The 126,162-nt window shown below is 41.3% G+C and overlaps 1 protein-coding gene across 14 annotated transcripts; it reads right to left on the bottom strand.

The window, feature by feature from the left end:
• Positions 1 to 13,894: 13,894 nt before the first annotated feature.
• Positions 13,895 to 119,025, bottom strand: RP1 (RP1 axonemal microtubule associated). Of its 14 annotated transcripts, XM_055546007.1 has the most exons (17): positions 118,022 to 119,025; positions 116,616 to 116,787; positions 97,781 to 97,944; positions 96,367 to 96,453; positions 92,976 to 93,108; positions 69,489 to 69,640; positions 67,543 to 67,621; positions 63,946 to 64,021; positions 63,204 to 63,280; positions 63,075 to 63,106; positions 62,782 to 62,911; positions 50,892 to 50,995; positions 47,828 to 48,004; positions 44,082 to 44,294; positions 34,138 to 34,315; positions 32,248 to 32,379; positions 13,895 to 14,278 (listed from the first exon to the last, which is right to left on the bottom strand). In XM_055546007.1, exons 1-17 carry the CDS (start codon positions 118,631 to 118,633, stop codon positions 14,250 to 14,252), a joined length of 2,547 nt encoding a protein of 848 aa, XP_055401982.1. In that variant the 5' UTR covers positions 118,634 to 119,025; the 3' UTR covers positions 13,895 to 14,249. The 14 variants fall into 14 exon arrangements, 11 of the variants coding, with proteins under 11 accessions (XP_055401982.1, XP_055401980.1, XP_055401983.1 ...); XM_055546005.1 differs by lacking the exon at positions 13,895 to 14,278 and having other exon boundaries at positions 31,870 to 32,379; XM_055546008.1 differs by lacking the exons at positions 13,895 to 14,278; positions 62,782 to 62,911; positions 63,075 to 63,106; positions 63,204 to 63,280; positions 63,946 to 64,021 and having other exon boundaries at positions 31,870 to 32,379.
• Positions 119,026 to 126,162: the final 7,137 nt, after the last annotated feature.

Genomic DNA, 126,162 nt, shown 5'->3' with positions numbered 1-126,162 from the left:
TAAAGAAAAGAAGAAGGAAAAAAGAGAAGAAAAAAAAAACAAACAAACAACGTCACAAAAATTATAAAGAAAATATAGGTATAAAATTGATAACAAATACCAAAAAGCAAAAGTTAAAAATCTAGAGTAGAGTTTGGAATTTCAAAAATACAATGTTAAAAAAAGAAGAAGAAAAATAAAGAGAGAAAAAAAAGAAAAAACAAACAAAGTCACAAAAATTATAAAGAAAATATAGGTACAAAATTGATAACAAATACCAAAAAGCATAAATTAAAAATCTAGAGTAGAGTTTGGAATTTCAGGTATACAATGTTATACAAAAGAAGAAGAGAAAGAAAGAGAGAGAAAAAAGAAGTCACAAAAATTATTAAAAAAAAAAGGTACAAAATTGATAACAAATACCAAAAAGCTAAAATTAAAAATCTAGAGTAGAGTTTGGAATTTCAAAAATACAATGTTAAAGAAAAGAAGAAAAAAAAAAAAGGTCAAAAAAATTATAAAAAATATATATATGTGAAGTTTGCTTTAAAAAAAATAGGGTCTTTTTTTTTTTGCAAAGTAATAGTAGGTTATAAAAGTGAAAATTAAAGGAATAATATAAGACTTAAAATTTTTTTTAATTAAAAAAAAAAGAAAGAAAGAATGATCATAAAAATAGTAAAAATGTATCTAGGACTTTCTCTGGTTTTGTTGTGGGTATTGTGGGTTCAGTTCATTTTCAGCTAGTTCCTTGGTCCGACTTATATTTCTCAAGATCTATAGGCTCCTTCCTATGTAGACAGTACTAACCACAGGGTTTTAATCTATTGCCTGTAGCTTCCAAGGCGGTTCCCTCTGTTATAGCTTCTGTATGCTGGTCTCTTCAGTGTCTGGTTTCCACCCTGACACAAAGGGGACGGTGGAGGACACTTTTTTTTTTTTTTTAGGCTCACTTGTTCAGTCACGCTGTGGGGAGGGAGGGACGCTGAAAACAAATAACACTGGCGTGTGCTCACAGTGCCTCAGTCACACTGGGTCTGCCCACCCCCCCCACCCCCTCCCCACCCCCCACCCCCCCCCCCCCCCCTTCACAGCGCATGTAGCCTCCCTGCCCACGCTGCTCAGGCTCTAGGTTGCTCCACCGGGAACCATCCGTGGTCGGCCCTGGGCTGCCTGCACTTCCCAGGTCCAAGCCGCTCAGGTTCAGGCACTTGGGTAGTCCTCAGAGGCGCAGACTCTCGGTTGGGCCTGCGTTCTGTGACCTTCCCAGGTCCGAGCAGCTCAGGTGATGAGGTGTTTGGCGAGCACAATTGCTGCGACTTTTCGCCTCCCCGCCGCTCGGTTATCTAGGTGTACAGCCGGCACACCTTCTCAGGCAGATGTTGACCGTCCAGACCCCCAAGAAGTCTTAGTTAGCAAAGAAGCCTGCTTACAGTTTTATAGATAGTGTCTCTCTGGGGCTGCGATGGCCCCCTTCCGGCTCTGGCTGCCTGTCACCGGAGGGGGATGGTCTGCAGCCGGCTATCTCTGTTCAGTCCTTTGTTCCGTGCGTGGGCCTGGTGGTGTCCTAGGTTAGGGCTGGCTTTTCGCGTGGTAGATATCCCACAGTCTGGTTTGCTAGCCCAAATTATTTTGCTCAGATAGGGCTAGGGGTATTCAGGCCAGATCCTTACTCTAAGCGATGCAGCCTGCACCGTGCCTCCCTGCCCAGCCCCTGCTTGCTAGTGGTGTGTGCAGGCGTCTGCGCTGCTTCTCTGCTGGGGGAGTTACCATAGGGCTCGTAATCTGTGGGTTTTAATTGTTTATTTATTTTTCCTCCCTGTTATGTTGCCCTCTGTGCTTCCAAGGCTCGGCACAGATTTGGCAGTGATAAGGTTTCCTGGTGTTTGGAAACTTCTCTCTTTTTAAGACTCCCTTCCCGGGATGGAACTCCATCCCTCCCTCTTTTGTCTCTTTTTTTGTCTTTTATATTTTTTCCTACCTCCTTTCGAAGACTTGGGTTGCTTTTCTGGGTGCCTGATGTCCTCTGCTGGCATTCAGAAGTTGTTCTGTGGAATTTACTCGGTGTTTAAATGTTCTTTTGATGAATTTGTGGGGGAGAAAGTGTTCTCCCCGTCCTACTCCTCCGCCATCTTAGCTCCTCCCCAATATACATGCTTCAGCGCTATTCTCTCAAATCATCTCACCCTTGTCTTGTCCCACAGAGTACAAAAGTCTGTTCTGTATATCTATGTCTCTTTTGCTGCCTCTTAAATAGGGTCATCATTACCATCTTTCTAAATTCCATATATATGCGTTAATACACTGTATTGGTGTTTTTCTTTCTGACTTACTTCGCTCTGTATAGTAGGCTGCAGTTTCATCCACCTCATTAGAACTGATTCAAATGTATACTTTTTAATGGCTGAGTAATACTCCATTGTGTGTATGTACCACAGCTTTCTTATCCATTCATCTGCCGATGGACATCTAGGTTGCTTCCATGTCCTGGCTATTGTAAACAGTGCTGTGATGAACATTGGGGTACACCTGTCTCTTTCGATTCTGGTTTCCTTGGTGTGTATGCCCAGCAGTGGGATTGCTGGATCATAAGGCAGTTCTATTTCCAGTTTTCTAAGGAATCTCCATAGTGGCTGTACTAGTTTGCATTCCCACCAACAGTGTAAGAGGGTTCCTTTTTCTCTGCACCCTGTCCAGCATTTATTGTTTGTAGACTTTTTGATAGCAGCCATTCTGACTGGTGTGAGATGGTACCTCACAGTGGTTTTGATTTGCATTTCTCTGATAATAAGTGATGTTGAGCATCTTTTCGTGTGTTTGTTAGCCATCTGTATGAGAAGACTTCATGTTGTATGATTGCATTTCTATGAATTCTCTAGAACAGGAAAATCTGTGGAGGTATAAAGTCAATTGCTTTCGATTTCAGAGACAGGAGAATAGTGATCTGGTGAGTGACTGCGGTTGCTTATGGGTTTTCTCTTGGGGTTATGAAACTGTTCTCAAATCAGAGTGTGGGGATGGTTGTACAACTCTGAGAATACACTGAACACCACAAACTGTATACTTACAACAAGTGAATTGTACAGACTGTGAATTCATCTTCAAAAAGCTCTTTTAACAAAAAGGCAAAAAAAAAAAAAAAAAGGCAAAAGGTGAAGATAATTTACATAGATCCACAGTCTCTACAAATAGCTTGCAACAAGATGCTAAGAAATTTTAATTAAAAGATATTAAACACTACATGGCAGACATAGATATCCGTGATTTGGGGTGTGTAATAATGATTTGTAACAACTGAAATTTACTGATTACTGTGTCCTGCTGGGCACTGAGCTATAAATTAGACAGTTTTAAAAGTCCTTTGTCGGCATGGATCAAGAGAATCCCATTTCTCAGAATTTGTCATAAGGAAGTACGATAGCTTTGGTTGGAAAAAAGAAGAAACAAAGGTAAAAATGTGTTTGTTACAGCATTTCTTATAATAGTAAAAGCTTAGAAGCTATTTAAATGTCTAACAATAGTGAAGTGCTTCATCTATGGTAAATGCAATGGTAGATTTTATATACATAATATTTAATCAATAAAAATTATAATTCAGAAAGCTAGCCTCTTGTTTAAATAAGGGGCTACAAAATTACTAGTGTGTTACACTATTAATAGCAAACATTTATTCAGTATTTCTGGTATTGCATTAAACACTTTCCATAGATTAATTCATTTAATCCTCATGGTAATCTTTTGAGGTAATGGATATTCACACACATAGCAGTTAAGTAACTTGTAGACATCACCATGTTAGTAAGAGGAATATCAACATTTGAATCTTGGCCATAGAACACCTCAGACCATGTCCTAGCTATGTGGCTGGACCACCTTTCCAGCACAGTATCATCTCCATGGATACAGACAAGGACTGGAAAAGATATTCCAAGCAGAAATACCTAACTTAATGGCAGGATAAGGAATAAATTTTTTCACTCTAATTTTTAAATTTTCTTATGTTCATATCTTAGATTAAACCAGTCAATACTAAAAAAAAAATCAGTTCTGAATATTCATTGGAAGGACTGATGCTGAAGCTGAACCTCCAATACTTTGGCCACCTGAGGCAAAGAACTAACTCATTAGAAAAGACCCTGATGCTGGGAAAGATTGAAGGCAGGAGAAGGGGATGAAAAAGGATGAGATGGTTGGTTGGCATCACCGACTCGATGGACATGAGTTTGAGCTGGTTATGGACAGGGAAGCCTGGTGTGCTGCAGTCCGTGGGGTCGCAAAGAGTCAGACACGACTGAGTGACTGAACTGAAGTGAAGGTTCATATGGGCTTCCCTGGTGGCTCAGACAGTAAAGAATCTGCCTGAAATGCAGGAGACCCAGGTTGAATCCCTGGGCTGGGAAGATCCCCTGGAGAAGGGAATGGCTACCCACTCCAGTATTCTTGCCTGGAGAATTCCATGCATAAAGGAGCCTGGCAGGCTATATTTTGTTGGCTTTATACAAATAAAAATCGGGTAGAAACAAAAATCTTATATTCCTGTCATTATTCTTGCTTCACAGCTCCCTCAAGATAAAAGATTTCATGTTTACCAAGTAAATAAAATGCAAACACAATACCAAAACAAAAAAAATCTTCTCTATTCCATCCTAGAGAACGCATATTGTAATGTGTCTTAGTAAGAAAGTTATACCAATTTTACCTTGACTTTATCTGCACTGTTGGGGTTAAACAGCTGGTGTTTCCCAGATCCCAAAATAATAGGGCCTGAGCATCTTGTTTCTCCAAAAACATAAAGGGATACTGTTGCCTTGGCACTGGCATTCTCAAGATCCCTAGTGACAATAGTCACCTTCAAATCTCCTTCTGCAAAGGAAAAAGGAAATCATATGCAATTATGGAAGAAGGCCATACTGATGTTAGGAAATGAGGAATTCTACATAATAGTTCTGAAATGAATCATTTGTGAAATCAAGTGTTAAAATCATTGCTGATCATGGACTCCCTTTTAGAAGGTAGCCCATGGAAAAGTTTTAGCACAATTGTAGCATTTTAATGAGCTTCCTAGGTGGCTTCCTAGGTGGCTCAGCAGTAAAGAATCTACCTGCCAATGTGGGAGATGCAAGAGATGTAGCTTCAATCCCTGGGTAGTGAAGATCCCCTGGAGCAGGAAATGGCAACCCACTCCAGTATTCTTGCCTGGAGAATGCCATGGACAGAGGAGCCTGGCAGGCTACAGTCCATGGGGTTGCAAAGAGTCAGACACAACAGCAAGCATGCAGAGCACAGCACAGCACAGCATTTTAACGACAAAGCAAATATGCAGTGTGCTTTTCAAGCCAAGAGATATTTTGAAGGGATTTAATGCTAGGTGCTTGGCTGGAAGACTGAGGAGTGCCTAAATAGTTAGGCATCACTATCAAATCTTTGGGTGGGGATGGATGACAGACATACTCACAACTCAGTGTGAAGCCTTTTCTGCACTAGGAGTCACCCTTTCAAGCCAGAACTAGTGACACAGTTTGGAGATCCTAGCAGAATCATAGTGAGAATGCAGAAGATGAAAAACAAAGTCAAAAGAGCTAAAATGTTTTCAAGAAAGAATCCTGGAGTCCTCTAAGGGTTGGAATGTTATTTGTAGGACCTAGCAAAGGAAGCTGGGCTTGGGAGAGGGGGGATGACAAGAAGGTGCATTTGCAATAGTGGGTGAGTGAGCTCCCTGCCCTCATGCTGGGAGCACAGGAGAGCTGAGCGAGCAGAGCATGACAGAGAACATCTTTTTAAAAGATCTACAGCTTGTTCTGGGATTGCTTAGTTGGAAAGACAAACCAAAATGGTTTATTGGATCATTTTGTGCACTGTGGACAACCGCACCATCAATCCCGCAGCAGTGAAGCTCTCTGATGCCGAGCCCACACCAGGCGGTCAAGCGTAACAGAGGATGAGGTCCTGTCGGCTGGGAGTCTGTAACTAAGATCATCAACAACCATCCCATCATCTCAGGGGCAATTTAAAGATGTCTTATCTTATTTTGATGAACAAAGCGCCTGGAGCTGGTGGAGTTCAAGGCCCCTCCTTAGATCTGAGCCTTTCATCTTTTTACCTTCTTCTGTGCATTCTGTTACAGAGGTTCATGCACTTGACTTTGCGGCTCAGAAAATTGCCCCTGTGGTGGAATATAGAAACATTTTTGTCTAGACACGTTAGCAGTTACTTGGCAACTATTCACTGAATGAATACTCAGAGAAAGGTGGGGAGGATGCATGTAAATTAAGCTCTTAGCAAGTACTTGTTTGTTCACATATTGAGAGAAAAACTCTTCAAGCTGCCTGCCGTGGAGTCACATAAAGCACAGTAGAAACTGTGGGACCTGCATGCTAGGCCTGATGACACACACACACAGCAGCACATGCCTCTGACTGGTCCCCGAGAACCACAGGAAATGCCGTGAGCGGAACAATACCCAGTGCGCTTGCGCGGATGCACCTCCACCAGCCTGGTTATGGTCCGCGGAAGGCGGGTCGGTCTACGAAGACAGGTGCTACCACGCAGGAGACGTGTGCAGAGCTACCTGGTGGAGGGCGAGTGTCAAGTAGGAGGGATACAGGGAACTGCGGGCCCTAAAGTTGACCAAATCTACCCTCTCCCAAAGCCCCCACAGGAGGGTCCCCCAGACTCGAGTTGGTGAATCCAAGAATTCCTTCCACCCACAATCCCTTGGCTCCTTCAGAGACGCCAGAATAAACCAGATTCTCTCCATCTTTACTTCCACGGCGGTGTTTTAACCTTACTTTCATAGATCGGCAGTCTGTCAGATGCTTAACTCAACTCTGTTCATGACACTGATACCCAAGCCTGCGGCAGCTGCACAAAGCAGCTCCAGAAGTCCAGGGCCCCTCTCACAGGACCGCTTCTCTTTGCTCCACCCCGCAGCTGTCCATAGGGCACTTTCCACCTCCAGGCTCGGGCACGATGTCCCTCCTTCACCTTTTCTCCTCCCCCACCTGGTGAACATCTTTGACTCCGGGCTCAGCACAGAGGTCGCCCCCTCTAACGGGCATTTCCAGACGCCCTTGCCTGTCACTAGAATGAACCTTCTCCCTCTGCCTCTCCTGGACTCGGGACACACTTCAGCCCTTCGACGTGTAAATAAAGCCGCCTCTCTGGGTCTCCCGACCCCTGAAGGGCACAGTTCTATCTTAAATGACCCTGTGTACCCAAAGTTTAGTACAACACACGGCACAGATCAGCCTCTCAGGAAAAAAAAAAGAGTGAAAGATTCATACAACATTTGGGGATCCATTAAGAAGTATTTTGGAAAGTAAAGAACTCATAGATGAGGAAGGACATTCAAGGTATTATTAAGAATGCTTCAGCACAATATAATAATATTTCTCAATTAACAAAGAACAAGTCTTTCTGATGATATGTCATTAGTGTAGTTTTTTTGTACAAAGGACAAGGACATTGTTATTTACCTCATAATTGGTCTTGTTGTTAGCACAAAGATAATAGAAACAATTCTGAGCTTGTATGACCCAAATTTTGAAGGGTGTGTAAATATATTTCAATGAGATTGGCAGAGATACTGTAAACAAGACAAATTATTACTTTATTCTAATTTTGATTAATTTTATCTCCAAATAATTCTATGCATACAAGCTCACAAGTCCTTCAAAATACAACCTCATAAGAGGATCATGAGGGTTTTTTTGAAATTTTTAAGTACTTTGCAAATATTTTTATTCTTCCAAGAGGCAAATATCATTAATCCTATTATACACGTAGAGCAATAGAGAAATTCCGTGCTGACTAGCACAGGAGCTCAGATAAATTTGATTCTGAATTAGAAACAGTTATGCTTCCTAGAATAAAATGGTTTCAAACAATGCTTTGTTTTCTCCACTTTAAGTCTGGAAAACAACCATAGAACACTATCAGCAAGGAATCTATTATGGATTTCATACTGATATTGGTTTGGTGTGTACCTTTTGTCATTTGTCTGCTTCTGCTCGCTGTGTATTGCTGTGGTGAAGGGCACCCTGGTTCACACAGCCCTGGAGGCAGTGGACTGCTGTGCAGCCCACTTCAGCTCCAGCCCCACTGCTGGTCCAGCGGGGATGCTGCCAGATGCTCTAGACCCATGATGCATCTCATCACCAGGGAAAGAAGAGTTTGAAAATGAGCATCTAGGACTTGCCTGGTGGTCCAGTGATTAATAGTCCACCTGCCAATGCAAGGGACATAGTTTTGATTCCTGGTCTGGGAAGATTCCACATGCCCTGGGGCAACAAAGCTCAGGGGCCACAACTACTGAGCTGATGCTCTAGAGCCCAAGCTCTGCAAGAAGGGAGTAGCCCCTGCTCACTGCAACTAGAGAAAGCCCACATACAGAAACAAACAGCCAGCACAGCCACAAAAAAATAAAGACCATTAAAAAAAAGAATGATTAAAAAAAAAAAGAGCATCTACTGGGTATATAAGATGCAGCAGGGTCTATGTAGGTGCTTTATGGATATGATTTGACCTAATCCTCACTAGACCCCATTGTTTCTATTATCATCTACATTTTATAAGACAGAACCAGGCACAGAGAAATACACTGATTTCCCCAAGCCATGCAGCAGGTAAGTGGTGTCATCAAGATGTAGAATCTGCACGATTAACCAAGATGCTCAGCAGCTCCTCTGTGTGCCAGAACCTGTTACAGGTCCCTGTTCAGGCGGGACAACTGTTCTCTGGTGCAGCTGAGCGTGAGTCCCCTGCTCCTCTCTGAGTGTATTCAGCTCCACCTCACACCTGGGTCGCTGGCAGGTAAGATGGCATCACAGGTAAACACATGCTCCTGTCAGGTGTCCAGGTTTCTTGTGACCAACCTCAGCCCGGATTCCAGCTTCTCATCAGTGGCATTTCTGCCTCAGCAGAACAGGCTCCTCTGTCCATGGGATTTCCCAGGCAAGAATACTGGAGTGGGTTGCCATGCCCTTCTCTAGGGGATCTTCCCAACACAGGGATCAAACCTGCTCTCCTGTGATGGCAGGTGGGTTCTTTACGACTGAGCCACCTGTGAACCATAACACCACTAGATTCCAAATAAACTGCAAAGACAAAAATAAATACACAAAAAGCTCAAAACCCCAAACTTTTTAGTACATTATTTCATTCCCAAGAAAGTTAAGAAAAAAAAATCCCCTAATGCCAGATAATAGTAACAATAAAAGGAGTCATCAGCAGAAACTGAGTGATGAGCAGTCACACTCAAGACAGCTGAGTTGTTGTGGGGGTGCCAACACCCCCAAGTGTTGCCAACACCCCCAACACTGGGCCAAGTGTTGGGCTCCCAAGGGGTGGGAGCCGGGCTTGAGACTTTTGGAAATGAGGGCAAAGGTGCTGCACCCTCAGTGAAATGTTGGCCAGCAAATAACTGTCAGCAAAGGAAGCTCAGCAGAAACATGATTTATGTCCATGAAAGTTCTAGGTGGAAAGAGATTACTACAGATAATAACAACAAAAATAATAATCTTCTCTGACAGTTAAAAACATCCTTTCACTTAGGTCTGAAATAAGGTTGAAAGCTAAAGATCCAAAAATATGGCCTAATAAGTTAGAAAAATAATACAACAAAATAAATCCAAAGATACAGATGATATATACACACATAAATACACACATTCTTAGTGTCTGCTGCTGCTGCTGCTGCTAAGTCGCTTCAGTCGTGTCCGACTCTGTGTGACCCCATAGACAGCAGCCCACCAGGCTCCCCCATCCCTGGGATTCTCCAGGCAAGAACACTGGAGTGGGTTGCCATTTCCTTTTCCAATGCATGAAAATGAAAAGTGAAAGTGAAGTTGCTCAGTCGTGTCTGACTCTTAGCGACCCCCTGGACTGTAGCCTACCAGGCTCCTCCATCCATGGAATTTTCCAGGCAGGAGTACTGGAGTGGGGTGCCATTGCCTTCTCCTTCTTAGTGTCTAGGGGATGTCAGAAAAAGTTTCATTAAATAAGAACAGTACAGACTATGGAGTCGAATCATTTGGATTCAAATCCTAAATTTGCTACTTGCCATCTGTGTGACTTTAAGCTAAGCTAAGCTAAGTCACTTCAGTCGTGTCCGACTCTGTGCGACCCCATAGACAGCAGCCTACCAGGCTCCTCTGTCCCTGGGATTCTCCAGGGAAGAACACTGGAGTGGGCTGCCATTTCCTTCTCCAATGCGTGAAAGTGAAGCCGCTCAGTCGTGTCTGACCCTCAGCGACCCCATGGACTGCAGCCCACCAGGTTCCTCCGTCCATGGGATTTTCCAGGCAAGAGTACTGGAGTGGATGCCGTTGCCTTCTCCATGTGTGACTTTAGGCAAGTTAAAAACAAAAAAACACTTCTCTGTTCTTTAGCTTCATCACCTGTAAAATGGAACAGTGATACCATGGATCCCATGCGTTATTCTAAGGATTACATAAATGTAGATTGAATCACAAAGCCCCAGCACAGCACATCCTACACGTGTTCACTACTAATGCTACCTTTACTGCTTCTCCACATTGTACCAGAGACTTAGATAGCATGTTAGGGCAAGAAAAGGTGATGAATATTCACACGTGATATGGCTGTTTCTTCAGATCATTCAATAGTATCTTGAGAAGACTTATTAGAAATGGAATTATTAATAATTTAAATATATTTATGAGCTTCCCTTCCAAGGAGTAAGAGACTTTTAACTTCATGGCTGCAATCACCATCTGCAGTGATTTTGGAGCCCAAAAAAATAAAGTCTGACACTGTTTCCACTGTTTCCCCATCTATTTGTCATAAAGTGATGGGACCAGATGCCATGACCTTCGTTTTCTGAATGTTGAGCTTTAAGCCAACTTTTTCACTCTCCACTTTCACTTTCATCAAGAGGCTTTTTAGTTCCTCTTCACTTTCTACCATAAGGGTGGTGTCATCTGCATATCTGAGGTTATTGATATTTCTCCTGGCAATCTTGACGCTTACTCCTTGGAAGGAAAGTTATGACCAACCTAGACAGCATATTCAAAAGCAGAGACATTACTTTGCCAACAAAGGTCCGTCTAGTCAAGGCTATGGTTTTTCCAGTGGTCATGTATGGATGTGAGAGTTGGACTGTGAAGAAAGCTGAGCACCGAAGAATTGATGCTTTTGAACTGTGGTGTTGGAGAACACTCTTGAGAGTCCCTTGGACTGCAAGGAGATCTAACCAGTCCATCCTAAAGGAGATCAGTCCTGGGTGTTCATTGGAAGGACTGATGCTGAAGCTGAAACTCCAATACTTTGGCCACCTCATGTGAAGTGATGACTCATTGGAAAAGACCCTGATGCTGGGAGGGATTGGGGGCAGGAGAAGGGGATGACAGAGGATGAGATGGCTGGATGGCATCACTGACTCGATGGACATGAGTTTGAGTGTACTCCGGGAGTTGGTGATGGACAGGGAGACCTGGCGTGCTGCAATTCATGGGGTCACAAAGAGTCGGACATGACTGAGCGACTGAATGAACTGAATTCTGATAAGCTTCCCTGGTGGTTCAGTTGGTAAAGACACTGCCTGCAATGCAGGAGACATGGGTTTGATCCCTGGGTTGGGAAGATTCCCTGGAAGAGGGAATGGCAACCCACTCCAGTATTCTTGCCTGGAGAATCCCCTGGATAGAGGAGCCTGGAAGGCTACAGTTCATGGGTTCACAAAGAGTCAGACACAATTTAGTGACTAGACCATCACCACCAAATGTATTTATTATTGCAGAATAGATATAAATTTATTGGCATTAACAAGAGGGTTTAGTGTAGTGGTTAGCTATAAGAGGTACCCAGAAGGCATTGACAAGTTAGAAAAGTCAATCCAACAAAGTACATTAAAGATATTATCTCATGACCTAGTCCAGTTTAACTCAGAAATGCAATTTTACCATGGCAACGATTTCACCTATAGAATTATAAATATTTGCATTTATAAGCTGTCTAGGCTTGGAAAACATGTCTTTATGTAATTTTGGGAGTTTACTAAATGTGGCACAGAGTTAGTGATTGTACATCATCATATTTATTATTAATCACCCCAAAACGAACTTAACTCAGTTGATCCCTCCTTTTACTTTCCTGCTACCATCACACTGAAATAGCTTCTTGGTCTACTTTCTTCCTACTGCGGCAGCATAAAAAGGCATGAATTACATAAATGTGCCTCATATGCTTTCAAAATCTAATACTCATTGTTGAGTTTGCTCCTCAACACTTAACCACAATGTAGCCCTGCCTCATCAGATTAGGCTACTTAACTTCTCAAGGTCTTTTCACACCATAACTTAGCTTATTCATATAACTCTAAGTCTATTAATGAATTTCTAAGAATTATATTGAAATGGAGCAGGGACCCCACTTTTGGTAACCCAAGGCATATTAAAGATCAAATTCTTTAATATTCTTCAGAATTTAAAAATGAAATAAAATAAAAGAAGATCATTCACAAATAATTAAGGTGTCTCACAAACCAAGGTCTGTGATTAATCCACATTTGTGTTATAAAAAAACAAAGACATTTTAATGAGGCCAGAAGAATAAACGGAAACCACTGAAATAATAACCAAAAAAAATCTTACAATAGTCTATTTTAATCAAAATTACACTGATTAACTCTATCTACCAAACTCCTAGGTAAGCACCACTACTATATAATGTAACTTCACTCTATTTGGTATCACTTACATTGATACTTTGGACACCTGATGGGAAGAGTCAACGCATTGGACAAGATACTGATGTTGGGAAAGATTGAGGGCAAGAGGAAAAGCAGGCAGCAGAGGATGAGATGGTTAGATTGCATCACCAACTCAATGGACATGAGTTTGAGCTCACTCCAGGAGATGGTGCAGGTCAGAGGAGCCTGGCATGCTGCAGTCCCCGGGGTCGCAAAGAGTCGGACATGAACAATAAAAACAATATTGGTTACATGGCTAATATTATTAACAAAAGAATTCCAACATTTTCATCTTTAATTGGGGTTTTCAGCTTAAAACTTTAGCTTTTATTATTCTTATATGCCTTGCCAAGTTCTGGAATTAATGGATAATTTTTCACTTAGAATGTCATTCCAAGCTTTATTGCTTAAAGGTTTATTGTAAGACACAAACCTTTTAAGACTCCTTAAAATTACTAAGAGATTTCAGTACATTAGTAAAATTCTGTTTATATTAATACACATACAGCCTTTCCTCTATAAATAACTAAAAAACAAAAAGTAAAATATAAGCCAAAATGAAGTTTCTAATATTAATAAAGATAATTATCAGCTTGAATGTCATGTCTTCATCTCAGTGGCCATCCTGGTCAATATAGGATTTCATGAATACAACAATGTCAGCATTAAACCCTGCCTAGTTTCAAATTATCATACACAGTACAAACACTATTGAAAACATAGAGGTTTGATGACTTGACATGCATATTAAGGAATATGTATTTACCGACCCCACTTGGATCAGCTTTAAAATGTAAACATGTTAATAACAGTCACAGGTTGATTTGAAGAAGATGTAATAGAAAAAGCTAAACTCAAAAGACTTAAAAATAAAACTGAGAAATCAGTATGCAAAGATAGTGGTAAAAAAAAAAAGAAAGAGTATAATTAATAGAAATTAACCTTTTGAAAAATAATTATTTTCCCATATATTTAAATTATTGAAGGGAAAAAGCATCTGTGGCTAACGTGGCTTTTGTTAGTTTCTTTATAAATCAGACCATGACTTAATACCTGTTTCTACAACCATTTTAAGTGTTTTTTAGTCAATAGTTTAAACTCAGAATATACTAAAAATTGTTTGAGGTAGGTAATCTTGGAACAGAAATAAATTATTTCCAGATGATTAAATAGACAAAAAGTGGCAACAGCATTTGCTTCTTGTATTTCAGGTTGATGATTTATTTGTATTTCTGCAAAAATAAAAGTGAAGTGCAGTTAATAATAGATCTGTTTAATGACATTATAAGTGATAGGAAAAAAAAGGTGTGACTTTAACTCTTAAATGGACGCAAATCCTTGGGTTGATTGTTAACTCACAGGAGTGCCTGTGCATTGCCCAGACACACCTTACACACTCTTCTGTGTATAATCTGATGTGAAACGTAAGCTGTGGAAGGGAATGCTCTGGGGACACCTGGGAGTGTCCTTGATATTCGTTGTACCAAAGTCAGCTTATACTTTCTTCTACTGCAGCTGTCATTGATCCTCACCTTGAAGACCAAGTCAATCTCTGCATGGATTATGCCCTGAGACATAAATGGAAGCCATCTGAGGGAAAGAAAAAAGAGAGAGCAGAAAGGAGATAAAATTATTATTTTTTCTCTATGTTTACAATGAGTTTGATTCTGCATTGATGTTGAAAGTTAAAAGGTAACTATAGAAAGAGCTTTTTATAAAATCAAGCACAGTTCAATCTACCATTTACTCATACCCGTGGGAAATGACACCATCACTGTGGCTTGAAGAATAAAGCACCACTAGACTGCGGCTCTGGAGAAGGCAATGGCAGCCCACTCCAGTACTCTTGCCTGGAAAATCCCATGGACGGAGGAGTCTGGTAGGCTGTAGTCCATGGGGTCACAAAGAGTCGGACACTTACTGTGCGACTTCACTTTCACTTTTCACTTTCATGCATTGGAGAAGGAAATGGCAACCCACTCCAGTGTTCTTGCCTGGAGAATCCCAGGGACAGGAGAGCCTGGTGGGCTGCCATCTCTGGGGTCGCACAGAGTCAGACACAACTGAAGCAACTTAGCAGTAGCAGCAGCAGACCTGCGGCTCAGTCCTGCCCACTGCCCACCACGGTCACTGCTCAGGATGGGCTGTGACAGGGCCAAAAGCAGCCCAAAACCCTGAGCCTGATGCCTGGAGGGGCCAGAGGGTGGCTTCCCTGTGGTCCAAGGGTATCTGGCACAGAAAGGTAGGTGCCACCATTTCAGTACATCCTGAGGGTGGGCCTCTGTCTTGCTTTCACGTAGCTTCCTTTAGTAGCTTTCCCTCAGCGTCTCCAAAAAGAATCACATTACCTTAAAATTCAGGGCTAATAACCCCCCTTGGGAAATGTGCCTGTGGGGAGTAGGAGCTGGTCCTGGCCACATCCCTCTAAATCAGCCCAGCCTCCGAGTTAGAAACAGCTTGTGCAGAAGAAGGCTAGGCTCAGAGACCCAGTTTCACCACTTCCTGGCCTTGTGAGCTCAGTTTCCTTGACTAGATCACCTGCCTCAAGGTGTGGGGAGGTGGAAACACTGATGTCTTACTAAGCGGTACATAAACGTTACTATTATCCCGTAAGAACCACTGTTACAGTTATGCCACGCTTCTTCCATCCATCCTCCCAGGCAGTAGACACTCAGAAAGAGTCTTCTGTGTGCCAGGCTCCTTGCTGAGTGCTGCAGATACAAGAAGGACAGGACAGATGGGGCACCTGAGCTGAAGGAGTTCTCAGTGTCAAAGAAGAAACCAGTATGCAAAGACGTAACTGTGCAAAGTCACAGGTGATGCGACAGATGCTTACAGGTGTTACAGGAGCCGGAGGGGAGACTGACTGACTCTGAGTGGCCAGAATTGGCAAGTACAAAGAATTAAGAACAAAAACCTTTCAACAAAGAGGTGCTGACTGGGCTGACAGTTGGTCAGTGAGCAGACGCCTGATGGGCAGCAAGAGGTTGGGACAGCACCATGGGGAGAGAGAGCGGTAGTGGCCGAGATGTACAGAGCAGATGCCACAGGGCTGGGGCACAGGGCGTTGCTGGGAAACACACGGCAGGGTGGACGGGGGGGTGCTCTGTCGGGGGATCACTACGTTGGGGTGAGGGAGTCCTTCGATCTGAGAATGCTTAGGAATTCAGAGGCCAAGCTGTGGGACTGACTTGACCACAGTGGCCTTGAAATCACTGGAGGATGCTAACAGGTGGGGCTGAAGGGGACTTGTGGACACACACCTGCTGCCCAGCTGTCGCACCGCTCCTCTCTGCACCTTCAAAGGCGGGGAGAGACCGCTTTCCTTCTGACCCTCAGCTCACGGTATTCTTTCTCTTCCTCCTCTATGCATTTATGGAGCCTTTTGTTATGTTATCTTTCTTGTTTTGGCTTATGTATACATCCAGTATTCTTGCTTGGAGAATCCCATGGACAGAGGAGCCTGGGGGGTGGGGGCTACAGTCTGGGGGGTTGCAAAGAGTTGGACATGACCGAGCATGCACACGTGGCATCAGAGAGAATCCATCTTTGCAGCCAGATGACTGTCTCCACAGCTTCCTTCATAGGCCAGGACCAGGCCAGCTTCATGTGCATTGGAATTCTACCTGGAGTCAGACCGCCTGGCTCCAACACTGACATGTGAACCATGTTCCTGACCTCTAAGCCTCAGTTTCCCCATTTGTAAATTATAGATAATGATCGTACCTACACCATTAAGGATGCAGGATTAAACACACATATTCAAGTATATCATCTGATGTGTGCCAACATGTGATAAATGGTCAGTAAATATGAGTTGCTGTTATATTCTTATACTATATATGCTATACTATAATATATACTAGAGTATATATTATATACACTATATAAACTCACTCACTCACTCAGTAACTTCAGTGGTGTCCAACTCTTTGTGACCCCAAGGACTGTAGCCCACCAGGCTCCTCTGCCCATGGAATTCTCCAGGCAAGAATACTGGAATGGGTTGCCATGCCCTCCTCCAGGGGATCTCCCCAACCCAGGAATCAAACCCACCATCTCTTGTGTCTCCAGCAATGGCAAGTGGGATCTTTACCATTAGCGCCACCTGAGAAGCCCCATATAAGTATGCACTGTATATATTATACATTATATATATTTTACATATATACATATTACATATATATTATATATATTATACATTATATTATAAATACATATACTTATACTATATATAAGCTATTAAAGTATATTATACTATTATACTCTCTCATTGCCAAATACAGTACCTTGTACATAGTTGGTGATGGAGCCAATGTAATTCAGGCGATGGCCCTCTCCCACCCAGGCCCCTCTTTTCAGAAGAAACAACCCTTGGAGAGCAAGGTTTATACCAAATGACCTGCCTCTCAACCTAGCCAACTGGAGGACAGATTAGTTAATCAGGTGTTCTCTCTAAATATTTTGACCTCAGAGTTACAGAAACGGTGATCTGAGAATGCCGCCCCAGGAGGCATCACAGTGCCCGTACTGTTAAGGCTGGCTGGGGTTCCAGAACCCAAGGTGACTGCAACCCAAAGAGATGGGTGAGAAGAACATTCCAGAAGCAGCTCATCTCCAGAGATAAGACAGCAGACTTTCAGTGAAGTGACACCTTGACAATCCAGAGAGCATGACTGGCTGTCTGCTGACTTTCCAGCTTACCAAGTCCAGCTTTATTTCCTGAAGCTGGGTTCCATGAGAGGTACTTTCAAAATTGCCATTTCTAAAATGAGCTTTAATGAATTTCTCATCCTTGCAACCAAACCTGAGTTTACTGACTGACCAATTAATATTTAAAAAAATCATACTCTAGTCTTGTGTAGTCCACTTATGGGAAGTCTCTACTGTGATCTCTTTTTTTTTTCCTTCAGAAACTGCTGGACTAAAACAAGCTCTGAAGCTAAGCAGGGTTGGGCCTGGTTAGTACTTGAATGGAAAACAAACTCTGACTCTGAAAGCCACAGAGACCTCTGAGCATTAGATGCTTCCTAAAAATAACTCCCTTAGCCAGCTCCAGGTTTAGATTCTTAAAGGCTTGAAATCACCAAAACTATTCGGTTTTTTTTTAGTGTTTATTTTTGGCTGTGCTGGGTCTTCATTGCTGGCTTTTCTCTAGTTGTGGCAAGCAGGGGCTACTCTCTAATTGCAGTGCACAAGCTTCTCATTGCGGTGGCTTATTTTGTTGTGGAGCATGGAGTCTCGGGTGCATGGGCTTCAGTAGTTCTAGCTCGCGGGCTCCAGACCACAGGCTCAGTAGTTGCGGCACACAGGCTTAGATGCTCCGTGGCATGTGGGGAACCCGTGCCTCCACTGGCAGGCAGATTCTTCACCACTGAGCCACCAAGGAAGCCCAAAAGTGTTAACTCTTAATTCCCTTCAGTGGCTATCATTTCTATGAATATTTTAAAAAGATAGTTGTATTTTTAAAAGAGCCATCAGCTCTTTCCTCATGTATCATTTCTAGTGAACAGGACAGGACAGATTTTAGTCACTAGATGAGAACTGTTTGCAGGACATGAGTGTTCCCTTCGGCATGTGCTTCTATCTTCCTGCCTGGGCACCTGTCTAGCCCATCCTTCAGTTTCTACCCCATCAAGTCCTGCAGAAGGAGCTGAGCAATTAGCCAAGGCCAGTTGTTGAGAACCGAGAACCACGTTTCACATCAGAACTTGAACATCCCCCCGAAGTCAGTGAACAGACGGGAGTACTGGAGCAGTGAGCCTGGAGGGGAGCACCGTGATGTCAAAGTCATGTAACTAAAAGCAAACAGCAGGAGCTTGCTTGCCCAAGCACACCATACCCATTACGCAGCCACGGCAGAAGCTCACTTCAACACTGCTCCCATCACCAGGGAACTCCCTTTCACTGGGACAACTAGGAGACACAAACAAAATTTTTCTCGCCTTTTATGATTCAAGTCAACAAGCCATGGAAATCTGCATGATCTTGCCCTAAGACACGTGGGCTGTTTTGGGTAGGGCGGGAGCGTGAGAAAGTGGTAGAGATTAGATAGTGTCTGAGATACATTTTGGATACGGCAACCACTCATTCACACGGGAAATGGCAGAAGGAACATAAATGCTTGTAAGAAGGCTGTCTCCACGCCAATCCGAGAGATGAGCAGAACTTCTGCCTGTGCCTCATTCTGTCAGTTTCCACCATCGCCACTTATCACTTTCGTACCAAGGACTGGCTCAAACTGACAAAGAGAGTCCGGGAGCCAGCAGCAGCACAAATACATGCTCAGAATAGCAAGAAATGATTAACAGTGGCCTCGTTTGGGGAAAAAAAAAAATCAGTAGAGTTAAATGATTGCTCACTGTCTCATGATAATTTTTATTATTTTCTCTCCCCTACAAAAATAGTATTTTGTATTTCCGTACCTTATCAAAATTTTAACCTCCTTTCTTATCCATGTTATTCATCATTCCCCCCTCTTTTCCAGAAAGGGAAAATGAAATCATCTGTACATGGGCTGAGCACTGAAGAATTGATGCTTTTGAACTGTGGTGCTGGAGAAGACTCTTGAGAGTCCCTTCTGCAAGGAAATCAAACCAGTCAATCCTAATGGAAATCAATCCTGAATACACATTGGATAGACTGATGCTGAAGTTGAAGCTCCAATACTTTGGTCACCTGATACAAAAAGCCAACTCACTGGAAAAGACCCTGATGCTGGGAAAGATTGAGGGCAGGAGGAGAAGGGGGCCAAAGAGCATGAGATGGCTGAATGCCATCACCAACTCAATGGACATGAATCTGAGCAAACTCTGGGAGGTAGTGAAGCACAGAGAAACCTGGGGTTCTGCATTCCATGGGGTTGCAGAGTTGGACACTGGCTGAGTGACTGAACAACAACAACATGGGCTAAACTAGTTTGAAAGCAAAGAATACATAAACAATTTTTAATGACACATCTGAAGACTCATTAGGTGACCTGTGAGGTTTCTTTCAACCTGGGATTCCACTGTGCTTTCCATTACTTCCTCCCTCTCTTCCTGCTACTCCCTCCTTCCTTCCATTTTTACAACTGGCTGAGTCCCTACTTGGTGTAAGAATCCATGTTGAAGAATAAAAACAAATGCGTGTGACCCCGCTTTTAGGACGGTTATCATCTAGCATGTGAGGCAAACGGTTCACAAGGATGGTGGCCACTGGCAGGTGTCAGCACCATGTGGAAGTCTGAGTAAAGGCTGGAGAACTTTCCAGAGATGAGCTCCCCTCTGATTGGACAAGGGGAGAAAGCTTTGTGGCATGGGCAGCACTTCACCCTGGGCGTCGAAGGGTCTGTATTTCAATAAGCAGTGTGTGTGTGTGTGTGTGTGTGTGTGTCATGTGCACACTCAGGCATATCTGACTCTCCTCACAACCCCATGGACTGTTGCCCACCAGGCTTCTCTGCCTGTGGGATTTCCCAGGCAAGCATACTGGAGTGGATTGCTATTTCCTTCTCCAGGGGATATTCCTGACCCAGGGATTGAACCCTGTGTCTTCTGCCTCTCCTCCACTGCAGGCGGACCCTCTACCACTAAGCTACCAGGAAAGTCGAGACATAGTTAAACCTTTTAGGTCCCGTGCTCTAATCTCCAGCCCCTTGTTTCATGTGATTTCCCACAATACTTAGGGTGTCTTGATGAGCACATGCCCTTAGGCTCAGGTGAACACACACAATTCTAACTTATTCTATTTCAAGAAACATGGAGGATGCTGAACAGAAAAACAGAAAAGCGATGGATCTGAACTTGAGAAAAGTCTTCTGAGAGCGGGAAGAGGTAGGCTAGATGTAAACACAGAAACGTGACCCAGAAGTAGCGGGTTAGTGTCATGCGCTTTGGTAAAGGTTTACTGAGCCCAGCCGCAGGCTGGAGGGCAGGTTCCAGGCAGAGGGGACAGCCCTCTTCTTAGCTCACAGTAAAGACACTGGTGAGAGCCTGAGAGGCTCCAGGCAGTGCGTCGGAGCTGAGAAGGGCACGGGGCGGCCAGGGAGCAGAGAGAAGCCGAGTCTGCAGCCTCCTGACCTGTCAGCCGCCCCAACCTGCAGCCCCAGCAACTCCCGCTGCAGGGCGGGGAGTTGACTAGAGACGGTCCTGAAGGCGGGGTGGGCCCTTCCTCTCCGCTCTGCCCACACGCTAGCCTCACAGGCCTGCAGGGAGGTGAGCTACCTTCATGGAACAGCAGACCCCCTATCGCACAGTCAGCAAGATGGCCTTGAGCGTCGGGAAACGGTCAGCCTGGGCTGGAGCAGTGCTGGCATTCCAGCTGCGGACAGCACCCAGGACCTGCTGACACTGTGCTGTCCAGAGTGGACACCTTTCGGAGTCTGCTTTCCTTCCACTTTTACACAAAGGAAATGATCTCAACCTTTCTCAAAAAAGAAAAAAGGCCTCATGCTAGAAATGAGGCTGGAACACTTACAAGCGTTGGCTGCAGCCTCAGCCTGGAGAGCCCGCTGGGGCTGCCTCTCCTCAGTCCTTAGGGTAAAATGCCTCGGGGTCTCCTCCCTCCACCGCCCCACGATTTGGTTTTATGAGGACAGAGCTAGTTGTGCTGCTCTGCCCTGACAAGTCCAGTTAGGTAGTTGTTTTAAAATGTCATTTATTTGTATTTAACTTTTCAGTTTCTGCATCCATAAATCCCTTCCTATTTAGAATCGCCCAGGGTAGACCTTTATTTCCAATAACTTGCTTGCACGAGCTCTTGTCAAGGCCACTTCCCAAACCTGCTGGGAGGAATGGAAGGCGACACTGAGAGCTTCCTCGACTGGAGGCTGAAAAACTTTGCTGCTTACTTAGCTTAGTTTGCTGCTAACTGTCTGCGGACCTAGACCCTCCGCAGTAAAGTGGGTTCATGCATATATTCATAAAAGACATCATTTCTATTAAGAAGTAGCTGCTGGCTTTTTAAAAATTATTTCATTATTAAAAGTCTACACACATGCACAGGCACATGTCCAAAAACACTACAAGTTTGATGATAAACAGAAAAGTCTAGAGATCCCTAATTTAATGCTAATAAATTTGTAGTGGATAGTACTCCACTCAAATAGTATATGAACTAAAGGTGCCTCCCAAGTTCACGTCCACATAGAACCTCAGGATGTGACCACATCACATGGAAAGAGGCACTCAGCAGATGTAACTGATTAAGATGAGGTCAGACTGGAGCAAGGCCAGCCAGCCCTCTGCTCTAGGGTCCTCATCAGAAGAGAAGGAGCGACACAGAGACACAGAGATAAGCAGGAAACAGCCTGTGATGACAGAGGCAGAGGCTGGAGCTACTCAAACCTGGGGGCACCACAGGCTTTGAGCAGCATCTGACCAGCCAAGACACTAGAAGAGACGAGAAAGAGCGACCCTGAGATGTCAGGGCCCTGATGACCTGCATTTCAGACTTACAGCCTCCAAACCTATGAGAGAATACAGTTCTGCTGCTTCAAGCCACCAAGTCTGCAAAATACCAAGCCTATAATTTGTTAGAGCATTCACTGGAAACTAATACAAATAGTGAAGAAGACTCTATCTACCACGTGTGTGTACTCAGTAATGTCCAACTCTTTGCGAACCTATGGACTGTAGTCTGGCCAGGGTCCTCTGTCCATGAGACTCTCCAGGCAAGAATACTACAGTGGGTTGTCATTTCCTCCTCCAGGGATCTTTCCAACCCAGGGGTCGAACTTGTGTCTCCTGCATCTACAGCATTGGCAGGTGGAGTCTTTACCACTGAATCACCTATCACTATAGTAAAGAAGAATATTTACTTCAATTCATAGTCAGTTGAACGTTTACCTGATGCAGATGCAAATTTTGCTTGCTCCAAACCTCAAGCAGCCAACTCTTATGTGTGAACAGTAGAAATTCAGTGCCGTATACTCTATCTATGGGCTTCCCAGGTGGCTCAGTGGTAAAGAATCCACCTGCGATGCAGAAGATGTGAGTTCAATCCCTGGGTCAGGAAGATCCCCTGGAGAAGCAACTGGCAAGCCACTCCAGTATTCTTGCCTGGGAAATCCCATGGACAGAGGAGCCTGGCGGGCTACAGTCCATGGGGTCACAAAGAGTCAGACACGACTGAGTGACTGAGAACACACTCCATATTTACGCACAAAAGGCAGAAAAATGAAGTGTTCAGGTATAGAAATAAAATACAGCCATAAGGATGTGGGTGTTCAATTGAGAAGATGCGCATTCCCGCAGGAGGTGTCTGTGTCCTCCCCGTCGCTGGGTTTTGTGTTTCAGCCACGCCTCTCCCCACTTAACTCATGCAAGGAACCAACACCTGGTGAGCTTTCTCTCTGCCCTGGTTCGACCTTGCTGTATATTCTTCCACGAGGAAGCATCAAGAAGCATGGGATTTCTTCCCTTTGCTCTCTGATGTGCAGTCCGAGCACCTCTGCCGTGTGCACCCCAGCACCCGTGCCCACCATGAGCACCAGCAGCCCAGAGTGGCCGCGCCCCACCCCCAGGTCTGCAGGGCAGCTACCTTTCACTGGGGAAGGTGCATGCGGATGCCACCTCAGCTCCCTGACACCACCTTTTTGCAGAACCAGCACTGAGACTTGTCACCGGCCTCACAGAGTAACAGCACCTTCTGCAGTTTCCCCAGCAACACTGCTTCCATGAGAAATGTATGGATCTGGGGCGGAGATAGAGAAGACCCCACAGGGAGCTCCTGAGTCCAGCACGAGACCCTGCGGGCAATGACAATAGTCCGAGGGTGGCCCAGCAGCTGGGCACTGCCTCAGAGATAAGGCTGCTGCAGTTAGCATCAGAAGCGGGTAATGAGGACAGCAAGACAAGCAAATTACTTTTTGATCCATTAAAAACATATTTGTGGTTATGCTTCTTTCTCTCCTGGAATTTTATTTTATCCACTGGAGTCGTATCCAGGGTAACAAATACGCAAACCTTGACACTAAGGCCTCCAACCTGTGGCTCTTCTTACATTCCTGCCCCGGGAGCAGCCTGTTAGGTGGTCAGGTTGGTGGCCTGATAGCACGTTTACTTTCCGTGAACGCTGACTTTCCTTGAGGCACAAGGGACCAATCCCTCTTCTGCCCCCTCCCTCCCCTCACTCTCTCTCTCCTTTCTTTCCCCTGTACACCCTCTCCTGCGGCTTCTTCTGTAAACCTTGTGAAGCACATTCCTGTGTTTGCTGTGGACAAGCATCTTGGAACCTTCATCCCTAAACAGAACCACTTTTTCATGTCAGAATCTCACTGAGGTTTCCAGAGACGCAGGACCTGAAGTAGGTGCTAAAAAGGAACAGAGAAACGTTCCTACCTGTCACTTCCTCTCACGTTCCTGCTGAGAACAACCACCTGAAGATCATCTGAGGGAGGGTCAGGAATTTACTTACTTCTGGGACATTCCCAGAACCGACAGTTGCCTATTAACTACGGTTCAGCTACTTGGTGTAAAGGGCAGATCCAGCGTTGCTGTAGGTCCTTGTGGCACAGGTTGTCCTAACAGCTGTCTGCACGGTTGCTGTTGTTCAGTCACTCAGTTGTGTCCAACTCTGCAACCCCATGGACTGTAGCATGCCTGGCTTCCCTGTCCTTCACTATCTCCTGGAGTTTGCTCAAACTCCTGTCCATCCAGTCAGTGATGCTATCTAACCATCTCATCATCTGTCGCTCCCTTCTCCTCCTGCCCTCAATCTTTCCCAGCATCAGGGTCTTTTCCAATGAGTCAGCTCTTCACATCAGGTGGCCAAAGTATAAGAGCTTTGGCTTCAGCATCAGTCCTTCCAATGAATACTCAAGATTGATTTCCTTTAGGATTGACTGGTTAGGCATTCATTTTTAAAAGTTGCTCCTTCTTTACCATCCTGGGTAATCTCTGTCATTATAACAGTAGGCATTTTTTTCCCTTCAATTATAATAATAATCACCATTTTTTAGCTCCTACTATACAGTAGGTTCTGTGTTGAGTGCTTCATATTTATTTCTCACCCCATAAACTAAATCAAATTATGATGTCTGTTTTAAGATAAGAAAAAGAGGCAGAGGTTAAACATGCCCAGATCATGCAATAAGGAAACCATGTATGTCACACTCTGAAGCCCTGGTGCTTGAACACATCAGACAGGCGCTGGGTGCTCCTCTATACACAGTTCCCCAGACACAAGGCCTTTCACTCTGTGCCGAGCACTGTCCTAAACACTAAACCTGCATCATCACATCACCTTGCTCACCCCTAACACCATCCTAAAAGGCACTGAGCCCTATTAAATGGGTGGACAGACTGGAACTCAGAGTCTAAGGCATCGGCCTGGAGTCCACAGGCAGCAACCAAGAACTAAACTTGAAACCCAGGCAGGCAAGCATGCACCCTATGCAGTCCACTGGATGGACTGTCAAAGGCTACTGACCCAGGAAAGATCACCAGTCAAACATAATTTACAACCTGACCTTCAACACCCAAATGCTGGAGATGAGAAAAGGACTGTTCTTCTCAAACCATCCAGAACCTCAGAAACCCACTTGGAACTTCTTCAGACCCGAGACAGCAGTGCAATCAGATCTCTAGTGAGGAAAACGCCACAGCATGTATGTGAGCCCTAGAACAACCCATGATCTAGGTCAGTAGAAGATGCTTTAAGAGGCTAATCATTTACTCAGTACCTAAGATCTTCCCTGGTGGCTCAGACGGTAAAGCGTCAGCCTACAATGCGGGAGACCTGGGTTCGATCCCTGGGATGGGAAGATCCCCTGGAGAAGGAAATGGCAAACCACTCCAGAACTCTTCCCTGGAAAACCCCATGGACAGAGGAGCCTGGTAAGCTACAGTCCATGAGGTTGCAAAGAGTTGGACATGACTGAGCAACTTCACTTTCACTTTAGCCATTGAAAAGGATTGTCTTTACTCAATTCAAGAAAATGTTATGTAGTTCCTACTATTTTTCTGGGCACAGTGTTAGGTTCATAGCTCTCTAAGTATTAACAGAGGAGAAGAAAAATCTGAAAAATAATAAGAATCTGACCTTGGAGATACACACTGACTATTGAGAAGGGCAGATATAGAGGTATTTAATTTCAAACAAGCAGACACACTCATAGAAAACAAAAGAAAAACTATGAAGTGGAAAAGTAGCAGAAAGGAGGGAGTGTTTGACTATGGAGGGGAGGCAGGGAGGTGTCACAGAGGGAACCACATGCTAGGTTTACAAGGAGGAGTCAGAATTTTGCAGAAAGAAAAAGGGAAGATCTTTCCCGGTGAAGGGAATAGCTAAACCAAACATGCAAGTCTTGAAGCAGCGAGCACAATGGAAGGACCACATGTGGTGATGTGTTGATCATGACATCACAGAGGTGTCACATGAGATGAAGGGAGACGGAGACAGTGAGATGGTGGAGGGCACGGGGCAGGTGGAGAGGGAGTGGGTGCAGCACTGTGCAGGCACCGTTTGCTAAAGTCTGGGGGCAAGATGGTCAGCACACTAAAAACATCAGTCTGAAATGGGTGAGCCATACGGAGCAGGGAGAGATCTGGGTGGGAAGGCCAGTGAGCAGAGAACAGTAAACAGATGAACAAAGCTTGGAGCAGGGTCAAGACATCATGGTTACTTGGTTTCAGCTTTTGGGGTATGAACGCACAATTATGTACATGTGCTTCTGTGCATCTATGTTGAGCTTGTTTGTTTGACTTGATCTGTAAACGAGTTGCAAATCTTCAAATCCTCTTCTTCCTGCTCTCACATTTTCACAAACATGAAGTATTTGCACAAACATAACATATTGTCAGAGTGCACTCATATTACAAAAACTGATGACTTAATATGGTAAAATCTATAATACAGAACAATGTATCAAAGTTTCTGCTGTTATCAATTAAATATGAATTCAATCTAATGCCCTGATCTTTTGGAAATGAACCAAAGTCCATTAGTCTCAGACCATAAATTTATCCATTTGAGAAATATAAAAGCACTCGCTTTTGTTGACTAGAAGTTTAAAATATTCTAAGCTGGAAGAACATTTGATGGGGTCTCTGGATTAGCTGGCAGGCTCCTTCAGGGTGTTTCTGAATAAAATCTATAGTCCTAAACAAACAAAGTTAGGCAGATATTGGCATTTTTTTGAAACTGAGTAATGCATATATGAGTATTCATTACTTCATCCCCTCTACTTTTACATGTTTGAAATTTTCCATAATGAAAAATATCCTTTTAAAAACAGTACTTCTTCCTTGAACTCTACTTACCCTAATAAAATGAACACCAAAATTCAACTTAGCCCTGAAGGAAAAAGCTGCAAATTTAATAGCACTGCACCTCTGTTTACCTCTACAAAAGTATCATTTATTGTATATGTGTGGTATTATAAGTTCTAAATCTCTGTCTTCCTTCCATGTAGATAAAAGTAGCTCTATTTTTCTTTTTTAATAGATGAGCATTTAAAATACAGAGGATAGTCTTATTTTACCTGTAATACCTAATTTCCCAAACTATGAACATCTGGCCCCATCCTGGATGCTCACTGACAAACATAATCTCATTCTTAATCTCAGCTGTTAGTTGTTTCTGATGTCTTTGAAAGTATGAAATAAGTTTTCTGAAGTATTTTTCAACTAACATGATTTTAATATCAGTGGTTAATGTGACCCAAATCTATCTAGCATGACAGCTAAATTGCAAAACTAGGAGGAAGGTATTTCTTGTGCCAAACAACTTTTTTTTTTTAACTCTAAATATCATATTGGTTTTGCCATATATCAACATGAATCCACCACAGGTATACATGTGTTCCCCATCCTGAACCCTCCTCCCTCCTCCCTCCCCATACCATCCCTCTGGGTCGTCCCAGTGCACCAGCCCCAAGCATCCAGTATCGTGCATCGAACCTGGACTGGCGACTCGTTTCATATATGATATTATACATATTTCAATGCCATTCTCCCAAATCATCCCACCCTCTCCCTCTCCCACAGAGTCCAAAAGACTCTTCTATACATCAGTGTCTCTTTTGCTGTCTCGTATACAGGGTTATTGTTACCATCTTTCTAAATTATATATATATGCATTAATATACTGTATTGGTGTTTTTCTTTCTGGCTTACTTCACTCTGTATAATAGGCTCCAGTTTCATCCACCTCATTAGAACTGATTCAAATGTATTCTTTTTAATGGCTGAGTAATACTCCATTGTGTATAGTACCACAGCTTTCTTATCCATTCATCTGCTGATGGACATCTAGGGTGCTTCCATGTTCTGGCTATTATAAACAGTGCTGCGATGAACATTGGGGTACATGTGTCTCTTTCAATTCTGGTTTCCTCAGTGTGTATGCCCAGCAATGGGATTGCTGGGTTAAAAGGCAGTTCTATTTCCAGTTTTTTTAAGGAATCTCCACACTGTTCTCCATAGTGGCTGTACTAGTTTGCATTCCCACCAACAGTGTAAGAGGGTTCCCTTTTCTCCACACCCTCTCCAGCATTTATTATTTGTAGACTTTTGGATCGCAGCCATTCTGATTGGCATGAAATGGTACCTCATAGTGGTTTTGATTTGCATTTCTCTGATAATGAGTGATGTTGAGCATATTTTCATGTGTTTGTTAGCCCTCTGTATGTCTTATTTGGAGAAATGTCTATTTAGTTCTTTGGCCCATTTTTTGATTGGGTCATTTATTTTTCTGGAGTTGAGCTGTAGGAGTTGCTTGTATATTTTTGAGATTAGTTGTTTGTTAGCTGCTTCATTTGCTATTATTTTCTCCCATTCTGAAGGCTGTCTTTTCACCTTGCTTATAGTTTCCTTTGTTGTGCAGAAGCTTTTAAGTTTAATTAGGTCCCATTTGTTTATTTTTGCTTTTATTTCCAATATTCTGGGAGGTGGGTCATAGAGGATCCTGCTGTGATACATTTCGGAGAGTGTTTTGCCTATGTTCTCCTCTAGGAGTTTTATAGTTTCTGGTCTTACGTTTAGATCTTTAATCCATTTTGAGTTTATTTTTGTGTATGGTGTTAGAAAGTGTTCTAGTTTCATTCTTTTACAAGTGGTTGACCAGTTTTCCCAGCACCACTTGTTAAAGAGATTGTCTTTAATCCATTGTATATTCTTGCCTCCTTTGTCAAAGATAAGGTGTCCATAGGTGCATGGATTTATCTCGGGGCTTTCTATTTTGTTCCATTGATCTATATTTCTGTCTTTGTGCCAGTACCATACTGTCTTGATGACTGTGGCTTTGTAGTAGAGGCTGAAGTCAGGCAGGTTGATTCCTCCAGTTCCATTCTTCTTTCTCAAGATTGCTTTGGCTATTCAAGGTTTTTTGTATTTCCATACAAATTGTGAAATTATTTGTTCTAGCTCTGTGAAGGATACCGTTGGTAGCTTGATATATCTACCTAAAGAAACTAAAGACCTATATATAGTAAACTATAAAACACTGGTGAAAGAAATCAAAGAGGACACTAATAGATGGAGAAATATACCATATTCATGGATTAGAAGAATCAATATAGTGAAAATGAGTATACTATCCAAAGCAATTTATAGATTCAATGCAATCCCTATCAAACAACTTTTAACTACTGTCTGAAGGAAGTAGAAAGAAGACCACTAGAGAGAGTCATGATCTAATTACTCAGCAATGAATGGGAGTCTTTCAGGTAATACTCATGGAGGAAGAGATTTTTTTCCCAGCTAAGCCATAGATACTTAAAAAATCATTTCCAATGCAACCAGAGAAGACAAAGTTTAAACAAGTGGGCACTTTATAGATGGCATGTGTAGTAGGAGAGCTTTATCATCTGGATTTCCAGGATTCCATGTCTAAATCCAAAACTTGTGCCACATCAGCATTTAGAATGGCTTCATACATTACACTCGTCATGCTCACTCACTCAGTCGTGTCCAACTTTTTGCGACCCCATGGACTGTAGGCCACCAGGTTGCTCTCTCCATGGGATTTCCCAGGTAAGAATACTGGAGTGGGTTTTCATGCCCTCCTTCACAGGATAAATTACGCTCAGTCTTCTCTATCCATTTTGGCTCACTCTCCATTTCTACTGCATTACCATCAACCACAATAAAGAACTTGTAACTTTTTGTACAATGAATTAATGATTTAAACTTAATTCTGTGTCTGGCATGCCCTAGATATTGTCTTCATCTCATTTATCCATTTTAACCCCATGTTTTTGAGTAACTGCTCCATGCTTATCTGGCTCACTAGATAAGAGGTCAGATGTTTTGTTTCAAGAAGTCAGATGTTTTGGCTATCACTGTATGACCTTACATCTGTTTAGTTGGCACACAACACATATTTGATGATATATTAAATGAAAGAATGATTTTTAAAGGTCTATACTTATCATGAAGCCTAATTTTATCACTTTTGAAAATAACTTGGCCTGCTCTGCCTCACTATAAAACTTATTTTCAATCCTTAAAAACTTAACAGTGGCATTGATAAGGGATTAACATCCAAAGTATTTAAAAAATAACTCCATAGTAAAACCCAAAGAATTTAATTTTTAAAAGGACAGGAACTAAAGAGACATTTTCCTAAGAATACATCCAAATGGTCAACAGGTACATGAAAAGATGTTCAACATCACTCATCAGCAGGGAACTACAAAATAAAACCGCAATGAGGTATTACTTCACACCTGTTAGAATGGCTATTATCAAAAAGACTAGAAATAACAAGTGCTGGTGAGGATATAGAGAAAAGAGAACAGTTGTACACTGTTTGGGGGAATGTAAATTGGTACAGCTACTATCGAATACAGTATGGAGGTTTCTCAAGAAGTTAAAAACAAAACTGCCGTACAATCCAGTAATTCTACTTCTGGTTATTTACCCAAAGAAAATGAAAATGGTATCAAAGATATATGTGTACTCACATGTTTATTGCAGCCTTATTCATAATAACCAAGATGTGGAAATAACCTAAGTGCCCCCCAACAGATGTGTGGAGAATGGAAATGTATATAATACACAAATAATAATAATACATAGAAATTACTATTCAGCCATGAGAAAAAAGGAAATGCTGCCATTGCAGCAACACAGATGGACCCTGAAGACCCTGTGCTGAGTAAGACAAGTCAGAAAGAGACAAATATGATATCACTGTTACATGGAATCTTAAAGGAGCTCAGCTCATGAAAATAGAAAGTAAAATGGTGGTTACCAAGGACAGGAGTAGGGGGAGAATTAGGAGAGATATTTAAGGTACAAACTTGCAAATAAGACCTAGAGAACTCATGCACCTTGTAGTGATTACAGACAACAAGACTGTATGATAAACATCAAATTTACTGAGAGACTAGATCCTAATTATTCTCATCACAAAGAAGAAATAAACATATAATGATAGAGGTGTTAGCTAATGTTACAATGGCAGTAGTACTGCAGTACTTAAATGTATCAAAACAATAAGCTGTACACCTTAAAAAAATTAACAATGGTAACATTTTTAAATGTTTCTGCCAGAACAAATTTGCATAGAATATGTAGAAGATTTTTCTCTTAAGTATTTTGCTACTCATAAAAAAAAAAAAAACTATTCCTAGAAATTTCAACTAGCATGCTATTTTCTTTTCTTTCTGTTTTTTTTAAGCATGCTATTTTCAACCAAGGAAAATTTTACTTAATGTGGCCATTCCAGATTTAGGGGCCCTTACTTCCTGACACAAGATTAAATTCCCCATCTGTGAAAAAAATGGAACTAAATATATGTTTTTCATGCAGTGTGATTTGTCACATGGCTCCAAGAATTCACAACATGACATGAAATACAAAACTGGGCCTAGTCCAATGCAATGAAAACCGAAAGGCTAACTCCCCTCCCCTCTGGTTGACCATGGGGTTTTCAGCAAGAAACATCTATGTTCTGTCACTTTCTAAAGAACAGAGAGTACATGCAATAACTCATTTTTGAAAAGCAGCTTTTTTAAAGATAACATTATACCTGTCTCTCAAGATGGATTTAAGAAAAATGGTTCACAGACAGTGGTCATCATTTCATTTTGCCCAAAGATGACTACATTCTGATGCACAGAATTTGTCAGATATCATTCATCTTGCTTGTCAGTCACACAGAACATAATACATTTAAGAGCGAGGAAAATAATTAAACACACTGAGAGAAGGAAACTAAAACTCCAAACTTCTGAGGCCTAGAGTACTTTATTCGTGCCTTAATTTCTGTATCAGGAAAATGGGGGAAGTTATTTTTGTTGTTGCTTAGTCTTTGGTGAGAATTTGCTGTTATTCATAAAAAAAATTCATAAAATATTTTGTAGGTAACATCATTTAATACCACTTTCCTTTCAAGTATTGTTCTGGAGTGAACACTGAATTCAAGAGAAAGAAAGAAACATTTTAAAATATACATAATTCTCTGCAATATAAAACCGAAGCATGAAAAAGCAAGATAACAGCCGAAAAGCAAGTTCACGTGGTATAATGTGACCTATATTATAAAAATAATGTGGGGCTCTTCCTGAGGTAGACACAGAAAAAGCAGTGCAGACAAAGAAACCAAAAGAAGAGAAAACAGCTGTTTCTTACGTGCAGTTGAAGGAGATGGGTCTCCTCTGGCCTCTGGTTCTGACGGCATTTCTTGCTGGTTTCTTGACTCAAGGATCTTCTCCTCTTCTTGGCTGGGTGTTACAGACATACCACTTGGGTTTTCTCTGCCAACTGAAATTAAGATTTGGAAAGATTCTATCCTCTCAAACCACTTGTTTCTTCTCAGAAAACCCACCATCTGCTCATCTATGCAAGTTTAAGCTTTGCTATTGTTTCCATTTCGATGCCGTCAGAGCTCTTTACTCTGCAGTACATAGTAACCAGAAAAATGATTTTTTTATAGCAGTGGGCTGCACATGAGTGGTATCCCTATTAAATCTGTGCACTCCTTTTAAATCTAAGCAATAGTTTAACGCCATAATATGAATTGAATGACTTATTCAAGATGTTTTTCTTATGGCTTCTAGATGGGTACACTGCCTACATCAAAAGGTAAACCTGACTAAACGTTGTTCAAAATGCTTTATGTGAATTTAATGGAAATTTAAGAATCAAAAAAGTATATATATATATATATATATATATATACCTACAAGTGAAGAAAACATTAGCTAGTTTTCTGCCTTTTATTTAGAAGCAAGTTGTTTTGTCATCTTGTTCAAAAATAGATATCCCCAACCTAGCTATGAAATTAAAAGATGCTCGCTGCTTGTTATGGCAAACATAGACAGTGTATTACAAAGCAGAGACATCACTTTGCCAACAAAGGTCCATATAGTCAAAGACACAACTGAGTGACTGATCAACAATAACAATAGATGAAAATACAGATATTATATATACTACCCCCAAGATACATATTATATTTATGTATCACTCATCTGATAAGATATACATTTTAAAAATGATGAGAATTTTATATCTATCTCCATATAAAGTATAGGTAGACCTTGTTAAGAAAAGAGAAGTTAAGTAAGAGACAGACAGACAAAGAAAATCATCTAGATTTTGATTAAGCCAAAATCCATGGGACTAAACAGGGTAAAAATTATATCACAAACTGAATTCTGAGATAATTTAAGAACACGTTAGAGTTTCCCCAATTAACCTTTGCTTAGGCAAATATGTTCTAAGCTTCGATTGTTTAAACAAAGCCCTTAAAACCTTACTTCACTTTGCTAGAAAACCTGAACTTAAATATGAGAGAAACCAGTTTCAAAATATTCACACTTCTATCCCATTCTTAGAATTTTTATCCCAAATCCTATTTTAATTCAAATCCCATTAGTGCTGATCTTTTTATCTCCTTTTACACTGTGAACATTAAAAATTAATCACAATGAAGCTGAGAATGTTTCTAACAGCTCCATCCCCTCTCTGTATATGCTGCTACTGCTAAGTCGCATCAGTCGTGTCCGACTCTGTGCGACCCCATAGACGGCAGCCCACCAGGCTCCCCCGTCCCTGGGATTCTCCAGGCAAGAACACTGGAGTGGGTTGCCATTTCCTTCTCCAGTGCATGAAAGGGAAAAGTGAAAGTGAAGTCGTGTCCGCCTCTTAGTGACCCCATGGACTGCAGCCCACCAGGCTCCTCCGTCCATGGGATTTTCCAGGCAACAGTACTGGAGTGGGGTGCTACTGCCTTCTCCGCTCTGTATATGAGATATCCATAAATAACAAAATACAAGCATGCATACACATACACCCATACACACATACACACACCCAATTTAAACAACTACAAAAGAGCTTAATGTAGCAAAAAACTCTATACCTAACATTAAACATCTGAGAATTTGAGGTATGTCTTTATTATGCCTTTTTCACTGCTTCTAGAATAACAAAAATGTAAATACAGTGAAATTATCAGTCCTTGTACACACACCATGACAAAACAAATCAAATGGAAACATTTCAGGGTAAACGTACATTTGATGACTTGTGGATAGAAGAAAACACTCCCGTTCTCAGTATAAACAACTGGTTTTGCCTGTCCATCTGACTGAAGTCCAACAAACAACCCCGGGCTCTTCACCGATTCCAGGCTTATACATGCATTTTTCAAGTTCTTCTTAATTTTAAAATGACAGTCACTGTCTCCTGTACCCTATAATCAAGAGAACATTATTTCATAAATATGAGCAACACTGAAGGATAGAACTTAAAACCAGTCATTTCACAAGAATATAATTTTGCTTCAAGTCCTCTTGACAAATTTAGGAGCTGTTTGCACAAAGCCCACTATGTGCTTCACCCTGCTCCGTAAGATCCGGAAACAGAGGCCAGTGATTGGCTGAGCGAGTGGACACAGGACTCTGCATCTCAGAGGGCCTTCACATGAGTAGAGAGCAGTGTGTGCTCATTACCTCCAGAGCTGCCCGCCCCTGTGAGGATGGAAAGCTGACATATGAGTGTTTTGGAAACACTCTAAAGTAGTGTTGGAAAAGAAGGCAATTCTTACAAGTCTATTTACATTTAAACAGAAACCAGGGGCTTCCCTGGTGGTCCAGTGGTTAAGAATCTCCTTGCAATACAGGAGACACAGGTTCCATCCCTGGTCCTGGGGGACCCCACAAGCCCCTGAGCAACTAAGCCTGTGTGCCACAACTACTGAGCTCATGCTCTAGAGCCCACGCTCTGCAACAAGAGAAGCCACTGAAATGAGAAGCCGGCACACCACAATGAAGAGTAGCGCCTGCTTGCCGCAACTAGAGAAAGCCCACGCACAGTAATGAAGACCCAGCACAGCTAAAAAAAATACATAAATAAAATAAATTTTTAAATAAAGCAAAAATAAACATAAACCGATTTTCACCAGTATAGAGTTCACATGAATGACTCAATGGTTTTAGAGCAAAACATTCAAGAACCAGATACCAAAGGAGTAATCTACACACCCTTCAGATCATCAAAATCACCTTTTTATGGCATTTAAAATCTAATATTAGAAAACATTTCACTTTTCGTTGCTTTAAAAAGTTTTCTTATAAGATTTAGGAGTTCTGAAAAATAGGCTTTGTGAGACTGGACTGAAATTTCCAATAGCATCTATTATTTGTAAAAGATAACTGCATTCAGGTCTCTGCCCTCCAAAGTGAGTTTCTTTTAGGTAAGAACAAATGTCTGTTGTCTGTTCTCTCCCATAATGCAAATATGAATTAAGCAACCTCTACAGTCTGTTCTTGTTTTGGATACAATAAAACTCTGGCTTTGATTTGTATGGCCAATTAGAGGGCACAACGACATATACAAATAAAAACACAATATGTAAGAACAACAAAATAGAGATGAATACCTCCAGTTTGGGGAGAGAAAAGTCACTAAACTCTGGAGAATAAGGAAGAAACTCAATAAACGTTTGTTAGCTCTAAAAATAGTTATCTGTTTTGATCGTTTCTAATCTCATAATTTCTTCATGCAATGTCTTTCCCTCTCTTTTTGATAATGAAAAATGGGATTATTCCCTCTAAAATTCACCATTCCAAGTGATAGGCACTGAGCGACTTCACTTTCACTTTTCACTTTCATGCATTGGAGAAGGAAATGGCAACCCACTCCAGTGTTCTTGCCTGGAGAATCCCAAGGACGGGAAGCCTGGTTGGCTGCCGTCTATGGGGACGCACAGAGTCGGACACAACTGAAGCGACGCAGCAGCAGCAGCAGCATGGTGGCTAAGACAGTAAAGAGTCTGCCTGCAATGCAGGAGACCTGGGTTCAGTCCCTGGGTTTGGAGGAATCCCTGAAGGAGCAAATGCCAATCCACTCCAGTAGTCTTGCCTGGAGAATTCCACAGACGGGCTATAGTCCATGGGGTCAGAGACAGTTGGACATGACTGAGCAACAAACACTTTCACTTTCACCCACAATGCAGCACCTTGGTCTACTTAATGTTTCAAGTTGGGGTGCAGGAAGGATTTTCTGACCTTCCCCAAAGCCAGTAATAAGACCCTCATGTGGGAGAGGTGTCCTCCCAGGGCGTCCTTATCTCCAAGACAGAAGGGTTTTGATGAATAGGTCTTGCCCTTCCCCCAGTCCACCAGGCTTCACTCATACCCTTCTTCGTCATCTAACGTCTTGCCACGAATCTCCATTCTTCATCACACTCAGTGTAAGAACACCCAGCTTCTTCACTCTGTTCTTAACAAGGGCTGCCCATGGGAAAAAGTAGTTAACCAGAGCCCAATCTTTTTAGGTTTTCAATCATGTCTGACTCTTTGAGACCCCATGAACTGTAGCCCACCAGGCTCCTCTGTCCATGGGATTTCCCAAGCAAGAATACTGGAGTGGGTTGCCATGCCCTTCTCCAGGGGATCTTCCTGACCCAGGGATTGAACCCTGGTCCCCTGCATTGCAAGTGGATTCTTTACCATCTGAGCCACCAGGGATTTGCGTTTTTAGGTTTTATCAGAAGCCTAACTGAGCCAGAGGGAGGGAATTATCCAGCTCCAGCCCCCTCTGGCCACCCTAGGACTGAGAAGCACTTTTACAGTTCACAGTCCAGAGGTGATGAAATAAAAATTCACATCTTAAGAAAAATTCAAACATAAAACTTTTTCTCTGCCCTTTGGCCTCCTCCCTCCCCTCCGCTGTGCATTGTTTATCTACATGGTGCATTAATCAGATGTCCCCAGTGGCAGAAATACCTGCTCAACCATAAAGATCAATGTTTCTACATCTGGCACTAGCCTCGTGACTCTTCAGAAAATAATGTTTCTTTCTCAAGTCCCATAAGGGAGGATGATGACCCACATTCACCTTGTATATGCAGATTATCTTTGGTGAAATTTGTGTAAAATGCTGATATATAATTTCCCGTAAAGATAGCGATTAGTGAAGAACTGACTGGTCAGAGGACTTGGGGAGATACTGGGCTGCACCTAATGGAAGTTCTCAGCTTAAATATTTACTCATGACCTTATTAATGTTACTAGCTGAATTATTTGCATTCTGCCTATCTTTTAAGTGGGCTTTCCAGGTGGCACAGTGATAAAGAATCAATCTGCTGCCAACACAGGAGACACAAGAAACGGCTTCAACCCCTGGGTTGGGAAGATCCCTACAGGAGGAAATGGCAACCCACTCCAGTATTCTTACTTGGAGAATCCCATGGACAGAGGAGCCTGGCGGGCTACCATCCATGGGGTCGCAAAGAGTTGAATGTGACTGAGCACATACACATCATTGTTTTTTGAATTACCAAATGTGTAACTAAACCTCAGATAAAATTAATGATGACTAGGCAATTTGAAATAATTAACCAAATATATAGTTTTATAAAATCAATGATTAAAAAGCAACAAGAGGGAACCACTTTCTAAACCACAACAAATTAGTGAGACAGGTGGTCCAGAGGCTTTTGGTTACTGATAACAGGGTCTAGTTAAGTAACAGCACTGATTGGCCATCCACAAAATCCTCTCCTGACTTGGAAATGAGCATTCCTAGTGCTACGGGACAAAGCTGGTCCCATAAAATGCCTCCCAAAACACTGTCAAAATTAAGACTGAAAGGGAGAGGGATTGTAAAATAACGTTGCCCACCATCCAGTTCTACATGCCATTAGCACTGCAATCTCTGACATATAGTATATCCTAAAAGGAACTCGGGACAAAGATCAGGATGAAGCACTTGTGCTCTGGGAAAACTGAAGAGCTCTTCAGATGGCTAGATATTTTCAGGAGAAATTTTTTATGAATCTGGATTTCTGCATCTTCCCATTCTTAGAATGGGGCTTCCCAGGAGGCTCAGTGGATAAAGAATCTGCCTGAAATACAGGAGACGCAGGAGATTCAGGTTCAAGCCCTGGGTCAGGAAGATTTCCTGGAGGAGGGCATGGCAACCCGCTCCAGTATTCTTGCCTGGAGAATCCCATGGACAGAGGAGCGGGCAGCCTACAGTACATAGGGTCACAAATAGTCAGACACGACTGAAGCAGTGAAGCACAAACACACGCATACTGAGAATAGCACTAACACCATAACTAAGATGTCCACTCCTCATGACCAGCAGCAAGCTTCTGCTGGGGTTTGTCCTTGATTTCACGTAACCCTTCTCCATAATCACACATACAATGACCTCCCACTTGCCTCTTTGGAACAGTTCTCAGAGCTCTCCAAGAGGCCGTCTCCCAGACTACAGCCTCAGCTTGCTGCTGCTGCTGCTAAGTCGCTTCAGTCGTGTCTGACTCCGTGCAACCCCATAGACGGCAGCCCACCAGGCTCCCCCGTCCCTGGGACTCTCCAGGCAAGAACACTGGAGTGGGTTGCCATTTCCTTCTCCAGTGCATGAAAGTGAAAAGTGAAAGTGAAGTCGGTCAGTCATGTCCAACTCTTCGAGACCCCATGGACTGCAGCCCACCAGGCTCCTCCGTCCATGGGATTTTCCAGGCAAGAGTACTGGAGTGGGTTGCCATTGCCTTCTCCGCAGCTTGGCTCAAATAAAATTTTCTATTTCTTTCTTAGATTTACTATTGATTAAATTTTTCATTGACAAAGACAGATCCACTAAAAACATGACATCATTATTTACATAAAACGAAGTTTTTCACTGAATTAACCCACTGATCTAGCATTAAGTATACCTGGCCCAGCTCTATGTTTCATTAGCAATTTCATCAAAATCTGAATAGTCTTTAACTTTCTAGTTACTTGCATGTGTAGAAATATATTTTGAGTGAAGAGGCAACATTAGATAAAACTGAGATGAGAGAATCATGCCTACTTTCTACAAACTAAACTCCTGCCAACAAACAAGGATCCTACTGGTGTGGGGTGTGTTTGTGTGTACATTGTCTTTGGTTTCCTGGTTACTCTTCAGCTTGTCTTTCCTACAAATCCTACACCTTTTTTCCCTTCATATTCATGTTTAGTGACAAGTTCCACCTATGTTGTTGTGAGGCCTGTTTTTCTTCTTTATATTAACAACCATACAATTGTTCCTAGAAAAGGCAAGCAGTTTGCATTCATGCTACCTTGAATCCCTTCTACACCCAAATCTATTAAAGTGATTTACTCCTACGGCATAACAATTTTATGGTAACAGAAATAGAAACATTTGTTACAGGATCAGCATCTCAGCATCGCTTGGTTTAAACATGTGTGTTTGCCTATAAGAAATGTTTTCAAATATACAATGGCAGACACATTGCAAACATTAATGCTATTGTTCAATTTCTACCATCAGCATCTGCAGAGGAGCTCCCAGGACTGAGGCACTGTCAGGTATTTAAGGTATAGGAATGTCCGCTGTATCTTCAATTCCTTTGGAAATCATAAGCATGCCTTACGCCAGCCTCTATGCAAATCAGGATAATTAAGATAATTGCTACCATTCTCTTTTCAAAAGTGAAGTCATTCTAGCCCAGGATTTCTGATCAGATACAGTGAAAGTGAACAATAATGTGCCTGATTGTTATGTATCAATAATAGCTCCTAAGAGCAAAAAAAGCACATGCTTTCTGACTAAAAAGACCCACCATGGAGACAGGCTGGAACCTGGGACCCTTTGCAGCAGTGCTGAACTGCCTGCACCTGGACAAACACCTCCTCAAACAACAAAATAGAAACAAACTATACAAGATTAAAAATAACTGAATGCATGCACAGGGGAGGGCAAATCCTGGACAAAAGATACAAAGAGACCGAGAAAACCCAACTGCCATTTCTAAACAGCCTGGAGCAAAAGCAGGGGACTACACATGCCCCCTGCACACACCACCACATAAGGGGTGGGCAAACCACCTAAGCCACCCCTCCTGCCTGACCTGTGGACACGGCCCCTCACCCTAGAAGGAGCCAGCTCACCCACCGCATGCAGTGAGCAAGGGCGCCTCTCACTTGTCCTCACTCCCTCCTGCGGCAGTGTGCTCAGCCATGCCCGACTCTGAGTGACCCTGTGCACTGTAGCCTGCCAGGCTCTTCTGTCTATGGAATGCTCCAGGCGAGAAATACTGGAGTGGGTTGCATTTCCTTCTCCACCTGCTGAAGCAGGAACCCAAATAAAGCCTTGCCTGAATTTCTTCTCTGGCATCTAGTCAATATCTGTTAAGGAGGCCACAAACCTAGTCAACATCACTACCAAAATCTCAGGGGGAGAGGTTTAGTTGGACAACCATATTGAAGGGTCACTAGACAAGTTATGATGTAAAGAAAACACTATGATGAAAGCGGTAGAAGTAACATACATATGATGAGAGTTCTGTGCAGGCACCTCTCTGCGAAAGTACTGACAATCACGTAAGTCTACTGAGTAGATCCTGAAGATCTAATTGGCTTTTTCAATGAGTCATGAGTCAGGTGGTGCCCACACAGCATGTGGAGGGAGACTGGGGGGAGGGGGGCTGCCAAGTGAAGAGGGTTCTAAAGGCAAGACAGGAGAGTCATAAACAAAAAAGTTTATTTCAGATTAAGTCATCTCCCTTTGGGGACAGAAGGGTCTTATTAGATGGGTTACCTCATCTTCCTTTGGGGGCTGGAAAGGGCCCACATGATAGCTTACCTCACTGGAGCTGAGGTAACTCCAGAAAATCCCTAACCGACCAGCTAGGACTCCGTTTCTGGGGGAAGGTAAAACTTCAGTTGGGCTTCCCTGGTGGCTCAGTGGTAAAGAATCCACCTGCCAATGCAAGATACACGGGTTCAATCCCTCGGTCAGGAAGATCCCGTGGAGAAGGAAATGGCAACCCATTCCAGTATTCTTGCCTGAAGAATCCCATGGATCCATGGGGAGGCACTTGGCAGGCTACAGTCCATGGGACAGCAAAGAGTTGGACACAATTTAGCAACTAAACAACAAAACTTCAATCAGGCTAGATATTAAGTCCAGGTTCAGTGACATGCCCAGCATAAGTGACTCTTGGGCCCATGCTTTCTTTTTAATAATACCAAAATAAGGATTTTCCTGGCAGTCCAGAGGCTAAGACTCTGTGCTTCCAATCTAGGGGGCATGGGTTTGATCCCTGGTTGCAGAATTAATATCCCACATGCTGCATGGCCAAAAAAAAAAGAAGAAGAATATTCACAAACATTTTTTGAAAAAGCTTCCTGAATTGCCAGGGAAAAGTAAAAGCAAATTTGAAATGAAGACAATAAAATAAAGTTCAAATTTTTGACTTTATTATTAAAATAATCATAATGCTAAGTCACTTCAGTAGTGTCCGACTCTGTGTGACCCCATAGATGGCAGCCCACCAGGCTCTGCTGAACCTGGGATTCTCCAGGCAAGAACACTGCAATGGGTTGCCATTTCCTTCTCCAATGCATGAAAGTGAAAAGTAAAAGTGAAGTCGCTCAGTCGTGTCTGACTCTTCGCGACCCCATGGACTGAAGCTTACCAGGCTCCTCCGTCCGTGGGATTTTCCAGGCAAGAGTACTGGAGTGGGTTGCCATTGCCTTCTCCAAAATAATCATAATAACAATTCCCTGGTGGTTCAGATGGTAAAGAATATGCCTGCAATTTGGGAGATGTGGGTTCAATCCCCGGGTTGGGAAGATTCCCTGGAGATAGAAATGGCAACCCACTCTACTATTCTTGCCTAGAGAATCCCATGGACAGAGGAGCCAGGTGGGCTATGGTCCTTGGAGTCTCAGAGTCAGGCAGGACTTTAGTGACTAACACTACTGTCCAAAAGCAAACGGAACTTCTGTTTTCTTCAAGTTATCAAAAATCTTTAATAGATGCTACTTGAGTTTAAAAAACTCCAATATATGATTGCTGGCCTCAGTTTCACAGTGCACAGGAAATTCTGAACTTAGCTTTTCATCCTGAGAAGTCCATGGTGGGGCGGGGGCGGGGGTTTGATCCTTGTGCTAGAGCACAAAACAGCCTGAGCAGAAACAATTTCAGACCCAATTCTTCACCTGAAAAGCTGTCAGCAAGGCTGGTTCTAGAAAAATTAAAAAAGAAAAATAAAAAAGAAAACCACTTTGTCTTTTGGAAGCATCTCCCTGCGGGGTTTCCTGACTCCAGTTTCCTCTTGGCGATCAACCCAGTTTCTCCAGGCTGATACCATGAATCCTCCACAACAGGTGGGTGGACCTGGTATGACAGAGCGCTGACACCAATGCGGCTGTGGACAATCACTCAGCCAGTTCCTCTGTGTCAGGATAACACTCCCCTGTGTTAATCTGTTCATTTCTGCTCATCTTCCTATGCTCAGCAAAGCCTTCCGCCAGGACTCCTTCCATTCCCTCAGCTGGTCAGAACGCTGAGTCACCCACCTGGCAAGCGGAAGGAAAAAGAAGGAAGCCTTCGTGTTCAGAGGAGCACGGACAGAGCCAAGATTCTGCTCCACACTTGCAGAGGAAGCGTCCTCGCTTGGAGGGACAAGAGAAACACCATGCAGAGGAAAAAATGGAAGCAATAGAGAGGCCCCCGCAAACTGGAAAGGGAGAAACGGAAGAACCAAGAGAAGCCCCATCCAACCAGAGGATGAGGCAGCCACACGTAAGGTGACTGAGCACCAAGCTGGCCCTTCGGTTGTTGTCACAGGAAGACAGATTTCAGGGCTGGCCCATCCCCAGTTTGGGGTGACAGTTATCTGTGCCCCCATAAACTGCCTCCAGCAACTCTGAAACACATGCACATAAAGACATGTGTCACGTAGCAACACACCTTCTGTCTCCTGGTTCTGAGCAGTCCCACGAGCCCCAGAAGAAACAGGTTTGTCCATTCTGTGGATGTAGGTGATGGCAAGGAAGGCGGCTTCCTGGAGGTGACCAGGCATGATGAAATCTCACCTTCCATAGTCTGGCCACAGCAGAGCTGGTAACCATTTTCGTCTCAGTTCGTCCACTTGCCAGTTTAAAAGCTATAAGCAGGACTCTGTCTCTTCTGTGACATGGGACATGCCCACTTCCCAATGCTCTTATGAGCCCATCCAGGATGCTACTTAAATGTGTGTGTACATGTACTTTTCGCTTTTGCACTGTGCACAATGAAGTCAGGGGCACGGAACCATGAATGGTCTAAATCTTCCCTCCTCTCCAACCAGAAGCTCACGCAAATTCTCCCAAATAGAGAGATGCCCCCTGGTAAGGAGAGTGGGGACAGGGAGCATCTCCAAGTTTATCCAAAAGTCACAGTTTAAACCAAACTCTTTCAAATGAAAACAGATGAGCAGAGCATTAATAGACTTGCTAAATGGTAACTGTGCCCCTCAACCTGTCAGAGATGTACGAAAATATAAAAGTTGTGATATTGGTTACAAGTCACCCCTCCAGAGTTACAAGATGTTAAGGAAAAATTCCTAATATTTAGAGCATAAAATTACTTTCTGGGACTTCCCCGATGGTCCAGTGGTTAAGATTCGGTGTTTCCAGAGCAGGGGGCCCCAGTTCAATGCCTGGTCAGAGAACAAGGATCCCACATATCACAGGGTGCAGCCAAAAAAAAAATTACCTCCTTGCTCACAGAGCAGGCTTTCCACTGGTGGGAACTCAGGTTCCAAGGAAGCAGTTCAGGAAACACGACTGAGCTGGGACTTCCCAGGGCCTTGGTTCTCAAAGTGTGGTTTGGGGCCTGACTCAACAACAGCAGCTGATGCTCTTTAGAAACACAGACACATAGGTCCTGGAGCAGTCTATCTGAGTCAGAACCCATTTTCTAACACTACTTCCAGGTGATCTGCACGCACCTTTCATTTCAGAAGCAGTGTCTAAGGGTCAAGGACTCCTTCTGGTCACACCAAGAGGGCACCCACCCCCAGCCATGTATTAACAATACCAGTCAAGGGGGGCCACCACGTAGCACATCCAATTTCCCAGAGTTCTCATAGGTTAAAACTAGAAAACAAAACAGTCAAGCAAGCAACACTTGTAACAATTCTTGGCAAGTGTCTTAAACATTCGCTGAGAAAAACACGAGCAGATGCTTACAGCTCCATCACACCGTCCATCCTTAATCCTCAGAAACATCCGTGCATTCTTCACACTTTCAAACATGCATATCCTAGAGCTGATTTTATGCACTCTCCAGTAGGACTTTTCAGATGGCTTTCCTACGCCCGTGCAGCTCCCATCCGGCTGGAGGCAGAGGGCCTGGCACAGGCTGGTGGCAAGCAGAACCACTGCGCTGTTGAGCAACACACCCTGCAGAGCAACCAACAGCACAGAGAGGCAGTAAGTGACACGCCTGTGTCTTGCTAGAGAAATATGGCAATAGAGCCCATTTTCTTACAAAAGCTGCAGTGATCGGGATCTTACCAGAAGCTTGGTGGGAAAGAATGAGCAAAAAAAAAAAAAGGAAATAAAAAATTTAACTGCTATGTAAAGCTAAACAAAACTAAAGAAGGTGGTCTGGTTGACTCATTATGATTTACATTAATCATTACTTATTGAGACTGTAAGAACCAGCATCAGATGCTACAGAGATTTTAAGAAGATGCAAAACCCACAAACACTTCTCTTAAGAAGTTTCCAATCACTCTAAGCAAATAGTTTGAATACTAATACAGAGAAGAATAAAAATAGTGTTCTATAAGAGTGCTTGAATTTTGACAAGTAATCTATGGATATTAGTTAAATGTATGCATGTAGGAGGGGCTTCTCAGGTGGTGCTAGTGGTAAAGAACCCGCCTGCCAATGCAGGGGACGTAAGAGATGCAGGCTTGATCCCTGGGTCAGGAAGATCCCCTGGAGGAGGGCATGGCAACCCACTCCAGTATTCTTGCCTGGAGAATTCCATGGACAGAGGAACCTGATGAGCTATAGTCCATAGGGTCTCAAAGAGTCAGACATGATTGAAGTGACTTAGCACTCACACACACATGCATGGAGGAATAAATGAATGAATGAAAAGAAGTATCGAATATAACTAAAGCCAAATTAAGTAAATCTTCTGTAATCAATAGCTTCAGTCAGTTCAGTTGCTCAGTTGTATCCAACTCTGCAACCCCATGGACTGCAGCACACCAAGCCTCCCTGTCCATCACCAACTCCCAGAGCTTGCTCAAACTCATGTCCACCAAGTTGGTCATGCCATCTCATCCTCTGTTGTCCCCTTCTCCTCCTGCCTTCAATCTTTCCCAGCATCAAGGGCTTTTCCAATGAGTCAGTTCTTTGATCAGGTGGCCAAAGAGCTTCAGCTTCAGCATCAGTCCTTCCAATGAATATTCAGGATTGACTTCCTTTAGGATGGACTGGTTGGATCTCCTTGCAGTCCAAGGGACTCTCAAGAGTCTGCTCCAACACCACAGTTCAAAAGCATCAATTCTTCAGTGCTTAGCTTTCTTTATGATCCAACTCTCACATCCATACATGACTATTGGGAAAACCATAGCTTTGACTAGATGGACGTTTGTCAACAAAGTGATTGATGCCTCTGCTTTTTAATATGCTGTCTAGATTGGTCATAGCTTTTCTTCCAAGGAGCAAGTATCTTTTCATTCCAAGACTGCAGTCACCATCTGCAGTGATTTTGGAGCCCAAGAAAATGAAGTCTGCCACTGTTTCCATTGTTTCCTCATCTATTTGCCATGAAGTGATAGGACCGGATGTCATGATCTTAGTTTTCTGATTGTTGAGTTTTAAGCCAGCTTTTTCACTCTCTTCTTTCACTTTCATCAAGAAGCTCTTTAGTTCCTCTTCACTTTCTACCATAAGGGTGGTGTTATCTGCATATCTGAGGTTATTGATATTTTTCCCTGCAATCTTGATTCCAGCTTGTGCTTCATCCAGCCCAGCATTTCACATGATATATTCTGCATATAAGCAATAGCTTAAGAGGAAGATATAAAAAGTTCTTGAAAATTAGTTAGAAATGTACTAACACAGTAGAGAAATGAATAAAAGACACAAATACACAAGTCACAAAATACAAATGATGAATATGCAAAAGGAAAAATAATCTATACAAGTAATAAAAATAATAATAAAGTGAAAATTAAACATTTATTTCTCTAGAAGATTGTCAAAGTTTCTTTCAAGGACTGCCATATTCAACACCAAGGTCCATGATATCAATATAAATAATATCCTGCTCAGTCAAAGGGAACTTGGTAGTAAAGAGCATCATTTTACCTGGAAAGGTCTGGCCTTTGTCCTAGGTTTCTGAGAAGTAATCGCCAACCCCTAACGGTGCTGTGCCTAACAGGAGTGTCTTTGCTTGCCTGGCAGCCTTGGGTCAGCCAGATAGTAAAGATGTGACTTAGGGTGGGAACTTTGTGTAACGAGGTGTCAGCTGACCTCCCAAGAGGCCTCTTCCCTCTGCATCTCTTCCCTTAATGAATATTAGAGATTGAGACTGGCCATATGGACTCCCTATGTGAGGGACCCCAGGAAAGCCTCTGGGCCCAAGTCTCAGGTGAGCCTCCCTGGATGGCAGTGCTCCATGAATATCATCACACATCAGTGTAGAGAAAGTCACACCATCCTGATTCCAGGAAGAGGACAACCACAATTTCCACATTTGGTGCTTTTCCTGGACTCTGCCCTCTGCCTCTCTTCCCTTAGTGAATGTTAAATCTGCATCCTTTCTCTGTAATACCATGAATGTAAGAGCACTGATTTAGTTCTGGGTCATTCTTATGAATTATCAAAATTTGATAGTGACATCAAGAATCCTTCACTCTGAAGTCCCTGTCAGAAGCGAGGGTGGTCATGTCAACTGTCCCCTCTAACCTCATGATTTGACTTTCCCAGGATTAAGTATTGGTACATTTCTGGAGAGAGATTTGTCAATATGTTGCCAAGAGTCTTAAAGGGCTCATATTCTGACCTTTCAATTCAATTTTGAATGATCTAGACTAAGAAAATAATAAAATATGTTGTCAGAGACATAAAAGCCCAAGTACATTTTCCAGTAATATATTAGAGGTGATAAAATAAATTAAGATTAAATATCCAATGACTAATTCATATTTTCCTAATGTTTGAATATAATGTAACCATATTTTCCCCATGTTGCCTGGGGAAAATAATAACATAATGAAGTGTTTATTACATAGTAGGTCTAAAAAGTTTTGAAGACAAACTGACTGATTGGATTCATAATTCACCAGACTAGATATGTTATACTCATTAAAAGTTGTAACTTCTCAGAAAACATTCTCTTTATTTTTAAAATGTAGATAACAATATCTGTCAGAAATGTCATGGTGATTAGATTTAGTATTGTGTGTGGTGAAGCTCTCAGTAAAGTGTCTGTAATAAGACAGGCAATCTCACAAATGATACCTATTGCATTAATAATATCATTTAAAGATAAAAAGATAAATTCTTTTTATTTACAAAGAAAAAAACATAAGCAATATGAAATGATCACATACATACAACACTCAAAGAGTATAAATATGTAAATATTCTAACAGTTAGAAAAGTTAAATATAGATTTGTTTCACCCCCAAATGTAAGATTCTCTAACTTTTTATTTGAAATCCCCACAGCCATAGTTTTAACCTGCAAATTCAACTGACATTGGCTGTTACTCCCATCATTTTAGTGTTGCTAAGGCTACCGTCCCTAAGGCCACATTCTGGGTGGACAAAATGACCACAGGCATCAATGCCCCGAGTGGAAAGAGATATGATTTCTCCACTGTGACTTCATTCAAGAGTTTTCCTCAACAGGGCAAAAGAAAATACAAGTTTAAGAGTATCAGCTTTAATGACCTTCCTCCAGTTTACCTTGACAAAAACCACAAACTCTCTAGAAAGGTCTGCGTAGCCTGCCGAGGATTCGTTAGTTATGTTGCCACGGCGATCAAAAATAACCAAGTGGCCGGGAACCCGGGCTGACTCAAGGAGTGCGCAGCGGTGGGGCTGGGACAGCACCCGCATCTCAGTGCAGGCCCCACCACTAGCCTAAAAGAAAAAGGGAAAACAAAACAAAATGAAAGCTCTGCATAAGCAATAGAAAATGTGTTGCCACTCTACGTGTGCCAGATCCAGAGCACTCCATGGAACCCTTGAACTAGCTGTACAACTGTGACATGTTTTCTGATTCAGTTCTTGTGCTCTCCCACCCTGATTTCCAGGGTTTTGCTCCAAGGACCTTCTCTTGACTTCTCAGAAACCATGTAGAGCACTAAATAACAGCAAAAATAACTCCAGTGGCAGGGTAATTTAATGAGATGTTAATGTGCATTTTATCATTATTTTTCATTTCTTTTTTTGTGTCTTCCTAATTAAAGACCACATAGGATCAAAAGATGAAACTAACAGATGTGTATTACTAGGTTTTGCTTGTGAAAAACTGAACAAATCAAGGAAGACAAACTATAGTGAGACATTTCTAGTTTAGGGCACTGTTTGAGGTCTGATCTCTCACTGTCTCAAGGAGGCATCTGGGCCTGAAAGCAAGGACTTACTGATGCCACTTGAAAGGCCTGATCCACGACACTAAAGCTGCCAACCTCAGTGAAGTTTCTTGTGTGAGGATGGCAGGTAAGCCACGGAGCTGTTCACGAAGAAACCACATGATGTTTGATGAGAACTGGGCAGTGAGCAGTGTGGACTGAAGTTAAGAGACTTGTCACCAGCTATTCAGAGACCCGACACACCAGATGAAATGTGTATACAACAAGGTGACCTTCATAATAACCAAGGTGGGATTTTTCTCCAACTTAGAGGGAGAGGGGCTTACAGAGAGACTTAATTTGATCTTAGAAAAATAAATAGAACATTTCTTGAACTCTTAATTTGAGTGATTCCATACCCTCAACATTCATATCTATTAAACTTCTACTGAGTAGGACCTTTATGAAGCAGAATGCACTACAAAATACAGCATGAGGGACTTCCCTGGTGGCCCAATGACTAAGACTCCAAGCTCACAATGCAGAGTGCCTCAGTTTGATCCCTGATCAGAAAACTAGATCCCATAAGTCACCACTGAAACCCAGTGCAGCCAAAATATAAATAAAAATAAGCATAAAAAACAACATGGGGTAACATGCCAAGTTCAAAGAAAAGACACCATAAAAGAAATGTGACTGATTCATGTCCGAGTCTTTGCAGCCCCATGGACTCTAGCCTGCCCAACTCCTCTGTCCATGGGATTCTCCAGGCAAGAATACTGGAGTGGATTGCCAGTTCCTTCTCCAGGGGATCTTCCCGACCCAGAGATTGAACTGGGTCTTCCATGCTGCAGGTAGATTATTATTTGAGCCACCAGTGAAGCAAGTAAGTAATTTAATTAATATTTAAAAAAAAAAAAAAAAAGCAATACAGCTTCCTCCTGACTATTTCCCCTCTGGGCATTTTTGTCCTGGAACCTAGCTCCCACGCTGTGAGAGTCAAGCAGCTACACTGAAGGAAGGACCACACATAGCTGTTCCGAGAGCTGGCATTGACTACCAGACCTGCGACTCAACAAGCCGTTGGATGACTCCAATCTCTAACATTTCAGCCACTTCACTTGATGCTGAGAGGAAGAGAGATGTGCTACCGTCTCTGGGTCCCGCCCAACTGCAGATTTGTAAACAAAATAAATATGGTCAATGTTGTCAAAAAAAAAAAAAAAGGTGACTGATTAGTCCCTTAGCCTGAATTTCAGTCCTACAGATCATGTTTTTTCTTCAAAATTTATTGCAATCCTTAAGTTTTAAAACAAGATATAAGTAAAAAAAAAAAAAAAGTCATTTCATAAAATTATGTAAGATTATATGAGAAAGCTGTAGAATGAGGGGTGGAGTCCCGGCGTCTGTGCTCCGTGCCTGCTTTCATACTGACCAGCTCTGAGACTTTGGACAACACAGTCTTCCCACCCGTCAGGCTCCTCTTCTGTCAGAAAGGGATGCTAATGTACTCTCTCATAGGACAATAAAAAGGCTAAATGTTGTAACACACAGTTAGCCCTTAAAACAGTGCATGTCATCCTATGCTTTCTCAGTTTCAAAACAAATAATCATACATGGATCTTAAAAAGACATTTTTAGAAGTTTTATCCATTTTAAAATTTTTATTTTATTTTTACTTGTAGGATAATTACTTTACACTACCATGATTGTTTATGCCGTGTATCAACATGAATCAGCCACAGATATACCTACGTCCCTTCCCTCTTAAACCTTCCTCCCACCTCCTTTCCCATCCCACTCCTCTAGGTTGTCACAGAGCACCAGCTTTGGGTTCCTTTCAAACCTAAACTAAGTAATCTCATACACTCACTCACAGCACACTGTGCTGTGTTTAGCTGCTCAAGTCGTGTCCAATTCTTAGCGACCCTATGGACTGTAGCCCACCAGGTGCCTCTGTCCATGAGATTTCCCAGGCAAGAATACTGGAGTGGGTAGCCATTTCCTTCTCCAGGGGATCTTCCCAATCCAGGGATCAAACCTGGGTCTCCTGCATTGCAGGTGGATTCTTTACCAACTGAGCCACCAGGGAAGCCCAACTAAGTAATACAAGGCATAATTATGTGAAACTATTGGTTTTCCCCCAATAATGTGATCACTGAAAGGGCCTTTGAGAGGTCAGATTTCCCGTTTTGAGGCTCACTGAAATTTTGAATGTTCTCAGAGACGTGTTCTACTTTTTCTTGTCTAAATTCTAACTGCTGAAATTTAAGGCCATTTACACATCAAAATCTCAAAAATCAGTGAGACAAAACAACATGAAAAAAGTGGAAGCAAAAGCCAAAGGAAAATACAAATTCACAATCTTATGAAAGTGTCTTGTGCAAGAATATATTATATATATATGGATACAATACATTTGACATACGGCGAAAACAAAGATTACCACGTACCATTCCAGTGACAGAGCCGTTGTCAAGAGCCAGAGAAAGGTGCCTCAATTCATGACTTTGGAAAATGCATACATTTCCTTTGTTGAAAATAACGTCAAAGAGACCTATAAAACATTTTAAGTATTAGCAAGTAATTCGTGCTTTTAAAGCTTTTTTCTTATTCAATTATACATTGAAACCTCCTAAAAATACATTTTATGACATCTCTCAGTTAAATGTTTTTAATTAGTCAAAAGGTAGAAGAATGCTGGTAACCTTTAATAATCTACATGTTGCTTGGCATCTGGTGGCATTTCCAAGGAAAATATCTAATGCCTTCCCAAAATAAACAGTAAACTCCTGGGACAATCCAAAATAAAGCAAAAAAGCAAAAACCAAAAAGCACTCAATGGAACTGTTGCCAGGAAGACAAATTATCCTAGAGTGAAAACCCATTTCCATTCTCAAGTCCCAGAGACTTGAGATAAAATGAACTGATGCATTCTAAAATTAAATACAAACTATTAGGGCATTGGTGACTGGTTTGTATGATTATGATAATAAAGGTTATGTCGTCATATATTTGATTGCTTTTAGCTTTCAGTATACTTTTACATGCCATTTTATCTTGAAACAAAGCTTTTCTTAAGGTCATAAATTTTTTTTCCACTTTTTATACAGCTAAACACCAACACTTAGTGCCTAGACCATAGCAGGCCCTCAAGAAACATTCTTTACATAAGATCCCTAATTATATCCTCCAAAATAAATAAAAATGCTGCATTCCACTTACATGTGAAATCTAAAAACCAAACAAACTCATAGATACTGAGAACAAATGGGTGGCTGTCGGAGGCAGGGGGTAGAGGGTAGGCAAAACAGGTGAAGGGAATTAAGAGGTACAACCCTCCAGTCTTATGATAATTAAGTTACAAGGATGTAATGTAAAGCATAAGGAATATGGTCAATAGTTCAGTTCAGTTCAGCTCAGTTCAATTGCTCAGTCATGTCCGACTCTTTGCGACCCCATGAATTGCAGCGCGCCAGGCCTCCCTGTCCATCACCAACTTCCGGAGTTCACTCAAACTCACATCCATCAAGTCAGTGATGCCATCCAGCCATCTCATCCTCTGTTGTCCCCTTCTCCTCCTGCCCCCAATCCCTCCCAGCATCAGAGTCTTTTCCAATGAGTCAACCCTTCGAATGAGGTGGTCAAAGTACTGGAGTTTCAGCTTTAGCATCATTCCTTCCAAAGAAATCCCAGGGCTGATCTCCTTCAGAATGGACTGGTTGGATCTCCTTGCAGTCCAAGGGACTCTCAAGAGTCTTCTCCAACACCACACTTCAAAAGCATCAATTCTTCGGCGCTCAGCCTTCTTCACAGTCCAACTCTCACATCCATACATGACCACTGAAAAAACCATAGCCTTGACTAGACGGACCTTTGTTGGCAAAGTAATGTCTCTGCTTTTGAATATGCTGTCTAGGTTGGTCATAACTTTCCTTCCAAGAAGTAATTACTGTGTTTTTTAATTTCATGGCTGCAGTCACCATCTGCAGTGATTTTGGAGCCCCAAAAAATAAAGTCTGACACTGTTTCCACTGTTTCCCCATCTATTTCCCATAAAGTGGTGGGACCAGATGCCATTATCTTAGTTTTCTGAATGTTGAACTTTAAGCAAACATTTTCACTCTCCTCTTTAACTCTCATCAAGAGGCTTTTTAGTTCCTCTTCACTTTCTGCCATAAGGGTGGTGTCATCTGCATATCTGAGGTTCTTGATATTTCTCCCGGCAATCTTTTGATTCCAGCTTGTGCCTCTTCCAGCCCAGCGTTTCTCATGATGTACTCTGCATATAAGTTAAATAAGCAGGGTGACAATATACAGCCTTGATGTACTCCTTTTCCTATTTGGAATCAGCCTGTTGTTCCATGTCCAGTTCTAACTGTTGCTTCCTGACCTGCATATAGGTTTCTCAAGAGGCAGGTCAGGTGGTCTGATATTCCCATCTCTTTCAGAATTTTCCACAGTTTCTTGGGATCCACACAGTCAAAGGCTTTGGCATAGTCAATAAAGCAGAAATAGACGGTTTTCTGGAACTCTCTTGCTTTTTTGATGATCCAGCAGATGTTGGCAATTTGGTCTCTGTTTCCTCTGCCTTTTCTTTCTTTTTTTTTTTTTAATTTTATTTTATTTTTAAACTTTACATAACTGTATTAGTTTTGCCAAATATCAAAATGAATCCACCACAGGTATACATGTGTTCCCCATCCTGAACCCTCCTCCCTCCTCCCTCCCCATTCCATCCCTCTGGGTCGTCCCAGTGCACCAGCCCCAAGCATCCAGTATCGTGCATCGAACCTGGACTGGCAACTCGTTTCATACATGATATTTTACATGTTTCAATGCCATTCTCCCAAATCTTCCCACCCTCTCCCTCTCTCACAGAGTCCATAAGACTGTTCTATACATCAGTGTCTCTTTTGCTGTCTTGTACACAGGGTTATTGTTACCATCTTTCTAAATTCCATATATATGCGTTAGTATACTGTATTGGTGTTTTTCTTTCTGGCTTACTTCACTCTGTACAATAGGCTCCAGTTTCATCCACCTCATTAGAACTGATTCAAATGTATTCTAAAGCCAGCTTGAACATCTGGAAGTTCGCAGTTCACATATTGCTGAAGCCTGGCTTGGAGAAATTTGAGCATTACTTTACTAGCATGTGAGATGAGTGCAATTGTGCAGTAGTTTGAGCATTCTTTGGCATTGCCTTTCTTTGGGATTGGAATGAAAACTGACCTTTTCCAGTCCTGTGGCCACTGCTGAGTTTTCCAAATTTGCTGGCATATTAAGTGCAGCACTTTCACAGCATCATCTTTCAGGATTTGAAATAGCTCAACTGAAATTCCATCACCCCAACTAGCTTTGTTGGTAGTGATGCTTTTTAAGGCCCACTTGACTTCACATTCCAGGATGTCTGGCTCTAGGTGAGTGATCACACCATCATGATTATCTGGGTCGTGAAGATCTTTTTTGTACAGTTCTCCTGTGTATTCTTGCCACCTCTTCTTAATATCTTCTGCTTCTGTTAGGTCCATACCATTTCTGTCCTTTATCGAGCCCATCTTTGCATGAAATGTTCCTTTGGTATCTCTGATTTTCTTGAAGAGATCTCTAGTCTTTCCCATTCTGTTGTTTTCCTCTATTTCCTTGCACTGATCGCTGAGGAAGGGTTTCTTATCTCTCCTTGCTATTCTTTGGAACTCTGCATTCAGATGCTTATATCTTTCCTTTTCTCCTTTGCTTTTTGCTTCTCTTCTCTTCACAGCTATTTGTAAGGCCTCCTCAGACAGCCATTTTGCTTTTTTGCATTTCTTTTCCATGGGGATGGTCTTGATCCCTGTCTCCTGTACAATGTCATGAACCTGTGTCCATAGTTCATCAGGCAGTCTGTCTATCAGATCTAGTCCCTTAAATCTATTTCTCCCTTCCACTGTATAATCATAAAAGGATTTGATTTAGGTCATACCTGATGGTCTAGTGGGTTTTCCTACTTTCTTCAATTTAAGTTTGAATTTGGCAATAAGGAGAACACTGTACTAATTTTGTGTGAGGACAGATGATCACTAAACTTATAATGGTGATCATTTCATAACATTTGCAATTGTCAAATCATTCCACAGTACACTTGAAACAACAAAACACTGTATGCCAACTATACTTCCATTAAAAAAAATAACAAAAGCAAATGTTCAAAACTTTTTGAAAAACAAAAAAGTTAGAAATCTCATTTATAGAGTTAATGAGCTCTCCACCATGAGTAAGCAGTTCATACAAGAATGGAAATGTTATTTAGTTTTAACAAAATAAATTTTTTCAAGTTACATAACTCTTAAGTTCAATGTGAAAAAACATATTGAAGCCAATAGATGCCAAAGAGAAACATTTTAATGTTTCTAGCATTCATTTTTAAATCCTCTTAATAGGGTTCTTAGTAAAATTAGAAATGATTTTCCTTTCATGTTAAAGGAAGTTTTTACAAATCACACATAACTAGAGGGGGAACTCTTTCCCCCATGCCAACACCCACACTCCCTCCCACTGCAACCAGAGAACAGGCAACAGCCCTTCAATTGGTGACAAAGGAAGCAGGTGCTCCAGCTCTGGCCCTTTCTACTCCCAGAGGAGCTGCTCACAAAAGGTGCTTCCTCTCAGGTTCTCTGTCACTGGTGAGCACAGCCCCCGTAGGGGAGACAGTGGGTGCCCCGAATCTCACTTCCTTCTAGGAGGAGTTAGTGAGCTCTGTGAGCTCCTACATAGAGCCAGTACCCCAACTTGGTTTCATCAGTATTAAAGCTGAGGTTCTGACTTCCATTTGTCTGTGTTCTGTATCTTATTTCTTAATTGATTTTGCACACAGGAGTGGAAGAAAATGGTATTATTTATCGATGCCTTTTCAAATACCCAACTCTTAAAAGACAATAAAAACATCCCATTAAAATTAATTACAGAATGAGAATGCCAATATTACCAACACTATTTACTTTCTTAAGGATGTTCTTGCCAATGGAACAGTGCTCGAAACCAAATCAATACATATAACTATTGGAAGGTAGTAGATAAATTTATCATATTTGTAAAACCTAAAAACTCTTTAATTAGAGTGGAGTAAAGTGGTATGATTCAAGATAAGTATGTATCTAGACCTGACATACCATAGGCACTTAACAAATACTGAACGAATAAAACATAAAAACTACAGATTTCTACATATTTGCATATGTTAATATGTTAGCTTTATAATGGGGAGGGGTTTATTTACAATGTTAACCACAGCCTTGGAAAAACACTAACAAGATATTATAGTGCCTATGTGAAGAGAGGAAATATATACACGGTGGAGGTTTAGTCGCTAAGTTGTGTCTGACTCTTAAGACCCCATGGACTATAGCCTGCAAGGCTCCTCTGTCCAAGGGATTTCCCAGGCAAGAATATTGGAGTGGGTAGCCATTTCCTTCTCTCGGGATATATATACATATATACACACACATGCACAGGCATACACACACAGTCTTAAATTAATAGAGGGAAAACTAAAGAAAAAACTGAATACTGTGAAAACCTCAATTCCTTCCAAGTTAATATTTAGATTTAGTGTAACTGTAGCAAAATTTCCCTCAGAATTTCTTGGGAATGATGAAATAATTTAAAGTCAATATGTAAAAAAAAAACCCATAAGCATTAACTCTCTGATCAGTGCTTTGTGCTATAGTTTGTGTGTTGGAATCTCAAGTCCCTGTCTAACATTTCAAAGTGCTTCTCACCTCAGCTCAGGTGCAAGGCTAGAAATCCCCTGCAAGATCTGGGCCAGGCCTCCTTCTGTCTCTCTGTTTCCCTGTCTCTCCCACCTCTGTCTACGCGGTGAGGCTGGAGGTGACTTGCTGCTCACGCGAGTCTCGTGGAGTCAGCGCTGGAGGTCCCCATGGTTGGTCATGGCCCATTTCTCCAACCCATAAGCCAAGGGTCCCATAGTGACCTGAATGTCACACTGGGTTTGCATCCTTCTAACACCCTCAACTGGAGAAGGCAATGGCACCCCACTCCAGAACTCTTGCCTGGAAATCCCATGGACGGAGGAGCCTGGTGAGCTGCAGTCCATGGGGTCTCGAAGAGTCGGACACGACTGAGTGACTTCACTTTCACTTTTCACTTTCATGCATTGGAGAAGGAAATGGCAACCCACTCCAGTGTTCTTGCCTGGAAAATCCCAGGGACGGGGGAGCCTGGTGGGCTTCCATCTATGGGGTCGCACAGAGTCGAACATGACTGAAGTGACTTAGCAGCAGCAGCAACACCCTCAACCACCTCCTGGAGCTGGGGAGCCCTAGCAAGACAAGGCCCTCTTGCACTGGATGCTGTTAGGGGTGGCTGGATGGCACCTGCTCACATGTTCTACCTGTGCTTGTTCTAAACTTGCCAGAAACCCAGGAGTCCAGGCCTCACATTCAGCAGACCTTAGAGGCCCACGTCAACCTCTGACCACCTCTACCCTGCTGTGCCCTCCTAGATTCTCTACCGATGATCTAGGGGCTCTGGGTCCACTCTCCTCTTGCCTTCCAAATTACAGCTGGCCTCAAAGAAGACACCAGTGAAACCCATGGGCACACAGTCCCTGAGCAGCAGTGACATCAGCTGGTCAGACTTTCATAAACTCAGTCAGGAAAGACACAGCATGCCCGCTAGAGTGACCGTTTATTAGACCTGGCACAGGAGGCATCAGGAGCTGCAGATTCCTACAGATCCCCATCCTCTGATTCCCCTGGGATTAATGCAGAGCAGGACCAGGTGAATGAGGCATGGAGGGACTCTGGTTACAGCTGAGGACCCTGAGCTTTAGAAATACCCAGCCTTATTCAGTTCAGTTCAGTCACTCAGGCATTTCTGACCCTTTGTGACCCCATGGACCATAGCATGCCAGGCTTCCCTGTACATCACCAACTCCCAGAGCCTGCTCAAGCTCATGTCCATCGAGCTGGTGATGCCATCTAACCATCCCATCCTCTGTCATCCCCTTCTCTTCCTGCCTTCAATCTTTCCCAGCATCAGGGTCTTTTCAAATGAGTCAGTTTTTCAATCAGGTGGCCAAGGTATGAGAGTTTCAGCTTCAGCATCAGTCCTTCCAATGAATATTCAGGACTGATTTCCTATAGGATGGACTGGTTTGATCTCCTTGCTGTCCAAGGAACTCTCAAGAGTCTTCTCCAACACCACAGTTCAAAAGCATCAATTCTTCTTCACCATTCAGCCTTCTTTATAGTCCAACTCTCACATCCATACAAGACTACTGGAAAAACCATAGCTTTGACTAGATGGACATTTGTTGGCAAAGTGATGTCTCTGCAATGCTGTCTAGGTTTCTCATAGCTTTTCTTCCAAGTCTTTTAATTTCATGGCTGCAGTCACCATCTGAAGTAATTTGGGAGCCCAAGAAAATAAAGTCTGATAAAGTCTGTAACTGTTTCCATTGTTTCCCCATCTATTTGCCATGAAGTGATGGGACTTGATGCCATAATCTTCATTTTTTTGAATGCTGAGTTTTAAGCCAGCTTTTTCACTCTCCTCTTTCACTCTCATCAAGAGGTTCTTTAGTTCCCCTTCACTTTCTACCATAAGGGTGGTGTCCTCTGCATATCTGAGGTTATTGATATTTCTCCCTGCCGTCTTGATTCCAGCTTGTGCTTCATCCATTCCAGCATTTCACATGACGTATTCTGCATATAAGTTAAACAAGCAGCAGGATGACAATATACAGCCTTGACGTATTCCTTTCCCAGTTTGGAACCAGTCTGTTGGTCCATGTCCAGTTTGAACTGTTGCTTCTTGACCTGCATACAGATTTCTCAGGAGGCAGGTAAGGTGGTCAGTTCAGTTCAGTTCAGTTACTCAGTCATGTCCGACTCTTTGTAGCACACCAGGCTCCCCTATCCATCACCAACTCCTGGCGCTTGCTCAAACTCACTTCCATCAAGTCTGTGATGCCATCCAACCATCTCATCCTCTTTCATCTCCTCTTCCTCCTGCCTTCAATCTTTCCCAGCGTCAGGGTCTTTTCTAGTGATAAGTCAGTTCTTCGAATCAGGTGGCCAAAGTTTTGGAGCTTCAGCTTCAGCATCAGTCCTTTCAATGAATATTCAGGACTGATTTCCTTTAGGATGGACTGGTTTGATCTCCTTGCTGTCCAAGGGACTCACAAGAGTCTTCTGCAACACCACAGTTCAAAAGCATCAATTCTTCGTCGCTCAGTTTTCTTTGGAGAAGGCAATGGCAACCCACTCCAGTACTCTTGACTGGAAAATCCCATGGATGGAGGAGCCTGGTGGGCTGCAGTCCATGGGGTCACAAAGAGTTGGATATGACTGAGCAACTTCACTTTCACTTTTCACTTTCATGCAGTGGAGAAGGAAATGGCAACCCACTCCAGTGTTCTTCCCTGGAGAATCCCAGGGACAGAGGAGCCTGGTAGGCTGCTGTCTATGGGGTTGCACAGAGTCGGACACGACTAAAGCAACTTAGCAGCAGCAGCAGCTTTCTTTATGGTGGTTTGGTATTCCCATCTCTTTAAGAATTTTCCACAGTTTGTTATGATCCACACAGTCAAAGGCTTTAGCGTCAATAAAGCAGAAGTAGATGCTTTTCTGGAACTCTCTTGCTTTTTCTATGATCCAGTGGATGTTGGCAATTTGATCTCAGGTTCCTCTGCCTTTTCTACATCCAGTTTGAACAACTGAACGTTCTCGGTTCACGTACTGTTGAAGCCTCGCTTAGAGAATTTTGAGCAATCTCATTATGGAGGAAGAAATGGCAACCCCCCCCCCAGTATTCTTTCCTGAGAAAATCCACAGACAGAGGAGCCTGGTGGGCTACAGTCCATGAGGTCACAGAGTCGGACTTGGCTACTAAGTACCTACTTAGCGACAGCAGGTACAACTATTCACATAGGTCCATAGAGACACTGCAGAGAACAATAAAGATGCATTAGAAACTTCCAGTGTGGTAATACATTGTATATTTAAAATTACATGCTTAAAATAAATAAATTTAAAAATAAATAAATAAAATTACATGCTTAATCCTTTTAGGAATATCAGTTGAATGAGTATGAATTTAGGTTATGTTTTTTTCCTTGAAAAATACACCTATATAATGAGAGAACTATGTGAATCTGTATTTTATAGTAAATCTTTTGAAATTTCAGAGGATGGGAAGTTCATGAACTGGCCCTGATATAAGGTAGCCATCGATGGTTTAGAACGAAACACTTATTTGTATTGTCATCCAGGCCTTCCTTTCGGCTCTGAGATCCCACACTAGCGACAGGAAGACTTGTTTTTGATGGTCATTGTCAGAGCAGACATAGTATTATTTTTTTTAATTCTTAAGAGCTTATGATCACAAAAATGAAGCCCCCCTGTGGTATTTCAATGATCTTCTCATGCTGTGTATCTCCTCTTGGGTCTAGTGTTGCCAAGAAATGGTTCAGCAGCTCTCAGAGAAATGAGCACTCTAACTCTGGGCATGGAAATAGCTAAATTCACAACCAGCTTGATAACTACATAGAAGGCCTGGCTCATGATAATACATTTTGTGTGTGTGGAGTAAACATCAAAGCCAACATATCTGAGACATATTCTTAAAATATTTTCTTGAAAAGATGTTCATGGGTCAGCATTGTTCATCACAACCATTTCCAGGCAAGCGAAAACTGATTCATGAATGTGAATTTACAGGACAAGGCATATAACATCAGGAAATAATGCTGCAGTAATTATCATACATAAAACACCTCCTGTTGCAAAAATGTCAGTTACGCCAAGGAAAATGACTCATACCATCCTGCACCTGCCTTTCTTAGGACTGCTCATTCTACTCTATTTATTGCAGGACTAGAGTATTTAGATGCTGGGAACTTTTAAGGGTAAAATTTCTCTGTTTTCATCATCTACCGGTTAGTTAGTTCTACACACACAGTCACATGCCTGCCGTCTGTGCAGCTGCAGGACACCAGTTCTTTACTGGGGAGCCTCTCTGCATAACTCTCTGGGTTCATCCACATCATGAGGCCTCGCTTCCAAGAAAGATTAATCCAAGAAGTGGAGGCAGAAGACGAGGACTTTAGGAGTTACAGCGTGCCCGCTCTATTAGTCAAAATACGGAGACAGTGCTGACCCAGAGAGGAATGAGGCAGACGCTCCACTTCTTGATGTGGGAGTGTTGTGTTCCCTCTATAAACCAGCTTGTAGGGGTTGGGTGTTAGAAGACAAGTATCCCTACATGTGTCATTTTCCTGCATGGACCAGTCCCTCTGAATAAAGGGATTTACCAATGTATGTGTGAGTGTGTGCTCAGTCGTGTCTGTTTCTGTGATTCTATGGACTGTAGCCTGCCAGTCTCCCTCTGCCCATGGGATTCTGCAAGCAAGAACACTGGAGTGGATTGCCATTTCCTTTTACAAAACATACAGGGAAATGTTCCAGCATAGTAACGCTTTGATATCACTATATCTCTCCCTCTCTTTCAGCATCCCAGGGGAGTAAAGAAAAAGACTTTCCTCCCCTTCCCTGGAGAATATTTGCTTACATTCTCGTCTTTTCTTTTTCTCTGTCTCTCACTCTGTTTCTCCTTCTCTGGAAGGAAAACTGGGCAACCCTGAAAAAGATTGGAGTTTCTTACCTTGGGTATTTCTCTGCTTTAACGTACCCACCCGTGTATGTAAGTAACATCAAGCCTTCACCTGATGATACTGAGGGGTGGGGACTTGAGGACCCAATGTAAGATGCTGTTCTACCTGCTGCATTTGTTCCAAGAAATAATGGTCTTGGTTTTTGACTCAGTGCTCTTGTGTTTTTTGCAAGTAAAGTTAAACTTAGATCCTTTACAGTTTCTGATTTCAAAGTGGGAGACATTTTTACATTTGGAAATACAAGCCACTCTCTTCAGTAAGGGAAAAGAGTGTCAGCACTGGCAGCAGGGGCCTTGGGGAGCATGACATGAAGGACCGGATGGCAGCCCACCAGGCTCCCCCGTCCCTGGGATTCTCCAGGCAAGAACACTGGAGTGGGTTGCCATTTCCTTCTCCAATGCATAAATATGAAAAGTGAAAGTGAAGGCGCTCGGTCGTGTCTGACTCTTCGCGACCCCATGGACTGCAGCCCACCAGGCTCCTCCGTCCATGGGATTTTCCAGGCAAGAGTACTGGAATGGGGTGCCATTGGCTTCTCCATCTAAGTAGATAAGTGATCCCAAATGGGAACCAACAGGCAAGAAAAATATCTGAGAAATAGACTAGTTTTGAAAAGAGAAGCTACTAAGATGCATTCTCAGATTCTCATACATTTTTATAGAAGGGGAAGTTGGATTATTCCCTAGGGTCTCTAATAGGAGGTGGAAGTTACCTTCTTAGGAGATGCTGGAGGTTAATATCTCCTGAGCATCCTCAAGGTTATTTGAAGGCACAGTTTCTAACAAGGTTCAGCAAAGTTACATCCACAGATGCAGAAGGTGGATTTTGCTTAAATAGCGATGGTCTAAATTTCAAGGTGACAGAGGATGAGATGGTTGGATCGCATCACTGCCTCAATGAACATAAGCAAACTCCAGGAGATAGTGAAGGACAGGAAAACTTGGTCTGCTGCAGACCATGGGGTCACAAATAGTCAGACATGACTTCCTGACTCAACAACAACAAAATTTCAAGAGGAGCTGGAGGTTTGGGTTCACAGTCCAGTCTACCATTATTGGATTACTCCTTCTTCATGAATGTTTGTGGTTGTGGCTTCGTGACATGCTGACATTAAACAACCAATCCAATTTCCCTTTGCTTAGTTCTTCCTCTGTACTATCATTCTGACACTACAAACAAGCATTATTAGAATTGTTGTATGTGTTTGTCTTCTGTATCAGATGATGAATCTCTGGAGTTCAGAAAAATGTCTCGGTTATTTTTGTGGCCCTCACATTATTTAACATGGTGCTTTGAAGTAACAGGCTCTCAGTGTTTAGCAGAACTTACTTAATTGCTTAAATGGCCATACCCTCTGAAGAACTACAAATGCTACTTTTTATAAACACTTTATGTTAATTGCCTATGTATTATTCTTCAAGTAAGAATTACCAAATATAAGTGTTTTCATGGTGTACTGTCTGCATAATTGCATCGTCTGCCAAGACTTAGAGCCTCTCGTCTATTGACCATTTGTGTTAATGTAGGTAGTAAATTATTTAAATGGTTTAATACTGGTATAAAGTCATCTGAAAAGTAAGAAGCACAACTTAAACTGGGTCTAGAAACGTGCTTTCCTCCAGCTCCCAAAACTGCCATGGCATCACACACTAGGCCCATGACTTTACCATATTTGTCTGTCTTCTCTCCAACCGCGTCCACTGTGCTGTCTGGATGCAGACGGACAAACCCTCCAGTAAGCCTGTTGTAGAACTGAAGAGTATTTCCTTTCCTAAATTTCCAGCTTTCTGCAGCCCACTAAGTAGAAAAATGAAACAAACAACACCAGTATGAGAAGACAGACAGAAGAAGTTACTAGGAAACACCCCTTACTAAACATTATATACTGACTTAACACATCAAATAGCTATTTGAACACTGTTTTGTACCAAATAATTTAGGGCCAAAAGTAAAATCTTACTGTTTCTTTTCTAATAACTTCCAGCTTTTGCCCTGAGGATGCAAAGGAGGGAAAGGACCATTAATTTCAGCAGAGTCCAGCTTTCTTTCCTCAATCATTATAAAACAGAGCTTTCCGAGAAACACTCACTTGCAGAGAGGATACTGTTATTCCTGGCATACAGTTCTCTGACGATTTTACCATCATCTTCACCTTGATCCAGCCATCTATGCAAAGAAAAGTGAATCAAGTATATCTTGAATTTATATTTACACTAACCACTAGTAATTATCTAGCCAGGTCAGAAATAACAGCTAGTGGGCACGCTAAGTTGCTTCAGTCGTATCCAACTCTTTGCAACCCCGTGGACTGTAGCCCGCCAGGTTCCTCTGTCCATGGGATTTCCCAGGCAAGAATATTAGAGTGGGTTGCCATTTCCTTCTCCAGGGGATCTTCCCTACCAGGAATTGAACTCAGGTATCTTACATCTCCTGCACTGGTAAGCAGATTTTTTTCCACTGTGTCATCTGGGAAGCCCTCATTCTCCTTATTGATGTATAAAGAGAAATCATATTTTTAAATCTGAACAAAGACCTAAATCTGTATCATCAGGAATGATGATAAACACAATGGATATCTTTACAAGTAGAATTAATTAATTAATCAAGAGCAATTCCAGAGTTGTTCTATTTTCAACCATTTGGAAAGTCACACTGAAGTAGATGTCATAACATACAAATCTTTGTGACTAAAATTAATGTTCAAAAAAGTTAGCCAACAAAGCTTCAATGACCAGGAGTGATTGAATAAACTCTCCATTTACCCAAAATATATGAGCCTGGCACTGACTAATATGAAATCAGTTTGTTCAAGGTAAAGCATGCCTACCAACCTGTGGCAGAAAAAGGTGTATTCACGGTTCGTTGTGGGATCCTTGATCACAACATCATCAAGAAACCAACCATTTCCTAAACACAAATTAAAGAAAGAAAACTGCGGTGTGTATAGGTTACAGACTGGGTACTACTTGAGGTTTTGAGAAAGAAGCTCTAGCTTTTGAGAAGTAAAGCCCTCGTGCACCTGTAAGGTTTAATACTTCAGATAACACAACATACTTGGGACATGGACTCTGAGGCATTTAAAAATATTTCTTCTACATGCATAGCCTACTTCAAGGCTCACCAGGCTCCTCTGTCCATGGAATTCTCCAGGCAAGAAAGAATACTGGAGTGGGTTGTCAGTCCCTTCTCCAGGGAATATTCCCAACCCAGGGACCAAACCTGCATCTCCTGCACTCACAGGCAGATTCTTAACCACCTGAGCCACCAGGGAAGCTCTTTTGTTTTAATGTTTATTTAATTACAGCATGTGGGATGTAGCTCCCTGACCAGGGATCAAACCTGGGCCCCTTGCACTGGGAGCACAAAGTCGTAGCCACTGGACCACCAGGGAAGTCACAAAGATTTGTATGTTATGACATCTACTTCAGTGTGACTTTCCAAATGGTTGAAAATAGAACAACTCTGGAATTGCTCTTGATTTCATAAACTGCATTTATAACCCTGAACCTAACATCTTTCAAAGAATATATATCTGATGAGTTAACAATACTGTCAATTTCTAAAATGCATACACATTAAAAGCTACTAAAGTCCAAATTTAAACTTTAATGTATATATTAAATACATATTCATTCAGAAACTCTGTCCAAGCACACCGCATGAGCTAGTTTAATGAAGATAATGGCCTCTTCTTAAATGTGTAGTTTTATACTAACTTGCAAACTCAAGTTGGTTAAAATACAATTTAATTTTATTTATAGATAAAATGGACTATTTTAACTAGCCATCATGGTTGTATTTATACAAAGGGCCAGCTCAACATGTATCCTCCTTTAATTAAAACTGCTTGACTTACCGGGGTAATACTCATCAGCTGTAGACTCTAACACAGCACATGGTCACAGACTGGTCTTTGTTTAGTCTTGGACTTTGTCCCTCACCACGTTCCCATGCCTGAGCCAAGCCACACTCCTCATCGTTCCCTGTACGACCCTGTCTTTCATGTTTTCTCTCCTGAGCTGATCTCGATCACCCCCAGTAGATACGTCCAGGCACTGCACCCCCACCTCTTTCCAGTTCTCCACCGTCTTCTCACTTGTGATGCTCCACTGGGTTGTGGAGTAACCAACAGTCCTTCTGTAAAGAAACCACTGCAGCAGTTTTTCTCCATCATAGTCTGAGATCTTATCTTATATAAAAATAAATCTTGCCACAGATTGTTTTTGCCCAAAAAAATGGAGAGACCTGGGCGCAATTTGGTTAAACAAAATTCTTAACTCGTATTAACAGCCAAGGCACCACAAACACAGGCAGCTGGGGCCTAAAGCAAATATGTACATGCATGCACACACAGCCTTTACCTCTCTCTCCAAAACACAGAACAAATCAAAACAAGAACACAGTGCCAGCTGAGATCGTTGGTAAATAAATCGTTAAGGAACAAATAGGTTCACTTAATCCTCAGGACAGATAGTACCTGTAAATAAAACTGTCCTGGCTAGAGTTTCCTATTACTTCTCAATATGGCTTTCAGACCAGGCCAGTTTAATAATTCAGAGGGACATGTATTTCTCATTGTTGATGTTAATTATTATATATTTTATAAATTTTTGCTGCTACTGTGAAGAGCTTTTATATCTCATATTTTCAATAGAAAAAAACAGCCTCAGGTTATTGTATATTGATTTAAATTCTAATCACTTTATATATTCTCTTCTTTCATCCATTTTTCAGTTGATCCTCCTTGCATTTTAATAGACATTTCTATCACCTGTAGACAATAAATTTACCTTCTACTTTCCAAAGAATGACTATTCTCATAAGAAGAAAAATCCTTATCGTATTCCTAACTTTCATGGATTTCATTGTTTATTAAGTGGTCATCTTGAGTTAAATAATTTTAAAATATTTTTTCTGTTCCAAATTTTGAAAGAATTTTTAATAATAATATTAGTTAACTGCTGAAAGATAATTTTTTTGCTTCAACTTTCTGAGGTGATGTATTTTATTAATAGATTTCCTATTACTGAACGATCCTTCAGTTTCCCAGCATGAGCCCTACTTAGTTGTCATAAATTATCCCTTATTGTATTTCTCGATTCTTTTCGTACACATTTACCTTCAAATAATTGCACACATGTGCATCCGTGTTGCTGACCTACAAAAGTTCTTCTGGAGAATGCAGGCTCCATAGGATACTCACATTGTGCCAGCAACCATGAAAATCCTCAGAAGTAACACAAATCCCATTTTATTTGGGTATTTGAAGTAGGAAAAAATGGAAAATTTAACTGTCAAATTAAAATATTGTCTTTTCCTGCTTGGGCTGCTGTAAGGAAATACCACAGTTGGGGAAGCTTTCAAACAACAGAAGAGTATTTTCATATTTACCATAGAAAATACTCAGCACAGCACTTTGTACATAGCAGGTCTACCACATATATTTCCCGAATTGAATTTGCTGTGTATGTTACTTGGGCATATTAACATGTCCTTTCAGAGTCCTACCAGAGCATTCACCATCTGACAAGCCTGCTGAGTAGTCATCTGACTCCCTGCAGAAATGGAATATTACCTGACTTAGTACTGACCATAGATCAGAGCCCAGACTCTGTAAAATCAGTTGTCAACTGGCAGAAAAATAAGATGCAATAGCCTTGGATCTGATAAAAATATAAGTGAATTTTGTCCAAGAGGGAAGATAATCTCAAAGGTATGTTTTTATTATCTTAGGACATTAGCCATACTTTTAATTTGTTAGTCAAATCTATCATTCTTTCTGTTTTTACTGATCACAAATGTATACGTTTTTATTCTTGTGTAACTTCTTTTGAATAGCTTTGTCACCTGGCTGGGTCCCTCATTAATTATTTAAACACATATCCACTACATATTGATATGAGAACTCTGTTCTTAACGTTTTGAAAGTTGACATTTTTAAGTAAAAGAGTTTATCATCTTCTTTGATGCTTTGGGATTTTTTTATCCTTTTTGTGGTATGTGCACTTAGTCGTGTCTTTTGTTAAAGGAGTTTATCTTATGGACACCTTATGCAGTAGCAGAAAATGAAGATGTGGGTCAAGTCACAAAAGTGATGGGAAACCTGGGGAAGAAGTGAGAACAAAAACGGCAGCAGAGAACACAGCTGAGACAGGACACAACAGGAAACACAGCAAGGCTGCCAGGACAGCTTTCTTAAGGTACTGCTGTTGGCATGATCGTTAGCACTTCATGGACAGTCCCTGTCACTGGACGCAGACATGGTATCCAACAGGAGCATGCCTGGAACACTGCCACTCGCCTCAGAGAGTCAATACTTAGAAACCACGTCATTATGAGTTTTCCACAGTTTTTTCTAGATTTGTATGAGGCGTCACAAGAACAGATCAGAACTGCACTTTGAATATCTACCTGTGGAAGACTCTTACCTGGTCCAAGCCCATCATGGGCTATGACAATCTTGTACAGATTCCCCAGGTGCACAGCTTCCAAGAGGAAGCTGTCAACCTGTAACAAACCAAAAAAGTACAGTTAGATCTAGACCATAAGCTGATTTCTAATCAGAGTACAAATTAAGATACAGCAAAAATTCACTGTGAAAGAATTAGGTTCATTCAATAAATACACACCTCTACATTAAGAAAGTTAAGGTATGCACACATTACTATTAATATATTTAAAATATATAACCAAGGAGGAGCTACTATTTAAAAAAGTGATGCTGTATTTTACCACTGTCTTACTATTTAGAGATAAACATTTAGTTGTTTTCCTAAGAAAGATAAATATTGAATACATTATTTTCAGCCTTCATTGATTATTAAAAAGTGTTTATTCCTGCAAAAAAAGTAAATATAAAACAGAAATATTAATTTATAGGACATAATAACAAGTTTTCTAATTTTTCCTTCTTGCCAATTTCATTATAAAGGCATAAATTTGTGGGCTCTCTACAATGTTTTCAAATAATAATAATATAAATGTAATAGTTATAAAATACACTGTAAGTCTCCATTTATTTGACTATAACAAACGCCCATCTGTCCTGAATGAAATCTTTTAGCAATGATTAGGGACCATTCACAAAAATGTCTCTAAAGTAATTTTAGAATATTGATGCAAAAATTATTGAACATTTAAAACATTTTGCCTGAAGTCTCAGTGCACTGCTACCATCAAAACTATGCATGTTTGTGCTCCAGTGGTTTGTGTATTCAGAATACAGGTAAAAGTGGGGAGCCCAGAGTTCTTTCACCAAAACCTAAGCTAAGGACACAGATTAAAGAGCAAGAAAAATACACAATTTAGTGTATCAATTGAAAAATAATTCAATAACAAAAGATACATGTCTTATACATTTTGAAATATTTTCACATATATTTTATCCTTAAAAGTCACTAGGTGAGAAAAAAACATATCCTCTCTACAGATAAAAACAGGGAGGCGTAGAACCAGTGTTAGAGCTCAGATTCTCTGATATTTATGAATACCATTAATACCTTCCTTTGCCATCACTCTACCTCTACATAAATGGACTATAAAAATATAAATAACAGATAAAGCCATTAGCATTTATTTACAAAAATACAGTCAATGCCTGGTAATGGTAAATGAGTAATACTGCCATTTCTTTATTCATGAATGAAATCTGCTGGAAAAGGAAGATTTTCTATGCGATGACAGAAATACTAGCAAAGAAAATCATGTGTTATTATATTTATGATGACTGACATAGAGAACTCTAAGAAAAAAGGGGAAACAATGAACGTATGTTGACATACTCAAAGGCTATTTGCATCCTCAAAAAACAGTTGAGATAACTATAATGGGTTGTCTATAAATTTCTCAGTTTTAAGAAGTTTTAAGAAATTAAGTATTGCTTAAATATTAGTATCAGTAATAGTAAATATAATGTAATACAATCAGTTTCTATATTTGACAATGAAAGATGCTATAGTTGGTCAGTGAACAACACAGGTTTGAACTTACACAGGTCCACTTCTATGTGGATTTTTTCCAATAAACATGTACTACAGCATATACGATCAGCAAGGTTGGTTGAATCCTAGGATGCAGAAAAATGGATGTGGAAGGTCAACTGTAAAGCTATACGCACATTTTCAACTGTATGGGGCCAGAGTTCCTAGCCTCCTGTGTTGTTCATGGGTCAACTGTACATAGTAATCCTTATTTAACAATATACAGGTGTTGAAAATCAGACAATTGGTAGTGACTCCAGCATGATGGTGGACAGGGAGAACCAAGCCCTTGTTCCCCATGGAGGCACCATTTTAATGACAGCGTGTGGACTAGAATACTTCTGGGACAACCCTGAACACCAGGAAAGAAGAACAAAAGACTTTTTGTTACTTACTTGTCCTCTTAAAAAATTCAAAGTGCTCTTTGATCGAAATAGTTGTCTGGATCCTGTATCTCCCTTTTCCCCATAGACAGCAATGTAGACGTTTGCTACTGTCCCAGCATTCCAAAGCTCACCTGTTGCCACATGCACTTCATACACTGTCACTGACAACAACAACAAAAAAAACAAGCCTTACTGCCCAGCACCGGAAGATCCCCTGGAGAATGAAATGGCAACCTGCTCCAGCAGTGGTGCCTGGGAAATCCCATGGGCAGAGAAGCCTGGAGGCCTACAGTCTGTGGAGTCACAAAGAGTCAGATACAACTGAGTGACTAAACAACAACAATATGATAGAAAAATTACACATTTCTAATCAAGAGCTCCAGGTCCAGGTAAGATGGAGCAACACACCCCTCTCAGTCTCTCTCACTGAATACAGCTACAAAATCTTGACAGAATGCGTGCAGCAGCTATATGAAGGCTCTGAATAGTAAACAGTAGCAGGAGAATGGGGATTTAGCAGAATTATGTATTTATGTATATATAACACTTGCTTATATAAAAAAGAAATTAATTATAGCAATGATACAGTGGGTAAGAAGGGAAAAACATTTATTTTGTCAAAAGGTATTCAGAAGATGGTGGAGGAATAGGATGGGGAGACCACTTTCTCCCCCACAAATTCATCAGAAGATCATCTGAATGCTGAACAACTTCCACAAAACAACTTCTGGATGCTGGCGGAGGACACCAGGCACCCAGAAAGGCAGCCCATTCTCCTCAAAAGGAGGTAGGAAAAAATATAAAAGACAAAAAGAGAGACAAAAGAGTTAGGGACTGAGACCTGTCCTGGGGAGCGAGTTGTGAAGGAGGAGAAGTTTCCAAACAACAGGAAACCCTCTCATGGTGGGTCTGTGGGGAGTTTTGGAATCTCAGAGGGCAACATAACCGGGAGCAACAACAACAAAAAAAAACCACCACAGTATATGTGCCTAACCACAACTCCCAGAGGAGAAGTAGCCCAGACGCTCCCATCGGCCACCAGCAAGCAGGGGCTGGACAGGGAGGCGTGGGCTGCATGCTTAGGGTAAGGACCGGGCCTGAGTGCCCTGAGGACAATCTGAGGAAGCAAATGTGAGATAGCAACCCAAACTGTGGGATAGCCAGAGAGAGGAAAAAAAAAAAAAAGGACAGAAAACTTTCCCGCAAAAAGCTCTAACCTAAGGCGCCGTCTGGCCTGCTCACAGAACAAAGGATTGAGCAAATACCAAAAGAGAGCTAGCGGGCTCCAGACTGGCCCATCACTGCCCACTGGAGGCAGAGAGGCAGGTGGGCAACAGCCAGAGCCAGAAGGCAAGAGGCAATCTCAGCCCCAAAGATGGAATCCTCCACCAAACTGTGAGCAGGCTCCCAGTTGCTAACCACATCTTCCTGGGATCCTGGGCAGTTGACATCTGCCAGGAGGGCTGCAGCCTGAGATCAGCTCCCCAGAGGAGATACACAGAACACCTGAGACAGCACTCTTGCGGTGCACCCAGGAAACCAAGTAGCCAGGACCAGGGAGGTGATTAAGATGTCTGGCCCACCTAGGACAGTGAGCTGGCCAACCACCTGGTCGCCTGAGCTGCTCGGACCTGGGAAGGGCATCAAACACACGCCCAACTGAGTCTGTGCCTTTGTGGAGTGCCCAAGAACCTGAACCTGAGCAGCTTATAACTGGAAAGTGCATGAAAGGCAGGGCCCACTTTGGACAGTACACCCAGCAGAGCAACTTGGAGCCTGAGCACTGTAGATTAGGAAAGCACATGCCTCTGTGAGCTGGGGCAAACCCAGTGTGGTCCCTATACTGCGAGCACTCCCCACACAAGCCAGTGATATTTGCTTGCAGCATTCCTCCCTCCCCACAACACAACTGAACAAGTGAGCCTAAATAAATGACCACCTTCGCCCCCTTGTGTCAGGGTGGAAATTAGACACTGAAGACACTTGAAAACAGAGGAAGCCAAAATAAACAAAGAGGGAAACGCTTTGGAAGTGACAGATGCAACAGATTAAAACCCTGTAGTTAGCAATGACTAAGCATTGGAAGGGGCCTATAGACCTTGAGAAGCAATGTAAGCTGAAACAAGGAACTATCTGAAACTGAACTGACACCACACTGTCCTCAACAGCTCCAGAGAAATTCCTAGATATATTTTTACTATTATTATTTTTTAATTTTTTTAAGTTCTTTGTTACTCCTTTAATTTTCATTTTTATAACCTAGTATTACCTTGCCAAAAAAAACCCGATTTTTAAAGCAAATTTCATATATATTTTTTATAATTTTTGTGATTTTCTTTTGTATTTTTAATATTACATGTTTGAGAGTCTAACCTCTACTCTAGATTTTTAATCTTTGCTTTTTGGTATTTGTTATCAATTTTGAACCTTTAAGAATCTAATCTTCAGTACCCATTTTTGCTTAGGGGTATGATTACCTGGACCTCACTGTGGCTCAGATCATGAACTCCTTATTGCAAAATTCAGACTTAAATTGAAGAACATAGGGGAAACCACTACACCATTCAAGTATGACCTAACTCAAATCCCTAATGATTATACAGAGGAAGTGAGAAATAGATATAAGGGACTAGATCTGATAGACAGACTGCCTGATGAACCATGGACAGAGGTTCATGACATTGTACAAGAGGCAGGGATCAAAACCATCCTCAAGAAAAAGAAATGCAAAAAAGCAAAATGGCTGTCTCAATAGGTCTTACAAATAGCTGTGAAAAGAAGAGAAGTGAAAAGCAAAGGAGAAAAGGAAAGATATAAGCATCTGAATGCAGAGTTCCAAAGAATAGCAAGGAGAGAGAAGAAAGCCTTCCTCAGCGATCAATGCAAAGAAACAGAGGAAAACAACAGGATGGGAAAGACTAGAGATCTCTTCAAGAAAATTAGAGATACCAAAGCAACATTTCATCCAAAGATGGGCTCGATAAAGGACAGAAATGGTATGGACCTAACAGAAGCAGAAGATATTAAGAAGACGTGGCAAGAATACACAGAAGAACTGTACAAAAAAGATCTTCAAGACCCAGATAATCATGATGGTGTGATCACTCACCTAGAACCACACATCCTGGAATGTGAAGTCAAGTGAGCCTTAGGAAGCATCACTACGAACAAAGCTAAGTGGAGGTGATGGAATTCTAGTTGAGTTACTTCAAATCCTAAAACGTGATGCTGTGAAAGTGCTGCACTCAATATACCAGAAAATTTGGAAAACTCAGCAGTGGCCAAGGGACTGGAAATGGTCAGTTTTCATTCCAATCCCAAAGAAAGGCAATGCCAAAGAATGCTCAAACTACTGCACAATGGCACTCATCTCACACGGTAGTAAAGTAATGCTCAAATTTCTCCAAGCCAGGCTTCAACAATACATGAACCATGAACTTCTAGATGTTCAAGCTAATTTTAGAGAAGGCAGAGATCAAATTGCCAACATCTTCTGGGTCATCAAAAAAGTAAGAGAGTTCCAGAAGAACATCTATTTCTGCTTTATTGACTATGCCAAAGCATTTGACTCTGTGAATCACAATAAACTGTGGAAAATTCTTCAAGAGATGGGAATACCAGACCACCTGACCTGCCTCTTGAGAAATCTGTATGCAGGTCAAGAAGCAACAGTTAGAACTGGACATGGAACAACAGACTGGTTCCAAATAGGAAAATGAGTATGTCAAGGTTGTATATTGTCACCCTGCTTATTTAACTTATACGCAGAGTACATCATGAGAAATGCTGGGCTGGAAGAAGCAGAAGCTGGAATCAAGATTGCCGGGAGAAATATCAAAAACCTCAGATATGCAGAGGACACCACCATTACAGCAGAAAGTGAAGAAGAACTAAAGAGTCTCTTGATGAAAGTGAATGAGAGAGTGAAAAAGTTGGCTTAAAGCTCAACATTCAGAAAACAAAGATCATGGCATCCAGACCCATCACTTCATGGCAAATAGATGGAGAAACAGTGGAAACAGTGGCAGACTTTATTTTTGGGTGCTCCAAAATCACTGCAGATGGTGACTGCAGCCATGAAATGAAAAGACACTTGCTTCTTGGAAGAAAAGTCATGACCAACCTAGATAGCATTTTAAAAAGCAGAAACATTGCTTTGCCAACAAAGGTCCTTCTAGTCAAAGCTATGGTTTTTCCAGTAGTCATGTATGGATGTGAGAGTTGGACTGTGAAGAAGGCTGAGCGTCGAAGAATTGATGCTTTTGAATTTTGGTTTTGGAGTAGACTCTTGAGAGTCTCTTGGACTGCAAGGAGGTCCTACCAGTCCATCCTGAAGGAAATCATTCCTGAATATTCATTGGAAGGACAGATGTTGTAGCTGAAACCCCAATACTTTGGCCACCCAATGTGAAAAACTGACTCATTTGAAAAGACCCTGATGCTGGGAAAGATTGACGGTGGGAGGAGAAGGGGACGACAGAGGATGAGATGGTTGGATAGCATCACCAACTCAATGGGCATGAGTTTGAGTAACTCCAGGAGTTGGTGATGGACAGGGAGGCCTAGTATGCTGCAGTCCATGGGGTTACAAAGAGTCAGACATGACTGAGTGACTGAACTGAACTGAACTTTGATTACTGGCTTGACTGCTGTCTCCCCTTTTGACTTTCCCTTTTCTCCCCCAGATCATCTCTATCTCCTCCCTCCCTCTTCTCTTCTCTACTTAACTTTGTGAATCTCTCTGGGTGTCCGGGCTGTGGAGAACCTTAGGGAACTGATTACTGGCTGGATTGGTCTCTCCCCTTTTGACTCCCCTTCTTCTCCTCTTGGTCACCTTTATCTCCCTCCTCCCTCTTCTCTTCTCCATGTAACCCTGTGAACCTCTCTGCGTGTCCCTCTCTGTGGAGAATCTTTTCACCATTAACCTAGATATTTTATTATCTGCACTGTATGGATTGAGAAGTCTTGAGGCTACTGTAAGAGTAAGACTGAAAGCCAGAGGTAGGAGGATTACATCCAAAACTTGAGAACACCAGAAAACTCCTGACTCCAGGGACCATTAATTGACAAGAGCTCATCCAAAAGCCTCTGTACCTACACTGAAACCAAGCTCCACCCAAGAGCCAGCAAGTTCCAGAGCAAGACATACCACGCTAATTCTCTAGCAACACAGACACACAGCCCCGAACATTAAAATACAGACTGCTCAAAGTCACATCAAACCCAGAACAGATCAGATCAGTCACTCAGTCGTGTCCGAATCTTTGCGACCCCATGAATTGCAGCACGCCAGGCCTCCCTGTCCATCACCAACTCCCGGAGTTCACTCAGACTCATGTCCATCGAGTCAGTGATACCATCCAGCCATCTCATCCTCTGTCATCCCCTTCTCCTCTTGCCCCCAATCCCTCCCAGCATCAGAGTCTTTTCCAATGAGTCAACTCTTTGCATGAGGTGGCCAAAGTACTGGAGTTTCAGCTTTAGCATCATTCCTTCCAAAGAAATCCCAGGGCTGATCTCCTTCAGAATGGACTGGTTGGATCTCCTTGCAGGCCAAGGGACTCTCAAGAGTCTTCTCCAACACCACAGTTCAAAAGCATCAATTCTTCGACGCTCAGCCTTCTTCACAGTCCAACTCTCACATCCATATATGACCACTGGCAAAACCATAGCCTTGACTAGATGAACCTTTGTTGGCAAAGTAATGTCTCTGCTTTTCAATATGCTATCTAGGTTGGTCATAACTTTCCTTCCAAGGAGTAAGCGTCTTTTAATTTCATGGCTGCAGTCACCATCTGCAGTGATTTTGGAGCCCAGAAAAATAAAGTCTGACACTGTTTCCACTGTTTCCCCATCTATTTCCCATGAAGTGATGGGACTGGATGCCATGATCTTCATTTTCTGAATGTTGAGCTTTAAGCCAACTTTATCACTCTCCACTTTCACTTTCATCAAGAGGCTTTTGAGTTCCTCTTCACTTTCTGCCATAAGGGTGGTGTCATCTGCATATCTGAGGTTATTGATATTTCTCCCGGCAATCTTGATTCCAGCTTCTGCTTCTTCCAGCCCAGCATTTCTCATGATGTACTCTGCGTATAAGTTAAATAAGCAGGGTGACAATATACAGCCTTGACGTACTCCTTTTCCTATTTGGAACCAATCTGTTGTTCCATGTCATAGAAACAAATAAAAATGAAAATGAAAAAGCAACAACCCAAAACCTATGGGATTCAGTAAAAGCAGTGCAATACAAGCTTATCTCAAGGAACAAGAGAGAAATCAAATAAATAACCTAACTTTACACCTAAAGCAACTAGAAAAAGAAGAAATGAAACACCCCAGGGTTAGTAGAAGGAAAGAAATCATAAAAATTAGGGCAGAAATAAATGAAAAAGTAACAAAGGAGAGTATAGCAAAAAGCAACAAAACTAAAATCTGGTTCTTTGAGAAGATAGATAAAATAGGCAAACCATTAGCCAGACTCATCAAGAAACAAAGGGAGAAAAATCAAATCAACAAAATTAGAAATGAAAATGGAGAAATCACAACAGACAACAGAGAAATGCAAAGGATCATAAGAGACTACAATCAGCAACTATATGACAATAAAATGGACAACTTAGAAGAAATGGACGAATTCTTAAAAAAGTATAACCTTCCAAAACAGAACCAGGAAGAAATAGAAAATCTTAACAGACCCATCACAAGCACAGAAACAAATCAAAAAATCTTCCAATAAACAAAAGCCCAGGACCAGATGGCTTCACAGCTGAATTCTACTAAAAATTTAGAGAAGAGCTAACACCTATCCTACTCAAACTCTTCCAGAAAATTACAGAAGAAGATAAACTTCCAAACTCATTCTATGAGGCCACCATCACCCTAATACCAAAACCTGACAAAGATCCCACAAAAAAAAAAGAAAACTACACGCCAATATCACTGATGAACATAGGTGCAAAAATCCTTAACAAAATTCTAGCAATCAGAATCCAACAACACATTAAAAAGATCATACACCATGACCAAGTGGGCTTTATCCCAGGGATGCAAGGATTCTTCAATATCCGCAAATCAATCAATGTAATACACCACATTAACAAATTGAAAAATAAAAGCCATATGATTATCTCAATAGATGCAGAGAAAGCCTTTGACAAAATTCAACATCCATTTATGATAAAAAAACCCTCCAGAAAGCAGGAATAGAAGGAACATACCTCAATATAATAGAAGCTATATATGACAAACACACAGCAAACTTTATCCTCAATGGTGAAAAATTGAAAGCATTTCCCCTAAAGTCAGGAACAAGACAAGGGTGCCCACTTTCACCATTACTATTCAACATAGTTTTGGAAGTTTTGGCCACAGTAATCAGAGCAGAAAAAGAAATAAAAGGAATTCAAATTGGAAAAGAAGAAGTAAAACTCTCACTGTTTGCAGATGACATGATCGTCTACATAGAAAACCCTAAAGACTCCACCAGAAAATTGCTAGAACTAATCAATGACTATAGTAAAGTTGCAGGATATAAAATCAACACACAGAAATCCCTTGCATTCCTATACACTAATAACGAGAAAATAGAAAGAGAAATTAAGGAAACAATTCCATTCACCATTGCAACGGAAAGAATAAAATACTTAGGAATATATCTACCTAAAGAAACTAAAGACCTATATATACAAAACTATAAAACACTGGTGAAAGAAATCAAAGAGGACACTAATAGATGGAGAAATATACCATGTTCATGGATTGGAAGAATCAATATAGTGAAAATGAGTATACTACCTAAAGCAATTTATAGATTCAATGCAATCCCTATCAAGCTACCAACGGTATTCTTCACAGAGCTAGAACAAATAATTTCACAATTTGTATTGAAATACAAAAAACCTTGAATAGCCAAAGCAATCTTGAGAAAGAAGAATGGAACTGGAGGATTCACCCTGCCTGACTTCAGCCTCTACTACAAAGCCACAGTCATCAAGACAGTATGGTACTGGCACAAAGACAGAAATATAGATCAATGGAACAAAATAGAAAGCCCAGAGATAAATCCATGCACCTATGGACACCTTATCTTTGACAAAGGAGGCAAGAATATACAACGGATGAAAGACAATCTCTTTAACAAGTGGTGCTAGGAAAACTGGTCAACTACTTGTAAAAGAATGAAACTAGAACACTTTCTAATACCCTACACAAAAATAAACTCAAAATGGATTAAAGATCTAAACCTAAGACCAGAACTATAAAACTCCTATAGGAGAACATAGGCAAAACACTCTCCGACATACATCACAGCAGGATCCTCAATGACCCACCTCCCAGAATATTGGAAATAAAAGCAAAAATAAACAAATGGAACCTAATTAAACTTAAAAGCTTCTGCACAACAAAGGAAACTATAAGCAAGGTGAAAAGACAGCCTTCAGAATGGGAGAAAATAATAGCAAATGAAGCAACTGACAAACAACTAATCTCAAAAATATACAAGCAATTCCTACAGCTCAATTCCAGAAAAATAAATGACCCAATCAAAAAATAGGCCAAAGAACTAAATAGACATTTCTCCAAAGAAGACATACAGATGGCTAACAAACACATGAAAAGATGCTCAACGTCACTCATTATCAGAGAAATGCAAATCAAAACCACTATGAGGTACCATTTCATGCCAGTCAGAATGGCTGCGATCCAAAAGTCAGAGGGTGTGGAGAAAAGGGAACCCTCTTACACTGTTGGTGGGAATGCAAACTAGTACAGCCACTATGGAGAACAGTGTGGAGACTCCTTAAAAAACTGGAAATAGAACTGCCTTTTGACCCAGCAATCCCACTGCTGGGCATACACACTGAGGAAACCAGAAGGGAAAGAGACATGTGCACCCCATGTTCATTGCAGCACAGTTTATAATAGCCAGGACATGGAAGCAACCTAGATGTCCATCAGCAGAGGAGTGGATAAGAAAGCTGTGGTACATATACACAATGGAATATTACTCAGCTATTAAAAAGAATGCATTTGAATCAGTTCTAATGAGGTGGATGAAACTGGAGCCTATCATACAGAGTGAAATAAGTCAAAGGAAAAACACCAATACAGTATACTAACACATATATATGGAGTTTAGAAAGATGGTAATGATGACCATATATGCAAGACAGCAAAAGAGACACAGAGATAAAGAACAGACTTTTGGACTCTGTGGGAGAAGGTGAGGGTGGGATGATTTGAGAGAATAACATTAAAACATGTATATGACCATATATGAAATAGACGCCAGTTCAGGTTCAGTGCATGAGACAGGGAGCTCGGGGCTGGTGCACTGGGATGACTCTAAGGAATGGGATGGGGATGGAGGTGGCAGGTGGGGTTCAGGATAGTGGACACATGTACACCCACGGCTGATTCATGTCAATGTATGGCAAAATACTACAATATTGTAAAGTAATTAGCCTCCAATTAAATTAAATTAATTAAATTTTTTAAAGATATTCATACTACTCATGAAAACATATAGTGTGATTTGAAGTGGTCTGGACTCAGTTCAATTCAGTCACTCAGTCATATCCAACTCTTTGTAACCCCATGGACTGCAGCACACCACGCTTCCCTGTCCATCACCAACTCCCAGACCTTGCTCAAACTCATGTCCATCGAGTCAGTGATGCCATCCAACCATCTCATCCTCTGTCATCCCCCTCTCCTCCTGCCTTCAATCTTTCTCAGCATCAGGGTCTTTTCCAGTGAGTCAGTTTTTCAATCAGGTGGCCAGAGTATTGGAGTTTCAGCTTCAATATCAGTCCTTCCAAGGAACATTCAGGACTGATTTCCTTTAGGATGGACTGGCGGGATCTCCTTGCTGTCCAAGGGACTCTCAAGAGTCTTCTCCAACACCACAGTTCAAAAGCATCAGTTCTTTGGCGTTCAGCTTTCTTTATAGTCCAACTCTCACATCCATACATGACTACTGGAAAAACCATATCTTTGACTAGAAGGATCTTTGTTGGCAAAGTAATGTCTCTGCTTTTTAATACATTATCTAGGTTGGTCATGGCTTTTCTTCCAAGGAGCAAGCATCTTTTCATTTCATGGCTGCAGTCACCATCTGCAGTGATTTTGGAGCCCCCCAAAATAAAGTCAGCCACTGTTTCCACTGTATCCCCATCTATTTGCCATGAAGTGACAGGACCAGATGCCATGATCTTAGTTTTCTGAATGGTGAGGGTTTTTTATTTATTTATTTATTTTAATTGGAGGCTAATTACTTTACAATATTGTATTGGTTTTGCCATACATTGACATGAATCCGCCATGGGTGTATATGTGTTCCCCATCCTGAACCCCCCTCCCATCTCCCTCCCCATACCATCCCTCTGGGTCATCCCAGTGCACCAGCCCCAAGCATCCTGTATCATGCATCGAACCTGGACTGGGGATTCATTTCACATATGATAATATACATGTTTCAATGCCATTCTCCCAAATCATCCCACCCTTGCCCACTCCCACAGAGTCCAAAAGACTGTTCTATACATCTGTGTCTCTTTTGCTGTCTCGCATACAGGGTTATTGTTACAATCTTTCTAAATTTCATATACATATGTTAGTATACTGTATTGGTGTTTTTCTTTCTGGCTTACTTCACTCTATAATAGGCTCCAGTTTCATCCACCTCATTAGAACTGATTCAAATGTATTCTTTTTAATGGCTGAGTAATACTCCATTGTATATATGTACCACAGCTTTCTTATCCATTCATCTGCTGATGGACATCTAGGTTGCTTCCATGTCTGGCTATTATAAACAGTGCTGGGATGAACATTGGGGTACACGTGTCTCTTTCCCTTCTGGTTTCCTCAGTGTGTATGCCCAGCCGTGGGATTGCTGGGTCATAAGGAAGTTCTATTTCCAGTTTTTTAAGGAGTCTCCACACTGTTCTCCATAGTGGCTGTATTAGTTTGCATTCCCACCAACAGTGTAAGAGGGTTCCCTTTTCTCCACACCCTCTCCAGCATTTATTGTTTGTAGACTTTTGGATCGCAGCCATTCTAACTGGCGTGAGATGGTACCTCAGTGTGGTTTTGATTTGCAAGGCTATGGTTTTTCCTGTGGTCAGGTATGGATGTGAGAGTTGGAATGTGAAGAAGGCTGAGCGCCAAAGAATTGATGCTTTTGAACTGTGGTGTTGGAGAAGACTCTTGAGAGTCCCTTGAACTGCAAGGAGATCCAACCAGTCCATTCTGAAGATCAGCCCTGGGATTTCTTTGGAAGGAATGATGCTAAAGCTGAAACTCCAGTACTTTGGCCACCTCATGCAAAGAGTTGACTCATTGGAAAAGACTCTGATGCTGGGAGGGATTGGGGGCAGGAGGAGAAGGGGACGACAGAGGATGAGATGGCTGGATGGCATCACTGACTCGATGGACATGAGTCTGGGTGAACTCCGGGAGTGGTGATGGACAGGGAGGCCTGGCGTGCTGCGATTCATGGGGTCGCAAAGAGTCGGACACGACTGAGCGACTGATCTGATCCGATAAATGAGTGACGTTGAGCATCTTTTCATGTGTTTGTTAGCCATCTGTATGTCTTCTTTGGAGAAATGTCTGTTTAGTTCTTTGGCCCATTTTTTGATTGGGTCATTTATTTTTCTGGAATTGAGCTGCAGGAGTTGCTTGTATATTTTTGAGATTAATTCTTTGCCAGTTGCTTCATTTGTTATTATTTTCTCCCATTCTGAAGGCTGTCTTTTCACCTTGCTTATAGTTTCCTTCATTGTGCAAAAGCTTTTAAGTTTAATTAGGTCTCATTTGTTTATTTTTGCTTTTATTTCCAATATTCTGGGAGGTGGGTCATAGAGGATCCTGCTGTGATTTATGTCGAAGAGTGTTTTGCCTGTGTTATCCTCTAAAAGTTTTATAGTTTCTGGTCTTACATTTAGATCTTTAATCCATTTTGAGTTTAATTTTGTGTATGGTGTTAGAAAGTGTTCTAGTTTCATTCTTTTACAAGTGGTTGACCAGTTTTCCCAGCACCACTTGTTAAAGAGATTGTCTTTTCTCCATAGTATATTCTTGCCTCCTTTGTCAAAGATAAGGTGTCCATAGGTGCATGGATTTATCTCTGGGCTTTCTATTTTGTTCCATTGATCTATATTTCTGTCTTTGTGCCAGTACCATACTGTCTTGATGACTGTGGCTTTGTAGTAGAGCCTGAAGTCAGGCAGGTTGATTCCTCCAGTTCCATTCTTCTTTCTCAAGATTGCTTTGGTTATTCGAGGTTTTTTGTATTTCAATACAAATTGTGAAATTATTTGTTCTAGCTCTGTGAAAAATACCGTTGGTAGCTTGATAGAGATTGCATTGAATCTATAAATTGCTTTAGGTAGTATACTCATTTTCACTATATTGATTCTTCCAATCCATGAACATGGTATATTTCTCCATCTATTAGTGTCCTCTTTGATTTCTTTCACCAGTGTTTTATAGTTTTGTATATATAGGTCTTTAGTTTCTTTAGGTGGATATATTCCTAAGTATTTTATTCTTTTCCTTGCAATGGTGAATTAAATTGTTTCCTTAATTTCTCTATTTTTTCATTATTAGGGTATAGGTATGCAAGGGATTTCTGTGTGTTGATTTTATACCCTGCAACTTTACTATAGTCATTGATTAGCTCTAGTAATTTTCTGATGGAGTCTTTAGGGTTTTCTATGTAGAGGATGATGTCATCTGCAAACAGTGAGAGTTTTACTTCTTCTTTTCCAATTTGGATTCCTTTTATTTCTTTTTCTGCTCTGATTGCTGTGGCTAAAACTTCCAAAACTATATTGAATAGTAGTGGTGAGAGTGGGCACCCTTGTCTTGTTCCTGACTTTAGGGGAAATGCTTTCAGTTTTTCACCATTGAGGATAAAGTTTGCTGTGGGTTTGTCATATATAACTTTTATTATATTGAGGTATGTTCCTTCTATTCCTGCTTTCTGGAGGGTTTTTATCATAAATGGATGTTGAATTTTGTCAAAGGCTTTCTCTGCATCTATTGAGATAATCATATGGCTTTTATTTTTCAATTTGTTAATGTGTATTACATTGATTGATTTGCGGATATTGAAGAATCCTTGCATCCCTGGGATAAAGCCCACTTGGTCATGGTGTATGATCTTTTTAATGTGTTGTTGGATTCTGATTGCTAGAATTTTGTTAAGGATTTTTGCACCTATGTTCATCAGTGATATTGGCCTGTAGTTTTCTTTTTTTGTGGCATCTTTGTTACGTTTTGGTATTAGGGTTATGGTGGCCTCATAGAATGAGTTCGGAAGTTTACCTTCCTCTGAAATTTTCTGGAAGGGTTTCAGTAGGATGGGTGTTAGCTCTTCTCTAAATTTTTAGTAGAATTCAGCTGTGAAGCTTTCTGGACCTGGGCTTTTGTTTGCTGGAAGATTTCTGATTACAGTTTCAATTTCTGTGCTTGTGATGGGTCTGTTAAGATTTTCTATTCTTCCTGGTTCAGTGTTGGAAAGTTGTACTTTTCTAAGATTTTGCCCATTTCTTCCAAGATTGTCCATTTTATTGGTATATAATTGCTGATAGTAGTCTCTTATGATCCTTTGTATTTCTGTGTTGTCTGTTGTGATCTCTCCATTTTCATTTCTAATTTTATTGATTTGATTTTTCTCCCTTTGTTTCTTGATGAGTCTGGCTAATGGTTTGTCAATTTTATTTATCCTCTCAAAGAACCAGCTTTTGGCTTTGTTGATTTTTGCTATGGTCTCTTTTGTTTCTTTTGCATTTATTTCTGTCCTAATTTTAAAGATTTCTTTCCTTCTACTAACCCTGGGCTTCTTCATTTCTTCCTTTTCTACTTGCATTATGTGTAGCATTAGGTTATTTATTTGACTTTTTTCTTGTTTCTTGAGGTATGCCTGTATTGCTATGAACCTTCCCCTTAGCACTGCTTTTACAGTGTCCCACAGGTTTTGGGTTGTTGTGTTTTCATTTTCATTTGTTTCTATGCATATTTTGATTTCTTCTGTGATTTATTGGTTATTCAGCAGCATGTTGTTCAGCCTCCATATGTTGGAATTTTTAATAGTTTTTCTCCTGTAATTAAGATCTAATCTTACTACATTGTGGTCAGAAAAGATGCTTGGAATGATTTCAATTTTTTTTTAATTTACCAAGGCTAGATTTATGGCCCAAGATGTGATATATCCTGGAGAAAGTTCCGTGTATGCTTGAGAAAAAGGTGAAATTCATTGTTTTGGGGTGAAATGTCGTATAGATAGCAATTAGGTCTAACTGGTCTATTGTATCATTTAAAGTTTGTATTTCCTTGTTAATTTTCTGTTTAGTTGATCTATCTATAGGTGTAAGTGGGGTATTAAAGTCTCCAACTATTATTGTGTTATTGTTAATTTCCCCTTCATACTTGTTAGCATTTGTCTTACATATTGTGGTGCTCCTATGTTGGGTGCATATATATTTATAATTGTTATATCTTCTTCTTGGATTGATCCTTTGATCATTATGTAGTGTCCTTCTTTGTCTCTTTTCACAGCCTTTGTATTAAAGTCTATTTTATCTGCTATGAGTATTGCTACTCCTGCTTTCTTCTGGTCTCTATTTGTATGGAATATCTTTTTCCAGCCCTTCACTTTCAGTCTGTATGTGTCCCTTGTTTTGAGGTGGGTCTCTTGTAGACAACATATATAGGGGTCTTGTTTTTGTATCCATTCAGCCAGTCTGTCTTTTGGTTGGGGCATTCAACCCATTTACATTTAATGTAATTATTGATAAGTATGATCCCATTGCCATTTATTTTGTTGTTTTGGGTTCGAGTTTATACACCCTTTCTGTGTTTCCTATCTAGAGAAGATCCTTTAGCATTTGTTGGAGAGCTGGTTTGGTGGTACTGAATTCTCTCAGCTTTTGCTTGTCTGTAAAGCTTTTGATTTCTCCTTCATATTTGAATGAGATCCTTGCTGGGTACAGTAATCTGGGCTGTAGGCTATTTTCTTTCATCACTTTAAGTATGTCCTGCCATTCCCTCCTGGCCTGAAGAGTTTCTATTGAAAGATCAGCTGTTATCCTTATGGGAATCCCCTTGTGTGTTATTTGTTGTTTTTCCCTTGCTGCTTTTAATATTTGTTCTTTGTGTTTGATCTTTGTTAATTTGATTAATATGTGTCTTGGGGTGTTTCGCCTTGGGTTTATCCTGTTTGGGACTCTCTGGGTTTCTTGAACTTGGGTGATTATTTCGTTCCCCATTTTAGGGAAGTTTTCAACTATTATTGCCTCAAATATTTTCTCATGCTCTTTCTTTTTGTCTTCTTCTTCTGGGACTCCTATGATTCGAATATTGGGGCATTTAACATTGTCCCAGAGGTCTCTGAGGTTGTCCTCATTTCTTTTAATTCATTTTTCTTTTTTCCTCTCTGTTTCATTTATTTCTACCATTCTATCTTCTACCTCATGTATCCTATCTTCTGCCTCCATTATTCTACTGTTGGTTCCCTCCAGAGTGTTTTTGATCTCATTTATTGCATTGTTCATTATATATTGACTCTTTTTTATTTCTTCTAGGTCCTTGTTAAACCTTTCTTGCATCTTCTCAATCCTTGTCTCCAGGCTATTTATCTGTAACTCCATTTTGTTTTCAAGATTTTGGATCATTTTCACTATCATTATTCGGAGTTCTTTATCAGATAGATTCCCATCTCTTCCTCTTTTGTTTGGTTTGGTGGGCATTTATCCTGTTCCTTTATCTGCTCTGTATTTCTCTGCCTCTTCATCTTATTTATATTGCTGTGTTCGGGGTGGCCTTTCTGTATTCTGGCAGTTTGTCAAGTTCTCTTTATTGTGGAGTTTCCTCACTGTGGGTGGGGTTGGACAGGTGGCTTGTCAAGCTTTCCTGGTTAGGGAAGCTTGTGTTGGTGTTCTGGTGGGTGGAGCTGGATTTCTTCTCTCTGGAGTGCAATGAAGTGTCTAGTAATGAGTTATGAGATGTCAGTGGGTTTGGAGTGACTTTGGGCAGCCTGTATATTGAAGCTCAGGGCTATGTTCCTGTGTTGCTGGAGAATTTGCGTGGTATGTCTTGCTCTGGAACTTGTTGGCCCTTGGGTGGTGCTTGGTTTCAGTGTAGATATGGAGGCATTTGATGAGCTTCTATCAATTAATGTTCCCTGGAGTCAGAAGTTCTCTGGTGTTCTCAGGATTTAGACTTACACCTCCTGCCTCTGGTTTTCAGTCTTATTCTTACAGTAGCCTCAAGACTTCTCCATCTATACTTCACTTTCAGATAGTTCCTTGATCCGGCTTATACTTCTCAAGATCTATAGGCCCCTTCCTATGTAGTCAGTGCTAACTACAGGGTTTTAATCTATTGCACCTGTCACTTCCAAGGCGGTTTCCTGTTTGTTTTAGCTTCCTATGTTTGCTGGTCTCTTCAGTGTTTAATTTCCGCCCTGACACAAGGGGGCAGTGGCAGACACTTTTTTAGGCTCCCTTGTTCAGTCTTGCTGTGGGGAGGGAGGTTCACTGCAAACAAATATCACTGCCATCCGTGGGGAGTCCTCACAGTGTCTCAGCCACACTGGGTTTGCCCCCACTCATGGCGTGTGTGCTCTCCCTGTCTACACTGCTTAGGCTCTAGGTTGCTCTGCTGGGAACTGTCTGAGCCCTGGGTTGTATGCACTTCCCAGGTCTAAGCAACTCGGGTTCAGGCACTCAGGTAGTCCTCAAAGGTGCAGACTCGGTTGGGCCTGCGTTTTGTGCCCTTCCCAGGTCCGAACAGCTCAGATGACCAGGTGTTTGGCGAGCATGGTCACTGCAATTTATCGCCTCCCCCATCCCTGCCACTTGGTTTTCTGGGTGTACAACCGGCACACCTTCTCAGGTGGATGTTGACCATCCAGAATCCCAAGTCTTGGTTAGCAACGAAGCCTGCTTGCAGTTTGTTAGATGATGCCTCTCTGGAGCTGCAATTGCCCCCTTCCGGCTCTGGCTGCCCTGCCTGCCTGTGTCTGGAAGGGGATGGGCTGGTCTGCAGCCAGCTAGCTCTGCTCAGTACTTTGTTCTGTGAGCAGGCCTGGTGGTGTCTCAGGTTAGGGCTTGAGGTAGCTATCCCACAGTCTGGTTTGCTATCTCAATAAGTTCCCTCAGATTGCCCTCGGGGGCATTCAGGCCTTGTCCTTACTCTAAGCAATGCAGCCTGCACCTCTCTGCCCAGCCCCCACTTGCTAGTGGCGGGTACAGGAGTCTGCACTGCTTCTCTACTGGGAGTCACAGTTGGCACGTAATCTGTGGGGTTTAATTACTTATTTATTTTTCCTCCCAGTTATGTTGCCCTCTGAGGTTCCAAGGCTCGCCACAGACTCAGCAGTGAGAGTGTTTCCTGGTATTTGGAAACCTCTCTTTTTTAAGACTCCCTTCCCAGGATGGAGCTCCATCCCTACCTCTTTTGCCTCTCTATCCTTATCTTTATCTCTTTATCTTTTATATTTTTTCCTACCTCCTTTTGAAGACAATGGGCTGCTTTTCTGGGTGCCTGATGTCTGCCAGCATTCAGAAGTTGTTTTGTGGAATTTACTCAGCGTTCAAATGTTCTTTTGATGAATTTGTGAGGGAGAAAGTGGTCTGCCCATCCTATTCCTCCACCATCTTAGGACCACCCCCAATGGTGAGTTTTAAAACAACTTTTTCACTCTCCTCTTTCACTTTCATCAAGAGGCTCTTTAGTTCTTCTTTGCTTTCTGCCATAAGGGTGGTGTCATCTGCATATCTGAGGTTATTGATATTTCTCCCAGCAATCTTGATTCCAGCCTGGCATTTCGCATGATGTACTCTGCATATAAGTTAAATAAGCAGGGTGACAATATACAGTCTTGATGTACTCCTTTCTTGATTTGGAATCAGTCTGTTTTTCTATATCTGGTTCTAACTGTTGCTTCTTGACCTGCATACAGATTTCTCAGGAGGCAGGTAAGGTGGTCTGGTATTCCCATCTCTTTAAGAATGTTCCACAGTTTCTTGTGAGTCACACAGTCAAAGGCTTTGGTGTAGTCATAAAGCAGGTGTTTTTCTGGAACTCTCTTACTTTTTCAGTGATCCAATGGATGTTGGCAATTTGATCTCTGGTTCCTCTGTCTTTTCCAAATCCAGCTTGTATCTGGAAGTTCACAGTTCACCTACTGTTGAAGCCTGGCTTGGAGGATTTTAGCATTACTTTGCTAGCATGTGAGGTGAGTGCAATTGTGCAGTAGTTTAAACACTCTTTGGCATTGCTCTTCTTTGGGATTGGAATGAAAATTGACCTTTTCCAGTCCTGATGCCACTGCTGAGTATTCCAAATTTGCTGGCATATTGAGTGCAGCACTTTCACAGCATCATCTTTAAGATCTGAAATAGCTCAACTAGAATTCCATCACCTCCACTAGCTTTGTTTGTAGTGATGCTTCCTAAGGCCCACTTGACTTTGCATTCCAAGGTGTCTGGCTCTAGGCAAGTGATCACACCAATATGATTATCTGGATCATGAAGATCTTTTTTGTATAGTTCTTCTGTGTATTCTTGCCACCACTTCTTAATATATTTTGCTTCTTTTAGGTCCATACCATTTCTGTCCTTTATCGTAACCATCTGTTCATGAAATATTCCCTTGGTATCTCTAATTTTCTTGAAGAGATCTCTAGTCTTTCCCATTCTGTTTTCCTCTATTTCTTTGCATTGCTCACTGAGGAAGGCTTTCTTATCTCTCCTTGCTATTCTTTGGAACTCTGCATTCAAAGTTCAAAAGGTATATTTTTCCTTTTCTCCTTTGCCTTTAGCTTTTCTTCTTTTCTCAGCTCTTTGTAAGGCCTCCTCAGACTCCTCAGACAATCATTTTGCTTTTTGCCAGTTCTTTTTCTTGGGGATGGTCTTGATCACTGTCTCCTGTACAATGTAATGAATCTCCATCCATAGTTCTTCAGGCACTCTATCAGATCTAATCCCTTGAATCTATTTGTCACTTCCACTGTATAGTCATAAGGGATTTTATTTAGGTCATACTTGAATGGTCTAGAGGTTTTCCCTACTTTCTTCAATTTAAGTCTGAATTTTGCAATAAGGAGTTCATGATCTGAGCCATAGTCAGCTCCTGGTCTGCTCCTGGTAGACCAATTCATAGTCAGCTTCCGGTCCTGATTCATACTACTCATGAAAACATGTAGTGTGATTTGAAGTGGTCTTGGATTAGCTGTAAATGTATATTTGTAAGCTCTAGGGCAACCACTAAATAAAGTTTTTTTTTTAAAGTGTCACAGATATGCTAAAAAAAAAAAAGAGAGAAATAGAATGAGCTTCTCAATTGAATGTTCACTTGAAGTCACAAAAGACAGAAAAAGAGTAAAAGATAAAAATAGGAATAAAGAATAAGAGTAACAAAAACAGTAGCAAATACAGTAGGTATTAATCTGATTATATCAATAACCACTTTGAACATCATGATTTTTAAAAACCAGTTAAACAACAGAGATTGTCAGAGTGGATCCAAAAATAAGACTCAACTATATGTTGTTTGGGCTTCCCAGGTAGCGCTAGTGGTAAAGGACCCACCTGCCAATGTAGGAGATGTAAGAGATGTGGGTTTGATCCTGGGTCAGGAAGATCCCCTGTAGGAGGACATGGGAACCCACTCCAGTATTCTTGCCTAGAGAATCCCAAGGACAGAGGAGCCTGGTAGGCTACAGTCCATGAGGTCACACAGAGATGGACATGACTGAAGCGACTTAGTACACACACACATATGTCGTCTACAAGAAAACCAGTTTAAAAGTAAATATACTCGTAAATTAAGGCAAACTAGTACAGCCACTATGGAGAACAGTGTGGAGATTCCTTAAAAAACTGGAAATAGAACTGCCTTATGATCCAGCAATCCCACTGCTGGGCATACACACTGAGGAAACCAGAAGGGAAAGAGACACATGTACCCCAATGTTCATCGCAGCACTGTTTATAATAGCCAGGACATGGAAGCAACCTAGATGTCCATCAGCAGATGAATGGATAAGAAAGTTATGGTACATATACACAATGGAGTATTACTCAGCCATTAAAAAGAATACATTTGGGTCAGTTCTAATGAGGTGGATGAAACTGGAGCCTATTATACAGAGTGAAGTAGGCCAGAAAGAAAAACACCGATACAGTATACTAACGCATATATATGGAATTTAGAAGGATGGTAACAATAACCCTGTGTACGAGACAGCAAAAGAGACACTGATGTGTAGAACAGTCTTATGGACTCTATGGGAGAGGGAGAGGGTGGGAAGGTTTGGGAGAATGGCATTGAAACATGTAGAATATCATGTGTGAAATGAGTTTCCGGTCCAGGTTCGATGCACGATACTGGATGCTTGGGGCTAGTGCACTGGGACGACCCAGAGGGATGGTATGGGGAGGGAGGAGGGAGGAGGGTTCAAGATGGGGAACACATGTATACCTGTGGCGGATTCATTTTGATATTTGGCAAAACTAATACAATTATGTAAAGTTGAAAAAGAAAATAAAATTTAAAAAAAAAAGTAAATTGATGGAGAAAATATAGCCTGCTAACACTAATCTAAAGAAAACAGGAGTAGTTGTATTAATTTCAAATAGAGCACATGTCAAACAGGAAGGGCTATCAGGAATAGAGCATTTCATAATAATAAAAGGGTCGATTCCCCAAGAAGACATGATAATCCTTAATGTTACGATAGATAGTGATAATCCTAACAGAGCATCAAGCTATATAAGGTAAAACTGATAGAACTGCAGGGAGAAAGAGATATGTCCACTACCATACTGGAGCCTTCAACACTTCTCTCTCAGAAATGGACAGATCCCATGGGCAGAAAATGAGTAAGGACATAGGTGAACCCAATAACACTACTGATCAATAGTTTATAATACACATCAATAGATTATTTCATACAACAACAGCAGAATATACATTCTTCCCGAGCTCACACAGGATAGTCACCAGGATAGACCTCAGTCTGGGCCATAAAACACACCTAACAAACTTAGAACAGAAATCATAACATTGTCTGCTCTCAGACCACAGTGGAATTAAAACTAGAAATCAATAACAGAAAGATAACTAGACAATCCCATAACATATGGAGACTAAATAACACACTTCTAAATAACACATGGGTCAAAGAAGAACTCTCAGGAGAAATTTTTAAATGTTCTGAACTAAGTGAAAATGAAAATACAACTTATCAAAATTTGTGGGATGCAGAAAAAACCAATGCTTACAGAAAATTACAGCATTAAATGCATACATTAGAAAAAAATATCTAAAATTAATCATATAAGTTTTGGAAACTAGAAAAAGAAGAACAAATTAAATCCAAAGGAAGCAAGAAGAAAAGAAATAAGACTTAGAGCAGAAATCAATGAAACTGAAAACAGTAAATCAATAGGAAAAAAATCAATGAAACCAAAAGCTGGTTCTTTGAAAAGATCAATAAAATTGATAAGCCTCAATCCAGGCTAACTAAGCAAAAAAAGAGAGAGGACACGAGTTACAAATATTAGAAATGAAACAGGGAGAACCACTACAGATCCTGTGGAAGTTTTAAATGATAATAAAAGAACATCATGGAAAATTCTATTTCCACAAATTTGATAACCTAGATGAAGTGAAATAATTCCTTGAAAAACACAATCTGCCCAAACTCTCAGAAGGAGAAACAGAATTTCAGCTTTGTAAGATGAAAGAGTTCTAGAGATCTGTTGCACAACAATGTGAATATACTTACCAAAATGTACATTTTCAAATGTTTAAGACAGTAAATTTAATGTTATGCATTTGTTACCACAATAAAAAATATATATGCATATTATATTGATACATATGTATGTATATATATCAATCCCTGGGTCAGGAAGATCCCCTGGAGAAGTAAATGGCAATCCAGTATTCTTGCCTGAAGAATCCCATGGAAAGAGGAGCTTAGCAGGCTATAGTCCATAAGGTCACGCAGAGTAAGACACAACTGAAGCAACTTAGCACACACACAACAATTACTGTAGGGAAGGCAAGGGAAACCAGTATGTATTTGCAGAATATGCCTCCTTTGAGCAATTTTACAATTAAAATGAGAGATGAAGAAGCAGACGTGACCTCTGCATCATTACTAACAGTGGGTAGGACAGGGCACCTGGCAAATGTCTCCCCCGCCAGGTGAAGGGTGGGCTGATGAGGAAGAGTGTTGAGAAGAATACTCAAAAGTATTGAGGGAAAGGCTTATGAACGGTGAGAACAAGGCTCACACAAGCTTTCACTTTTCAGCAAACAGAACTATTCATATCTTTTCAAAAATATTTTAACTTCAGAAACTTAACAAAGAGTTCATTACACCATATTTAAAAACCACAAAGGAATTATCAGCCTCTGCAAATTTTTCAGCGACTCATGCTCCCTATTAAGTTACACAAGTTATTATGTGAAAAGTGTTACTTACTCAGTCATGTCCAACTCTTTGCAACCCCGTGGGCTGGAACCCACCAAACATCTCTATCCATAGAATTTTCCTGGCAAGAATACTGGAGTGAGTTGCCATTTCCTTCTGCAGGGGATCTTTCTGACCCAGGGATCAAACCCAGGTCTCCCACATTGCAGACAGATTCTTCACTGTCTGACCACCAGGGAAATCCAAGTTATTATATACCTAAACCTAATATTAGCTTCTATGACATTGTGGAGCTCTTCTTCAACTTCACATAATACTTATAATCATTTATTTCTTTAGAAAATTAAGATATCATATTTTTAATAGAAAATGTTCTGAACTGGAGAAAAATCTGTTTTTATCAATTGCCCATCTAATAATTCTCTTAAACCCTTTTCCTGTTCTCCTCCAAAGCAGAAGCCAGCAGACACAAGAGCAAACATATATTATGGACAGAATCACCCTGAATTCATGTGGCCATGAGCAGTGACTGTCAAACTCTAAACACATCCTATTTCTCATCCACTTTACACAAGTCCTGATCACACCCCTGCTTTTGGCCAAATGCTCAGAAAGTCATTGAGCCATCCTGTTTTCATTTCCAAATCAAATAAATAAATTTTCAAAAATAAGGCTGAGCCTGATAAGCAAAGCATACATTGACTTGTAGTTTTCAGCCCAGGAATAACTTCATTGGACATTCAATTCTCTCATGACCTTCTAAGAATAAATGTTCTTTTTTTGATTAAGAAGCATTTCAGCTGACCTTCCTACAGGCTTAACTGTTGACAAGAACATATTCCTGAATGCCAGTACATGAAACAACTAAAAAATATTTAGATGCAGCTGTCATTCCTGCAGAGGCAATTTGTGAGAAGTAAGCAGTTTCTTAATCATTCACTTATTTATTTACTCAACATGTGTTGAGCTTCCCTGTCCTTCAACATTTAGGCAAGCAAGTGTTATTCGTGCTACCTGGCGTGGATCTGCCCTACCTGGAAGGATGGGCTGCCCCTTGTTCAAAACAGGAAATTCTCTACAGACTTCCCCATCCTCTTGATCTCGTGCCAACCATCGTTGAACAGGTATGTGAAACTGTCTTCCAGCATTCAGGTCCCACAATTTTATCTATAACAGAAACAGCATGACTTCTAAAGAACATAATACGTTATCAAAGAGTCAAATACAATTTTGTGTCCAAGCCTGACACTGAAGAAGGCTTTCAACTTTCTTTTAGCAAAAGCTGTTGAACAGTTGACAAGAAAAGTGCTAATTTCTTCTATTGCTATCTCAAGTACAATGGCATTTCTTTTCTCTAATTTGAAATTTTTCAATTTCTTATTTCTCTGTATTGAAATGCCAAACATGCCAATTTCCTCCTAAATTTTCTAAGCGTCATCCATATTTTCCTATTTGGAAAGATAATTACAATTTTAAAAAATCTATTACTTCCTTGTTCCAACCTCTTAGTAATGACTTTTTTTTTTTTAATTTTAAAGTTTTTTAAAGTTTAATTTTAAAGATCTTCTAAAACACTAGCATGAGCTTAGATTTCATGCACTACAGATTCAGACCGAAATAGTTCCTTTTTTGGGTTCCTAGCAATTACAGATATTCAAAGTATCATTCTTTATTTGGGTATCTATTATACCATGTTAGGGCTTCCCTGGTGGCTCAGATGGTAAAGACTCTGCCTGCAATACAAGAGACCCAGGTTGAGCCCCTGGGTCAGGAAGATCCCCTGGAGAAGGGAATGACTACTCATGCCAGTATTCTTGCCTGGAAAATTCCATGGACAGAGGAGCCTGGCAAGCTACAGTCCATGAGGTAGTAAACAGTCAGACACAAATGAGAGACTAACACTTTCTATACCATATTTTAGAGAAGGCAATGGCACCCCACTCCAGTACTCTTGCCTGGCAAATCCCATGGACAGAGGAGCCTAGTAGGCTGCAGTCCATGTGGTCACTAGGAGTCAGACACGCCTGAGCGACATCACTTTCACTTTCATGCATTGGAGAAGGAAATGGCAACCCACTCCAGTGTTCTTGCCTGGAGAATCCCAGGGACAGGGGAGCATCATGGGCTGCCATCTATGGGGTCTCACAGTGTCAGACACGACTGAAGTGACTTAGCAGCAACAGCAGCATACCATATTTTATCTAATCTATTCATCTTGGACTTAAACAAAGATGTTAATAAATTCTGGTAGGATCAGATGAATGCCCCAAATCATTGAAAAGTAGAAATACGTTTTCTGATTCTAAAATCTAGCCTTTGATAAGTAGGGTACTATTATTCTTTTAAAAGCCTCAATGAGCTCTTGTTTTATCTGTTAAATTAATCTTACCATCTTTAAAATGCCTTAAATCAGAGATTTTCAACTTTAATGTGCTTAGAAAATCACGTTGTAATAAAGGTAGATTGTTGATTCCTAAACCTATTGTCTCCGTGGGCCCTGGTAAACCCCAGAAACCTGCATTCATAAAATCCCATCACACTTTGAGCAAGGCTCCCCAAAAACAGAATCCATTCCCTTCTGCCACCACTATTTGGTCAGGTTTTTAATTAACAGTCCAAGGAAGACCATTTGAGAAATACAAAATCAATTACAATTTGAAATGCTTTATTTTGTAACCTTCCTTAAATAAACTGTAAGAAACAAGATGGAAGTTCAGAAAAGCAACATGATTATTTTATGGGCTGTGGACATGTATCATTATTGCTATAAGGGCTATGTGTTTTCATTCAAATCCCTTCAAGTTATAGGCACAAGTTAGCTTACTTAAAAATTCAAATTTCAAACTTCTAAACCATACTATAAAAATTCAACAGAAAATCCTCTACCCATTATCTAACACCTTGATTTGCTAGTTATGTAAGTGTGTTATATACTCAGGATAAGACCTTGGATCAAGAACATCTCCTCGTCACTGGTGCTGAAGGACGGGTGAGGTAAACCTCAGGCAAACATGTGGCCTTGCAATGAGAGAGGAATCGCCCTAGACAGAAAGACACTAAAAACTTTCAGCCTGACGCTTTTGTTTTTCGTTGGCAATATTAAATAACTTTTTCAGATCACCTAACCACTGTCTAAGCATCCCAGCTTCATAATCCACATAATATTGCTTATTGGTTATTAACCAAATGAGTTAGTGATCACTTTCATAAATTAGTTTAGCTCACTAGGAGAGAAAAATAAAAGATAGTAGTATTATTATCATATATAATCATTTACATATTAATGTGAATACCATACTTTAAAAGCTCTAAATAGCATAAAAGAGAAAAGTATCTTATATAGAAGCCAGGCAGTAATCCTGAATTTTGAAATCTGACTTCTACACTCTGTGTTTTCATAAAGTAAATTTCATTTTTGCATTGTTCTTCGGGATCTTTTGTGTCTTTAATGTAAAAGAATGGCATTATTAATAAATATATACTTATGCTAATGAAATAAAAGATATTTACTCATCTTCCATGAATTTTTCATTAACTTTCTCATATATTATAAAACTGTAGAAGAAGTTTGCCAAGAATATCAGGGGTTTGACTGGGTGTTCTTTACCTTTTGAGAACTTGCTTAAAGATTATTTATTCTCAAATGACAAAAGATGTAGATACAACATATATAAAAATGGATGACAAGTTGTGTGACTTCCAGTATTAAAGAGGTGCATTTCTGCAGTCACTGGAATAAGTAAAATTTTTAATTCTGAACAATGTAGAAAATTTAAGCCTTATTTTGCTCCTGAAAGTACTCAGGGAACATTATGTCAATTAGCATGAGTAGACTAAATTTGAGGGGTGGCATTCCAGTCTAGTAGATTATTATTTCACCAAGGGAAATGAACTATTTTTACAACTCTTCTGAAGCAGATAACATCCACCAAGTCATGTTTCCATCACTATTACAACCAGATGGCGCTAGTGGTAAAGAACGCACCCGCCAATGCAGGAGATGTAAGAGATGTGGGTTCAATCCCTGGGTGGGGAAGATCCCCTGGAGGAGGGCATGGCAACCTGCTCCAGCATTCTTGCCTGGAAAATACCATGGACAAAGGAGTCTGGCAGGCTACAGACCATAGGGTCGCAGAGTTGGACATGACAGAGGCGACTTAGTGCACAACCGTATCAAGAAGCAATGTGAGTTTTTACAAAGTCCCAAGTGTTTTCTTTGCAAAGAGGTGAGAGGACTGTTTGGTTGAGGTGCTTCTCTCAATTAATTAGATGTTAAATTATTAATGGCACATGATACTGCTCCCTTGAGGAATACACCAACTAGAAAGCCCAGATTTGACTTCATCAGCTCACAGTACAAAGCCTGATTCCCAAGCAGGATTTACAAGGATCTGGCAAAGGATGGAAGTGTGGGTACCGCTTTACCTCTTTACAGTGCCAGGAAGGGGAGAGCCCAGAGTTGGTGTGACCAACACGAATCTTAAAGAGCGTCCCAATGTCTCCAACCGTGATCTGTAAAGGAACCACAAGAATTTCTTTCTATGTAATTTCATAAAGTCCATTTTTAAAACCTTATATTACAATATTATATGCTGACAGAATAAGCAATCAATAAGATCTCAGAATTATACAAATTTACACACCTAACAACAGACTGCCAAAATATATGAAGCAAAAATGGACAGAACTGAATGAAGAAATAGTCTACAAAAATTGTCAGAGACAATTTGAATAACTCCCTTCTTTGAATAACTATAGAACAACTAAACAGAAGATCAGTAAGAAAACAGAGGACTTGAACAACATTAGACACCAACTAGATCTAACAGACAGAAGGTTCCACTTCAACAAGCAAGAATACAGAGTTTTCCTGTGGCTGATTCATACTGATGTTTGGTAGAATCAATGCAATACTGTAAAGCAATTTTCCTTCAATTAAAAATAAGTAATTAAAAAAATAGTAACATAGAGTTTTCTCAAATGCACATAGAATATTCTCCAATATAGATTATATGTTATGTCACAAGTAGGCTTTGACAATTGAGTACCTTTTTTAACTATAATGTAATGAAACTAGAAATATATACAAGAAAGAAAACTGGAAAATCCCCACATGTATGTAAATTAAACTACATACTCCAGCAATGAATGAGTCAAAGAAATTCCAAGGGAAATTTAAAAATATTTTGAGATGGATGAAAATAACATACAAAAAAACATAGTGGAGGGGACATCCCTGGAGGTTTAGTGGTTAAGAATCTGCCTTTCAATACAGGAAATGTGGGTTTGATTCCGGTGGGGGAACTAAGATGCCATGTGCTGCTTGGCAACTAAGCCCACATGCCAAAACTACTGAGCCCACATGAGCGCTGAAACAAAAACAATTCCACTGCTGTCTCCCCTGCTTCATCTTTGCTACCTCTGTTTCTCCCTATATCTTGATCTCAGTGGGTCTAGCCAAGACCTAATCACTTGATAACAACTTCTGTGCTTTCCTTTATCATTTTTCCCTTGTGACCTTGACTTTTAGGCTTATCTGTTAAAGCCTCACACAGAAAGGCACAGCCCTTGCTCCTGACGGTCATGAGTATAGAAACAACAAATGCTGGTCATCCAGTATTTCTCTCTAGCTATTGTGTCTTACCATATCGTAGTTTTACTTACGTGCAATCCACTGGAGCAAAAAAATTGCCACAAATTACTTTTGACTGAGCTTCTGCAAGACACATGTTATTATGATAAGAGGTACCCAATTCGACAGACTGCATTCATTCCAAAGTATTAATACCTACTAGACGCATCCCTATGTTATCAGGTTTTACTCAGTTTTGCTACTCACAGTAAATGTGTCTTCATGGCCATGCTGAAATCGGGCTCCATCCATTCCATAAAGATATATGGGGGCTGAACTTCTATGTTGTCCATACAATATAATATAAATCTGTGAGCTGGTCCCGGCATTTGGCAAGTCACTGGTGATTATGGAAACTTTCCAGTTACCACCTATACATGCACAAACAACACAGAGACTTACAACAATTTATATAACGGAAGACTAGGAAGACCAGGTCACCATGAAGCTGAAAGAGTTCAAGATGGACATAACTTACTGTTTCCATCTCCTCCAGAAAAGTGCTATCACACAGGATTTAGAGCTGATTTTTTAATACTCAGTAAAATGATTGCCTCCTACGGTGTAACTGGGAGAATATTTCCTAGAAGATCTTTAATAAAGTTGTCATGGTTGATCATGTGTGGACTCCAAGAGTCACTATTTAAGTTCTCCTAAGTTCCCAGAAGATGGTGATTGCAGCCATGAAATTAAAAGATGCTTGTTCCTTGGAAGGAAAGTTATGACCAACCTAGATAACATATTTAAAAGCAGAGACATTATTTTGCCAACAAAGGTCCGTCTAGTCAAGGCTATGGTTTTTCCAGTGGTCATGTATGGATGTGAGAGTTGGATGGTGAAGAAAGTTCAGTGCTGAAGAATTGATGCTTTTGAACTGTGGTGTTGGAGAAGACTCTTTTTTTTTTTTTTTTAATTTCATTTTATTTTTAAACTTTACAATATTGTATTAGTTTTGCCAAATATCTAAATGAATCCGCCACAGGTATACCCGTGCTCCCCATCCTGAACCCTCCTCCCTCCTCCCTCCCCATACCCTCCCTCTGATAGTCCCTTGGACTGCAAGAAGATCCAACCAGTCCATTCTAAAGGAGATCAGTCCTGGGTGTTCAGTGGAAGGACTGATGTTGAAGCTGAAACTCCAATACTTTGGCCACCTCATGCAAAGAGTTGACTCATTGGAAAAGACCCTAATGCTGGGAAGGACTGGGGGCAGGAGGAGAAGGGGACGACAGAGATGAGATGGCTGGATGGCATCACCAACTCGATGGACATAGGTTTGGGTAGACTCCGGGAGTTGGTGATGGACAGGGAAGCCTGGTGTGCTGCGATTCATGGGGTCACAGAGAGTCAGACATGACTGAGCAACTGAACTGAACTGAACTGAAATTTCTAGAATTTTAACAAAACATCTCCAATAGTCTTAGCTCTGACATATGATATATACACTCATAATTATATCTTTTAATATCTTTTGAGTCCAGATGTTTATTTTCCAAAATTAAAATTATGTAATAATTTACATAAACATAAAAATTGGAATCAGATAATTTAAAGGAATTTCAAAAGTCACCTGATACAATATCTTCACTTATTAAGTATTCCTAATTAAAGTAACCGGGAGAAGGCAATGGCACCCCCACTCCAGTACTCTTGCCTGGAAAATCCCATGTATGGAGGAGCCTGGTAGGCAGCAGTCCATGGGGTCGCTAAGAGTCGGACACAACTGAGCAACTTCACTTTCACTTTTCACTTTCATGCATCAGAGAAGGAAATGGCAACCCACTCCAGTATTCTTGCCTGGAGAATCCCAGGGATGGGGGAGCCTGGTGGGCTGCCATCTATGGGGTCCCACAGAGTCGGACACGACTGAAGTGACTTAGCAGCAGCAGCAGCAGCAATTAAAGTAACTAAGTTTCACAGATGTTAAGTAAATTTTGTACCACCCAGTAACAAATAAAAACAGTGCTAGACTATATACAGTTCCTGGTGAACATAACTGAGATAAACTAAATATATTTAAAGTAGTATGATATTCAGTCTAATTTTGCCAGGTTTCCTTGGAGTAAACATCAAGAACTGATTAACAAGAAAACTAAAGTAATGAAAAATCAGGGAAACACACTCAAGCTTATATCAAAAAAGAGAAAATGAGGCAGTAAAATTCAGAACTGTGAACTTTAGTAATATTGTACTCTAGAGTGTGAATTACTCTCACCCATATTTGAACCAAAGTATATTTCCTATCTTGATCATTCAAATAACAATCAAATTCTAGATTTAAATTTTACTTATCTGGTACAATAAATATATGTTAAATGAATGTCTATTTTTTAAAATCTACTTTAAAACAAGAAATTCTACTTAAGTTTTCCAACAGTAAAAAGGCATGTTAGGCTACCAAATCATCTTGGTAGACAATCAGTTAGTAAATAAAAATGCTGTTTTAAAGAACTGAAAGATGGACAGGCTGTCTTTAACAATGGCAGAAGCAACTAAACTGTAATTACAAACTACAGAGCTGGGAAAACCCTAGCTGTTTTCTGTACAGTAACTGTATGTTAGCACTTGTTTGAATAAAATGAAAGAAAGCTCTTCAGCTTTTGCTGCCTTAGAAATGCAGCAAAGAGTTCAGGGAGATCAATACTCACTAAATGTACAAGGACCAAATCAATAGGGAAAGAAATTGCCTTTTCCAACAACTACGATGCGAAAAGATGAAAGGTATAGGAACAGAAATAAAACTGAAAATAATGAAATATGAAGTCTGTTTACCATATGTTTTTGCACCTCTTTAAATCACTAAAACCTTAACCTTGGAAGGGAGTGTTGTAAAAACCATAGTAGAATCTAAAGATCATGAACTGAGATTCATCTTTTAGTTTATAACTTCAATCAATCAACACCCTACAAGTCACTGAGTACTACTGGACCTCCAGGGTCATAGGGAGGAGTAGATGGAAATCATAGGAAGATGTCTTGGTCCTCTTCTAGTCTATAATCTAGATGAAGCAGGAAGGCCAACACACCAAAGAGGAAAAAATACCAGAACAGAACATTCTTAAGGTAGGATGTTGATGAAGTGAGGTAATGTTACAGAAAAGCTGGCAAAATAAAAATTTTTTAATTAAAAAAAAAATAACTGGCTCCAAAAATCAACAGAAATTAAACAAAGATGGTATAAAACCTTGTGCTATAATCTTTGTAAAACAGAACCCAAGAGAAGAGTGAGACATGATTTCAGGAATTTATAGGCAGCTAACCTGGCTTGCTCAGCAACATTATGGGAGGAAGAAGATGAGTAGATAAAATTCTAAAAACCTTAATCTTTATATCCTTGTTGTTACTGTTGTTGTTAAGTCACTCAGTTGTTTTCAACTCTTTGTTACCCCAAGGACTATAGCCCACCAGGCTACAAGGGATTTCCTGTCCATGGGATTTCCCAGGCAAGAATACTGGAGTGGGCTGCCATTTCCTTCTTGAGGGATCTTCCTGACACAGAGATCAAACCCATGTCTCCTGCATTGGCAGAAAGATTCTTTACCACTGAGCCACCAAGGAAGCCCATTCATACCCTATTAGGCCCTAGTTTGAAACAGCAGGTTGAAAGGTGAGTAGATGGGCTGGATAGAAATGGGATGCAGAGAATAGACAAATGGACAAATAGTTTGATAAAAGATTCAAATTACCAAAACATACACAAAATAACTAGAAATTTTCAAAAGCCCTTTATCTTTTAAAAAATAATAATTAAAATTGGTAGTTAAGTCATTTTAACAAAGAACTACAGGCCCCAGATGGTGAATTTTCTACCAAAACTTTAAGAAACAATGCCAATCCTACACAAATCCTTTGGAACAGCTCCCAACTCAGCATGTGAGATGAGCATTACTCTTGATACCAAAACCAGACTAAGGTACAATTAGAAAACTACAGAGCAATAACCCTCATGAACATAATTGAAATATTCTCAACAAAAATATTTGGAAGTGAAATTAACCACATACTTTAGGTTGATCTCAAAAATGCAAAGATTTTTAACATTTAAAAATTAATCAGTGTAATTCATTGGGCTTCCCAGGGACCGCAGTGGTTAAGAACCTGCCTGCCAATGCAGGAGATGCAGAAGACGTGGGTTCCATCCCTGGGTGAAGAAGATCCCCTGGAGGAAGAAATGGCAACTCCAGTATTCTTGCCTGGAGAATCCCATGGACAGAGGAGCCTGGCGGGCTGCAGTCCATGGGGTTGAGAAGAGTCAAATATGACTGAGCAACTGAGCACACATCAAGCCCGTGTTTGGTTTCACAGGACTTTGGACCCAAGGGAGATCACAGCCAGTGTCTCACCCATACCTGACTTACATGCTATAAAAGATAGGCTTCCACACTTTTTGAGATGCCTGGTTCCAAATAGGAAAAGGAGTACGTCAAGGCTGTATATTGTCACCCTGCTTATTTAACTTATATGCAGAGTACATCATGAGAAACGCTGGGCTGGAAGAAGCACAAGCTGGAATCAAGATTGCGGGGAGAAATATCAATAACCTCAGATATGCAGATAACACCACCCTTATGGCAGAAAGTGAAGAGGAACTAAAAAACCTCTTGATGAAAGTGAAAGAGAGTGAAAAAGTTGGCTTAAAGCTCAACATTCAGAAAACGAAGATCATGGCATCTGGTCCCATCACTTCATGGGAAATACGTGGGGAAACAGTGGAAACAGTGTCAGACTTTATTTTTTGGGGCTCCAAAATCACTGCAGATGGTGATTGCAGCCATGAAATTAAAGACGCTTACTCCTTGGAAGGAAAGTTATGACCAACCTAGATAGCATATTCAAAAGCAGAGACACCTTTGCCAACAAAGGTCCGTCTAGTCAAGGCTATGGTTTTTCCAGTAGTCATGTATGGATCTGAGAGTTGGACTGTGAAGAAAGCTGAGCACTGAAGAATTGATGCTTTTGAACTATGGTGTTGGAGAAGACTCCTGAGAGTCCCTTGGACTGCAAGGAGATCCAACCAGTCCATTCTAAAGGAGATCAGCCCTGGGTGGTCTTTGGAAGGACTGATGCTAAAGCTGAAACTCCAATACTTTGGCCACCTCATGCGAAGAGTTGACTCATTGGAAAAGACTCTGATGCTGGGAGGGATTGGGGGCAGGAGGAGAAGGGGATGATAGAGGATGAGATGGCTGGATGGCATCACGGACTCAATGGACATGAGTTTGGGTAGACTCCGGGAGTTGGTGATGGACAGGGAGGCCTGGTGTGCTGCAATTCATGGGGTCGCAAAGAGTCAGACACGACTGAGCTATTGAACTGAACTGATATGATATTATATGACAAAGGATATTTTGGACTTAAAGTTGATGCTGGGATGTGATAAATACATTTCGCATTAATTGTCTAGGACAGGAAAACTATTGTGAGTTAAGTCCCCAGAAAGCCATGTTCAAGCTCTCACTCCTGAGCTCTGTGCATGTGACCTTACATGGGGACACTATTGCTGTGGATGTGATTAGCTAAGGTAAAGTCACACTTGAGTGGCGCTGGTGTCCTTTAAAAAGAGAAGAGACAGAGACAGAAGGAAGACTGTCAACAGAGACTGGAAATATGCAGCTGCAAGCCAAAGAATTCAGACTTGTAGCAACAAGGCAGAATAAATTCCATTTTTTCCTTTTCTTAAATTGGTGGGTGCTGGCCAAATATAAACCACTAATGAGCTCAGCCGCAAAGTGTCTGACTCTTTGCGACCCCATGGACTATAACCCACCAGGCTCTTCTGTCCATGGGATTTCCCAGGCAAGAATACCAGAGTGTGTTGCCATGCCCTCCTCCAGGGGATCTTCCCAACCCAAGTATTGAACCTGCATCTCCTGCATTGGCAGGTGGGTTTTTTATCTGCTGAGCCATCGTCGGGGAAACCATGAATACCTGGGATGAAACCACTGGCCATTGTATTCCAAGCAAGGCAAAAAAAAAAAAAAAAGTGTTGCATTGCAGCTACCACTGTTTGAAGATTGATTGTGTGAAATCAAAAGTGGTCGTAAAATAAGTAACTTCTGAGTAGCAGGAAACATAGAACTAATGGAAGAGAACTGCTTCTCTAATCCTGCCAGAGAAGCCTTTCTTTTTGCTTTCCACCCCGAAGTAGCAAAATGCCAACGCTGAGAGTCCAAGACAATGATGGACGGCTTTACAGATGGGCTGTTGTGTTTGCTTCTCTGTGGCACTCCTCTGCACAAGGCCTCTAAGCACCAAGCTGACTGGACTCACACATCTTGTCCTGGCTTCTATCTACACCAAGGAGCATAAAGTACCTAGCAGTGCTTGAAAACTCCCAGCAAGGCATTCAGGGCTTTGGTCTCCAGCTGGTTGAGCAATATTTGAAGAAGACGGAAACAAGAGGAGACAGAATAACAGCAATTTTGAAAGAGAACAGAGTTAGAAAATTTTGCACTATCTGCTTTTAAGACTTATTATGAGGCTACAGTAATCAAGATGGTGTATTTTGGCATACAAATAGACACACCAATCAATGAAATAAAATAGAGAGAACAGAAATACTCCCACACATATATGGCTGAATGATTTTCAACAAAAGTCTAGCCTTTTCAATTGAGAGCATTTCACTGGGAAAAGAATAGTCTTTTCAACAAAGGGTGATGGAATAATTGTACATCCACCTGAAATAAAATGAGCCTTGGCCCTCACCTACTATCATATACAAAAAATAACCTCAAATGAGTCAAATACATCCAAGGTAAGCACTAAAACTATATAACTCCTACAAGAATACATAGAAAATCCTGTTACTGGGCTAGGCAGAGATTTCTTAGATGGGACTTGAAAGATATAAACCTTATATCTTATAGAAGATGTAAAAATAGAATTTTATTGTATTTTAAACTTTTGCTAATTGAAAGTCTCATCAATAAGAAAATTAAAAAGCAAGGTATGTACAGATGAGAGAGTTGGACCATAAGGAAGGCTGAGGACTGAAGAACTGATGCTTTCAAACTGTGGTGCTAGAGAAGACTCTTAAGAGTCCCTCGGACTGCAAGGAGATCAAACCAGTCAATTCCAAAGGAAATCAATCCTGAATATTTACTGGAAGGACTCGTGCTGAAGCTGAAGCTCCAGTACTTTGGCCACCCAATGTATAGACCCGACTCATTGGAAAAGACCCTGATGCTGGGAAAGACTGAGGGCAGGAGGAGAAGGGGGCAACAGAGGATGAGATAGTTGGATGGTATCACCAACTCAAAAGGACATGAATTTGAGCAAACTCTGGTAGACAGTGAAGGACAGGAAAGCCTGGTGTGCTGCAGTCCATGGGGTTGCAAAGAATCGGACACAACTTAGCAACTGAACAACAGACTGGGAGAAAACATGTAAAACATATATCTGAATGCTTTATATTCACAACATATAAAGAACTCTTACTACTCTAAGACTGCAAAGACCCAACAGAAAACAAGATTTGAAAAGACACTGTGCCATAAAAGACACAGGAATGACAAACACCAATAGTTACTTTAAAAAAAAGTGAAAAGTGAAGTCGCTCAGTCGTGGCTGACTCTTTGCGACCCCATGGACTGTAGCCTACCAGGCTCCTCTGTCCATGGGGTTTTCCAGGCAAGAATACTGCAGAGGGTTGCCATTTCTTTCTCCAGGAGATCTTCCTGACCCAGGGATTGAACCTGGGTCTCCTGCATTGTAGGTAGATGCTTTACCATCTGAGCCACCAGGGAAGTCCTTATAGTTACTAGGGAAATGCCAATTAAAACCACAAAGAGGTATCACTAAACACACACCAGAATGGCTAAAATTTAAAAGATGATAACACCAAGTGCAAGCAAGAATACAGAGCCACTGGAATTCTCATAAGCTGCTGCTGGGATGTGAAATGGCATAGCTACTTGCAGAAGCAACTTGCGATTTCTGATGAGTTAAATATATGATTACCATACAACCTAGCAATTTCACTGCTAGATGTTTACCTAGGAGAAATAAAAATGTATGTCTTGTAAAAAGACTTGTACCTATACTTGTGGTCTTGTCAGATCCCACACCCCCAGCCCACGTGCAATGACCCACAAGTGTGCAGGATATCATGGCCGTGGAGGTCTCCCCTCTGAGGAGCAAAAGGTTCAAGCCCCATGTCCAGCTCCCCAGTCCAGGGAAACTGCACCAGGAAAAAGTTCTCACAAGGTCTGACTTTAAAAAACAACAAACAGCAGAGCTGACATACAGGAGAAACCAAGACTGCTCTTGAAGATCTTGTGCACAAACTGACTCGACCTATGCCCCAGCAGAAGTGGCAGCTCGACAAGCGCTGGGTCACACGAGGAGCTTCACCGACTAGAGGTGACTGAAGGTGCGTGCTGGGGGCAGGGTGGAGAGCCGCCTTCAGGGGCAGGCAGTGTGCGTCCAGTGCGATGGGCAAACCCTGTGCTGCGGGCCTCACATCCTCTGCAGCTCATCTCTCAACCTTCTTCTGAGGCAGCTCCTCACAGGGGCCCCATTTGGTGGATGAGAAAACTGAGAGAATGAGTGCTGACTTCACGGAACATGGCTTCAGCATCGGTTTACCCCTTGAAAATGGGGCATGTGTATGTCCCTGAAGGTGAAGAGGGAGAACACGTGGTGTGTGTATGTGTACACTAAGTCACTTCAGTCGTGTCTGACTATTTGTGACCCCATGGACTGTTGCCTGCCAGGTTCCTCTGTCCACAGGAGTCTCTAGACAAGAACACTAGAGTGGGTTACCATGCCTTTCTCCAAAGGATCTTCTTGACCCTGGGATCGAACCAGTGTCTCTTATGTCTCCAGCATTGGCAGGTGGGTTCTTTACCACTTGCGCCACCTGGGAAGCCCAGAACACCTGACTGTTGTTTAGTTGCTAAGTTGTGTCTGACTCTTTGCGACCCCATGGACTGCAGCACACCAGGCTTCCCTGTGCTTCACCATCCCGTGGAAAACACCTGCTAGCTTCATGTGAAAACCACTCCTATCCGCCCAGCCCATAACCCATTTACTTAGCTTCAACCTGAGTTAGAGTTCTGGTTGCTCCAGTCTCCTCATCTTTCCTGGGGATGAACTCTGATGGTTCCTGATAACCAGCATTTCCTTTCATATCCCCACGACTTGTGAACTTATATTCCTTGTGAACAGTGTATTTCCTCTAATTCTGAACACTGTTAATCCATTCTGGGTTTGAGACTCGGGGCTGCCTGCACAACTGGGTCCTCAGCTCTCTGGAGCAGAGGCACACAGCCCAGGCCTGGTATGAACCTTAGCTGCTCCAGTGAGCCCACCAGCCTCCCTCCGAGGGGCCTGACCACCTGGCCGCATGTGGCACAGCTGCCATCTGGTGGCCATGGGTGGTAACTGCACCAGCCCACCTGGTTGTGTATTCCCCTGAACACAACAGGCTAGACCCCTTTCTCAGTCCTCAAGCACTTCATCTCTAAAGCAAGTCAGGTCTGTGTGCTAGTCTTAAAACTTCCTCTAACGTCATTTAATCTAGATTTCCCAATGTTTCAAGATTTTTTTTAATGTAAGCCTTGAGAAAAATTTTAAAATCCTTTGAATGTTTAAAAGAAAAAAAATGATTTTCACAGACATGACTTCATAAAATACAAGAAACTTAGTTCTATCCCTCAGCATCTTTGCGTATCTTCCCATACGTATGGATGCAGAGTTAATAAAGCAAGAGCATGACAAGCACTTTGTATTCGCCCAGCACACCTTTATGAGGCACCCACCATGCCCCAGATCAAGTAAAATGCTAGATCTGGGATATAAATGTGAGAAAGACTCGGCTCCCAGTCTCAGACTTCAGTGTATCGGAACACATTCATTTTAAACAAGTGCATTACACAGCCGAGCATCTCTCATTCATGTTCGTCACTCCCAATTCATCTTTCCCAGTATCATCTGGGCCTCCCAGGACAACATTTGATGTCATATTACTAAAAACTGTATGCTATATGCCACATTTTTCTAAAACCTCCTGGTTGTTATGAGTGATTTCCCCCATTTCCTTGGAATGCCTAAATAACATGGGTGTGTGCATGCTAACTAAGACCCTTTGGTCATGTTCCACTCTTTGCGACCCCATGGACTATACCCCGCCAGGCTCTTCCATCCACGGGATTTCCCAGGCAAGAATACTGGAGTGGGTTGCCATGCAACCCGGGGGATCTTCCCCGACCCAGGGATCGAACCCTAGTCTCTTGCATCTCTCGCAGGCAGATTCTTTACCTGCTAAGCCACCGGGGAAACCCCAAATATCACTCCTTCCAAATTAAAAGCAAAAATAATTTCCCTGTGTCTCTGCTCTGCAACATTGCCACAAATCTTCAATTTGTCAGAAACAAACAAACATGCGGTATCTGCAAAATGCAATAAAGCTAAGTGCAGGTATGTCTCCACAATTTTAGCCCTTTTATTTCACCAAAATTTTTCATTCCTCATTACAGAAGCTTACATAACATTACAATTTCTATATTTCAATTAGAAGAGTGCATCATTCAATGCAGAAAAATCATACTCTATGTAGAGGTAGTATTCCTCTGGTTAAATAGCAACTCGTAATTTTTTATGAAATAAATAGCAACTCGTAATTTTTTATGAATTTATGACTCAAGCTGAACTGAAATAGAAAATAAAGGTATTCTTTATGTAAGTAATTACTTTTAGCTCCCCAATGCCAAATTTATGTTATATTAGCACCTCCATATGTAGCTCCAAAACCATTAATTTTTCTATTTTGAGTCAAGGCCAGACAAGAGACATAGATTTCCACATTTTATAAGACTTGTTTCTATACCATCAAACAATGAAAAACAAGAACCTAAAAAGATTCCCTGGTCAAGATGGAGGCAAAAATACCACAAGTATTCAAGAGACAATTTATGGTTCTCAGCCTAATCAAATTTATTTCTCCTTCTAAGCAACATGTTTTTATTTATATCTAACTAAATGTTTTATTAATACAGGTGGACATGGAAAGAAATCTGTAAAGTTCTTCACAGCAGTTCTTTTTTCCAAATTTGAGAACTCTGAAGTCACCTTTCTCTTTTCTTTTCCAACTTAAATCATTCCAGTTCCTCTCATTTTTCTTCACAAAGCATGCCTTAAACTTTTTCATTTTCTCCGATCTATTTAAATTTCTTGACATTTTTCTAATGTTAAAGAGATTATAATTTCTAGGCAAAGTACTGGAGAGCCAGCTGAGTGGTACAGCATCATTTTCTACTCAAGAGGAAAAATGGTGAGTCCTGTCCTAAGGAAACACTTGTATGTTCATTAGACAGATGTTATAAGGAAAGTAGATTCAATACATTTGGCACACACACACACAAACATTACAAGATTGTTGTGACACTCTTATAATCATACTTTCATCAAATCAGCAGTTAAAATTAATAAATTAAGTAATCTATGTCTATTCCAATAACTCACTAATACCTTCAATACACATTTTGCACTAAGTTGACATTAAAAAAAGGGAGGGAGAGATGTAATTCCTGTCCTCAGGGCATTTATGATATCTTAGGAGGAAAACAAGAGAAATAAGAAATTACACATGTTCAAGAGAAAAACGCATAGAAAGTTCAAAAAGAATAAAAACCGAGTCTGTAACTGCTGGAAAAATGGAAGAATACAGGAGTGATGAAAGTCAAATTGGATTATCCAGTGGCAAGATTTCTAGGGTAAGGTCGTTCTAAAGAAGTGGTGCCTAGTGGGAAATTCTTAGAGGTGTCTAATCCACGTCCAGCCCATGTGCTTCATCTTTTCCTAAGGAGAAAACGCTGATGAAAGGCTGCGCTAATGCTGAAATCAGAAATCTGCTTGTTCATCACGGCTTTCAAGATCAGTCCAATGTAATTAGTTTTCCTCTTCCCAAATGAAAAGATTTTCATCTTCAAAAATATAAAATATTTCTAAGATATTTCTGTTGCTAATACCTAAGAATGTCTCAACTTGGCAAAACAGGCGGGCTTGGCCAAGCATTTCAAAGGACAAATGATAGCTGTGTTCTCTGACTACTTGGTTGAGATTCGTTCCTGAGTTCTGGAATCTGCTGTTTAATAAGTTGTTGTTCTCATCAACTACTTCAAAGATTTCCTTTGTCTGACTGCTGGGGTCTTGTGGATTTGAATTCACCTGACCCACAACTAACAACAACGTATGCAAGAAATTCTTTAAATATGACTGAAATTTATTGAAATTATTTTCTTCCTCTAAGCCCAAACAGTTACTTTGTTTTAATTTTCTCCTTCTGTCCATCAAGTCAAATGTGTTATTAAAATGAGGCCAATCGTGTGTATTGCCAATGGCATTATCAGTAAGTGCTCTTCTACTTCTTGTTTTATTGCTCTTGTCTCTGAACATGGTTTTGCTTGACTGTCGTAAACATGGGTGTATTTTCATCCATAACTGGAGACTCAAAGAATTTTCAACATCAGAATCTTTGCAATATGCAAATCCTCGGTGTTCCTCATTTACAGGCTGGTTAATCACAGTTAGTATTGGGCAATGTTGACCACAGATATTATAGAGTTTATCCAAAGAGTCGCCTTCCTGAAGGGCGCCATGAATTACATTACTACCAGCCAATGGTTGGTTCCTAACAGCACCATCAGAGACAGGATGGACTTTGTTACCAGCAGACGCGAAGACATGAGTGGCAGACGTACACACTCTTTCTGATCTAAGGTTACACTTCTCCTCTGCTGGGTGATTGGGTTTTCTCTCCTGAGCACAAGCTTCATCTTCAGTATCTAGCTCATCGTCATGGAAGGGCTCCGAGTCACTACAATGAGGCACGTTAAAATAATTGCATCTCAGCTCAGAAGGCTGAGTCAGTTCCTCTAGCTCTGAGGAGGATAGTTCAGCCATGTTTGGGCCTGGAGCCAAGTTTCCAAAATGTGAATACGGAACCTCGGTGCTGCTATTATCCAGTAGAGTATCCACTGATGTGGTGTCTGCATGGCCACAGGGGCCAGAACATTCAGGCGATGACACTCTTAGCAAATGATTTTCTTTCAGGAGCCACTTGCCCTTGTCAATCAGTACTCCCTCTTCCCTGTCCCTGAGGATTCTTTTATGATCATTCTGTTTTGTACCATGTTCTGCAATGTCTTCCCTGGGATAACTGGCCCTCATGTTATTAACATCACATTTATCTCGTTTTTGCTCCGGAAATTTCTGCAACACAGTTGAATTACTAGACACCCGTTCCAAAGACCCAAGTGACTGACCTTCAGGATCATAAAGGCCTACTTTCCCAGTGCCCTGAAATTCCACAGAATCACAAGGATAAACCTGAGATGTGTGTGTAGATCCAGCAAAAAGAGATGGTCTCATCATCTCTGCTTTACCATAAAGTTTCTCTATTGTCCTTTTAACAAATCCTTTGTTGCATTCTTTCTCAGGGGTCATCTCCTCATCACTGTCACTGGGGCCATCACTGGATGTTTTGTATGACTGTTCATTCTCACTGTTTTGTCTATAATCTGACCAATCAGAAGTTCTTGACCTTCTTAGGCTGTTTTTAAAATTGAGAGGGGACTCTGCAGAACTTCCAGCTTCCAAGCTTTCCACCATCTTTCTGACTTTTGTTTCAGTTTCTCCTTCACTGGGCTCCTTTTCTGTATTTAGCTTAGAATCATAGCAAAATACTAAAGATGGTGGTGTCACCAGTTTCCTACTGATGGTCTCACAGATTACACCATCCTTTCCTTCTTCTGCATCATTTCTGCTGGACACTTGGATCAATTCCAAACTTCTACCAGCCTCTAACTCCTTTCGGATCAATTCTTCAGTCACTTGCTCCCCTGAATTTACCTTTATATTAAAGTTATCAGTGTTCTGGTTTTCTAATTCCTCAAAAGATTCCATTTCTGAGACGTTTCTTTCACTTGATATCATGCTGTTGGTTGTTGAGCCTGGTTCTTCAGAAGTCTTTGAATCCTCCTTATCAAAAGATGTATATACACTTTTATTCTGAAATTTCTTTAATGAACAACTTTCAGATTTATCTAAAAAACCATGTTCTCCATCAAGTTCTGATTCAGTTGTATTTTGGAAACAGCCACAGTGGCTTAAACTACTGATACTTTGGTGTGACACCAACATATTAGAGCCGTGTTTACACCCAGGGTCTGCCAAAATATTTCTGTTTTTCTGAACTTCATCAACTGTTTCTAACTCTTCAGTCAATTCCAAATTATCAGCTCTCTCATAGATATGGTTTTGCTCATAAGCGCAACCCTCATGAGAAGACACAGCATCAGTAAGTGAAGAGATGTCTCCTAAGAAACAAGCCTTGTTCATGGAAGTCGGATCCATGGTACGGTCATCACTGGGGAAAGAATCTTCACTGAGGTGACAAGTCTCCTCTGGAGGGTAAGTCTTAACTACAGTGCCCATTTTACGTGCAGATCGAGTCACTGCTGTAACACAGACTTCAGAGACTTCCTCACTGGCAGTATGGCTTCCATCTAAAGAGATTTTCTGTGTTTTTTCATTTTCAGCACACTGAGGAATTATCTGAATGTTGGGTGTACAGCAATTTGCAGAAAGACCTATTGGACCCACATCCTGTTCTTTCTCAATGAGTCCAGAGTGATTCTTGGTTGATTCCACTAAGCTGGCCACAGCGGCCTTCAAGTCATCAGCTTCCTCTGTGACGGCAATGTGCTTCAGCACCTCCAACAATGCAAGTGTTTCTGAACTTCCACTGGTCACCTTGAGAGCGTCACCTGGACAGAAGCTACTCACACCTCCCTTTAGGGTTAGCACCAAGAGCCAAGCTAGAAGTACATTAGTGGAGGAATTACATATCAAAGAAGTGAAGGGAACTTCTGAAAGTGGACCTGGCATCTGAACAACTCCATTTTGAGCCTTGGGACTACTAGGAACCAAAGCTTGCAGCTTGTGAAGCAGCTGAACTGGTGACAAGTGCTGTGGGGTGTCCCCTTCCAGATCTACTTGTACGGCAGTCTCTACGCTTGGCCCTTTTGCAGCAAGGTTTATGTCTTTGTAAACAAGGCTCATCTCTTGCCCTGACTTTGCAGCAGATATCTGACTTTTAGCATTAGGATCATCCATAGCTGACTGCGACAAAGTACAGAATTCATGAACAGAAAGCAAGTAAGTATCGTTCAAAGAGTCAGTCTGGCTCTCACAGTGATCTTGGATGAGTTCTTCACTGCTATTTTTGTCAAAAGACATACCTACTTTCTTACCTAGATTGTCTCCTGTCAAACTGGCACTTTTAGTTGTGTGTCTATTACTTTGCAGAATAGAATCATTTCTTTTTCCAGAACTAGTGTGGGAACTGTTTCCTGGAAGAAAACCGTTATTATAACTCGCTACACCCCTTTCCTTTTTGTATACTGGAGCTGACTTGCCAAGCTGCAAAGCTGCTTGTGGACTTAAGTTCTGCAACCATCTTTGTACATAACTTTGAACTGAATGATGGGTAACATTCTCAGGAAAAACAGCTTTTTCCAAAGAAGCCAAGGAATTTGCCCTAGTTGTGACATGCTGCTTACTTACAGTAGTATCTGATTTCAACTTATCCCTTTTTTGTTTTTTCTGGCTCCTTAAAGTTATGTGTGAATTATTAACTTTTGAAACTAAACTCCTCTTTGACATTCCTCTCAAATACCAAGAGGCTGTTTCTGCCTGAGACTCTGGCCCACAAAAAGCATTGGGTTTTTGCTCAAGGAAGTTAAACAAATGAAATAAATTTTGATTTTCAAAAGTATTTTTGCAATATCCAATCTCATTATGAGAAAACACTTTCTCTCCTTGACCAATTTCTCTTTTTGTAGGTCCCCCCAAGTTTACTTTGTTTAGTGGTCTGGATTTTCTTCTGGCTAAAAGTCCTTGAACCTTAGGTTTATGAATAGTATTTAATTTATTTCTAGGGAAATTTCTGGAATTCACAGGATTATTACCTTTCGAAGAAAAATAATTTGATTCAATTACTGTATCACTTGCATGGAGGTCTTTCTCACAAAGTATGGCCCCTTTGAGGGAACTATGTGAATCTCGCAATATCGTTTCCTGTGCAATTCTACCTCTTGTGTTCATTCTCTTATTCTTCCTAGGGATTCTTTTAGTTGCCATCTCTCCAGCCTGATGCTGAGAATTTATCACATGCTGCTGAGATTTCATCTTTTTTTTGCTAGCAACAGAGGACGAAATCTGCTTTTCATTTTCTGGAAGCTTTGTCAAACCACAATGAGAAAATTCATGAATCAGTTGGTCGATTCTTGTAGTGACAGTAGAGTTTCCTACTGAAGCTGGGGTCTTGGAAATAGTTTTGTCAGTTCCAGGGTTGTTACTTGAAGAGTGAGCTGCATCTGCTAAGAAAGGGCTGGATCTATCATCGGTGTTACCATAAGTTCTTAAATTCCTGACCCTAGCTTTGTTGTCTGCTGTGACATTATCAACTATACCTTCCTCCACAATTGAGTTTTCTGATGTAGTCTGTGGCAAGCCACCATTATGGGACATCTCTAACATCTTCTGACTTGTAATTTCTACAACACCAGCACTTATTGCACTTGATTTGAGCAATCTGCTTTCCTTTTTTCTTTCTAAAGATGACGCTACCTGCTCATCATTATCAACTTGAACAAGTATGGGTCTGTTGGACACAGATGACATTTTACTGCAAGAATGTGTGACCATGTGATACTCAGACTTGTTTTCCCAATCTTTCCTTTCCTCATTGTAGGAAAACTGCCCAATCATTTTCTCTTGAACCTCAGTTTCAGATACTAAGGTCACACTCCCTATCACAGACTTCTTCTGCCTCACTCTCCTTGGTCCAGGTGTAGGGGGCCTGTAGAAACGATGCTTCACTCGATCCTGAGTTCCCTGGGTGGCATCTGTGTCCATAGCAGGGTTCTCCCAGATGGTAGAACTACCAGTTTCAACATCTTGATCTTTCACTTGAGTGTTCACCTCCTCCGCTAGACTGTCCACCTGACTACCACCTTTCTCTAGAGGTGAGACGTCTGCGGACAATGAACACGCAGTAATCTGTACACCAGATGATCGATCATCCGTTCTCCCTGGGAGACTGCTTATTTCACTTTTTTCACCATTATTGGACAGATCAGCTCTACAGAGAGTGGTTGTCCATCTTATGGTTTCCTCCTCTTTTATCTTGAATCGAATTTTCATCTCAACTGTCATAGTGCCATCCTGATTAAAAATAATTGATTTCTCAACATCATCTTCAGAAGGATATATCAATAAATTCTGAGAATCATTTTTTTCTAATGCCAAGTAATTTTCAGAAGCAAAAGAATGATCTGAGTAGCAATCATTACTCTGCATTTTCTCAGAAGAAAGAGAATAAATCTGAGACGTTGGGCTTGAAGGTACATGTGTGCTCACTTTCAAGATTTTAAAAGTAAAACACAACGTGGAAGACAGAGAAGTCATAAATATCCAATAGAGGAGGCAACAAAGAAAGAAAAGAAGAAAATGAACAATTAGTATGAAAAATACCCTATTTTCTAAATGTCATAGTAAGATGTTGTTAAGTTTCTCACCTCTATGTATTCATTTGGTCACTTTAATTCATGGTAGTATCTGGTACATTTCTACAACATACTCTTTTAAAAAGAACTTAAATTCTACTTCAGGGAGGAAATTCATAGAATTGTACTTAAGTCCTAATGAGTTTAATAAGCTAATTTTAATACAGAAAGTATAAAGTAGAAACTGCTAAGGATTCTAGCAAAAATAAAGAGGTTTCTGTGAGGTTTGGTTTTCTGTATTATTCTGTTTCACAGTACTGGACTTGGGGTGTAATCCAGTGCTGCTTACCTATCCATACAAGCAAGGGATAGATTTTTGGTTGTATTCATCTTCCTTTCAGTATGTATCAGAGAGAGGTATCTATAGCATTACCAAACTGAAAACAGTTTTATAGTTTATTTTAAAGGCAAAATTAACTGAGTAATAATTATTAATCTAACATTATCTTCTATAAACAGTACATTTAATTTAAGGTCAGTCACAAAACAGAAGAGCGCGAATCACAAACCCAGATATCTAGATATTTTTTTAACATGCATCTCTAGCGATGACCTTGGCACTCACGCTTCCTCAACTCAGTCAAATTACTACCTGTAGCTTGTATACATGTGCACATGCTTGTGCTGTGCTATGCTCAGTCGCTCAGTCGTGTCTGACTCTATGTGACCCCATGGACTGTAGTCCACCAGGCTCCTCTGTCCATGAGATTCTCCAGGCAAGAATACTGGAGTGGGTTGCCAAGCCCTTCTCCAGGGAATCTTCTTGACTCAGGGATTGAAGCCAGGTCTCTGTCGTCTCCTGTACTGGCAAGTGGATTCTTTACCACTGAGTCACTTGGGAAGCCCTTTGCATATGCTTACCATCAATTCAGGATATAAGGCTAGAGATACTTTCTCTTATTTTGAGAATACATTTACCAAAATTATAAATGAAAATGTTTCACTCATTATAATAAAAAGTGAATCTAAGGGCCTATGGCTTTTACTGGAATAACTTCAGAAAGTGGAGAATGTATGTAGTTAAGAGAATTTTTTTTAAGTCAATCAATTAATCTGAGCTCAGCTGTGCTACATGGTATTTATTATATATAGAAAACTCCAAAACTACTGGTGCGTCGCTTACTCATATCCCATAGAATTTAGAATTCCTCTCTAAATCAAGAAATGATGGCACTTTGATCTTTTATCTAGGTATTAGGTGCAAAACAAAGAAAGAAAAAGAAACTCATCAATTTAAATAGATATATCATTGATTGATTTGAAAAACAATCTTTTTAAAATTATTAATCTCTCTGACTCTTTGCAGCTATAACTAGAACCAATTTCAGTTTAAAATGTTTTGATCCTCTCTTTTTCTGTGATGAAGGAAATTGGTCATTTAAGATGAACTGCTGTTGTTGTTGTTTTTGAGGTTAAAAAAAAAAAAAACTTAGGGCTAAAAATAAGGGCTATATATTTAAGTGACTTACTTTTTCTGCTTTCTGACCTAGCATTTCCCTTGGGGTACACACGACGAGAGATGCCTGGTAATCTAGCAGGAAGCAAGTACTTTTGAATGTCATAATTTCCTGGTTTAAACGGTTCCCTTCCTGCTGCCACCACAGCTCCAGAGCTCAGGATCACAGCCTGCAGACTGGGAACCTAGGGAAAAAATCAGAGTTGTGGTCCTGACATGAGCAACATGAAGTTCTGGTCTTTCCATACACTGAGTTTATGACAGATTGAATTAATTTAACAACCTTCACGGTTTGAAAGAGATACTCACCAACCATCTGTTGGGCACCAATGATGTATACAAACTAATGGAGTACCAAACGGGGATGGGGGGAGAAGGGGGTGTTAGAATCCTTATTCAGCCCACAGCTGCCTGGAACAGATCAGAGTTCTGCCCTCATAACTAAACAAATCTTCAAAAGGTATGCAGTACCGCCCCTGTCCTACCCACCCAAGCACCCACCTGGGAAAGAGCCTGACAGTCACTCCAGGACCACAACATTCAGTGATTGTGGATACGCAGGTCCCAGAAAAATGCTTTCTGTCCCCAACAAAATAGCACTCTAGGCCACTCTTTTTTAAGAAATATCATTGAGATTATGTAACAGGGAACAGAAAATCTGACTCTATGTTGGATCTGTTTCCTTGACTTTAACCTTTGCTTTCCAGTTGCTTTTGTTATTATCATCACATTACCAGCCATTATTACATAATGGTTGGCCTCAGGGAACCCAGCTGGTCTGCCTGAATGCTCACCTAAAGTGCCTTTGTTCAGCTCATGGGGAGACAATCTGACCTTGCCCACCTGTGGATGGCTGCAGAAAAGAAGAAATTAACACGTCCCCAACCCAGGCTGGCCCAGGCTGGAAATATTTTGCAAAAATAATGGCTATTTTACTTTATTTCCTCACCTCCTCCCCCTCTCTGTTCTAATAAAAAAAACTGGCATACAGATTCCAAAAAGATGGTTTAGGGGGACACTAGTCTTCCATCCTCTCAGTCTGCTAGCTTTTGAATCAAGTCCTATTCCTTGCCTCAACACCTCATCTCACGATTTATTGGCCTATCCTACAGTAACAGATTATGTGCCAACACCTTCTGTAAGTCAAGGCTCAGGGGAAAGAGTGGAGGAGAAAAAAGAGGTCCTCCTGGACCATGCCTCATCCGAATCTGACCTCAAAAGGAAGAACATCCACCCAGGTGAGCCAGTGCCCTCCCATGCACACTGAAGCATGTTAGCATGCAACTGTGAGCCTGCACGCATGCTTTCACACATGCATGCGCGCACGTGGGAAAAACCTTCTTGCGGGAGGGGAACACCATCACATCACTCACTACTCGAGCTCAGATGTGAAGAGCCCCCGTCCCCTCAAACGCTCACCTTCCTTCCGTCTGTGGCGTACAGCTTGGTCACCGGGCGCTGCATGACCTGTGTCAGGTACTGCAGAAAGACCTCAAAGCTCTGCGTGACCCTCCTGTTGAGCACGATTGCACGCCTCGTTTTAGGGTCGCCATTCCTGAAGACCACAAGCCGTCGCGGCGCGCGCAGCATGCCGGGAGCAGCAGGGGCGGGGCCTCGCTGCACATGCGTGCTGAGAGCTCGGCTGCTGAGCCAGGGCCGCGGGCGACGCCGGGCCTTGTCCAGATCCACTGGCTGCACCTTCCTGCCGTGGGAGCACAGGTACGACTGACCGTCCTCCAGCTCCTCCAGGCACGTGATGCTGTGCCTCCCCCGGGGGGTGCTGATGTTCCGCACCCCAAAGGGCAGGGGAACCTTGCCCGACAGGTTGTCCAGCAGAGCATCGAATGTTTTGAAGGAACGAGGGTTCAGCACCACCCGGACCCCGCCGAACTGAGGGTCTCCGCTCTTGTAGAAACTGATCCTTTTGGCCACAACAGGCTGGGTGATGCCCGACTGGCGAGGAGAAGGAAGCGGACCTTCAGAGGAGATCCGGCGAACCATGGAGAAACTGGTGGAAGGAGTTTCGCTCATTTTGGTTGAGACCTGGGGAGGGAAGGAAATTATTCATCTCATGGTAACAGCACCAAGAGGAATACATGCTGATGCTAACACAGTTACTGGTAGCTGTTCCTAGGATTTCATTCATTCACTCATTCATTCGTTATACCTTCCTGTTTTGAAAGATAACTTTCAGGGCTTAAAATAAGAAGATATAAAAGCAGCAGTTAAGTAAGGGTGTTTATAATTGAAAGATTAAAAGCAGCCTAAAGGAACATCTATGGTCGTCTAGTGACTTAAGACTGCTCTCCCCATGCAGGGAGCCTGGGTTCCATCCCTGTTCGGGGAACTAGATCCCACATGCCACAATTAGAAATCCGACATGCTGCAACTGAGACCCGGCATAGCTAAATAAATAAAAAGTAAAAACAACCTAAGGACACCAATGAATTGGGCACAGGTGGAGAAGGCAATGGCACCCCACTCCAGTACTCTTGCCTGGAAAATCCCATGGACGGAGGAGCCTGGAAGGCTGCAGTCCACGGGGTCAATGAGGGTCGGACACGACTGAGCGACTTCACTTTCACTTTTCACTTTCATGCATTGGAGAAAGAAATGGCAACCCACTCCAGTGTTCTTGTCTGGAGAATCCCAGGGATGGGGGAGCCTGGTGGGCTGCCGTCTATGGGGTCGCACAGAGTCGGACACGACTGAAGTGACTTAGCAGCAGCAGATAAATCATGAGGTATACATCCATGGAAAACTGCACAACCATTAAAGAGGGCTTTATTGGCCTGTATTTATTGGCACAGAGAAATGATCATGACATTTATTACTAAGTGAAAAAGCAGCTTGTAGAATACACACGCTAGGCCATTGCCAATGTGTATAACATTTATTATACTAGAAGACGAAAATGTATATACAGCCTAGTGCTGATGGTGGTTATCTCTGATGGCAGAGCTGTGGATAATATTTGTGTTTTTTATACATTGCCAAATTTTGTGACTCTTTAAAATTAGCAAGTATTATTGAACAATTTTAAAAATAAAAGAAACACAAATCAGAAACCATCCAATGAGAAGAGCTTTGCAACTGATCAGTTTAGTTCTTCATGTCCCGGCAGTCAAGGAAAAGGGAGAACACAGGAAAAGTTTATAAAGTTCAAATTGTCTGTTAGATGGAATCAAATGAACTCATTTGGAGGAAGTTGTTTCCTGACATTAAATTCTGGAAGACCCTTAAAAAAAGGGCCATTTTAAGGTAGTCTAAGATGTTTTCATTACAGATTGTAGAAAATGCAGTTAAATTACACACAACTAATTGCACATTGGAAAATGCTGCACTAAACAAATATTTTTAGAATGAATGATGGCAATACTATGGGGCTGCTACAAATGATGCAATCTGGTTACTGGTCCCAGTAGAGCCTGGAAAGTGAAATTTTCGGTCGTAATTTAAGAGCCGTTTCAGCCAATCACTGAGGTTTTCCTTGTCCACATTCCAAGAGTCTGACTGACAAGTGAGCAGCTTGTGGGAGGGTTTATCTGAGGCTTGGCTTGTTTTTCATTAGTAGCACACTGCGGCTACTTTCCGTTGTTCTAAATCAATGTAATTATTAGTGTCTTTTGACAGAGTAAGAATGCCCTGCAGCCTTGAAGACAAATTGAACAAACTAAATAAATATGATCAGTATCATACAGATGAATAAGGCATGTCCAGCACTGTAAATCAGTTATAAATCTGGGCCAAATCACTTACTTAAATGTTTGCAAGCTGTTATCTAAGACTCTTCATTTATCTCCAATATGGCTTGTCAATATTATTTATATGTAATGTAATTTAATGTGTTCAAAGATCAACTGAGAAATGAGATGTGTCTCCCCTTCTCTCTTCTCAAGCAGTTTACAGTACTTAAGACACGAAAGGCAGTCTAGCAGGAGCTGGGGAATCCAGCTTTGCGGTGTCAGCAAAACCTCAATCTCTGCTCATCCTCGGCTGATAAACCCTGGTCTGACCTGACAAACTGTGCTGTGATGGAGGATGAATTCCTTCATTATCTGAACAAAAGATTTCAGAAGTCTTTGCCTCCAACCACTTTTTAGGCTTGTTTAGTACTCTTGCCTGGAAAATCCCATGGACGGAGGAGCCTGGTAGGCTGCAGTCCATGGGGTCGCTAAGAGTCGGACACGACTGAGCGACTTTACTTTGACTTTTCACTTTCATGCACTGGAGAAGTTAATGGCAACCCACTCCAAGTGTTCTTGCCTGGAGAATCCCAGGGACGGGGGAGCCTGGTGGGCTGCCGTCTATGGGGTCGCACAGAGTCGGACACGACTGAAGTGACTTAGCAGTAGCACTTAATATTTATTTGAAATTATTTTACATGAATAGTGTTTAAGACACATTTTTCACCTAAATTTGAATAGCTTATTCATCTGTACGTAAGCTCATGTGTGCGTGCTCAGTCGTGTCTGACTCTTTGAGACCCCATGGACTGTAGCCTGCCAGGCTCCTCTGTCCGTGGGATTTCCCAGGCACGAATACTGGAGGGGATTGCCACTCCCTTCTCCAAGGGCTCTTCTTGACCCAGGGGTCGAACATGGGGCTCCTGCATTGGCACACAGATTCTTTACCACTTAAGCCACCAAGTTCCTGGTGAGGCTTTTAATTCCAGTAGCACCCTGCCTGGATCTCACTATTTGGAGAGCCGCTCACCTGCTGGTCATGTTGGGAACACAGTTATGTGAGCTGATACACTTTGGGTTTTGTTTGGTGGTGGGGGATGGGGGGAGGTGTCTCGGTTTTTATGTCTGAAAAAAGAGAAAGAAGATTTTGTGCTGGGATCAGAAAGGAGACCATGGAAAATAGGGTCCATGGGAGGGAAGACATGGCCCCCATGGTCCCACTCTGACTGCTGCCCAGTCTTGATCATTGGTTTTGAATCTAATGCATGAAGGAAGAAGCTGGAGTTACCATGTCCTGGGAAGAAGCCATATGCCCAGCAGAGGAGGACCATCTGCAGAGCAATTACCTGCAGCAGAGTAGTTGCCAGGCACCTTAAAGAGGAGGCCACAGCAAAAAAAAAAAAAAAAATACAAGTTCCTCTGGTCCTCACTGCTGTTACAGGATCTCTGAGAACTCCTGGAAGTGACTGGAGGAAGTTTTGGAGAGAGTGTTGATATTTTGCATACATGTGGCTGGGATTTTAGAGCCCATGGTGAGGTGGGCAAGCACAGCAGAGTGTAATGAAAATTCCACTATTATTGAATAAAAGGATCTCTGTGCATACAGTGGGACTTCCCTGGTGGCTCAGACAGTAAAGAATCTGCCAACAATGTGGAAGACCTTGGTTCAATCCCTGGGTCAGGAAGATCCCCTGGAGAAGGGAATGGCTACCCACTCCAGAATTCTTGCCTGGAGAACTCCAAGGACAGAAGAGCCTGGCGAGCTACAGTCCATGGGGTCGCAAGGAAGCTAGGATCTTGAGGCCCTCCATTGTCCTCACCACTGACTGCCCTAGAGGTAGCAAAGCATCCAGTACACAAAATCTCTTGCGTCCAACCACAAATTATATTGAAATCTGCTTCTAATGACAGCTTGCTACCAATATCATCCCCTCTTCTTTGAATGCTCTTCATAGCTGAATCAGACCATGAAGCTGTGAATACTTGCATAGCTTTTTAAGATTAACCCGATTTAGCACCCTTGGTTTCCTGAGGTGCGACTATTGTTACACCGCTCTGTGCTGTCACTGGTCTGAGTCATGTGTACAGCTCAGAGCTAAATAGTTGCCTCTCCCAAGAGGGCTGTACCTTCCTTCTCTCCCCCACTCACTTGACAACAGATGACAGGTTTATAAGGTGCAGGCACGTCATTTCTTAATTATATTTTTAATTTAACTTTCTGGCACATATTAAGAATGCAAGCAATTCAGAAAGAAACATAAAGTCAAAAACAAAATATAAAGCTGGTATATTCATTATGTTCTGTAGTGATTCAGAGATCTGATGCTGCAAGAAAAAATATTTCATTCCACAGGTCATAACTGTATGAGACTAGGGGTTGGGGTTCAGAAAGGAAATATGGGATTTATTCTTTATGGTTTCCCAGGTGGTGCTAATGGTAAAGAATCTGCCTACCAATGTAGAAGGTGTAAGAGACACAGGTTGAATCCCTGGGTGGGGAAGATCCCCAGAGGAGGAAATGGCAACCCACTCCAGTATTCTTGCCTGGAGAACCCCATGGACAGAGGAGCCTGGCGGGCTACAGTCCATGGGGTCGCAAGAGTCAGACGCGACTACAGGGCTTAGCACACATGCACACTCCCGCTGGCAGTCCCAGCTCTTCCGAAGCTGGGAGAATGTATTGCACAGATATCTCTAATGAGTAAATAGACCTTTTAAATCAGGAAAAAACCTTTCCTCATATTTGAATACACTTGAATTTCTTGATTTCCTGATATTAAAATTCCCTCCTACTTCAATATCAGCATATTGAGGTTCCATGCTTATCTGGGTAAAAATAATACTAGCAATAGTTATTGTTTTTCTAATGGTTATAGATAGAACACAAATGTGTAGTCTAGATATAAAATATAAAATAAAGTACAGCTAGCTAAAATAGATTATTTTCACAATAAAGATTTTTTAAATAGGTTTGTACTTACCAGAACTTGAAACTTCCCTTAAAAAGATGGCTCAAGTTCAATAATCCTCACAAATGTTACTGGATATGTAACCTGTTCATTTCGTGCAAAGAAACTAGTGTCCTTGGGTGTATTCTGAGTGGGGCCGCTCAGAGATTGAGGGCAGCCAATTAATTTAATCCGAGGCGATGCTAATCACCGGGCGGACTGCACCTTCAGGGAACCACAGCCAGAGACAAGCCAGTTCCCATCATGCTCCAGAGTCCTGAGTCTTCCTGATTAGTGTCTCTTGTGTTGCTTTCTGCTTCCCTAGTATCATTCTCAGGCGAAAGTACTTCCCCAATTCATGAGCATTTTCCTCCCAGACAGCCTCAAGTCCTCACTTATTTGTATTAAAGAGAAAAAGTTGTTACGCTGCTAAAAATGACATTTTTGTCATTCTTTGATAAATAGTTCTGAGCCAGTATTTACTCATGGTAGTCATTAAAAAGGAAAGGACCTAAGCCCTTTGTTTTTGATGCAAGCACTCCTGAGTATTGTGGCATCGATGTAGTTCTATAAAAAGGGCTGTAAGTCTAACAGTCCAGCTGCTCAGCACAGCACAAGTGCGAGAGGCGCCCCGCAGAAGGGGTGCTGCGCCTCCACACACCCTGCCTCCCACCGCTCTGCTTAATCATTGGGGGTTTGAACGTGTTTCAGGACTGTGTCACACACACAGTCCCCAAATGACACATACTGCCTCCAACAGCTACCTGCAGTCTAATCTGATTTGAAAATGCCTCCCACCTAATCGGATTTACCAGGCTTCTCACCTCAGCTTTGAACCTCAAAAACAACTGGAGGGGTGCTCTGGGAAAGAAGGACCTGGTTCAAACCTGTGTTCCCGAGTGTCGCCTCCAAACACATCACTAAAGGAACAAGGTGATGACATGGCACAGTTTGCCTGGTAAATACTGACTTTATAACAAGTGACCAATTAAAAAGGAAAAAGGAAAAAAAAAATATCACGTATTAATACATATATATGAGATCTAGAAAGATGGTACTGATGAACCTATACTGCAAGGGAAGCAAAGGAGAGGCAGCCACAGAGAACAGAGTGTGGACACAGTGAAGGAAGAAGAGGGTGGAAGGAATTGAGAGAGCAGCATTGAAACACATTACCATACATAAAATAGATAGCGAGTGGGAACTTGCTGTAAGACACAGGGAACTCCAGTCTGTGCTCTGTGACCACCTAGAGGGGTGGAATGGAGTGGGATGTGCAAGGGAGAGGGCCTAGGTATATTTAACGGCTGATTCATGTTGATGCATGGCAGAAACCAACACAAGATTGTAAAGTAATTATCCTCCAATTAAATTTTTAAAAATGTAAAAAGGAGTAAGAAAGGGAGGGAGGAAAGAAAGGAGGGAGGGTAGATATGAGAAATGATAGTTATAAACCTCCATTTATAACATCACCATCCACACAGACATGGCAACTGAAGCAATAAAGAAATGTATATTTTCAGAGTAGTGACAGACAAGTCATATATATATATATATATATATATATTCATATATATATATATATATATGACTGAGTTACTTTGCTGTATAACAGAAATTAACACAACATTGTAAATCAACTATACTTGAATAAAAGAATTTTTTAAATGCCTGGATAGGGAGTTTTGATTCTATTCTGTAGAACATGGAAATGCACTGAAAATTTTTGAGCAGAAATGACATCAGAACTGAACTTTTCACTGACTTTGTATGTCAGATGACTTGCGGGGAGGAGACTGTGGTGACAGAAACTGGGGAGGTGGCCCTAAAAATAGTTAAATCAAGAGCTCCTGAGGGCCTGACTTAGAGTAATGAGAATGGAAATAGAAAGGAAGGAAAGTATTTCCAAAAGTTTCAGAGGTAAACCCGAAATAACACAACAATAGGTCGACTGTGGAAGGCAAGGAGGTAGGTAATTTATTTAATCCTTTAAATGAATAATCTACTATAACTAAAGAAGCCAGTGCAGAGCATAGTTCAGCAAAATTGCATGAAGCAGGCTGAACAAAGATGACAACAGGAATTGGCTTTTATCAACTATACTTGCTGTGTCCTCATTTAAATGAATAACTTGAGTTTTTCAAGCTACATAAGACGAGAGACTGTGAAGTCAGGAATTGTCCTAATCCATTCCATTTTTAAATACTTAGTTTGAGGTCATAGAAGGACATCCAGGTAGTGGTGTGCAAAAAGCAGTTATTAATATAACACTGAACATTGGGAGAGAGGTCAGAATATAAGAGAGATTTTAGAGGCATTCAAGGAGGGGCTATAATTTGTGTGTTGGGATCACCAAGAGAAAGAATTGTGAAAGCAGTAAATATTATTATTCACATTATGAAATGGGCAGACTTGAAGTTATGTAGTATTTACAGTTGTGATGTGAACAGATCTCTATAATCAACATGATAGTCAGAATTATGGTAAAATAACAAAAATTCACAAAAATTCACAATCCCCAAATTCACAATGGAATTTCACGTTTCCATCATTGGCTGATCAGATGAAACTGGCCTAGATATATCAAAAATTAAAATTCAAAATGATCCAGATTAAAATATCTTCAAGTCTATTATAGCCTTATGGAGAAATAGTATTATTAAAACAGAATGCTATACGTCCAAGAATTTCTTAAACTATACCAAGATGAAATTCATCATTTCTGTGACTAGTAATTTTTAATTCAGGACAAATTAATTAGTTATAATCACTTGGTCAGAATCTGATAAATACTATTTACTAAATGAAAAACTGGAAAAGAAAATGAGTTGCTCTAAAAAATGTATCTGTCAGGGATAAATCATCTTTTGTATAATGTCTTCAAGAGTGTGCAAAACACTATAAAGAGATATGTTTTACTCTACCA

Source organism: Bubalus kerabau, chromosome 14 (genome assembly GCF_029407905.1).
Source record: "Bubalus kerabau isolate K-KA32 ecotype Philippines breed swamp buffalo chromosome 14, PCC_UOA_SB_1v2, whole genome shotgun sequence".
Classification (NCBI taxonomy): Eukaryota; Metazoa; Chordata; class Mammalia; order Artiodactyla; family Bovidae; genus Bubalus; species Bubalus kerabau.
Note: the sequence above shows the minus strand (reverse complement) of the source record. Positions and strands in the feature narration are given on the sequence as shown.

Coding starts and splice junctions, on each gene's coding strand:
- RP1 (XM_055546004.1), bottom strand. CDS start 118,633: ATGAGCGAAACTCCTTCCACCAGTTTCTCCATGGTTCGCCGGATCTCC. Junction 116,788..118,021: donor ACGCCACAGACGGAAGGAAG/GTGAGCGTTTGA, acceptor TTTTTTCCCTAG/GTTCCCAGTCTGCAGGCTGT. Junction 115,000..116,615: donor TAGGTCAGAAAGCAGAAAAA/GTAAGTCACTTA, acceptor AAATCTTGAAAG/TGAGCACACATGTACCTTCA.